This window comes from Dipteris shenzhenensis, chromosome 22 (genome assembly GCF_047967505.1).
Source record: "Dipteris shenzhenensis isolate YYH24624 ecotype China chromosome 22, Dip_SZ_1.0, whole genome shotgun sequence".
NCBI lineage: Eukaryota > Viridiplantae > Streptophyta > Polypodiopsida > Gleicheniales > Dipteridaceae > Dipteris > Dipteris shenzhenensis.
In genome coordinates this window covers 30,711,807-30,855,985 of record NC_141617.1, presented here as the reverse complement: position 1 = coordinate 30,855,985, position 144,179 = coordinate 30,711,807, and the positions used below count along the sequence as shown (strand labels likewise).

General features: G+C 42.4%; 1 protein-coding gene across 3 annotated transcripts; it reads right to left on the bottom strand.

Moving 5' to 3' along the window:
- Nucleotides 1-33,864: 33,864 nt before the first annotated feature.
- Nucleotides 33,865-137,057, bottom strand: NOF1 (U3 small nucleolar RNA-associated protein). 3 transcript variants are annotated; one of them, XM_087393496.1, is made up of 24 exons: nucleotides 136,850-137,057; nucleotides 134,713-134,860; nucleotides 111,035-111,156; nucleotides 109,568-109,712; nucleotides 109,283-109,427; nucleotides 108,954-109,077; nucleotides 108,745-108,845; nucleotides 108,482-108,607; nucleotides 64,318-64,398; nucleotides 57,185-57,348; nucleotides 45,369-45,441; nucleotides 45,054-45,113; nucleotides 41,769-41,807; nucleotides 41,558-41,646; nucleotides 41,290-41,354; nucleotides 41,109-41,155; nucleotides 40,917-40,976; nucleotides 38,188-38,259; nucleotides 37,883-37,912; nucleotides 37,578-37,672; nucleotides 35,086-35,191; nucleotides 34,841-34,903; nucleotides 34,489-34,560; nucleotides 33,865-34,092 (listed from the first exon to the last, which is right to left on the bottom strand). In XM_087393496.1, exons 1-24 carry the CDS (start codon nucleotides 137,001-137,003, stop codon nucleotides 34,018-34,020), a joined length of 2,256 nt encoding a protein of 751 aa, XP_087249622.1. In that variant the 5' UTR covers nucleotides 137,004-137,057; the 3' UTR covers nucleotides 33,865-34,017. The 3 variants fall into 3 exon arrangements, with proteins under 3 accessions (XP_087249622.1, XP_087249623.1, XP_087249624.1); XM_087393497.1 differs by having other exon boundaries at nucleotides 111,059-111,156; XM_087393498.1 differs by lacking the exons at nucleotides 134,713-134,860; nucleotides 136,850-137,057 and having other exon boundaries at nucleotides 111,000-111,088.
- Nucleotides 137,058-144,179: the final 7,122 nt, after the last annotated feature.

Below are 144,179 nucleotides of genomic sequence, written 5' to 3'. Positions count from 1 at the left end.
AGAACCAATGCGATGGTCTCTCCAAGACAACCTTCAATTTTAATGATATGCATGGGTGTGGTGCCCAATGATAGGTGGCAAAGCTGTGGCAAAAGGCTGCGCAATGCTAAGTGATCAGGTGGAGTAGGCTAGAGACTACCATGTGTTGAGCTATGCGGTGTTTAAAACAAATAGATAGCATCTCATTACTATGCCAGTGTGCCTTCATGACATTGGGAAAATTTTTGGCAAAAGCATAGGTCCACGTAAAATTCAAATATTCACACAGAAGCGCATCGCGTCATGGTCCCAAAAATAGTTTTACGATTGGCTACACCCAAGCAAACGTTGACCCATGAGAGAAAGAATATGATTAGGCATATGCATGAGCATATGCTCATGCATAAGCATACGCAAATGCATATGAGGAAAAGAGAGAATGGAGGCTTAAAAGAAAGACCATATGCTCATGCATAAGCAAATAAGCATAAGTATATGCAAATGCATATGAGGAAAAGAGAGAATGGAGTCTTAAAGGAAACACAGGAAAAGAGAGAAGGAAAAGAGAGAAAGCATATGATTAGGCATATGCATGAGCATATGCTCATGCATAAGCATATAAGCATAAGCATACACAAATGCATATGAGGAAAAGAGAGAATGGAGGCTTAAAGGAAAGAGAGGAAAGGAGAGAAGAAAAAGAGAGGAAAGAGAGAATGGAGGCTTAAAGGAAAGAGAGGAAAGGAGAGAAGAAAAAGAGAGGAAAAGAGAGAAGGAAAAGAGAGAAAGCATATGATTATGCATATTCATGGGCATATTCTCATGCATAAGCATACACAAAAGAGAAGAAAAGAGAGGGGAGGAAGAAGAGGAAATAAGAGAGGGGAGGAAAAAGAGAGAAGAAGAGAGGAAAAGAGAGAGAAAAGAGAGGGGAAAGAGAGAGGAAATAAGAAAAGAGGAGAAGAGAGCAAATAAGAGAGAAGGAAAAGAGAGGAAAAGAGAGAGAAAGAGAGGAAAAGAGAGGGGAGGAAGAGGGAGGGAAACATGGGGGAAACAGGGAGGAAAATAGAGAGGAGAAGAGAGGGCAAGAAGAGGAAATAAGAGAAGAGAGGGGAAGAGAGGGAAAGAGATAAAAAGAGAAGATGAGAGAAGGGGAAAAGGAAGAGAAGAGAAGGAGAACAAGTTGAATGATTTTTGACATTCATAAGGCTTGCCCAAAAGGTGATTGGCGGAGGAATTTCCAAGAATTTAAGGCAAAAGCAGTAGCAAATGCGTTGGAGACAATCGAGGAGCAAGGGCGTGGGGATAGGGAAGCTTCAAAGAGAGAGAGATAGAGAAAGGACTAAAATAGTAAATTGAACTAGACTAACAGTGAATAGGAAAGTCTAACTAGGACCAATAGTAGTGGGACAAAAATGGAAACCAAAAGAATTTCATAAAACATGAATTTCGCTTTGCCAAGCTCAGCCATCGTTACTTAGGCTTCCACTTGAAGTGGAAGACCAAAAAAGAGAATAGAGGAAATAGGAAAAGAGAGAATAGAGGAAATAAGAGTGGCGAGTTGATGTGAATGCAGGTCATTCTTATGTGGATGGTGAATCCAGTGGCTCAGAACAGAGCCTTGATGATGAGTTGGGTATTCCTTCTATTGTTACACCTAGAGTAAGGAAGACAAGGGATGTTTTGAGAGCACCTGGTAGTGATCCTATTTTGTGCAGGTCTACCAGAGTCAAGTATCCTGTCGATAGGCTGAAATATGATGGATTTACAGCCATTCACTATGCCTATATGGTCAAAGTGATACAAGAACCAGAACCCACTTCTTTTGAGCAAGCCATGGGAAAAGAAAAATGGGAGAAAGCCATGGATAAAGAAATGGATGCCTTGGAAGCAAATGCTACATGGGAATTGGTGCCTTTGCCTAAAGATAAGAATGCAATTGGCTGCAAGTGGATTTATAAGGTGAAGCACAATGCAGATGGTTCTATGAACAGATACAAGGCAAGATTAGTTGTCAAGGGGTATGCACAGACATATGGCATTGATTATGAAGAAACATTCAGTTCGGTTGCAAGGATGGCAACTGTAAAGCAGTCATTGCTATGGCTGCATCGAAGCAATGGTCTTTACATCAGATGGATGTAAAGAATGCCTTCTTGCATAGTGATTTGCAAGAAGAGGTCTATATGAAGCAGCCACCAGGTTATGTGCATGCGTTCATCTTGAGTTTGTTTGCAGGTTGAAGAAAGCCTTGTATGGCTTGAAGCAAGCACCCAGAGCATGGTCTGACAAGATAGGACAGTATCTTGTCACTATTGGTTTTCAGATTTCCACGGCAGATTTCTCACTTTATGTGAGAAAAACAAAGAAAGGTATTATGTTGCTTGTCATTTATGTTGATAATTTGATCATCACAGGTGATAGTGATGAAGATATCCTTCATGTGACTCATGCTATTGAAGTAGAAGTTTGAGATGAAGGATTTGGGAGACTGCGTTACTTCTTGGGCATTGAGGTGATTAGATCCAGAAGTGGGATATCGCTTTTGTAGAGGCAATATGGATTGGACATGCTGTCCGAATATGGGATGACAGGCTATAAGCCTATTTCAGTTCCTTTGGAGCAGAATGTGAAGCTGAGTTCACATGCATGTGAGCTTCTGGAAGACCCTACTATGTACAGATGCATAGTAGGAAGTTTGATTTATATGACTATTACCAGGCCAGATTTGAGCTATGCTATTGGGTTGGTAAGTCAGTTTATGCAAGCTCCAAGGAAACTGCATTTGGATGCAGCTAGACGCATGATTTCATATCACACAATCTCTATATCATTATACACCCATTGCACAATGATTCTAGCTTATCTAGAAGTGTTGTTCGTGGAGAAAAGGCTAGGACTAAAAGTATATCTAGATTCAATGGAGATGTGAGTGTTAGATATCAATGCTTAACTCTCGTGTAATTATGCGGGAACCAGCTAACTCTACTTGTAAGCCCCCCATATGAGGAGAAAGCATTTGAGTAGCTCGGTTATCCTGTAGGTCCTGGTTTGGACACCAGATGGGGGCCATGTGTGGCCTGATGGCTAGACGGCTTTAGATAGAGTTGGCACACTGCCAACTAGGCTACATGCAAGTGCGGGAAGGCATCCCATGACTGACTGCACTGAAGGTAGACAGAGCATTTCTTGGGGCAACCCACTCTCGTGTTGCGGGGCCCGTTTGGCACCCCAGATGATCCCGGATGGCTCTCGGCCGAATGGACACCGTAGGCTAGTTGCTCTATTTTGCACACCGGTTCTATCGTGTGGTCGGTGGCCTATTTTGGGACCAACCCCCAGTCGACCGTTTTGGGCAGGCTGGGTCAGTCACCTAATTGGGTCTAATCGACTATGACTGGTGGCTATATAAGAGCAAGCCCGTGAAGCCCATTTCATCACTGGCTATAGCAACCCTGATTCCTTAGCATCTAGCCTCCGTACTCTACTGTTTCTAGCTCACCATCGAAGCTTCTTTCATAGGAGTGCACGGCTAGGATGCAGCGCCATCTATTGTATCAGTTCTACAGTAATCAAATTTTTTGATTCTCCATACTATCTGTTTTTCTCTCTTGCGTATGAGATCATGTTATCTGTTGAGCACAGACGTATTGTTTTCTTACATGGTATCAAAGCCTGGACTCTAGCAAGAAGATTTGGTAGAAGGGGTCTCCATTACTTCTCACTTGAATGAATTCAATATTATTTTCAGCCAGCTTCAGGCTCAGAAAATGAATTTTGATGCGGAGACTAAGGCAATATTTCTCTTATGTTCATTGCCATCCTCATGGGATACCTTCCGTACAGCTGTCAGTAACTCTGCACCTGGTGGAGTACTGAAATTTGATGATGTTGTGGGTAGCTTGTTGGCCGAGGAGATTAGACAGAAGTCTATGGATGGCAACAAGCAGGATGCAGCCTTAAATGTGCAAAGGGGCAGATCACAGTTCAGGGGGAAGTCCCAAGAAAGAGGGAAGTCACGTAGCAAATCCAGGGCACAGAACATTGAGTGTTACCACTGTGGCAAGAAGGGCCATATGAAAAAGGATTGCTACAAGCTAAAAAGAGAGCAAAAGGATAAGAAAAAGAATGCAAATCGGGGTGGAAATCAAAAGGAAGAGAGTCCAAGGGAGGACAAAGGAAAAGTGAAGATCGAGGAGATCAATGCAGTCACACATGATAGTGACAATGACGTTCTCTTCATGTCTAGTTTATCTGCAGAGTTGCTTACCACTTCATATGATGCATATTCCCAGAATTGGATTTTGGATTCTGGTGCTTCATTCCATGTTACTCCCCATAGGGAATGGTTCTTCACTTATGATAGTGGAAAGACAGGTTGTGTGCATCTTGGAAATGACTATGCATGTGACATAATGGGAGCAGGTGACATAAAGTTTTCTTTTGCAAATGGGTCTGCATTTGTTTTGAAACATGTGAGATGTGCCTAAGCTGACCAAGAGTCTTATTTCAGTGGGTCAGCTAGATGATGCTGGTTTTCACACCACTTTTGGCTTTCAGAGTTGGAAAATTCAGAAAGGCTCTATGCTTTTGGCTAGGGGTGCCAAGTGTGGGACTTTGTATCCCTTACATGTATCAGGGGTATTTGATCATGTTGTTGCAATAACCGAGCAGCCAAGCACTTCTTTGTGGCATTGCAGGTTGGGGCACATGAGCCAGAATGGAATGAAACTCTTATGCCGTTTGGGTTATGTACCGCATTTGAGTTTCTCTGATTTTAAATTTTGTGAGCATTGTCTCTATGGGAAGCAAACTAAATCAGACCATAAAAGAAGGGGAAAGAAAGAGTTTGAAATGCTTGATTTGGTGCATTCAGACGTATGTGGTCCCATGCCTACACGGTCATTAGGCGGGGCTGAATACTATGTGACATTCATTGATGATGCAACTAGGAAAGTGTGGGCTTATGCTATAGCTCGGAAGAGTGATGTGTTCCAGGTATTTCAAAAATGGCTGGCCTTGGTTGAGAATCAGTCAGGTAGAACGCTTAAATGCCTACGGGGTGGAGAGTATCTCTCTCATGACTTTCAGCATTTCTGTGATATTTCAACTCATTAGGGCTAGAGGCATCCCTCTCTCCTGCCCACATGTCCTATCTAGATGTGACCCCAAGAGGGAGACTTTTTAACCACCAAAAAGCTAGTAGTATCTTGCAGTCTTTGACAGTCATAGCTGTTATTGTCTTAGAACCACTTGGTTGGTCAGAGTCTAATGACGAATCCTCATCCTGAGACATACCCTTGGACTTCTAGTCCATCACCAAATGCCCTTTTTTGACATACTTGTAGCACCTTCTCTTGTTCTTCTTGGTTAAACTAGATCCCAAAGCCCCTTGTGAATGAGCCAAACCTTGAGTTGAAGCCTCCAATGACAATAATTAGCTCCGTCAACTTTTCCTCCTTACTCATGCATTGAGGTGGCATAAAAACTTGATTTTCATAGACCTATTGCTCCCTTAACACCTCTTCTTTAGATCTCAACAAAAGAAACATCCCCCATTCGATAGATATGATCTTGGCCTGATCTTGATCAAGACACATGCGATAATTTCATCCATGCACAATGCAATAAGGGTGGGTTGGATATGGGACAAAACAATATCTTGTTGCTAACCCCTTTCATTGTCCATGCCATGTGTAAACCATCCAACTGCCTCTTTCACTAGAAAATAGCTCAAGTTGGGCACACATCTGTGCCCAAAGGCCAAGTAGATGTCCAAACTCTTCATCTGCAGCTCAAACAACCTCTTCATGAGGTAAACTTTATTAGAGGCAGTTTCCTTCTCATAAGTGGCACACAGTTTCTTCCACAAATCTTCCGTAGTCTGCTCATTTACTACTGTGAAATAAACTGACTCTGCAAGATGAAGTCTAATAGTAGACTTTGCTAATGCATCCAACTCATTCCAATCATCCTCAGACATATTTGCAGGCTTAGCTTCAATCCCTGCCAAGGGTTTAATCTGCTTCTTTTGAATAAGCACATCCCTTATTTGTTCTTTCCACAAAGAAAAGTTTGTCCCATCAAACTTTTTAATGCTGAAAAACTCCTTTTCAGACATGGAAGAGGATGCCATGATGCAAATGAAACAAAATCCCAAATGCTAGTCCCTGCAAGAGAGAATCACACCAAATACCAGGTGCACCCAAATGTGTATGCCACAATAGACTAAAATATCACAAAAAACTCAAAGCTCAAAGCATCAAAAGATGCATCTGACTCATGTGCATATACTATGCATCCATATGAGCAAATCTGGCCCAAAAGAAAATGCCAATAAGTGCCAAATGACTCAAGCATAAACACCGTCCACTGGCATATGCATCAATAATATCTCATCCAAGAGAGCATAGCACTATCAGTGCATCACCAGCAATGTGTCAAAGCTGTCCCTCAGCATAAAATAGCATCCATGTGCAAAGCGTCCATAAAAAATAGCATCCCACAAGGCAATTTGGGCCTATCAGCGCATCCAACAAGGACCGCAATGCATCCAAATGGGCTATAAATCATCCATTGCAACCCAATGCATACCACGAATGAGTACACACTGCTCAAACTGCAACCAGAGTGATCTGCATAAGGTATGCTCAAGAAATCATAGTCCCACAGTAATGAGCGCTACTGAAAATAGAACCTGAGATGCTTCAAAACATGGGCGCCATTGCATAGTCGGACTCAGCAAGAAAATCTGCAAATATCTCTCTTCTGTCAGAACTCCAAAATCCCAACCGATGAGTGAGAAATGGGAGTCAACACTTATCCACTGCCATGTGGCATAAATCTAAGGTTTCAAAACCTTAGTATGAAGAATGCATAACAGAGAGACGAAATCGAATACACAGAGATTTATAACTCTGAAAATCTTCCACCGAATCGTGCAAGAACTGATAGGTAGGGGTTTTTGGGCATCCGGAACGCAATGGGACAGACGGTTTTGGAAACCGTGGTTTCAATCACTGGGTCCAACACACTGACTGAAAAACGTTTTTTGAAACAGAGCTGTTTGTAAACTCCACCGGAGTGCGAATGATGAGCAACATAGAAGTTTTAGGACCTCTTGAGTCCACCGGAACTGACAGATCTGCAAATGGTTGCTCCAAACTTGAGTTCCAACACTCGGGCAAAAAACGCAGGAACTGACACAGTGACTCAGAAATCCAATGAAATGATCCCAGATTCAAGAATTAAGGTGTTTCCAGGCTCCTGAAGTAATGTGGACACCAAAAGCAAGCAATAGTTGCCTCTACAAGTCAATACGAAGTATGTATCATCGAACGGAACAGGGAAAAGCTCAAAAAACGACTTTTTCTTTCAAACCACTTAATAGGCTCTCAAAACCACTTCGCAAAGCCAAAGTGACTTCTCCAAAGGTTCCTCCAAGGTCTCTACACACTCGAATGCAAGTAAAGTCACCGACAAAGCTTCCCATAGAGCTTCTCCTTCCTCCCACAGAGCTGCTGGGCTTCCAAGCATTCACGCACGCTCAGCTAGATCACCCGGGCTCTGATACCAGTTGAGAGTGCTCTCAACGGAAGCAAGAACGGAAGAGGGAGAGAGAGAAACAGAGAGCCACACAAGTTTTGGTGGGTGCAAAACCACCCTAATCTTCTTTTTCATTCATTTATATATGTGTTTGAGTATTGTACATAACCGGGGTAAAGGCACAGTGACCTTTAACCCCCACAAAATCCGCCCCTCAACTTTGAGGATTTCAGCGCAATGCTTCTAGAAAAGGAGATGCGTCAAAAGACGAGGACTGGAGAATCGGCTTTCTATGCTGGATCAAAGAAAGGTAAGGGTAAGGACTCTGGTAACCCATCTTCTTCTGATGACATCTATAAAAGACCAAATGGTTGACTTTGGTCTTCAATGTTGTTGTATGTACAAGTTTGGAATACAAGCTCCCTCTTCTTTTCAAGAGTGTCTTGGGGTGTTATCTTGTCTCCTTTGTAGTGTCTTTGTATTTGCCACTCCAACCTGCTTCACTCTCTCCTCCCCTTCTCCCTCTCTCTCCCTTCTACCCTTCCTTCTTCCCTCTCCCCCTTCCTCTTTATCTTATGGAAACACACTGTGACAATCCAAAAGCCACTTACGTGACACAAGTGGGTAGCTCATGCTTGCATTGCTCTCACAAGGAAGTAGCTTGAAGTGGAGGCTCGAATGGCATCCCTTCAACATCCCCATGATATGTGAGTCACTGTCAAGACCACACATTGGACAAGCCACTAGTTGGGCCACTAGCATAAATATGATTAGTTTAAGTCATGATTACTCCTATGGTGGTGGCTACTTGAACCATTAGCATAAATATGATTAGCTCACTACTACTACAGTGCCTAAATTGTGCCACTAGGCCACTTTGAATTAAAGACATGCCTAAATGAGAAATGATATGGCTCAAAATATGATGGTAGCAAGGATTCCATACAAATTGCATCCATTTATATGAGAGTCTATGCACAGCTCAATGGTCCCCAAGGATTCCACATAATGTAGCATGAGGTCACCTAATCCAACTAGGCCATTGTGATGGATGACTTGGGTGATTGGGCTGCTTGGAGTTACAAGTGTTCATAAATAAAAAAGGATATAACTCAAGATATAATTATAACACTAAGGAATCTATATGGATTGCATGTAATTCATGCAACCTAATGATTTATATGACACACTAAATCATAAGCAGAGTGGTCCACAAGGATTCCATTATAGATTGCCTAATGATTTATATGAGACACCCCTATGATTTGTAGACTAAAAGCATAGGTACTTATAGGGACTTTGCATGCAATTTGAAACTCTTTACACTAGTGACAGACCCTCACCTTTCAGCTCCTCCACCCTTATTTTCCACTCATCCTCAAGCTCTCCCCATATTCTAAGCTGTAAGATTACTCTTTGAGGCTCTCATCATGTGACAATATAACTAAATGTGTAGAACCTTGCACTTATAGCCTTATGTATAGACAAATCATATGCACTTACAATATATATGCATCCATCTTCTATGAATGTCTCACCAATGTGGACAAAATGGTGAAGAGATATATGGTAGAGTCTCTTACAGTTTTCCTTGATAATACCCCTTAGGAAATGGCCTTGTGCCATATGTTTGTAGAAGGAGAAGGGTCTCTTCTCATACCCGCTCCCTTTGTTCTATTATGCTAGGCCTGCTATCTTTTGCAAATGTAAGTATATATAATTGTATATAGTCAGATTTTCCCCTTTTAATAATAGGTCAAAGCATGATCAAGTTTAGACCACATGCTCATCAAATTATTTTAGTAGTGAGATTATTACCACAATGGAGGGCCCCAATTTTCTACCTACCTTGATATTTAACTAGCCACCCTTTCTCTATAAACTTTTAAGGTACATAGTACTATAATTGTCATCCAATACATTGTGCCATATGGAGGATCTAGTTATTTTTGTACAACTACCATGCTAATTCTTGAGGAAAAACACCTGACAATGTGTAGGTGCAATAGTTGGAGGGGATCTATTGGTCAATCCATTGGCATTGCATAGGCTCAAACCAACCACATCAACCACTTGATGGCTAGAATCAACCTCATTTCCCATGTCCAACTACTATGGTGTGGCCATGTCAACCACTATAGGTGTTGAGTGGCACACATTGACTAGCTTGGTAGCCCACATTAACCCCCATCATGGGTGCCTAGTGGCTCATGTCGACTACCATGATGGTCATGTTAACCCCACCACATGTGGTGACTACTACCAAGGTGACACATGTTAACCAATTTTAAAGCCCAAGTCAACCACTATAATGGTTCTATTACAATACATGTGTTTTCATGTAGGGCGCGGTGGCACATATAAAGCATCTTGGTGGCCTAAGAATCAAGTCAATTACCTTGAGGGTCCTATTGTAAGGCCATGATAATTGTGGTGGCACACATCAACAAGTCCCAAGGACTAGGCACCACTTGGGGCAGTGATTTGCATGGGTGAGTCCACTTTAACCAGCATGATAACCCAAGTCAACCATCATAGTGGTACTATTGCAAGACACATTTTTTCATGCAGGCTAATATTGCACATGTTGATCAGCCCAATGGTGTTAGAGGATTGGAGAGAGTGAGAGAGAGAGAGAGAGAGAGAGAGAGAGAGAGAGAGAGAGAGAGAGAGAGAGAGAGAGAGAGAGAGAGAGAGAGAGAGAGGGAGGGTGGGGGGGGGGACATAAGACATGATTAACCGTACACTAAGTTGTACTCCAAAGAAACTAAAATATATACATCACCTCTTAGGGTTAGGTTAGGGTTTGTCCCATGAAGCCTATCTCAATGGTAAGATTGATACCATTTTCAACACCCCCTCTTACATTGCATTGGATAAGAAATATGGTTCTTTATAAAGAGAATTTTTTAGATTTATGACGTTGCAAGAAGATAGCAACAAAATAAAGATAAGAAAAGGTGCACCAAAAACCATGCAATGATGAAAGTATGTACAAAGCTATACAACATTTAGATTAGAGAGAGAGAGAGAGAGAGAGAGAGAGAGAACAACTAAGTTGTATTCCAAAGAAGCTAAAATTCATACCATCACTCCTTAGGGTTAGGATTAGGGTTTTCCCATAAATGGTATCTCAATGGCACAATGTACACCATTCCTAGCAACAACCTCTCTTAAATTGCATTACATAAGCAAAGGGTGATTTTAAAAAGAATTTTTATACTTTTTTAAGGTTGCATGATGGCAACAAAACAAATATCAGAAAAGATCCCCACAAGAGTGAAATGGAAAAAGTATGTACAAGGATGTACAACTTAATTGTCACTTCCCCCTGCCTATGCATCCATACTTGTTGAAGACAACCTCCATGTCTCTTTCTATCTATGCATCCATACTTGTTGAAGACAACCTCCATGTACCTTTCTATCATGTGACGAATAAAAATAATATTTTGTGTCACTGCTGGTACATAGAATGAATCTCAGATGCTTTTTGTGGCATCACAATGAGGAATGCTAGTCCAAGAGAATGCATATCCTATGCTTTTTGCAATACTTGTATCAAAATGTTTAATGTTCTTAGTTTCTTCTATCTTATGAGGTGTGTCATCATGTAACATAACCTTATCTCAAGGATCTCTTTTAGGAGTGATCTTAGAGAATCATCTACTTTCTTGAGTGGTTGCTAGAATGAAGGATTTTTTAGAATGAATTACTTTCTTTTGTATTCTATTAGAAAGGACTTTGAACCAATTACATAGGAAAGGGTTTTGAGAACCAACTACTTTCTTATGTCATATGGTTGCCAGCATCTTAGTCAAACCACCATGTGTTCTCATCTTCATAATTTTGAGTGGCTGGCTTCTCTAAAAGAGCATGTTGAGAGATGAGAACCTTGTGTTGATGGTATTCTTGCGAGTTATCCTCATCATAGGCATAATGGGCAGATTGTCTTTGCTAATTATCTTGATGTTGATGTGCCTTTCTAGATGTGTTGTTTTGATCATTAGTCTTTGTAATTTTGAGTGGTTGGCTTCTCTAAAAGAGCATATTGAGAGATGAGAACCTTGTGTTGATAGTGTTTTTGAGAGCTATACTCATCATGGGCATAATTTGTAGATTGTCTCTACTCATTATCTTGATGTTGATCTAGATTTCCATCTATGTTGTTTTGACCATTCGACAAATCTCACTAGTTTGATCATACTTTATGGATCCCAATTCTTGGGATACAATAGATGATTACAATTTCATGGTGTCTCAAGAGTATTGAATGGAATTCCTCCTCTTCCATGGTTTCCTTTACCTCTAGGATTCCATGTCCCCCTCTACGTAGAAGGACCATAGTATTGATTTTGTGGTAACTTGATACTGATGCAGATTATCTTCCATGGCTATGAAAGGTCCTTTGGCTTGATTGTTAAATTTACCAATATTTGTTACTTTGTCTTTATGAAATCCTCTTCCTCTAGCTCAAAAGACATGATCATGAATCTTTGAATCAATTTTTTACCTCTTCTCATGTGCTCTTACATACACATATCTGACATGATCTCAAATGAAGGCAATACATCTCTAGTTACCATTGTAATCACAAAGTGATCATAATATTTGCTTGGACCATTGAGAGCATCTGGATTAGCCTTATTGATTTTATTTCTTAACTAATTGAAGTCAACTTACCACCACCCTAGTTTCTAGCATTGATTTCTAGGGGAACATTTCCAGATCGGTATTTTAATGTCTCCTTTTTTAAGAAAATGAAGATAAAAAATGTAGTGGCTTTTGATGAAGATATAAATCATGCTTGATCTTGAAATGTAGTGGATTCGTTGATATTAGTTTATGTTTATATTAGATTAAAAGTGTTTGAAACCATACTAAGTGAAGAAAACCATACTAGGTGAAGAGGAAATTTTCAAATCGATATTGAGAATGCTCCTTTTTTAAAGAGGAATGGATCCTGTTTAATAAGTGAAGAAAGAAATTTCAATATATTTGGAATGAAGCTCCACAATTCTCTGGGTTAATTGGGTTATGAAGTTTCTTTTCAAGAATGGCTTGTTAGGATATTGTTAAAGGTTATAAGCTAGCCAGTAACATTGCAAATTGAACCAGTGTTGTAGAAGTCTAAACGTATCTCACATTTCTGACATCCCACAACCTCTTGTTGTGGAAGATATTGAGAACCTTGAACTTCTAGGCTCCATAGTTATTATCATCTAGCTTCCTATTATGGTCTAGAAAGTTAACATCTTTCATGTGTGTGTGTGTGTGTGTGTGTGTGCACGCTCGTGCGCGTGCGTGCATGCACACGTGTCTCTCTCTCTCTCTCTCTCTCTCTCTCTCTCTCTATATATATATATATATATATATATATATATATATAATAACAAAATTTCAATGATAGCCAAATGCTTTAGAAGTCTTTTATATAAGAAACTTGAGGAGTCAGTGCCAAAATAGTCAGGTAGCGACTCTACAATGTTGTCAAGTGAGTGCAATTGTGTGCAAGTGTCTTGAAGTTGTTGATCCAAATGTCAAACGTCTCACAACTATGAAACTTCCCACTATAAATATATTAATAGGTATCAAATGCACATAGTGCAAGGACAACAATAGTAGTTTTTGAATGGTATGGATGCAAGGAGATCTATGGAAAGAATCTATATTATGAGTAGATTAAGGCAAGGTAGAGGTGGTTCTCATCTAAGTAACATGAGATAGAGGACGAATTTTTTTTGATAGGCAACAAGGACTACAAATCTATAGGCAATAGTCTATGTGCATGGTACAGATACCAAAACATATTTTTGGTGCATGCGGCACATGTTGTTGGTAGTAGGTAGAAAGTTCTACTACTTACTTGGTGTGGGAGGCTAAAGCAAGAGAAAGTTATACTGCTTACTTGGTATGGGAGGCTAAAGAAAGACATGGGTAGCTAGAACCAAGTAGCCAAGCCAATTAGACAAACATGGGCAACTGGGACCAATTAGACAAACCATGCAAAGTGTGATAAACTATTTGTGCATTGCCACAAAGAACAAGGAGAGTCTGTTACGACATGAGGTGGCATGCAAGAAAGGTGGTGTGGCATGGTAATATAGTTTCTTGAGGTATAACTCATAGAGGTTTCAAGATCCAAATTAAAAAATTTGGCATGTCTTCATCACAAAATAGGGATCAAAGTACGTGCAAGTAGCGTTCAGAGGTAAATAGGAAGTAAATACTTAAATGAGATGATATGTCCCAAATTTTTGATGAAATTATGAAGATGAATGGAGGTTTGGGAATCTAGAGATTGGATGCTTTAAAATGAGATAGTGTAGATCAAGATTGTACCCCTTGGGCTACAAGAAGAGCATAATTAAGGCTGAAATTGATGTAATAACAATCAATCATGGACTTTAATACCATTTTGGTGGGACAATACCCTGATACAAGTCAAAGGACTTGTTTCATATCTTGATTCAATGCCTAGCTGGCCGGTAGCCTTGCAAATTACTAAAGTTGCTAGGGTGATGGTATAGCTAGCCAAATCTTTGCTCATTTACAAATATTCTTGATTTTCACTTGAGAGTTAGAATGTATGTTGAATTAGTTGAGGCATAATTGCAACCTTCTTCCCTAGACACAAACGGTATTATAGCCAACATAACAAGAGGAGCAAATCATATCTTCCACATCCTTCCCCTTATAAATGTTTTGATAAAGAAATTTTAATGTCTCTAAGCCAATATACCATAGGTATTTTTTACTTTCACCTATCCATTTTACTTGGTATAGGGATGGATAGTTATTGCATGGAATTTTTTGGTTGATTAATCTTTAGGGAAATACTTTGAGACCTCGCCTTCTCCCTATCTAGCATAAATGAATGAGATGTCAAACATTTATAAACTTAATTACACAAACATTGAAATATTTGCATGCATAATATCATTTCTTATACCATGTTAGATATTATAGAGTATTCTAAGAGCACAAAGTCACCCCATGTGTGTTCATCTTCTTTAGAACCTCCATAAGCATGGACGTAGATTGTGGTCACATTGCCAACTTGTCAGTGTACTATGAATGGTACTAAGTGATGATCTAGGTTGCAACTCAAATGGAATGGTTTGAAAATTTTGCCTTTTTTTAGATTATGTGCTTGTTGTTCTTGAAGGTATTACAAGGTATCATACATGCTGTGTTATGTGATTCAAAATGAGTCATTCCAATCAATTTTTAGATTAGGCTTATCTGGTCCATTCCTAAACTATACAAAGGCACCAACCTACCCTCCTTGATGTGTTTTCCATTTTATGATTACTTTCTCCCTCATTGAAACACTTAAATGCCCAAGCTATGAGTTACCCAAGCAGTTACACCAACTATTTGAGTTTGCATTAGTGGAGTTCCTCAATTTCCCCAAATTTGTGTTTTATGACCACACTCAAATTCAATAAAATGAACTCTAGATGCACTACTAATTTCAATCCAAAAGCTTTTAAACTGGATTAAGGCCATAAAATTAATGCTCATAATACATTTTGCAAGCTCATGTGTGGTATGAAGTTTAAAATCCCAATAAATATGATTAACATTCATCATCTTGGTTACGATTTACTTGAGATCTTGTTTTCTAACTTGACATGGGCATTGGACCAAGGATGTACCATAAACTCAAAAGCTAGTAAAAAGAAAACAAATTCCTATTATGGTGATCAAAGCTAGGGTTTCATATGTATCCTTGTAGCCTTGACACTATCTCATGCTTGTGGTGACTTCCTCCTCTCTCCTTCTCAATATTTTTTCTATTATTATTCTCAAAGCTATGGTTTTGTATGTATCCTTTTAGCCTTGACACTATCTCATGGTTGTGGTGGCTTCCTCCTCTTTCCTTCTCACTCTTTGCTCCCACACATTCACCAAAAATCTCAACTTGTATTAGAGCTCTAGACTATCTCTATCCATCAATAATTAAGGCTTTTGTAGTTTTATTTCATCATTTAGATCTCATTATCCTTAAGATTTTAGTGTTATAACTCCTGAAATAGAGTCTTCCACCTCAAGATATGCTTATTTGAAGCTGTTAGCCTAAGATAGTATGGTAAAAGAATATTTTTTCTACTAGTCTAAAGCTTTAGTTCATTGTTAATTTGAGAAAGAGTGGCATTGAGCCTTCCCCCTTCTCCATCTCTAGATCAATTTTTCCTCTTTCAAAAAAGTTGTGAAAGGAAGGACTTATCCCTTGTCCTTTGGTGTTTGAATTAGTAGTGCCATATTTTCTTATCTACTTCTCAAGAATCCAACCACCAATCAAGTTCCAATTTTTGAGGCGAGAGCCTAGTTTGACTTACTCATGCCAATGCACAGGGTCCCATCCCTAACCACTAGAAATAGTGGTATTGCATGAGGTTTCAAGCCCATGGTACCAAAGGCTCTAAAGGGGCAAGGGGCAAGGGCCAATGACCAACTTCGACCAACTTCCAAATAGATTAGCAACACATAGACAAATTACGATGGCACTTGCCAATGTAGGTCAAGGTGAAAAACGTCCTAGGCCATCAAGCCTCTAGCAATGCCCAAAGCAAGTGGCTATAGAACAATAGTGGTAGATAGAGTAACCCCAAGTATGTATTGGAATCAATAGTCAGATGGAAGAGAGTCATTAGCAATGAATGATAGCATAACAAAACTTCTTAGGTGACATGACAAAGGTGAGTGGCATGGCTAGGCAAACACAACTAGACTACACTATAGTGGAAAGTATAGCATGAATAGTGCATAAAGATACATGGCTGAGGCAATCAATGCACCTAATAGGCTTGTCTTTGTGCTTCATGATATGTTGCACCCTTCAAGGCTCCATCTCATTAGACAAGCTTCTTCTTAGAGTTTACCTTGACATGTGGCAATCCTATACCACCACAGCTTGCCATATACTATCACTTTACAAGCCTCCATATCAACACACTTGCCATGGCATCTAAAACACATGCACACAATGCCACATCACCTTTATGCCACAATGTAGCTAGCATGCCATCATTGCATCACATGACATATCAATTGCCACATTATTCCACCATGTCAATAGTTTAATTTTACATTACACTTTGATGTTTAGTGTGCCAAACCCTTAGATTAGTGTAGTGCTCCAATGCCATAAAGTCCTACTTTGATAGACCAAAATGAGTCATTGAGACCTTTTGTACAAAAAAAAAACACAAAATGTGAGTTTTAAAGTAAATAAATTATGATCTACAAATGCAAGCTGTAAATAATAATGAAATGACTTCAAACTATGAAGACATACTACCTCTAAAACCCAAAAATATCAAAGAAATCTAAGGAAAAGATCTCAAGTTATTTACAATGCAAAATTGGATGTTATGGATCATTTTTTATTTAGTGCCAAGAGGGATGAAACTAGCACAAATGATAGAGGATACTAAACTTAGCCAACAAACTTTGTGCAATGTATTTAACAAAATCATTCCTTAGATACAATGTCACAATTAAATGCAAATGCAATGACAAAAGTCTTTTAGTCTCAATCAAGCAACTTATTGCATCAAGATCATTATGAAGGACTACAAATCATGTGGAAGGTTTATTAAGCAAATCAAGACAAGATATTTTGCTTCTTCAAATTATTGCTTCTTTTCTTCTTCTCCCACCTTGTGTTTTGCTTTAGCAGCTCGTTTATTTGCTACTTTGACTACTTGTCTCTCTTCTTCTTTATCCCTTTACTTCATCTGTTCTTCAACTATTACTTGGTCCTTAACTCCTTTGACCTTATACTTCTCTAAACCCCCCCTTTATTTGGTTTTGTACTTGGCATTTTTCTCCTTTGCTATTATCTTTTGATGATGTTCTTGGGGTTATAAAGGCGGAGGCTTGCACCACCTTTGCCTTCAAGGGCTATGCTCTTCCTCAACTTGGGCTTCTTAGGTTGTATGATCTGTGAGTAGCTATATGAGTTCTTTATTTGTTGTTGTAGCTTAACCCTCTAACACCGAGTACCTTCAAGAACATTGGAGCCTCCATTGGTAATTGGGCTTAGACTTTAGTGAGATTTGCCTTTGACACGAGTACCTTGTCCTGGGCTTACTAACATTGTGCTTTACCAATGCCAAGTCTAGTTTGTTGTTCAATGTTTTCCTTGTCTACCGAGTTACTATGGGTCTTTGCATTGTTTTCTTGGACTTTCCTATGATTTTTGGGTGCTTCAACTTTTTGAGTTCTTCATGCAATGAGATTGCTTTTGGCTTTCCTTCATCATCTTCATGACTAGATACCACCCATTTCTCAATGGCCTTTGCAACCTTTGTTGAGAGTTCACGCTCAACATCATGTGATCATGTGTGCATAGCACCATCACGTGATCATATGTGCATAGCACTAACCTTATAGAGTGCTATAAAGGAAAGGGTTAGATCCCCTAACCCTAACCCTAAAAGGGTTTGTATATATTCTATTTTTTCAACTAAATCTAGTGTACAGTTAGTCATTTGTGGTGTGCTCTCTAGCTGTTCCCTCTCTCCTCATCTCCACTCTTCTCCTCTCCCCTCTTCATATTTTGTCATGGTATGTGATGTGCCTGCTGACCTGCTGCATGAGGATCAGCCCGAGGTGGAAGAGCTAGATGAAATCTTGGTTCCGGAACAAATTTTGGCACATATGGAAAGAAAAGTGAAAGGTAGAATTTCCCATCGCTATCTGGTGAATTTTAGGAATTATCCTACATTGGATGCGAGGTGGTGGATGGAGGAGGGTGACCTGGCAGACTCACCTCAGATTTTGCAGCCCTACCTCAACACGTTTCAGCTTGTGCCAACTACAGTACAGGCTCCTACAAGTTCAGCAAAGCAAAGATCTGGAGCATTGTCTAGTGCTCAAGAGGAGGGTAGCACCCCCCATTCCTGATTCAAACTGCTCGTATATATGGAGATCGCTTAGTGGCACCAATTGTCTCAGCCAAGATGATGCTTGCTGACACTTCCGTTGAGTGAGCATTCTTCCATTCCATTGATGAAAGAGATTTCCGTCCATGTTGATACAATTCCATCCATTGATTGAGAGGTGTTTATTCTTGAGAGATTCCCGTTCTCTCTTAAGTGTTTGTGATTATACTACATAGTTTTCTCTACGTGTGTGAGAGAGACAGAGAGAGATAGAGAGCTTAATGCTCTTAGTGGAGAAAATCTTGCACCTATCAATGCCACAAGCTACATGAGTAGCAAATTCGAAGCAGCATATCTACGACTCCATCGGCTCCCATAGTGGGCTCAACACTCTAGTATCCAAGCTAGCTAATCCTATGAGCTCAAAATGCAGCAAAAGACCTCTCCAAATATAATGATCGGCTCTGCTCCGAGGCACTATGCGACTATGTAGAGAACAGCATGAGGCAAAGACACCTTGCGAGCCAAGAACTCCAAGTAACAACGAGGTTGATGTGACCACCTAAAATTCCTGCTGTGCAGTAGACGAGGTCAAAGATTATGCCACCGAACACCCATGCAATTCCTTGAATTCCCACTCCACGGTAAGGATTCTTGGTGTTGGTCGCGAGTGTAAGCTTGTAACCCATCACGGTTTGGATGGTGATGTACAAGAAGAGCATCGTCGCTATGAATTCTGAAATGCCTGCAAACCAGAAAGACCAGGAGGTGAACTCTGATGGCTCTATGAGAGCAGTGGGAGTAGGCTCTGTGAAGTCTCGGGTTTGAGCAGCTATCCCCAAAGGCTGGCGTTCATTGAACTTATTGGCTCCTAGCCTGACATCCTCTTCCTTAGCTTCCATGTCTGAGAAAGAGAGAAGCTTTTGGCATGCAACGTCTGTTCATCAACTCCTACCTAGTACCTACTCGGAGTCACAGTCCATATGCTCACATATGGTTTCACATCATTACATTACCTGAAACCTTACATTCATCAGTTTAGTGAGCAGAATTTAGAGTACAGAGGCATTGCATATTGTTTCAGTGGGTAGATAGCATTTGATTTCACACACACATGCCACCATTGTAAAGCCTATTCGGCTATTTCACGGCATCGTGCACATCATTTCAGCCTTGTAAAGCCTCTTGGCTATTCCCGGCATCATTGCCACAAGCCTTGTAATACATATTAGATTTTCTATATTGCAGTTCTATCTTCACCGATGGTACAGAGATTTCACTTGGCATAGTCAGTGTATTTGTAGTTGATTCATACATAGATTTTCACGACACTTTTGAGTACATTTCTTGCACCATGTCTACGACTAGCAACCTCAATCTGGAGGCATCTACTAAGTTAGACAACTCCAATTACGATACATGGAAATACCGAATGGAGACCATTCTTGTACTGCAGGACAAATGGGAGTATGTCAATGGGTCTACACCTAGACCATTGGACAATCCAGCCACCAGTAGCTCTACTCCATCTATTGTCATAGCACCACCAATGGGATCTACAATGGGATCTACAATGGGATCTACATCTACACAAACAATTTCTGCACCAGTAGCAAATCCTGCCATTGCCCAAGCTCAAGTAGAATGGGATAAGAAAGACAAGTATGCCTATCATCTAATCAAGCAGAATGTGCAAGATGTCATGCTAGGATAGCTCAACACAGTCAAGACATCGAAAGAAGCATGGGATATGTTCGCAGCTCTCTACGAGTCTAAGAACACATCCAGGATTCTCACCTTGAGAAACCAAATCAACCAGAGTTTCTGCAATAGCAGCGAAACCGGTCATGCTTATGTACTTCGCATAAAAGACTACAACAATCAACTTGCAACAGCAGGAGAGACTATGAACCCCACAGAAATGGTTCAAGTCATTCTAAATGGACTAGGAGAGGGATACAAAAATCTAGTCCAGAGTATTGCCATCCAACGACAAATTCGGACACTGGAAGAACTTCAGTCAGTCCTACTTATGAAGAACTCAGGACTCAGGCCATTCAAGCATGTAAACGTCATTCTAATGATCAGGCATTCACAACTTCAAATAGAAGTAGAGGCAGAGTCAAAGGTAGAGGTAGATCATATCAGAAAAGTGGTCATCATCAACAATAAAATCAAAGTCAGCATCAACATCAGCATCAGCATCATCCTCAACAACATCAGAATTAGCAAAGAGAAAATCATTCCAATCAAGGAAGATTCCAAGGACGAGGGAATGCATCCACCAATATGTCAAACATTCAGTGCAACTACTATCACAAGTTTGGACACTATGAAAGAGATTGCTGTAAGAAGCAATACGACCGAGGTGATCAATCCAGCAATAATCAAGGGAATTCCCGAGGCAGAGGAAATCATCATGGTGGACATTCTAGTCACAATCATTTTGCAAATGAACATGGAAATATGTTTCTTGCAAGCGAGGAATTGCATCAAACTAATACAGTGTACCTACACAGTGTACCTACACACTAATTTTAATCCCAAAGAGGATTACAACTATCAAGTCAACCAAGTGGAACAAGATCCTTGGTACATTGACAGCGCTGCATCATCTCACATGACAAATCATTAGGAATGGTTCACAGAGATGAAACCATTAGAAGGTCAAAAAAATGTCATCTACATAGCAGACAATACACCGAATCCAGTTCAAGGGACAGGCGTTATCCCTATGAACAATTTCACTAGTACAAAAGGATTAGTGAAAGATGTGCTCTATGTTCCGAAGCTCAGCAAGAACCTTTTGTTAGTAGGTCAAATGAATAAACACAATTACAAAGTCATCTTCGACGATGATGAATGCACTATCAAAGACAAATCCAAAAGATGTCAGCTAGTAGCAAAAGGTGTCAAGGAAGGATGCTTATACAGAATGCTAGCTAGAGTACCAGATAAGCATGCCATGTCAGCTCAACGGCAACACATGCCACTATCTACAAAATGGCACAAGAGATATGGTCATGTCAACTTCAAGTACTTGTTAGATCTAAGGAATCAAAATATGGCAATTGGGATTCTGAAGCTATAGTTTCTTCGAAAAGTTTGCGAAGCATGCTACTTTAGCAAACAAAAGTGAACCACTTTGTCAGAAGTACCTCTCGTGCATGAGGTATTCTTGATTTGATACATACAGATGTATGGGGTTATGCCTAGACCTGCAACATCAATGGTTCATTTTACTACTTGACTTTCATCGATGACGACAACAGATATTGTTGGGTCTACTTTCTGAAAGAGAAATCTGAAGTGTTTTCCAAATTTCGAGAATTCAAAGCCATGGTAGAAAACCAGACAGGCAGAAAGATCAAGGTCATGAGATCAGATAGAGGAGCTGAATACATGTCTTCAGCATTCATGAACTTTTGCAAAAATCATGGCATTCGAAGACAATTTACATGTGCAGATACTCCTCAACAAAATGCAAGAGCTAAAAGGAAGAATGGGACTTTAGCAAACAGTGCTAGAGCAATGTTAGTGAAAAGCATCTTTCGAATCAGTATTGGGCAAAAGCAATAGCCACTGCAAACTATTTGCTTAATCCGCTTCCTACCGAACCGATACAGGGTATGACTCCTTATGAAGCATTCACTAGACACAAGCCACACATTGGGGATCTCCGCATATTTGGTTGCCCACATACATGATGATCATCGCAGGAAATCGGATGCAAAGTCATGCAAATGCATCATGGTTGGCTACAGTGAAGAAAGTAAAGCATACAAATTGTATGATCCCATCAACTACAAAGTCATTATCTCCAGAGATGTAATCTTTGATGAGGAATCAAAATGGAAAACCTCACCTACACAGGAGATAGAAGCATCAACTTCACAGTCATCTACAGAACAGGTTGATGAAGAAGAGCAAGAATTGCTAGCAACACCCCAAGCAGAGCCACAGCAGCTCAAACGGTCTACTAGGGAAAGTAGACCTCCAGCCAGATTGGCATATGCTTAGACAGGCAAAGCAATTCAGGTGGAAACCACCAACTATGCTCTTATGACTACCATCATGGATACAGAAGAGCCAGTGTACTTTGAAGATACAGTAGACAAGCCAAAATGGCAAACTGCTATGAATGAAGAAATGGATGCTTTGTATAAGAATAATACTTGGGAATGATGTGACCTTCCACTAGGAAAGAAGGCCATAGCAAACAAATGGGTATACAAAGTGAAGTACAATCTAGATGGCAGTATTCAAATATACAAAGCCAGACTAGTTGCAAAAGGATTTGCACAACAATATGGTCAGGACTATGATGAGACTTATGCTCCAGTAGCAAAGATGGATTCCATACGGTTCTTGATACCACTAGCGATACTCAGTAGATGGAATGTCAATCAGCTCGATGTCAAGAATGCATTTTTGAATGGTTATCTAGACGAGGAAGTCTACATGCAACAACCAGCAGGTTATGTTGAACTAGGAAAGAAGAATAAGGTCTACCATCTCAAGAAAAGTCTCTACGGCTTAAAACAAGCACCCAGAAGTTGGTACAGTAGAATCGACAAGTATTTTGCTGATCTCGGATACATGAAGTCCAATGCAGATCATACTCTCTACTACAAAGTTCAAGGGGAAGACATTACTATTGCACGTTTGTACATAGATGATCTGATTCTGACATGAAGCAAGGATAGCTTCATCAAAAAACTGAAATAAGACTTATCTGTAGAGTTTGACATGAAAGATCTTGCACTTACGCACTATTGTCTTGGAATTGAGTTCTGGAGAGATTCAGATAGCACATTCATGAGTCAACTCAAGTATGTTGACAGCCTCCTGAAGAAGTTTCGTATGGCAGATTGCAAGATTGCAGCCACTCCCATTGAACAGAGTTTGAAACTTACTAAAGATTCATAAAAGCCTACAATCAATGACAAATACTACATGCAGCTCATTGGATCTCTTATATATCTGACAATCACACGGCTAGATATTTGTTATGCAGTAAACTCACTAGCACAGTTTATGGCAGTCTCACTAGAATGTAGCCAAAAGAGTCTTGAGATACATAAGAGGTACAAGACAGTTTGGGATAGAATACAGAGGAAGTCATCCACGGTTGCATGGATACTATGACAGTGACTATGCCGGAGATCATGAGACCACGAGATTGACAGAGGGATATTCATTTTTCCTTGGTCAATGTGCTATATCATGGTTGTTAAACAAACAGCCAACTGTTTCTTTGTCTTCGACTAAAGCAGAATATAGAGCACTTACTACAGGTGCATGTGAGGCTATATGGCTCAGAAGACTATTGTCAGAAACAGATTACTTTGATGAGTCTAAGCCAACAACAATATACTGTGATAACCAATTAGCTCAAGCATTGGCCAAAAATCCAGTATATCACTCCAGGATAAAGCACATTGATGTCAAAGAGCACTTCATCAGAGAAAGAGTGGTACTTGGTGACATCACACTGCAGCATTGTGATAGCAAAGAAAATGCTATAGACATCTTTACCAAACCAGTCGGTACAGAGCTATTTGAGAAACACCGACTAGCTCTTGGTTTGACATAGAGGAAGGACATTCCCATTAAAGGGGTGTGATGGAATGTAATGCTCAGTCCTTCTTTGATTCCCAAGAAATAATCATCTTGAGGGAAGGCCTACTTCATGATGTTGATCTTGAGGGAAGGTGTTGAGAGTTCATGCTCAACATCATGTGATCATGTGTGCATAGCACCATCACGTGATCATATGTGCATAGTACTAACCTTATAGAGTGCTATAAAGGAAAGGATTAGATCCCCTAACCCTAACCCTAAAAGGGTTTGTATATATTCTATTTTTTTAACTAAATCTAGTGTACAGTTAGTCATTTGTGGTGTGCTCTCTAGCTGTGCCCTCTCTCCTCATCTCCACTCTTCTCCTCTCGCCTCTTCATATTTTGTCAACCTTAGCTTGCCATAACTTTTTGCCTTCCTTGAAGGATACACATGTTTCTTCATTCCCTTCTTTAAATCTTCGCACCATTTAGGTTCAGCTGGTTCCTTTGTTTTTATCTTGTTGCTTCATCTACTTGGGCTACTCTTTTGCTGGTGTGCCTCTTTATGTTGCTCTTCTAGCCTTTCTTTGGCTAGTTGGATGGTTGCTCACTTGTTTCTCCTCTTTGGCATTTTTTGGAGCAAATTATCCAATGCATTTGATGGTGATGGGGCCGTGAATAACTTCTCTGATTCTTTGTGCGTCTTGCTAATAGATAGTGCCCACATATCTTGAATTTTTTTGTCCCACTTTGATCTTCACCACTTAATTATTGATCTAAAATTCATCAGCTTGGCTAGTTCACTCATGCTCCTCCTACTGGCATTCAGTCTCTTTTGAAATCGCATTTGTAGTACATAAGTATCCAATGCTTTGAGCTAGATTTCCTCTAATAGAAATTAAAAGAAAGTGTCTTCTTACATATCCTTCACTTTATTGGCTAGATACCTTTGTCATTGTAGCCATGTGTCTTCATTGAAAAGCACATTGCAGTCGAATGTGATAGTGTTGGCAAAAAGTGTATGCCTCCATGTCCTTCACTTTGTTGGCTAGATACTATTGCCACCGTTAGCCATATGTCTTCATTGAAGATCACATTGTAGTCGGATGCGATAGGGTTAAAAGAATCATTATCCATACTAGGAAAGTGGAACAACCCTTGCTAGCTCCACTTCAATAATTCTGATGGTATACCACTTTGCACAAAAAGTAAAGTTTCTTGGATATCATAGGAATCCATTCCTTCAATTGGGATGCTCAATTAAATGCCTCATTCCATGGCGATTCATGAAAGCTATTGAGGACAATCAAGTACAGCCAATTGAATGACGCATTTGGCCATTGTTGAGAGGGGGGAGGAACATAGCATTTTTTGTTCCTTTAGTTTCTTTAGCCTCATCTTATTTGGGATAGTCCCTTTGTTCTTTGTGCCCTTTGGCTTTTTGGGTTAGTTCAATCCCATTTGATCTAAGGGGTGAAAGTTGGAGATTCCAAATGGGGGTTTAGAGGATATGGAGTCAAGAGAGTTTGGGCTACACAGACTATGAATGAGAAAAGTAAGCTCTCGTTCCTTGGAGGTTTTATATATGAAGCCATCTAGAGTTCATCACCCCGATGGTCTTTTACTGTTAGATCACTGCCCTCTTGTTGCCTATCCATTCCATCATGAGGTCTTCCCACCTGGACTTGTGGAAATTTAATATTGTACTTTCTACAACTTTGCAATACTCTTTGGCATTTTCCTCATCATGATCCTCATAAAGTTCCCTTGAATCTTTGGGTTTGGTGCCCACAAAGTGGCACTTGAAGATTTTTTCAATGAATTTTTTCTAAGCACACCACACCTAATGACCAAAACAATTTGTTCTTCATTCCATTGATTTGATTTGGCAGTTCATTTCCTTCTAGATGCTCTAGCATGACAGTCCCATTGTTAAAGCATTTTTTTATTTGGTATGGCCCTACCCATGCCCCAATGCAGATTTTGCTGCTTCACTCCTAGTAGGGCTATACAACAATATAAGCATCTCATCTTTAAGGTTTAATGTCTTGATGTAGTAGTTTGGCACACCTTCCTTCTTCATTGGATTAAAACTCGTGTCCAAGCTGCTTCCCTCACCCTAACTTTGCCAATTTTGAATAATTCATTCAATCTTTTTTCTATGGCTTCTACTTGGTCACTCCTACGTTGTACATCCACCCTAAGGATTGGCACAAGCAATTCCAATAGTACAATTGACTTGAGTCCTGACTTGAGTCCAAATGTAGCTAGAATGGAGTGTGCTTTGTTGTAACCTTGAATGCCATCTTGTTGGGCCTTATTGTATTTTGTAGCTTGTGATCCCAATCATTTTGGTGTTGTTTTGAGGACCTTGTTCATTGCTTTGGATTCACCCATGGATAATATGTTGTTTATTTTTTGTGTTGAATGAAGAATTCTATTATCATGACATTGATAAATGAATTGAGTTCTCAAATGGGACACTCAAATTTGTAATGGCATTATCATACAAGAATCTTGTGGTGCTTTGAGCTATGAGTGCCTCTAAGGTCTTTTCACTTTAGCCAATTTGTGCCTTGGGGTTAGGGGTAGCACTGGGCTTAGGCGTGGCTCTCTTTTAAGGTTAATTTTTAATAGCATGACTAGCCAATCCACATAGCAAACAAGAACCTAGGAGATTCTTGTAAAGGAGTTGTTGCTCTCTAAAGACACTACCATTCCTATTGACAATTACAAGAGTATTAGGCAATTCTTTTGCTATGTCCATCTTAATGCAAATCTGAGTATTACCTCTAGGATTTATGAACTTTTCTTTCTCCACATCTACAACCTCTCCAAGGCCATTACACAAGGAAGGTAGCTGATTGTAGTGGGAGAGAGGTAAATCAGGGAGTTCTATTCAGATAGGGGTCGTCATTGACTTGGGAAAATTCGGAGAAGTCATGTGACGAGCATGTGACCACCATTCAAGATCCACGGGCTGGTGACTGAGAGTCCAAATACCATACTACAGGGCACTGGCAACCATACCAAGTTTCTCAAAAAGAAAAAAAAAATCCTTTCCGCTAAAATCTTACATTGGTGTCCTTTCTTCAACTCACCCAACTCTCTATGATTGCTAATGGAGGTCTGGCACCAGGAAGGTGACCAATAAGAGCATGTGTACTCAACCACTGTATTGAATCAAAGAGCAGATTATCATCAATGAATGCAGTGACATGCATACCTAAAGGAGGGTTGTTGCTCTCTCTTGGAACACCATGTGCTCCCTCTACATTTTGTCCTCCTCTCATCGTCTTTTCAAAAGCAACAGCATGTGCATGCACATCTTCGGTCTGAGCCTCAAGAGACCTCTTTTTGCCTCCTTTTGCAGTTCCATGATCTCCTCGAGATGTCTCCATAGGTGCTCCTCCTTTGATACCATCGTCGATGGGCCTGCTTCATGCTTAGGTTCCTTTTGCATCTTGAGAAGGTTTAGTTTCAACACCTGCTCCACCTCCTTCTTGACCTCCACTAGCTCCACTTCCTTCTTTACTAACACTTCATGGGGTTCTCTGTGGAGCTCTTGGACTTCCTTCTTAACTTTCGTCTTTACTTCTCTTGAGCCTAAAGGTTGTGAACTTGCAGTGTTCCCCCTACACTCCTCGGAATTGGCAAAGTGAGAAGGAGTATTCTTTCACGTGGTAAAGGAGAAAAACCCTCCTCTAAACATTTGCATAGCCTTGGATAAGATTCACACGCACTTCCTCCTCTTCTCCCATGGATATATGACATGGTGAGGCCATTTCTAACAGCTAGTAGAGAAAATTTCTTGAATATGTGCTGGTGCAATCACTTTGTCGCGCTGGACGACAATTTCTATCCACTAAGAGCCAAAAAGGTCACTTTCGGTCCACCAAGAGCAAGAAAGCTCTAGTTATCAGTTAGGTCACTAAGGTGCCAATCAAAAGGGGCCTAAGGGATCTATATTGCTCCGTACTCAAGAGAAAGAGGAAGCAGTTGAAAGGGACATGACAGGCTATCACCATCCCCATCATCCGTCTCCATTGTTGTTATGTACAGTAGTTCATGATTCAAAGCCAAGATTTTTTGTTGCATCACCATCCCCATCATCCATCTCCATCCTTGTTATGTACGATTGTTCATGATTCAAGGCCAAGATTTTTGGTTGCATGCCATGCTTTGAAAATAGTCCTTTTTCATAGGCACTAAAGTGTCTTCATGCCATAGTAGATTGCTAATATGTAAAAATGTTGGCAACATGCCCAAAGGCTTTGATCTAGGCTATGGTGCCACATATTATGCAAGGAAGGCAGCGTAAGGTTATATACGGTGGAAAAATTAGAGGCTTTGCAATCAACCCTTCTCAACATCAAAGTTCACACTGCACGCTCTGAGAGGAAGCTTGAGGTATCATTCACAAATCACCTTACCCCATTCAGAAACTAATTATAAGGGAGGAAGACATAGCATATTTTCTTTGTACAACATCTTTTTTAGAACTACGTGAAGCATATTCATATAACTACACTCTTAATGAACTACAATTGGTCTTATTTATCTAGCTTACTTTTGAAGGTTATGTTGCTCCCATAACAAATAGCTTTATTAATATATGATGTTGTGTTTCAATTTCTCTATAGGTATTCATTCACAAAAAATCGTTATTAACAAAATAAGCATACAAGAAAACCATTATAGGTTAACTTTTGAGATCTTAACTCAATAAAGTAGAGCAGAAAGATGAACAGGAAACATAACTGAAAGCAAAATTAAAAGCTGAGCTCAAAGCAAAGTTGCAAGCAGAACTAAAACCAAATATGACTAGAGAGGTGTCACGCAAGGACTCTCCTTTTTGGTTTTACAACTTTCTTATTTTACAATCTTTTTACTTTGAGCATTTTTTTAATTTTTAACTATTTGGGGTTGTTTGAAAAGGGGAAGGACTTCCTATTCATCAATTGAATATGTACAGTTCCATTCATTCAGACTTAAACTTATGATTATACTTAAATAGCCCTCTATTTTTTAATACATGTTCTTGAGAGAGCTAGGGAATCCAAAGAAACAATCGTCGTGATGCACAATCTGTAGATGATAGGACCATCATTCATGTGATCCTAGTCATGCTCGTAATATACAAGAGAACTTACCAACTCGCCCACGCAATCCCTTATTCATGTATTTCTTGGGCTGCTCTTTCCAATTGAAAGAAAACTAATATTTGTCCATTACAAATAATAAAAGCACTATTCTTGATATTCATAGGGAAGATCATGTCCAATGGACATTATGTCATGTCTCATCTCTAAATTTTCCTACTTTTTCTAGCTCCTTTTAGAAATTGTTGAAACTATAAAATTGGGGTCATATTTTAAATTAGTGATTATGTGCTCCATAACAAAATTAAACTATAGGAAATTCTATTCAATAAATAAATCAGTGCAACAAGATTTAAGCGCTATCAACTAATGCAATCACATGAGTTTCTCGTTACATGCTTCATACAGAAACATGATATAAAAGATTGAGTTTAGAATAATCTTATTGAATATCACTGAGGAGAAAAGCTCAAGGTTTGAAAGATCGCAAACCAACTCGTAAGTTCCATCATATTGTGCAACAATGATGCATCTAAGCTAAAAGATAAACATTGGGCAAGCATGACTAGCCATGTGCTACTACTTTGAATATTACTGATAGAAAAAAAACCTAGTACCGATGGTAGTATGTATATATCGTTAGTAGTTAGTCGGTTTTCAAGTTTTAAAATCAAGAATGTTAATTTTGATTTCATTTGTCATTGATAGCAAATTCCTTAAAGAGAAGAAAGCAATAGAATGGGCTTGAAGATGTGATACACTACACATCTGTGAGAAAATGGTAGAGAAAGCATGTAAGAAGATGAGAGGTGAAACTAAGAAAAAGTGCTATCCATGAAACAAAGAGCTTTGTGTTGCAAAGCTTATATGGGGAGGAGAGATACCTTTGTGATCCAAAGCTTCATCTTACCTTTAGCTGGGCTTATGTTGGCTATCTATTTACAATTATGAACATGCCTACTACATAGAATAATCCACTAAGCAAGAGAAACCGAAAAGGTACGAGGGTCAAGTGAGAAATGTTGAAACACCCATTCTACACCTAGAGAGTCAACAAGATCACTCTCAACCATTATGAGAAGTAAATCGATCTTTTCATGATAGAGAAACCTATATCAAAGAAATCTTGTAAAAATAACAAGATAAATATAAATATAACAAGAGTGCACATTGCACATAAGCATCACAATTCCCAGTATAGTGGTAAAGTGGATACTTTTGGATGTAACTAAGAAAGCATATCATGTTTTAGCATTGGCCTATTAAAAGGAAATATTAGCCTTGAAGGTAAAAGGGATCCTCATTAAAGGTAGTTTGAGATGCACAAGTCGATAAACATTTTCAACTACGAGAAGCATAGCTATAAGCAAGGCACACCCTAGTATCTTAGTTCTTGAAATATTGTCTAGTCATGCTACCTATTAGTTCATGGATGGATACAAAGGATACAACTAATTATACTAGCATGAAATTAAAAATAAAATCGTGGGGATGTTTGCCCACTCAAAATATTTTGTTTCTCATGCTATGCGTGATGTGTATCAATCATAAGCGTTTCTATTGAGGTATTTTTTATACTTTTGGAATTCGATAGAAATCTTCGGTAAGCAGAAGTACAAGATGACGAAGCTCTTTCTAAAGAACACTTCTCTCCCAAGAATCACTCAAGAATGGTAAGGTTGTTCCCCATCATGACTCATTTGTACTATGGGCAAAGCTACCCTAAGTGTTTGGCAAGGATAGTGGTGTCCCTTTGTGCCAACCCAAGGAACTGATTCTTCTTAGCTATAAAGAGATTCTCTTGGGACAAGTTGCATCTACAACTATGAGGTGTTGATTATGACGAGACATTTTCTCTTGTTGCCAATGGACCTTGTACATATAACACTTAAGCGAAAGCATGAATAATTTCACATATTTATTGACTCCCTTCTATAAGGGGATACATCTCATTGTCATTTAAAGATTGCCTTCATTATTTAATGCATATTTATTTGATCCCCTCAAGCATATACGACTTGTCTTCTTGTTCAAGGGTGGCAGTTAGTAATCCACATGACATTTCTTTAGGCCATGTGGGATACCATAGGCGATTCATATATTTCTACAGAGGATTAAGCTAAATATATATCTAGCGTGCAATTTTTGAGCTCCTAAAAGGTGGGTTGATCAAAGCATCCATTATAATTGGGGTTTGACCTTTCAAGGTCACACAAATGGACAATCTTCAACCATAAGTGATTGGCCACCCCACCAATTATTTACTCTCCATTTGACAACTTAATGGCATGGTTAGATCTAAGTTACCACAAAGAGGCCATCATATACTCAATGACAAGGTTTTAGTGTTATCTATCGAAAAACCAATTACTATCATCGTTAATCACCAAGCGCTTATACATGTTAAGAAGACTCATTCCATTGAAAAGAATTGTGCGATGGATATTATCGTTCCAAGAGTTTAATTTGGAGTTATAGACTAACCTCATCTACATCAAATAATGGACCATATTGCACATCTAAAGTAGCTTTAGGTGCAAAGGATTCGGTTCTTAATACATGAATTTTCCCAATTCAATAGTGGGATGCTTGCATCCTTACTATTAAAGTTGTACCTTAACATATGTGTTATTGAAGCTATACCCTTCATATTGAAGAAACTATTGTCTCTTGGTGAAGTTATGAGGGATCTTAGGCCCTCCTTTGAGTATTGTCTTACAAGAACATTGATGGACAACTCACAAGCCGAGTCAAACATTCAACCACATCGTCTAGCGAGATGGGACGAGATCCAAGAAAGTGGTTTTAGCCATCTAGAGTAAGCAACTTAGATCAAGTGGTGCAATTTTCCTTTATCTTTGTCACTACCCTCATTTGTAGATGACTTTCATTAGTGGTACAAGTGTCCTTTTTCTCCTACACCACCCTCATTAGTAGATGACTTCCATTGAACTCATCAACTTGGACTCCCATTCAAGAGCAACACCAACTTGAGCAACTATTGCCACATAAGATCCTCTAGACTAGCCTCCATCCAAGAAGATTTCTTATTTCTTTTGGACAATAGCTTACCCATTACGACCAAGGTTGGAGCATATAGGGGTGAACAAGATTTGTCAATGGTGTATCAGCATCATATGGTATACGTTGTGTGGGATCTTTGCCTTTGACTTGATAAAGCCTAATTTGAGTGTAAATTCATGGTTAAGGATTGTCTAGAAGCACCCACAAACATAATTTTGAAGAAAAAATTGCAAGTACCAAATGAAATGTTATGCCATCTAGAATTGCAACTATTAAATGAAATGTTATGCCATATTGATTAATAAATATTTATATAAATCCTTTTAAACATTTTCTAAAAACCACTTAATGTTGAGTTTATCCCTCAATTCCTGAATGGTCTTCTCCAAGTTTCATGGTTACGCAACATGCGAATACCTCGACTACAAACCATTCAATGTTTAGTTTATCCCTCAATTCCTAAATGGTCTTCTTCAAGTTTCATGGTTACACAACATGTGAATACCTCGAACCTTACATGCCACTTTATACAACATTGTGGCGACAACTATATGGACTCATTATATAATAACATAACGGTCATTATCTACTTGCTTGGAAATGTGAATTCTTCCGCTTCATTTCATAGCTTTACCAATGCTATTACAACTAGTATTGATGTAACTATCTCCTCTATGGTGGGAAGCACCATGAGAGAATGCACCTGCCATTAGTAACCAATGCCTCCCAACCACTACCTATCAAAAGTATATTCTACTACCAAAGCCAAACCCAAACAAGTGTCCAAGTTATAAAACAAACATAACAATGAACTTGATTTGAAGCTAGTGATCTTGCATTCGATTTCCAAATATACTCCAATGTAAAAGTGCTCGTAAGGATTTTAGCCACAAGAAGTAATTAGATCCAAAATGCAATCAAATTGGAATAATCGATCATTATATTTATACAAGTAGCCGCATTTTGTATTTGTCATTTTTGCTTGAAGGTTTAATTCGCATTTGACTACTTAACCACGAGATCCAATTCAAATATCAAATTGTATAAAGTGCCAACATTTATAACACATTGTATAGAATTCCACATACTATTACACTATGTCTTCATTCGCATTTGACTACTTAACCACGAGATCCAATTCAAATATCAAATTGTATAAAGTGCCAACATTTATAACACATTGTATAGAATTCCTTTAGATCTTTAACATCATTCAACATGTCCCCATTATATGTACATGAGCTTCAACTAGAGTAATCACATGGAAAAGACAAGAAGACATACAAATGACAGTGATTTCAAATTATCTTAGTTTTTTTTTTTTAATGGTTGGTATTTAGCTTGTTCTAATGAATATCACAATCAATGTATTTTCTTGCACAAATATATAAAGATATTCATATATGTTCACAAATAGCAAGTACACATGTATTTAAAATCATGATAAAGGATTAAATGTTTTCTGTAATAATCTTTTTGTGGAATATTGGCATATACCCTGCTTGATTAATAACACTCACAGCATTCCAAATGCACACGAGCCTGCCAACAACAAACCTACCCCATCACACATGCACGCATGCGCTCAGAAACTCACATGTGGACATGCAATAATCATGTGGTCCTTGCACACACCCCGTGTCCCACACAAAAGTGCATGCACACGTGTGGATGCATCCATGCAAGTAGAGTTACATTCTACATAATTTTATGATGATAATGCAATAAACACAACGGGAAACTCCATCTGCACATGCCTGCTTGACCATGCTGCATGAATGTAGAGTTAGAAGAATCTTTATGATGACACTTGGTGCATATTGCAATAAACAAAACTTGAAACAAGGATTGCCATTGGTGGAGCCAAAATAAATACAATAAATAAGATACTAGACAATCAAATCTAAATTCAACAAAACATGAACGTTCTGTTATCAGAGCTAAGCATTTTGTTGGCTCGAGATGTTCCCACGACTCTTTCAAGCTGCAAGAGAACCTTCCAACATTTCAGCCAGCTAATCAGATACAAAGGCGAATCGAATGCACTATCAAATTGCAATCATGCTCCATAGGTGCAGCAGGCTTTACCAACCCAACCGCAACTATCAATCTTACCCAAAAATAATCAAAAGAACTCATTGTAAAGATTGAATTACAATCAACAAGAACAACAAAGCGCATAGATGTTGATATTACACTACATGCGAGTGATGAAATAGTGATACAGATAAACTCAGGACATGATGCACCTTTTTTTAACAGGAAGTTTAATAAAACAGGGATTAAATCACTCCAATTTATACATGGGCAAGCCTGTACACATCATATGAACATACTCTAAAGAGCAAGGGAGACAGAAGACTTAAACTGCTGCACAAACCTTCAAATTGTCGAATCGTGAAAAAATAACCGTAGATGATGCATTCTCCAAGCCCTCCAGCATATTTGTTATCTGGAGAGAAGGTATGCCATTCTCTACGTGAGAGAAGCCTATTAAGAGTAACTAACATAACAATGCACCTGGCAAGCAGATCTGATGAAAACGGGGAACATAGTTTGCAAATGATCACATAATTTTTAGGATTTGACACTCCACTATATTTTACTTTAACTGTGCCATGTTTTTTGTTACATACACTGACCTAAAACCAGATATGTAGAAAAATGCAGTATTAGCCTCTATTAGATGGATTTAACTAACATGTGTGCCTATAATATTAACCACAACTCACCTCTGCATAAAACTCTGCATGTTCAGGTAAAGAGTAGAAGATGAGTTCCTTTATGCCACGTATCTGAGAAAGAAAGACACAAGATACAATTGTGAGAAAGAAGAGAGTAAATGTATGGACTACTTTAAACCCATAATTTCAACACCACCAAAAGCCACAACGAAAAGAAATGAGACCGCAAGCGTATTAGTTTAATAACCTCTCCTAGCAAGTTCCGAAGAACATACGAGAACACCCTACATCACCTTGTAGCGATGGTAAAAATGTGCACGTTCGGTATATAGCAAGATTTGACGCTTTCCATGGAAAAACCATGCTCGAGCACGTGAAATATCACTTTGTTTTGTGTACCTACACACGTAAATGCAGAAGACAGGGATTTCCAAGGTCATTTTACCAGACAGGAATATGATGGACAAAATGTGTAGGTAGGACAAAACGTGTAAGCCTAAAAAATGGTATTGCCCCATGGAAAAAGAGGCCACTTTGGGACAGGAAAAGAAGGGGTTGTCCCCAGGGGTGGGTTGATGCTGAAAAATTAGAACGCAACCATTTACACTGTTTCTGCCTTAAGTTGAGTGTGTTTATGTCTGGTCGAGACAAAGAACAAAGAAAATTCTTTGTTGGAAGATGCAAAATATCTATATCATACAATAAAAACATTGTATCAAAGCAGGAAACTTACCTACAATGGCAAAATATATGCTCTCACACATACAATTACAGACACTTTGGCATTCATTTACACAAACATCGGTGGACTGACTTTCTGTGTCAAACTCTAAACATGAAGGAAAGACTCAAGCCATGACAAAGGATGGCATTAAAGAAGAAAGCTAATCAAAAAATTCATCCAAGCTGCATCTGCGTGTCAAGACCAGAATATTTCACATTAGCCTCTCCAATAAGCATCTAAAAAGGATGAAAATATCTTTGCACTGTCTAACTCTGGACAAGGACAGACTCAAGCCGTGACAAAGGACGGCATTAAAGGAGAGCTAATCAAAAAGGTCATCCAAGCTACATCTGCCTGTGAAGCCTACAGTATTACACATCAGCCTCAGCAATAAGAATCTAAAAAGTTTAGAAACATCTTTGTACTGTGTTTCTGTCGAACTCTGCACACGAAGGACAGACTCAAGCCGTGACGAAAGGATGGCATTCAAGAAGAGAACTAATCAAAAAGTTCATCCGAGCTACACCTGTCTGTGAAGACTCGAGTATTTAACATTGGTAAGGCATCATACTGTTAGAAATAGAAAGACTTATCCAATACCACACGGTGCAATTTGGACAAAAATTTCTTGGAAGTTGCATGTCGCAGGAAACATGTATATAGTTGAATCCAAGAACATGCCGAAACTCACCTCTAAAAACAATACAAACAGTGCAGTCTTAACCTGAAGAAATCACCACAACAACTCTCACACGTCGTTTTGTATAAAATTGTGGATTCCCTCCATTGGTGCATAGTGGATACCCGAACTCCCTTTAATGATTACTCTATCCCTCCCTAAAGCATGTAGTTGAGGCCAAATATTTAAAAATGCAAAAGAGATTATTAAATCACTGTTACACAATCATTTAATCCTTCTTTTCGTAATACAAATCCAGTTAATCAAACTTGGCCAGACTTGATCAAATGTTGCCAAACTTGATCAAACAGCCCTTTCACAACCTGAAACTATTTTGCTCCCACAGCTTGACCTGCCTAACCTGCCACATAGGTGGTTGGTCCTCAGGTTAACCTATGAGCGCTTGGCCATGAATAAGCCATTCATTGTATGCATACTAACGATTTCATAACCCATGTGTATTTTTTAGAACTATGAGCACTTTGCCATGACTAAGCCGTTCATTGAATGCATACTACCGATAGCATTGGAACTGCTACGAAACTTTCATATAAGGTAAACATAACCCAAGTTTACAAGAGGGTCAGCCCCTAAGAGTTATGATGAGAAAAATGGCACACATTCCCAGAAAGTTATATAATTGCCAGCTGGATCATAGATCTTTTTACACAAACAAGATATCTTATACCTTGGACTCTCAGCTCAGAGCAAAGCATTGGCAAATCTACCTTAACATCATTACACAAGAATCTCTCTTTTCCTCCCATGAGAATCCCTGTGAGAGAGACCTGGTACATTTCATGCCCGGGTGCCCAACAAATAAATGGGGCAATTATTAAGTGTCGATTTTCCTCCAATTTCAATGTTTATTATTATTTTCCAACCCAAATTACTTCGAGGCTATGGGAATCACAACGAGCATCACTTCATATGACGTGAACATGACTTTTCCTTGTTCTTAAAAAGCTTGTAGCTTATGCAAGTCAGCACTAGAACTGCCTTCTTGAAGTCCACCGAAATTATGTAGTGCATGTGTGACCCGGTGTTATTAGGTAGGCCGGGACAGATGCATGTAGACTGGAAATCCTATATGTAGATAGGTGTGTATGTATGTGCATACATGCAGCAGGCGCATGTATTCTGTATGTATGTACACACCTATGTATGAACATTTTTAAGGACTCATTTACTCAACACAAAGACCTGCTTCCAAGCGAATATAAATCGGTTGCCCCGTGCATACAATCATAAAGACAACATTGGAAGCAAATTTCTACTCTTCCCAGGATGCAAACTTTTAAGAAAAAATACTGATGGCATATGCAAGCACAGTCAATTTGTTTTTTCCAGAAAATGGAAACCCAGTAAGTTTAGCATCATACTCTCCAAGGAGACAAAATGACGTGTTCTGTGACTTCAAGAAATTGCGGAGCCGAACAAAATCGAAGTATGAACTGATGAAAATCAAAACTCCACTCTGCACACTTGCATCAACAAGAATTAGTGACATGTTTAAATTAACAACATTGGAAAAGCAACCCTGATACTTTCAATCCTTTAAACTAACGATGAGAAATATAGACAAAAAATAAGAACAAGAAAATGAACAATGACTAGCAATTATCTAGAGCAAAGCACCGCTTTATTTCAATCATGGAACCTATGAACGATTCAAGCAATAATTTACCTGCAACGACTCCTTGAGTGGGCGAAACACCTGGGATAAAACCACTTGTCCAGTTAAAAAAGATGCAAAACAACTCACAATACATTGGAACTAGAGACAACGGAGATCAAGAAGAGGTGTGAAAAGAAGACTACAGGGAAGAACCAGTGTTGTGAGTTACACAAACAAAATGGCAACCTTCCCTACCCATAATTACTCACAAAATGGCAACCTTCCCTCCCCGTAATGCCTCTGATAGGTAATGATGTGTCAATAGTCTTTATATGCTAGATAAATACTTGAGGCGGACAAATTCTCAAACTCACCTGTTTAGTGAATAATTCAAATCGAGCATCATCCCCTTCAGTCAGAGAATTGCAATTTACACGCTCATAGACCTGCTCCAAAAAGGATAAGAGAATTTCACAATCGACAAGAGAAGCTTGATCAAAAAATTCAACGTGTATTCCCCTAATACCAGTTTAATACCGTTTTGTTGAAAACTATACATCATGTGCAATGAAATGTAAACCGATATTAAATTGTCAATAACAAAAACAAAATTAAACAGACAGTGCGAGGAAAGGGTGGGCTTTCCATCACTGTGTCAGAGTTTAAAGGTCACCATTCCGGGTTCTCTGTCACCATGAGAGTTCCAAGCAACCCGGTCTATGTAAAAAGTTATTACAAACATACATAATTTTTTAAGTAGCAACAGATACCTCCCTAACACATGGTGTATAGTTTTTTAAGGCTCGGCCCATGGTGAGCATGTCTCTCTTTGGCAACACTCAAGGCTTTTTCTCATTGGAGGATGTACAAAATGACCTAAAGAAAATGGCAAACGGGAAGGCGGCAGACACTCTACATCTCACGGCAGAACTTATTAAGTGGACCAACGAGCACGCGCAAAGGCACATACTAACGGCATTAAACCAAGCATTGGTATATGGTTTCCCGATAGAATGGCAAGAGAACTGGATCAAACCAATTTACAAGGGGGGTGACCGCGATCAATTATCAAACTATAGAACCATTATGGTATGTTCCACTCTAGCCAAGCTATATAGTACAATAGTAGAGGCAAAGTTGAGTATTTGGGCAAAGAAGGAAAAGAAGAGGGCAGTGGGACAAGTGGGTTTCAGGCCCAAACACTCTACGGTGGATCACCTAGTCACCCTCCGAGTTTTGATGGAGGAAAGCCACCTCAAGGGGAAGCCACTCTTTTGTTGTTTTATTGACTTTAAAAAGGCATTTGATACAGTGCCCAGAGACGTGCTATGGGAGACAATGCAATGCATAGAAGTGCCCGAGGAGATAAGGTTCGCTGTCTTTAGACTTTATGAGAAAGTAAAATGCCAGCTGAAATGTAAGGATGGGATGTCACAAGAATTCTACAGTAATATGGGGGTCAAACAAGGATGCCCGCTCTCACCCACCTTGTTTGGTTTGTGCATTGATAGACTCCAGGAATTGGTGCACAAAGAAGCATGTAAAAGAGAATTGTCAAATCTTAACCTAGCAGGTTTTGGGATTTGGTTGCTTCTTTACGCAGATGATGTGGTTGTTTTCACTGATAGTGAGAGCAAGATGCAACAAATGATGGATATACTCGGCATATTCTGTTCGGAAAGTGGGTTGGCTGTTAATGTTACCAAAACTAAACTCATGATAGTCAAAACTATACAGCCAAGCAACCCCCCCTCAATCTCATACATGGGTCAACCAGTTGATACAGTGCACTCATTCAAATACCTAGGCATTGAAATTCCAGCCAATAATAAATGGAGCAGCTGTGTGCAACGGAGACTTGATGCAGGATGGGGAAACATGCAGCTGTGTCCAATTTGAAAATGACTGCAGTAATAGCAATACAAGAAGATGGCATGTACGAAACATGATTTTTGGGGCATATGTGATACAGACAGTGCTCTATGGAGTAGAGGTGTGGGGTGGGAGTATATCATCCTCGAAATGGAATGATTTGGAAAAAATGCAGAAATCTTTTATTAGGAGACACCTTGGCATCAAAGCTATTACACCCTACTCTCTGCTACTTCTAGAGACAAGATGCTTACCCATAGAGTTACATGCTTTAAAGAAGGTACTCAGATACATTACAAAGGTCAAAGGCATGGATGCTGAAAGGCTGCCAAAGAGGGCATGGGGAGAAAGTCAAAAGCCCCAAAAGACAAACAAGAGCAAGATTTTGGCATCTAGATGGGCACTAGATCTAAGAAATTGGTTCAGGAAGTGGGAGGTAGAGGAGTACTTGAACTACTCACCAGAGGAGGTAGATGAAGATGCTTTTCATCGTGACCTACTGAATGCACTACACGAGAAATGGCAAACAGCTAAAAATAGAGATAAGTTCGAGTACTACTGCATATTTATCAACCCCCAATATTGGCCCACTTATATGGCAGAGGAGTCAGCCACGCAGAAGTACATTTGCACACCTATGGCAATGCATAAGCGGAGGGCTTTCGCTTCACTTCGCACCTGATCACACCAGTTGCAAATTGAAATAGGAGGATGGAAAGACGTGCCAAGAGAGAGCAGAATATGCCAATTATGTGACCAAGGTATGCCAGAAACAGAAGAACACACGGTAATGATATGCCCTTACTATGCACACATTAGGAAAAAGTTCAGCTCTCTTCTTGAGGGACATAACAAACTGGCTGATTTGCTACATAAGGCGTCACCCTCAGCTTTAGGAACATTTGTATCTAAGCTTTTCAAGCACAGAAACTCACCTAGACATAAAGGTAGTTGCTCTTATTACCCTCCCCTTTGAGGGAGGAGCCTTTATGTATGTAAGGTTTTGTATTGTTTCAGGTCCCATAGGCCGATTTTTGGTCTTCAGAGGACGATAATATATTATTCTTCTTCTTCTTCTTCTTCTATATGGAAGCTAAAAAGATATAGGCCATAGGGCACAGATAATCTTGGCAGGTTTAAAAATGAGCAACACAAGAAAGAAGACAGCAAGACATCCCGGGATTTGCAAGGACTTTGAAAGGTACAACCATGGATCGTCAATATGGCATACCTGCCGTACTTGCAGCAGAATCTTTGAGAGAAAACCACTGTGTTCACACCGCAACTTTAACTGTCGCGTCACCCACATAAGTAAAAGGTTATGAAGATGGAAAATGAAAAACATGAAGTCAAAAAGCACCAACTGTACTATCCTGGAAAAATATCAAGCATCCATACATTGTCTCTTAACGCATGCATATACCTTGCCAGCAAAATTAAAGCATGACCGATGGAAGAAAGCATTGATCCCTGAAGTATCAAAACATTGTGACAAACCGGAAACATCAATCCTTGGAGATTTCGGTGGGATTAGAGCACAAATAATATTTCCATGCAAACTATGTGTTGCTTTGAGGTGCATAAATACTTGGGTGTGTTAAGACCTGCATCTGCAAAGGTAGAAAGAATTATCGTTTGCCTATAGTATCGCCCCTGTCCATTTAAAAACCTGATGAGAAAAAAAAGAGAAAGTGAGATGCAGCAAAGGAACCCGGACAGAAAAATTAGTGCATTTCTTGGGATGGACATTATGATGGACAAGAATATTCCCTATTATATTTTATTCCAGGCACAAGCAGATAAATACTAGTACTTTAAGACCCAGCAGATATCTCCAGTTTCATTAAGAATAAGAGTACATGCAGAACCTACCATTCCCTTATACGCATGAAATCTGTTCCATGTGCTTGAGCAGGGATCTGATTCAGTTGGTCCCCAATTTCCACCACATGAGACCAGTTCTGGCAAAGGCAACACCTCGAAAAACTCAATATTGTAGAAGAAATGCATCTATTTGAGACAAATCAAGTTTCCATACCCACTAGTAACCAACTGAAAGAACATTAGAAATAAAGTAATATACCTGCATCAGTATCACACTGGCATAGTCAATGACGAGAATCTGCACACATCATCATTGCATAGCAAGATTATTGAGACTGCCATATATACTTCCACAATACAGATAATTGAAACCTCACGTGTAACTTTGCTATTGTTGAAAGACAAGTTCCCTATGTACTTTGAAACCCCTCCCTTCTCCTGGCCCCTTCCAGTTTTAATATCCATAAGTTTGTCTGCCCAAAATAGATCTAGGTTCAAGCAATGCTTCTCTCAACGCAAAATCTAAAATGCCAACCAGATCTACGATTGAACAGTGCTAATCTGCAACACGTACTATTTCAACCATTTAATTGAACACAGATTGTCAAGCTAGAGCCGCAAGGCATAAACTACGAGAGAGAGCGCACATAATCATAGAGAACACTGGACCTTGCTAGTTAAAGGCTGCTAGTCTGAGAAGAAGAGTAAAAACCAGGAGACAATGATGCTGAAAAAGTCCATCAGGATGCTTGACGGTATTAGAAATGAAGACTTAAACCTGTTCCAAAGCATGTAGACAGTCACTAGTCACAGGTCTATATGGCATGAAACAGGGACCCCCCATTGTCTCCCACCCTTTTGAACTGTACATCAACTAGCTTGAGGCTTTAGCATGCACCATGAAGGGTGAGGACTTCATTGGCACAGATTCCAGTACCATCACTGTTCCATGCTAATGATTGGGTCCTGATCTCCTCCACCCAAGACTTAAGGATGTTACAGACAACTCACGATACTAAACCACGTGTGAACCCAGTTTATATAAAGGCCACGATACTCAAGGACTATGTAAGGCTGATTGAATTCCCATTCTTTTTTTGGTGGCCAATAGAGAGCCATGGTGGCAAGTTACACATATCGAAGGGAGAGGCTTAGTATGATCATAATGAAGACAAGGAGGACAATTAACCTTCTCTTCAATGCAATCAATCTTAAAGGTTTTACTTCAGTGTGAACAAGATCTTTAACTATAGAGACTGGTCAACAGGTAGGGGGAGAAGCCTTGCAAGCCTTCACTACCTCATCTATTACTGCCTACTTGCCAGGTCCTTCAAGGACCTGATTTTTAGCAGTCATAGCTACAAACTGCATCTTCAACGTGAAAAATCCATTCATACGTGCTAGTGATATTTCGCTTCATACCTCCTTGGTAGAATATCAGGGAATATGAAGAGGGTTGTGAAGTGGTGCGCCTACAAAAGCATTCAAGAAAGAGAGAGAGAGAGAGAGAGAGAGTTGTATTAACGTCTTTGAAAGGGGCATCCATGGCCTATGAGACAAAGTACAAGCAAGAAAGTAACTCATACAAGCCATTGTGGGCTGAAGCAAAGGGCTCGCTAAGGCTCTTGCTGAGTACTAAGCTAAGCTAATAATCTCAAAACTCAGACATGCAAAGCTAGTGCTCCAAATACATATCTAGGTGCCATGGTAGCTCTCCGATGAGATGCAGAAATGTCTCATTTCTGTGTCTATCAAGCTCTCTCTCGCTGTGGCGAGGGGCGTGGTCTCCGTGATCTCTATATCAGGTCGGCCATATCAAGGGTAATACCTTGGCTTGGACAGTCTCCTCTAAGTACAGCAATGACGGGACGAACCTCTACCACGCGTGCTTTGGTCAGTGGTATCTCTGGCACTGACTCCACCACTCTGTGACGTTTCTTCCTGCCGATCCATCCCTCCTCTACCCCAATGTGTCATGGGGCTAACTCAAAGGCATAGAAGTCGGTGGCGTGTCACTATGCTCGATCTATCTCTTGTGATACTTTCACCTCCTACTGTCTGATCTGTTGCAATAAGGTCACTGTGTTGCTGCATCTCCATCAAATAGAGGCCAACGCAAACATGGTCAAGGAAGTGGATTAGTTAAGACCTGTGTCCCTACTGAAAGAGGCAGTGATACCGTCCTTGAATCTCAAGGCATGGGCAAGTACATAGGAGAACTGCTTCTCTGTTTCCACCTTTACCAATGTGCATAGCCTGCAAATCCACTACTCTCTAGGTGTGCTTGTGGCTCTCTCTGTCTGGATCCTCAGTTGATAGAATAAGATCCGCATCTGTCAGATGGCAATTCTGAGTGTGTGTGAGACTTGTCTCTCCTCCAAATACAAGGATCTAGTAGTCACTCCATCCTCTGATACTCTTTGGAAATGGTAAACCTGGATCTTGGTGGAAAACTATAGGTTCCCGCTCCCAAATGCTGTGATGTATAGAGATGCTGATAGTGCCTAGGTTGGGACATCATAGAAAAAGGTCAACTACATGTGCCGCATGCCTAGATCTGTGATGAGGACAGGTGGCTTACCCTGGGAGAGAAGTCCCCACCCAATAACAAGGTCCCCTCCTCGAAAAGAACTCATCACCTCATCCATCCTATGTGTGAGGAAAGCCCGTCTCTTGCAACATGTCAAGGGCGGGCAGAGGGTATAGCGAGGGAGACGCGTATATGTACGCTGTGCAACCTATAGGAGGTTGAGTCGGAGTAACTTTTCATCTTCAGATGCCCTGTTTACTATGATATCGGAGGACGTTCTTATTGCCTATTCATGGATAGCTCCGAGCTGTTATCTCGATTCCTCTCTTTTCCGGATTAGAGGTGCCTGGCTGTGTCCATTCTTGAGGCCGTTAGGCATCGCGAGCGCATACTCCAATCTCTGAGACATGAGGAGCATACCCTGGTAGACTCTTCTTAGAGGATGATCACTGATTTCTTCCAACCGGACCATATAGACCCCCCCCCTCTCTACAAGTCCTAGGCATGACCAAGACCCAGAGCCAGTGACACAGCAGCTCAGACAAAGGGTTGATGCAAAGACAACACTTCGGAACATTCCCTCCATGTTTAGAGTGGGGGTGAGACCGGTAAGGGTGATTGTCTCCCTTGTTAGGCATAGAGCCGTGACCACGAGACAGCAGAGGATTGCAACCACTAGGAGTCGGCAGCATTATATATTTGACTTCATGCTATCACTCCCTCGATCTTGACGAGGGAAGAGACCATGCTGACCTTGGAGCACATTTCACTTTGTATTATGTATTAAGATGACAACTGCTCCGCTGCTAATGATGATGGTGACGATGGCTATGTTGTAGATGACTACTTTTCTTGGAGATGACTATGTAGGATACTTTTTTTTTTTGCTTTCGTATGACTCCATAAGCCAAGTCAAAACGAGCTCCTACATTGAAAAAGAGCACTCAGCTAAATATATAAAACCCCTCCCGATAATGTTCAACTTTCTTAACTGTAGTACACTAATTTCAATACCTCAATTGAAGATAAAAAATCAACATCCTTGTCTTTCTCAGTCTCTGCTTCTCCAATTTTCTGCAAAATAGTAGCGTACAGATAAGTTTTAGAAGTTAAGGAGCATGAAACAGTAAACAGCCTACTAAGCTGAATTTCCCTGTTGCAAAGAACCAATTGTAGCTCAAATCTCTAGAAAAAAGCTCCATTGTTTGTTACTTCGATTAATGTGACTGTAGAGACATGAGTTATAGCCTCTGTGCACCCACACATGTTCCAAAGAAGCGTTAGTCAAGAAATCACACACACATGCTGTAGGTTCCATCATGTGCCTACCGTGATTAAACCAAGGGGAGATGCAAGGATCATATCTGCAGAGTAAAAGTCACTGTAAAATTTAACACTTTTCCTGTACAGAACATCAAATCAAAACCAGAAAACACTGTCAGAAAGTAATTTGACATTCGCCTTTCACAGTCTCAGGTCATAGCATATATCCAGAACAAGCTTTTCATCCTAGTTTCTAAAACAACATTAAAACCAGAAAATAATCTTTCTTTGTGTTTCACATTGCATGGCTCCCTTTCGGCACTAGAAACTATAACAGCATATCCTTTCCCTCCTTGCCATAAGGTTCGGTAACCTGCAGATAGATTCAGCATGTCTATGCAATAGAGGGCTTTAAACATAGCCAATATAGAAACTCCAAGAAGACATAAACCAATGGCTCATTTGTGTACAGGCATGTAGATTCAAATAAGAAGAAATTCAAGCTCTCCCTACAGACCTTTGAAATGGCTGCCTCTATCTTCTCCATCCTTCATTTCACACCCCTCAAATATACCAAAATATTGAGCTGCCGATCTGGCTGCTAGGTAGCAATGTTTGTTCCCCCCGACTCCCCTCGAAAAAGGAGCGGCTAAGTGGGCTGTAGTACCATCCTCGACCCCTAAAATGGGCAATCGTCCTCTAAACGTGGTGGAGAAAAATAACCATAACTTCTATTCATTATTTCGATGTACTAAATGGTGCAAAAACATGATAATTATCTAAATCATCTCTTGCCATTTGATTTGATATGCTATATGACCCGATTTGGATTTGTCAATCAAAAGATATAGGTCGTTATGGTCGCCCAGCTTTTTGTTCCAAACCCAAAAGAGCCTAATTTTCTGAAATTCGCCTAAAAAGCACTGCTAGGTCACCCCCATGGACCAGACTAGCCACCATCCCACTATGCCCAACCAACGTGCTTTCTAGCACCTTACATGAAATCCCTCAAATGTCAGACCTCCACGTGCAGAATAAGCTTCTAACGCTGGAATTTCTCTCAACACTACATGCTGTCTTGAGTAAGTCCTACTGAAAGATGCTTCCACGATGCTGTCTTGAGTAATCCTACTGAAAGATGCTTCGACACCCTCACCAAACTCTACATTATCAGAGCCCTTCTTGGTGAAGGGGGGGCTCCCAAAATATCTATTTGTGATAAAGTTGGCACTACCATCTCATCCTCAAAGTTTTTTGGAGCAAGCTTAGTGTCTTAGAGCTCTAAATCTAAGATAAGGCCTCTAATTACGAGCTTGACCAGAAGGGCTTACCCTCATCTTTCAGTCAATAATCCCTAATCCTCCTTGGAATGAGGTGAGATCAATACCTACCAGGCCACTATACTCCTAGTATCTCATCGCCATTTGATCCTCCTCAAACTAAGTTGTGTACCATCCATCTAAGCTAGCCGATATACCACCATCAGAACGCAGTGTACTAGGATGTGGCAAGCAAGACTTGGTTGACCATCAAAGCTCCAACCGCAACAGAAGATTGGCAAAGCTCGAGCTCAAAACCTTATGGCAAACACTCTCCGAGGCAAAGACTAGACACTAGTCTGCGAAAACCGCAATCCCAACCTAGCACCCAAGACAGCATCCAGCATCACGTCCAAAAGTTCAAAGATCTCCCTCCCAATGACAGAGCTCTCTACAAAAGTTTCTCCTCCTCAGACATTGAAAGGCCCACCCCAACCAGCCCTACCTCTTGTGATGAGCGAAAGTACCCCAAATTCTCTATTGCAAAGAGAAACAAGGGCCAACTTGTTGCAACTAGCCTTGTTGTGTGCGAGGAACAGCCAAGGTTGGTTGTTTTGCTGGTCTGTGTCTTGCCAAGGCTCTATTTAGAGCTGCCCGAACAGACTTGGATGATTTCTCTCCTGCCAGGACTCCCTTGAAGGGTATCAGAGCTGCCAGGTTAGAGCTATCAGCCACAATCAGAAGAAAGGCTGCCATGGGATATTGCATTGGATTGGGATGCCTTTCCAAGACTGAAACTGATGCATAGCAGGACAAAAGTGCCTGTAACGAATTATTCAATTGGCTGATTTTGGGCTGATGCACGACAATGCTTTTCTTGTATTTGGATGCCTTTTGAATAAATGATAAAAAAATACCCTAAGTTTAGGGCAAATATGGTGCCTGGTGTAGGACAAGGGCAATCTAGCTCTTGAGTGTTGTTTTCAAATTTTGTTGTGGGAATGTCTAAATGGCTGAAAATTAACTATTTGCTGGTTATTATCTGTTCACCACCCTTTGGAATTTCTGAAGGCCAGTTTCAGTGGTTCCATTACCGGGAAATCACAATCTTCCTCCAAAGGGTGAGCCCATGGTTCTGTTTGGGTCGCATAAACATTATAAAGAGGGTGGTGCAGCTGTGACATTCGACACCTTTAATGGAAGTAAAGATTTGCTGAGAGCTCCACTTTTATCCAACAGTTTGATGCAGCCTACTCAGGTGGGAATTTCACTGAGTCGTCAAAATTCAGAAAAGTGGCTACTTTCTTGAAGGGTAATGCTCTACGATGGTGGACCACTCTCCTTTTGCAAGGCAGAGCACCTACCACTTGGGTGGAATTTAAGTAGGTGTTTTAAAATGCATGGTTGACTACTACCTTTGAAGACAACATTGTAACTGCTTGGCGTAAAGTGGATGCAGATAGATGCCGCAATCTGGAGGAATACAATAAGAAATTTTGGGAAGCACTGTTGCCAATTAGTTTCTATCGGCATGTTCCATTGTCTAAGCAGATAGAGAAATACTGATGTGGATTGCAAAAGGAAATTCGGGATTTTTACACGAAATTGAAGGTGTCTAAATGTCTCAGCTGATAGAAAGCTTTGCTGCAGGGTAGGGCTAGTGGTTTTAAGGACAGCAAGAACAAAAGAGTTTGAAAAGAAGGAAAAGTTCAGTAAGCCTTTGAAAGCTACCCTTGTTGCAAGACACCGGCATGATTTCAAGTGACGGCCCACGAGGTTGATAGAAGAAAAGAAACACGTCCTCAGAGAGCGGAATAAATGTTTTTACCACAGAGAAGAGAGCCATCAGGTGCATGAATGTCTGCATAAGAAGAAAAACAAGCAGCCCATGGAAAAAAAGAATGAACAGAAAGGATTACCAAAGACTGATCGAAAAGGGAAAAAAACAAAACCGTCTCTTGGACTGGTGCCTAACATGATTAGTAATAAGAAACCTGAAGATGACACGAAGCTTGTAGAGCTTGGGAAATTTTCTGTTACTAGACAGTTTTATTTTTCTTTGACCCAGGTACTAAAGCAAATTTCATTTCTCTTGAGCTAGCAGGAAAGCTCGGTATTCGTCCAGAAGCAATGGGTTCATTGGTAGAAGCAAACATGGCTGCTATATAGGGCTGAGTACGCCCATCAGTCTGATTATTGGGGAGCCCCACCTTCACATTTGGAGTTATGTCGATACAAAAGAGTTTTACATTATGCCTCTAAATGGTTGTGATGTGCTGTTGGAAATTCCATGGTGTTATCACCTTTGGGCAATTGTTGATACATACAATAAGATAGTTACCCTGACTCACAGGAGAAAGACTTATGTACTTGATGTAGAACTCAAAGGGGAGTCTACTCCAGTTGTATCTGCTTCCGCAATTGCTTCAGTAATCAAAAAGTATATTTCTGCGTATTTGATTTTTGCCGAAGAAAAAGAGTGAGAAGTTGTTCGGCCACCTCTTTCTGGTTTGTATAAAGAGCGGACATTTTCTTGTTTTGAGTTTTAGCATTGTTTTTCTGAATCAGGGGAACTTCCTTCTAAGAGACTTCAAGACCATGCCATAGATATAGTCGGGTAGTAGCTCACGAACATACCACCATACAGGGTCAGTACTGACCAATGGGAAGAAATATTAAATCAGGCCACCACTCAAGAACATTCATGAAGTACGAAGCTTTCTTAGCTTATGTTCGTACTACAAGAGGTTTATCCATTACTTTGTTGAGATTGCTTCACCTTTCCATACTATGCAGAAGAAAGGGGTATCCTTTTGATGGACTACAAAGGAAATTGCATCTTTTGAAGAGATGAAAGAAAAGCTCTGCTTCGATCTTGTATTAATAATGCCAGATTTGCGAAAACCCTTTGCTGTCCACTATGATGCATGTGGGAACAGCATTGGAGGATTACTTATGCATGATGGAAGCGTAGTTGCATATGAGAGCAAGGTGTTGCAGGCTGCTGAAATGAATTTTCAGATTTATGAAAAGGAGATGCTTGCTGTAATTTATGCCGTGTCACACTCATAGCACTACTTGTTGGCTGCTGATTTTCATGTGCAGATGGATCATTCTTCGCTGAGGCATTTTCTCCCGGAGAGAAAATTATCTGAGAAGCACATGCGCTGCGCCAATTTTCTGTCTATGTTTCATTTTCAGATTCTGCATGTGCCTAGAAACAAGAATGTGGTTGCTGATAAATTATCTAGGAGGCATGTGCCTGATGCTGTATCTAAGTAACCACAAGTTTCAGTAAGTTTCTATTGCCTATCATGATGAGTTGGATGCCATGAAAGAGCAATATGCTATGGATGATGACTTTGCAAGAATATGTGATCAGTTGTCTGAGGGACAAAGAAATGATCATTATGCTCTTCAAGATGGTTTTGTGTTGATGCATGGCCGTTTGTGTGTCATAAAGCAGTTGAGGAGCAAGGTTATGGCTGAAACTCATGTTCTGCCTTATGTGTGACATAGAGGAATAAATGCAATTGTGAAGGCTGTCAAGAACTTCTTTTACTGACCAGCTTTGCGGCGTGATGTTGAATCGTATCTCAAGACATGCATCATCTGTCAAAAAGTGAAGTATGACAAGTAGAAAACACCTGGACTTTTACAGCCACTTCCTATTCTATATAGACCTTGGCAAAGCATTGCCATGGACTTTAATTTTTATCTTCCTTGTACACCGTCAGTCATGATGGTATCTGAACCATTATTTGCAGGTTCAGCAAACAAGCTCACTTTATTCTTATGAGGAAGAATATTACAGCAGACGAGATGGCAAAGCGTTTCATGTCTCATGTTTTCAAATACCACGGAAGGCCACAGTCTATTGTTAGTGACGGACCCACGGAGGACGAGTCTATTCTGGAGAGCATCGTTTGAGAATATGGATACCACGCTGAATTTCTAGTCTTCGTTTAATCCATAGTCTGATGGGCAATCAGAAGAGGCAAATTCGATTGTCCTCGACCTCTTAAAGTATTATGTCTCGGAACATAAGGCAAAATGGGAGCAGTATTTGCCACTGGTTGAGTTTGCCTGCAACAACACAGTGCATACTTCTATAGAAAAAGCTCCGTTTGAAATTTTGAAAGGACACGTGAAAGTTCTGTCCATTTTGCACACCAAAGATAAAATCTTTGAAGCTGAGAAGTAAATGGAAAACTTGGATTGGGCTTACACGATAATCAAGATCGCTCTCCGAAGGACGTACGAAAGGAAGAAGAGAGTCGCCGTCCGTCATCTTCGTGAATTGATATTCAAAGAAGATGATTGGAGCTGAAAAATAAGAAAAGGCTGTAACCTTCAGATCCTTTGCCTTGTCCCATGGAATTAATTGCACCGAAGTGGCCTTCACAATTTTATTCAGTTTGAGGCCAAGTCATTCACATTAAATCTTAAAAATTAAAAATTCACATCTCCGTGATAGACCCCCCCTCTTGAAACACAGCAAACGTCTCATGGTTAAAAACAACAAGCACAAAAATCAGAAAAATCAAAATACTAAGTGGCAAACTCTGCTAATATTTTACGCATAGGTTCATATATGTGCTTGAAGCATCAACAATGCAAAAACAGCATTGAAAAATCAAAAAATATATACCCAAAGTTTGAAGCTAATATTTTACTTTCTTTAATGGAATCGCTTAAAAGAATACCAATGCAATCTAAACTGGATATTTTATTTTCAAATAAATATTCTTATTCAGTTTCTCATATCAACCTATATGTCAAATGGATTGGATGATTCTACTTACAGAGCAAAAGATATGGCACTTTTGGAATCCACATAACAAAGACATGATGAAAGTGTGGAGAATATTTAAGAAGTAAAGGCTTACAATATTTCCTTTGTAAGGAATGTAAGCTTAATAGTTTTAATTTCCTTGGCATGATCACATATTGTGTCTATAAGGAATCATAGCATTTGTATTTGTGGCTGCATTAGTACTGTACAGAGTCTTTTTCACATGTCCTTCATTGGAATAAGCATAGGAAAGTATATCTAAAGGATGATATGCCATCATGGATAAATGTGGAGTCTATTATTAGTAATCTATAAGGATGGATCATCCCATCACTACATGGTCACATTACAGAATGCACAAGAATGATATAAGATATGATAAAAAAGGATGGTGATGACTCAAGTACAATTAATAATCTCAGTACAAAGAGAGGTCCACAAGTATGAAAAAAATATTTTAGATGTAGCGATACTTCAAAATTTAGAAAACGACCACGAGGTGATAAGCGTTGTGAAGATCATGAGCATAATGCCATATTACCTTAGAGTTATGGGAGACAATATATATAATTCAAAAGCTCTTTGTATTTGCAAGACATGCTAAAAGTAAAAGAAATAACGCTTTCCATGATACTTAATTATGGTCTTCATATCGTATGATGTTGCAATAAACATGAGTATAAAGTTCCATGATTCTCAAACTATCAAATTATTATGATCTTGCTCATTAATTGAACAAGTTTTCATCCAATGTTCTTTATTTTAATTATAACACGCACTGTGTACATAAAATTATAAGAAAATGTAAAACCTCCAATAGACCATCTTTAACAAGCTTCACTAAGCCATATGCAATAAGTTAAGTCATATAAGCTTTTTCGTACATTCTATGGCTTTACGCATGCTACAATCATGGATATGCTATGATCTCACATACTATCATTTTAATATAAGAAGGCTTAGAAAAGACTTTAATACTTTTTATTTCTTTAGCTAAGATCAAAAGTATCGCTAAGATGAAAGCTTTAATATCAATGAACATGTTAAATATGCTATAGACATAACTTTAAAAATGGTATGGATATACTATGTGATCCTCATATATCCATAGCTATACATGTGTAAACCCATGGCTTGAATGACACTTGATAAAGATCATCAATTATTAGCTTTATATTTTCTTGAAAATTTATAGTGCACAATGTAATTTATAACTAAAATAAAAATATTTTTAAAATCCATTTGATTCATCAGAAAAATTACAATAATTTGCTAGTTTGGGAACCATGAATATTCAAATCTCATGTTTATTACAAAACCATTAGATGTAAAGAACACAATCAAGACTCAAAAGAAGTCTTATTTCTTCATATACTATTATAATATGTCTTATAAATATGAAGAACATTTAAGTTAAGTGAATAAGATACATATTGCATCTCACAAGTCCAAATCAATGTAAGTCATGCTCATGGTCTTCACAACACTTATCGCCTCATAGTTGTTTTTCAAATTTTGAAATACCTCTATACACGAAAAATCTCTCTCCGTGTACTAAGATGATTAATCATACTTTAATTACTTCAATCCTTCATCATATCTTTTATTGTTCTTGTGCATTCTCTAATGCAATTACGTAGTTGAGAGATTATCCATCCATTTAAATCACTAACAATGGACTGCACATGCTTCCATGATGGCGTATCATCCTCTTGATGTACTCTCCTATACTCATCTCGAAGAAAAGACATGTAAAAAAGACTCTTTATAATAACCATTTAATCACAAATATCACTGCAAACTCTCTTTAGATACAACATGTGATCATCTCAAAGAGAGAAAAATCATAGAGCATGTCCTCATCACAACAAAAATATCTGATTTAAGCATTTGCAAGCTTCCACTTATCAAACATTCTTTTAATTCTCTCATCAAATCTTTGTTATGTGAATTCTAAACGCATTGTATCTTTTCCTTTAGAAGTAAAAGCATCTAACCTATTTGACATATAAGGTCAATACAAAAAACTAAATAAAAATATTTACTTAAAAATAAAATACATAATCTACATTGCGTTGGTGTGTTTTCGAGAATTGCATCAAAGAAGATAAAATAATAAAATTTAAACTTTGAATATCTCTCTAGTAACTCAATGATATGATTTTTACAAGTATTATTTGATCGAAAATGCTTAAACATTCACAATTCTATCTATCAAGTAGCTTACACTATATATATATATATATATATATATTCTTAAAACCTTTTCACTGTTATTCGTCATTGTACTAGCTTGCACTTCATTTAAATGATCTATCACAAGTGGCTCAAAAACTCCCTTTAGTAAATAATTAGCTTGCAAATAAAGCTTGATATATATGATGCCAAGCACAATGGTACATAGAATTGCATTAAACCTGCGCTAAAGCCTTGTATTATAGCATTAATAAGTGTATAAATGCATAAAATAGAAACATAATGTAAGTGTACACATATGTGAAGAATCTTTACACATAGAAGTCTAATCATGCATAGTAACGATAGCATAAAACATAGAGTAACAAACATAGATAACATAAGCATAAACATAGCATGGCATAACATAACATAGAAGCACAAACGCATTGGTATTAAAGCATTTAGCATAAAAGCGTAACATTAAAACAGAGTATAAGTAAGGTAAATGCACAACGTGAAGTACAAAAAGTACACAACATAAGATGTGTGCAATATAACATAAGTGCGTAGCATAAACATAGTATGACATAAGCATAAACATGGCATGACATAAGTAGTATAAGCATAGCATAACACGAGCACAAGTATAGCATAGCATAAGCATAGTATAACATAAGCATAGCATTCTGGGATGCATTCTATCCAGCTCTACTCAAAAGAGACTGTCAAAGCCAAGGTGTCACTCTTGATCAATCTAGCTCAAAGAATACAAAGAGCATACAGATCTCTTCACCCACAACAACAAGAGATGGTCCGATAGAGAGTGTCGTGGTACCAAGGTCATAGTAGATGACAATCGATCACATCTCTTACCATCTCATGATTTCTTTATATTTAGAGTATTAGTTTTAAGTTACTTAGTATAACGCTCAGCAAGGGCCTAGCGAGCCCTTCGTCTCAATCCATAGTGGCTTGTATGAGTTACTTTTTCAATTGTACTTTGTCTCATATATCCTCCTCAACCTACGTGAACTCTCTTCGAGTTTCTTTCTCTTCTTAGATGGAACTCCCTACCTAGCTCTCTTCCTTAGCTCCCTGCGCCTGCTCTCCATTCACCACCATTGCTTAGCTTTCTTTCCGTCATCAAATTTTTTTATATTATCTAACCGTTTTTGTTTGAATCCCCCTTCAGTACACTTCTGCTCCAAGCACCACCCATTGTTGCGACTTACCGATGTTTTGGTTCCATTACGCCATATGTATTGTTCAAACACCTCCACAGACCGTCGCGATCAACCAATTCTGCTTCTACGCTTTTTACAGGTTCACTTCTATTCCGACGCCTTCCACAATGCCTCGCGACTCACCAAATCTACTTCAACAACCACCAGTTTATCCAGTAACTTCAATTTCTAGATTTTCGTTATGATTTTATCTTATTACCACCAAATGTTGATCTAAAAGAGACTGGGTCTCTATAACCAAACGAGCATCAATCATATCATACAGGCATTCAAGGCTGGTCATGGGCAAGATACATCATCTTATCATTTATAACGGTATCGATCGATGGCTCTCCTAAACTACACTACATGGGCCACTGGTGGAGATCATTAAATCCTATACATACATGGGGTTCTTTTCTCTAACTCGACTTTCAAGATGCAACCAATGTTGCAGGCCCGACTGAGCAGGGAAATTGGGACGTGGTCTCTGTAATCTTTGTATTCGGTGGGCCACATCAAGAGTGATGCCTTGGCTCGGATGTTCCCCTATGAGTAGAGTTGGGATGGGTTGGACGTTGGAAAGCCATTCTCATGGGGAGGCTGGTTGATGATTGTTGATTGGGCCATGCAAGTAATAGGAGGCTGGCCAATGTATGGCAGCTACGTGGCACTTACCTTCATTGATGGATCAATCAGCTCCCGGTTTGCCTCTACATGTTGCATAGGGTCGTGATCCTTCGCGCGGCAACCGACTCTTCTCAATATATGAGCAATTAGAGCCACTTGTTTTCCCCTCTTTGTCCAAAATCTCAAGTCTACAATGAGTGTCGATTTCAGGGTTCGTAGTCAGACCATCTCAGCTGGCTGATAGCATGAAATGGTGAGTCTAGGTCTAGGTCTTGTCAGCTGAGTCGATGTCAGTCGTGATCTTGTATCTAGCAAAAATCCTCCATAGAGGTGGGCCAACGTTTTGAGCCTGTGTCCTGAGTCTTGGAGTCCTTTATAATAAATAATTTTGGATGTTTTACAATATTGCAAACTCCTCTGAGTACTGTGAGTGTTGTGAAAAAGAGCTGCGATCATCTGATATCATTTTATGTGAGAGACAGACTGTATGTGATTGATATAAGCAATTCTATTACAAAAGCTAACAATAGGCCCATGAGGCCTTCTACTGACGTTAATATTTCTTTCTTTCTTTCTCTCGGCTTAATTCCCTACTTACATTTACTCCAAATCGCATTACCTTATCCTCATGCTTTCTCGCAGCAGTTTGTCAACAAAGGTATAATGGTCAGATGACCTCATGACTTCCAAATGAAAGTTTTCAGAGTCCATGAAAAAGAATCACAATGGTCAAACTGCATTGTATTTTCGTGAATGCATTTTGGGACCAGTGAGCTGTTCCATGATTGTACCACAGCATCATGTACCTATGCATCCCACATGTTAAACCCTATGCATTGAACATTGTGAACCCTTTCAGGCAATGCTAATTCATGCTTTCTTATATCATGCAAATACCTTACTCCAAGACAGCAGAACTAGCATTTTGTTCTGGCTCCACTGCCTGCCAATGCTAATTCATGCTTTCTTATTTCATGCAAATACCTTACAGCAAGACAGCAGAATAGCATTTTGTTCTGGCTCAACTGCCTGCTACATGCTGTGTGATCCATGGACGAGGGGTAGACTATTCATCAACAAATTTACCATTCCCTCGTGTTCGATTGCCAGACTCTTGGCATTGGATTTCCTGCTTTTTGTGAGCATTGTAATTAGTGTCGACTTAGACTTACACCGACTGTTCTTGAGTTTCTGCCTTTTGTAATTGGTCAGCACATGGAAGCAGCTACACAGGCTTGTCTACCATTCCAATAGCTCTCAGTATTTCTAGGTCATCCTACTGACACAGTTCCCAGCTCAGCATTTATAGCTTCAGTTTCTTGTCCCATGTGACCTCTTTCATGTGCATGTTTAAAAAAGCCAATTAAGTGTCCTCACCTTCACACTTAGCCAATGTGCTAAGTCCCTATCATTCCTCTTAAGGTACAGGAGGGCAGATTCAGCATACTGAATCTGCTATCACTGCACATCAGAACTAATAAAAAATAATCCTTCAAATAATGCTCCCTACAGACCAACACATTTTGATCCTTTAGCATGATCATTGATAAGAAGCCTAAGATAAATGCATGGACAAGAAAACAGAATTCTTGTTGCTTTTTGAAAACAAAAATCAAAAAGCCTGAAGCACACCGGATATCATGTTTTGTCAGAAAATTGTTTGACCAGAATAATGATGTGTAACAGAATGAAAATTATTTGAAGAAAAGAGACTGAATCTAAATGCTAGGAAAGAGACTTTTCATAAGGCATATCTTAAAGATAAACAAGACTTACATGAGTTTGTGCAATACACACCTTGTGAACTTAATTCCAATTCGGAAATGATCATCATTGTTACCCCCAAAAAGAGCACTAAAATCAGCTGGCTTTGATTTTTTTCCAGCCTTTTCAGCTTCATTCTCATCTTCAGAATCCACTCCAAATTCTTCAAAAAACCTTCCTTGGTGCTCCACACTAGTCTGAATGGCAGACAATATTTTTCTAAAATATGCATATACAAACTTGGAAAAGAATATTGCAGAGTAAATTTTATCAATTGCACTTACAAAAACATTAAAATCTACCTCGTACTATGGAAAGATATAGGGAAAAAAAATGCAGATAAATCCTTAGCAATAGCTCAACAAGCATGCCAAAATATATTGCACCACACAAAAACACAAATCCAAAAAAATTTATAAAGTTTCGTTGCTTGTTGAGCTCATACATCACCACAAGACTTCCTGCACAAAATCTCTCAAGTCAGCTGCAACCACTGTTCCGACTTTCCACATGCACATGAGATATGAGGTTCAATCTTGGTTGGCAAAGTATGAGCAACTACACATCAAAACCTAGAAATCTCGTGGTCTTTCCTCGTGTAAGAAGTCAACAAACAAATTTTAGCTAGTATGGGCCATTCGAGGGATGATATACACATGTGGTAGAAGACCTCGACAAACAAGTTCGAACTTAAACCGTTCGATGTTGTCTCCTATTCCTATGCCCAGCTCATGCATAAGCTCCGCTACTCAATACATCTGACTTGGTGACTCTACATACATGACTCATCCACAATAAGTCAGCTTTCTTCTCGGGCTTTGGCCGAATTTTTGAGTGGTAAATCCTTGATGCTCGGTTGCCTTCTCGGTCTTTTGTGACTCCTTCAACTCAACCACCACTTGGAACAAATGAATCTCACCCACTAGGTTGATATTCCACGCATTAGTCCAATTTCAATGTCTTTAGCAAACATGTTGAGATCTCTCACTCCTTTAACAAGCTTCATAAATTGGTTGGCACCATGGGCTATTTCTTATTTGCCTTGATCGTCATGATCTCTGATCCCCAAACATGTAGCACCTTAGCTCATTTCACACATCGTCTTTTTAACAATAGGAGGTAGACATTTTCTTCCATAGCAATGATAATTAAGCTTACCGTGTACTACATTCATCCTATATTGAAACACACATCCTTCAACATTCCCTCAAATTGACAAGGCATTCATTCGCCATCCACACCCAAAAGGTTGATCACTTTAGTGATTTCAATCTTGATTTCCTCCCAAGGTCATCAAATATGATGTCAACATCTGATTCACAATTAAAAAACACTCCTCTGATTGTTGTATTCTTGATTTTGACTGAAATGATTAGCACAGTATCGTCTACCAATGCAGTCTTGGCTACTAATATTGTGGATAGGCTATCCACAGTCTGTTTCGTGCCTTGTCATTGCTCTTCAAAGAAACTCGCATAGTAGAGAGCCATTTGTAGCAAATGCCCCAGACTTCAAAGTCATTTAAAGTCTTTAAATTGTTTTCATGCTTCTCTAGCTTGGGTTCACTTGCCTAGATTCTTTGACTCATCTTCAAGTATGCTAGGTAAGTCTACCCATGCTTCATGGTTTTCCAACATGAGTTCAAGGAACACAAAATCCTCAATACTCTACTCAGGGCATGACGGACTTAAAGCTTAAAGCGTACCCCGTCCACCTGCGCTCGTGCAACATTTGAATTTCAAGCTCCTACATTTCCCATCTTAGATGTCATGTGCACGGATTGGTATCCGATGTGTACCGGTTACACAAGACTAGCTCAGGAAGCCTGGGGAGGCTTAGAGCTAGGCAGGCTTGATTCTCAGGTTGAGTGGCAAGGGTACGAACCAATTAGGGGTCCTCGCTATTTTTGGCGCTTGGGGCATGAGTCTATATAAGGGGCCCAAGGGTTAAGTTCTCGGGGAGCCGATGGGAGCAAGTCTCGTTCCCAGGTGCTAGGTCTAATCCTAGATTGAGTCGCGGATGCGCGCTTGCATCATAGCGTAGCCCAAGGCCCAATAGCAGATCCCAAGCTTCACAGCGCCACCTAGTGGTATGGGACACCAGAGTGGTTAGGATCTGGTTGGGATTCAGTGCCAGTAGCTCAACTCGTGGCTTAGAGGAGACATCTCCTGATTCGGGATCGCATCCCGTAGATGTCATGGTTGGGTGGTGAGCAGCCTGCTCAGTTTCCTCACGTTTGGTGTGTTCTTTTGTTTGCTTGCAGATCAGAGGTTTCAAGAGTGCTGGGGTCGTGTCAGTTGGTATCAGAGCCAACTCCTAAGATAGGAACTTCTGTTGCGAGAATTTTGGACAATTTTTTCTCCAGGTATGCCCTAATTTCGAAATTCATGTTCATTACTTTGCAAGTGCTTGATTGGTTCAACGGTCAAGGGAACAAGTTTTAGATTAGGGAAAGAAGGTAGGAGAAGGCAAAGAGTGAGTGAATTCGACGTTGAACTGAGGCACTAGGTGAGAGGGAGAGTTAGGAGTAACTTGGAGAGGCAGAGAAAGAAACAAAGAAAGAAAGAAATTTTATTAGAGTCTTCGGAAGACCGATGGGTCTATGAGACTGAAAGAAAACCTGATACAACTCACAGTAAGGATGGAGCTACTGAAACGAGCATCATCACCCATGTTGAATCCTAAGTCTGATCATACATAATCAAATCAAATACATCTGGATGTAACAATGAAAAGAAAAGGACTGGAGCGGAGCGGAATCCTCCGTATGTCATGTCGCCTAGCTGATGCATAGCCGGTGATGGGACGCTGGTGCCCGTTAAGGGGTGTTGTACGTCTCGGTCTCCTGGACGAGGCTCGACACAAGACCAGAGTCACCGTGACTCTCGTGGGACGTATCCCGGGTCTAAACAATGACGGGAGGTCCCCCAGAGTGATCTGTGTGTCCCCTCAATGTCTCGTGTGTCGTGTTGCAGTCGTCGGGTCGGGGTCTCTATCACATCTGCGGCTAGAGACTGGACGATCAATGTCACTCGATGGGAAGAACTCTGTGATCCTACTCTGAGAGGTGTCTGATGATGTGGCCAAGCCCCGTCGCCTGAGTAAGTACTCTCTATGTTGGACCCCCTCGTGAATGAAGGCCGCGAGGCATCTCTGATCAAGGTAGGTGAGGAATCTGGAAGGGAGCCCGGAGCTGTCTTTGAAGAGGCAGTGGTAGCGACCTCAAATCTCGTAGTACACTGGGCACCTGAAAATAAAATGCTCCTTCAACTCGACCTCTTGACAGTCGCACAATATGCATAAGCGATGCTCCCTAGGAATCCCCTCTGCTCTGCCGCTCTCTATGCGGAGGCGGTGTGACGATACCCGAAACTGTCCGATGGAGATCCGTAGTGAGTGAGGCATATGAAGCTCAATGTACCCCGGTGGTGTGATGAATCCCTACTCCGAAATACGAAGACAGTAATCTCTGTAGAAACTCAGCTTCACTGGAAGCTCCCTCGGCTCCAACCAGGTCCTAAAGGTGTGTAGTTGCAGGAGATCCTCACGAATGACTTGGTTGGTGTGTGGCCCGATCGGGATGGTGGGTGGGAGTACCAATGGGTCATCTAAACTGTACTGAAAAGGAGGTATCCTATCGATGTGGATACCCTAGTCTCACAAACCATCTGTGAGTCCGTGCAGACCAGCATCGCTCGTCTCCCTCTGCTGCCAACCTCATGGAGGAATCGAGAGCCAATTATGGCAACCTCTATCTCCCTAATGTGCAGTCCCCATATGATCTAACCCGGTGTAGATATATAATGGTCTGAAAGGCTACATCTAGCTGGAGTGGAGAAGCACCAAACTCGGCCTAAATGATGTAATGTGGTACAGACGATTTCCCCCAGATCATCCATGACAGCATGAGGATCTGCAAGCGCTCCACCCGTGTCCACTCTATCTCTGACATGTCAGGCCCCCAACAAGGGCTGCCATACATACCGGCTGATCGGACCAAGGAGTCGAAGAGAAGAGCCTTGGTCCGAGGGTCCTGGAAGTGGGAGTGGAAGCATTGTCTCTCTAGCCAAGTGAGGCGTATCCCCTGCTCAATCTAGCTTGCATCGTTGGTCTCATCGTGAAGATCGGGCCGGAGAAGATGACCCCAAGTAAGTGTATGAGGATACGATCTCAACCGGTGACCCACCGAAAGTAAAAGTAAACTGCTTCCATTGCATGTTTGCTCGAGAGGTGTTAAAGATCATGACCTTGGTCTTGCCAAGGTTGACCTCCAAATCATGGGATAAACAAAAAGCCTGCAGTGCATCCAGGTGTCGCTGGAGCCCCTCGGGTGTGGACAACAAGAGTGCCACATCATCTGCATAAAGAAGAATCCTGATGATGATCTCGACGAGCAACCGGTCCCTTCGAACGCCCCCATGAAAGTCTCAAGCTCATTGATGTAGAGGCCAAACAGGGTCGGTGATAAGGAACAACCTTGTTTGACTCCTATGGTACTCAAGATCTCATGTGTCCAACCTGCGCCTGTCCGAACTCGGCCTGAGACTCTCTCATACAGTGCCATGACTGCCCAAATGATCTCCTGATCAAATCCCAGTGTCTGTAGGCGTGTGATGAGACGAGCTTGAGGTACTGTGTCAAAGGCTTTGCGAAAATCCACAAAGCAGCAATATACCCTCTCCTTCCGTGATCTGGCCTTCTCAATGACACTCCTGAGTGTGAGTATGTGATCCATAGTCCCATGGTCTCGCCTGAAACTGGCTTGACCCTCTACTCTGAGCCCTCTCATCTTTGCGAACAGGCTAACCGACGCATCCAATACAGCTGCATAGATCTTGGACATCACATGTCCAATCATGATAGTCCTGTAGTTACTCGAGTCCATGGGAGCGCTGATGCTTGAAGAGGGAAGGAATGTTATACTCTAGCCGAGATAGCATGACCTCGGAAAGATCGGTGGGCATTTTCTCTTAGATGACCGACTTCTGTAATATTTAATGTGCGTAAATAAAATGGTCAAGAGAAGTAACTGCCAAGGTCCTAGGTGAGGGTGAAATGGCATTGACTAGGTGGTTCTGAGTGCTAAGGCCTAGGTGCACCTAAATATGTAATAGTGCCAAGGGGCAAATGGTTTAATTATGCCCCAAGAGAGGGGTAAATGGTGTACCAAGTAAAAAGGGCTAAAACGATGACATGTGGCAAAGGGAACCATCTAGGGAGTTGTGGGTTTTGTGGATAGGCATGAGACAAAGAAATTACGTATCAGAAACCATGCGATCCATGAGAGCAAGGCTGGGTGGAAAAACGAGATGCCATCACCCGTGATGAGATAAAATCGAGATTATTAGATTTAGCTAAGGTTCGTTTCAAGGGGGTTGAGGGGGACTTGGAGGAGAGGGTAGGCCAATCCATAGTTGGCTGTATGATGAACCCCCCTGGCTTAACCTAACCCCCTGGGCTCGGTTGAGGGTTTACCCTAACTCGGGGTTAGAAGAAGAAGAAGAAGAAGAATATATTATCGTCCTCTGAAGACCAAAAATCGGCCTATGGGACCCGAGCAATACAAAATCCTCGTACACAAAGACTCCTCCCTTGGAGGGGAGGGTATTAAGAGAAACTACCTCTATGTCTTAGGTGAGTTCTTGTGCTTGAAAAGCTTATAGACAAACGTTCCTAAAGCTGGGGGTGACCCGCTATGTAGCATATCAGCCAGTCTGTTATGTCCCTCGAGAAGAGAGCTAAATGCTTTCCGGATGTGAGTACAGTAAGGGCATATCATTACCATGTGTTCTTCAGTTTCTGCCATTCCCTGGTCACATAATTGGCATATTCTGCTCTCTTTTGGCATATCTTTCCATCCTCCTATTTCAATCTGCAGCTGGTGTGATCGGGTGCGAAGTGAGGCCAAAGCTCTTCGCTTATGTATTGCCATAGGTGTGCAAATGTACTTCTGCGTGGCTGTTTCTCTTCTTGTATAAGTAGCCCAATATTCGGGGTTGATAAATGTACGGTAGTACTCAAACTTATCTCTGTTTTCAGCTGTTTGCCATTTCCTGTGTAGTGCATTCAGCAGGTCATGATGAAAGGCATCCTCATCTACCTCCTCTGGAGAGTAGTCCAAGTACCTCTCTACCTCCCATTTTTGGAACCATTTTTTAAAATCTAGTGCCCATCCAGATGCCAAAATCTTACCCTTATTCCTCTAGAGAGAATGTGAAGAGGAGGAAGGTAGGCTGGGCCATGCTTTGCTGGCCATATCTCCTGTTACCCCCTGGCTGAGCTAACCCCCTAGTTGGGCTGGGGGTTCAGCCCAGCTAGGAGAGGCTACGGGAGAAGGGGCGGAGAGGCTACGGGAGGGGGGGGCGGAGAGGCTACGAGAGGGGGGGGCAGAGAGGCTACGGGAGGGGGAGCGGAGAGAGAGGCTACGAAGGAGGAAGCGGAGAGGCTACGAGAGGCAATGTACCTAGATTTATCTGTAACACAGTATAAGGTAATCCCTTGAGGGAGGGTTTGATGGTATCAAGGCCTTGTGCCAAGTATATGCGTGATTTTGTGGGTTTTAGTGTGGTGTGAGCAATAGTGTGTTTTGGGTAGGGCCAAGATTGAGTGACATGGTGATAAGGTACTAAGCTTGAGCTAAGCAATGACGTGGATGGAGGTGCCCTTGTGGGTATAGGATGAACTTGGTTTAGGAAAAAAACAAGATTTCCAAGCAATGTGTGAAAATCCCTTTTCCTCTTGTACCACGTTGCTCCACCTCCATCCCCCTTGAGCTTTATCTTCCAATCCCACAAGGTTTTTCAACAAACCGCTCTTTAAGATTTCAAGGTACTGTTTAACTCTTCATGGTTAGTGAGGATAACATTTAGAACCTTTTCTATGATACTGAGCATTGAGTCCTTTCTCGAGCCACCACTGATTACCACAAAAAAATCGCGTACAAAATGTTAACCGTTTTTCCCTATTCCCCGCTCACTCTGCAATATCAGATTAACGATGCACCAGCCAAAATGATATCAATACCTTTTCTTAAATTATATGTTCATATATTATTTGAAATAAGGAGATGTAAAGTTGCCACAATAAATTGATCTTGCAGAACAATATAGAATAATAGAAGTTTCTTAAGTCTCAAAGAGACTTCTCCAAATACAATTGAAGCCAACCTTTTGTGATGGAGGGACTAGATGCAGCAATCTCTTTACCACCCTTAGAGCAGAACTCCGCAGAGGAAGCAAGATCAAAACCTGCAAACCAATGACATTAACTTTTTGCAACTTGACAACATGAGAGTAATCACGTAATCCATGCAATATTCACTACTATAAGATCTATGCTGAGTTGGACCAATTTTTTGACCAATGCTTGCAGGAACATTTCAAGTCCTTAAAAATTGTAAGACATGGCAAAGTTGACAGTTCAGTGGATGAATCAAGACAAGTGAAAGGACATTACTACTCATGGATCAAAAAGACCTTTTGAATATACAGGATATCTTAAACATGCTACTAACAGGAACTTGATTGCAAGCTGCAAGAGAAAAAGAGCATAGTATCTGTGCAGAAATCACAAAAGTAAGTAGGGGCATGAGAGCATTCAAACGTGCTACTAAAAGGAACTTGATTTCAAGCTGCAAGAGAAAAAAGCGCATAGTAACATATCTGTATGGAAATCACAATAGATAAAACTAGAAATTTTCCAAATGATGAAGAATTGGAATGTAATGCCTACAATCAAATGGCATGAGTCATCACAGACAAGCTCATTGATAGTCATCTTGCATTTAATCGGTGAAATATAGCTTTTCAGCCGCGTTAAATATGCTTCCTTGTGCAATTAGTGGTGATCAATGTTTGATACAAACCAGAAACTTTGTTTGGAAACTTTTGCTAGGGAAGAAAGTTCTAATCCTTGGTTATATATAGCCTATGCCCACGCTAGTCTGAATTCTAGTAGGAAAAAGCGGAGAAGGTATCCTAGGTTATAAAATAATGCATCACAAAATTGTCTAAGACTCTCATTTCCTGCATCAGGCACAAGCACTTAATCCTCTCTCTCTCTCTATACGAGAAAGGGTGACACCCATCTCAAGCAAAGTACACTTCCTGTCATCTTTTGCAACTGGCCAAGTGATAATTGCAAAGAATCTGAATTCCAGTTGCAAAGCAAGTTGTGACATCACACATCACAAAAATAAGGAGGAACATACATGCTTACAATTTAGAGAGCACATGCACAAATTTAAGAATTTAAGAAATGCTGGATACAACCAAAAGCTTTGTTTGAAGATGGTGGTTAGGGAAGAAAGTTCTGATCCTTAATCATATAAAGCATATGAACTCATGCCCATGCTAGTCTGAATTCTAGTAGACCAAAATGGAGAAGGTATCTTAGGTTATAAAATAACCAATAGTGCATCGAAAAGGGTGCAAGACTCTCATTTCCTACATCAGGCACAAGCAATTAACCCTCTCTCTCTAGCAGAATATTAGTATGATGCCCATTTCAAGCAAAGTTCAGCTTCCTGGTAATTATTGATCTTTTGTAACTAGGCACGTAATTTGCAAAAAACTGAATTCTAGTTGCAAAGCAAGCTGCGATGCCACACATTACAAAAATAAGGAGGAAACATATCCTTCAAGTCACATGCACGCTTACACTCAAGAGAGCACATACACAAATTTGAACATTCATGACAGGAACCACCCTCTAACATCAAGATAGAAACAGTAATTGACCTTCACAGGGTAATACTACCGCTATATCAACGGTTGCTAGCTTTGCCAACTCAGATCTTTGAGGAATAGAGTGTGACATTACACTCAACCGCTAAAACAAAATCAAAACTCATCTAGAGAAAATCAAGGCTTTATTTTCCAAATCTGCATGTATTCTCAGTTTTATCACCCTATCGCACAGTATTTCATGAATACTCCAACAATTTTTCATTGTCGATCAGCCTAAATTATCTGGGGCGATTTTGCCTCTTTATAGTGCATGTAGTGATCTCCAAGCTCACAGTTTGGGTCAGTCCTGCAAAAATGTTAAAAAAAGAAATTATTACTAATTCTATGTGGTGTATTTGCAGATTTCATGTGCAAGTATGGTGAGTGTTTGTAGATCCAGACTCAGTTTCATCCGAGTATGGCATGAGGGGGATAAAAGGAAGAAAAACCAAATGATCATTGGAACTCCACCACCTGTGTGTACTATGCAAATCAAAAACTGTTCTCGAAAGGAGGCAATAGGGGGTTGATTTCACCTCCAATGCATGGGTACATTGGTAACGGCAGCTTTGAAGGAGTGAGTGGAAAATGGCCATCGAGGTTTGAGGAAGAACAGCCCTAATAGAACTAGAGGGATTTGCACAACTTAAGCGAGAGCACATCTTACAATGGAAAAGGCGTTCAGGCAGCATGTCAATGTACAAAGCATCAAGTGTGTGTGGATATAGCAGTAGTGAAGTTTTGTAGTAAGAAGAGAATGCTTTCTAAAGCAAAGGGAACAAGCAATATGTCTACGAGGGGAAAATAATGTGAAGAGTGCCCAACCTATGATAGGTGAGCATTCATGGCACATGGGTATCCCCACTACATGCACTATTGAAATGGCCTTCAACAAAGACAATAAGCAACGATAGCTTCATTTGAACACTTGGGTATTATAGATCGCCATGAGTCACTCCAAGACCTCATCTCATAGGTTTCAGATAGAGGCAGGGCGTAAGATTGCAGCTACATGAAACTGCTAATATCTAAAACTATGTAGCCTCGGAGGATCCACGGGATAGAGACAAAGGAGCGTGCACTGATGAGGTGTCCCAAATACTACAAGATACGAAGGGAATACCATTGCTTGTTTATTCATGACTAGTCCTCAAGCACAAGACCTCAAGCATACCCCCCAAAAAAGTCAGATTAGCAGGACATTTGACACAATCCCAACAAGTCTAAGATATACACATGTCTCCCACACACACGCCTACACGTGCACGCATGCGCACACTCAATCACTCACTATAATTATTACATACACATAGACATAAGCAGGCTGGTATGTCATTATCCGAGATTTGACAGCCTCCCTTTCACCAAGTAGGGGTGCACCGCTTGTGGGACCATTATCAATTGCTTCCTAGAATGAAAATTCAAACTATTGTCACCAATACTTTCGAATGGGAAGATCCAATCAAGACACACTAGAGGCTAGAGAAAGGATTACCCATAATACAGGGTAAACAAGGCTATCTACACCTCGGACAAAAATCCATACAAACAGTGGGTACAAGGATCAAGAAGAGTGCCACATTTCTCCCATTCACTTCTCCAATCACTTGTCACTATCAGAGGCAAGGACGAGCGTGCCCGCCAATAATGAGGCCAGAGCACGGAGACAAAGGGTCTATTTCTGCTTTGTAGATTTCTGCAAAGCTTTTGGCACAATACCAAGAGCTCGCCTCATCGGAGTTTCCACAAGTTGGGGTAAGATCAGGAGACCGTCTAGGTAGTCATCGCACTTGATGAGAGAGTCTAGGGCAAGGTTCAAATAGGTGCACAATGGACAAGGAAATTATGAGTACTATTGGGGTCAGGCAAGGTTCTCCATTATCACCGACCTTGTCTGGCCTCTATAAAGATGAGCTTGAGACTTTCATCAGGACCTTGGGGGAGACTCGTTGCTTTCTCGCCAAATCCTTGATCCAAATCCTTCCATACGTAAATGATGTAATCTTACTCTCATCCTTAGCACTGTACCTCCAGCGACACTTGGATGCACTTCATACTTTCTGTGAGACACATGACTTGAAGGTCAACCTCAATAAAACCAAGGTCATGCTTTTCAATACATGAAGGTCGTTGCATCCTACACATACTTGGGTGTTCTTTTCTCTCACTCCTTTTCACGATGTGACTAGCAGGCCCGACTTAAGGAAGGGACACACCGCACTTGCCAAACTTGAGCAGCAATGCTTTCACTCTCATTTCCAAGATCCCTGGACCAAGTCTCTTCTCTTTGACTCCATGTTCCATCCAATGAGTATGTATGGTAGACCCATCAAAGACAAATTGGGATCGAGTGGAGAGGATTCAAGTTCTCTTACTTTCACGTATGACCCACACAAAGCCTTCAATCCCAGATCAGATAGTCCTGGCTGAGTTGGGAGCATTCCCACTACTGCTTGACGCATCATTTGAAACCTTTCTGTATCTCTTCACAATGAGCTTGAATCATTACTAATATGGAAAAACTCTCTCTCTCTCTCTCTCTCTCTCTCTCTCTCTCTCTCCGCCCCCCTCTCGCAGCCTTTCTACCCCCCGCTCCCGTAGCCTCTCCGCCCCCCCTCCCATAGTCTTCTCCCGTAGCCTCTCCTAGCTGGGCTGAACCCCCAGCCCAACTAGGGGGTTAGCTCAACCAGGGGGTAACAGGAGATATGGCCAGCAAAGCATGGCCCAACCTACCTTCCTCTTCTTCACATTCTCTCTAACCGCGAGTTGCGCTAAACCCCCAACCCAACTCCGGGGTTAGGTTAAGCCAGGGGGGTTCATCATACAGCCAACTATGGATTGGCCTACCCTCTCCTCCAAGTCCCACTCAACCCCCTCAACTCCTTCAACATCCATCAAGACTCAGTACTCTACAGTTGCAGCCATGACACCCTCTCCATACGCACGGAATTACCAACAAGAAGGCTCAAAACGGCCCATCCTCGGGCAACATGATCAGATTTTTTATTTGCAGCAGGCAGTGAGAGAGCTACGATTGGAGCTGGTAGAAGTAAAGGCCCGACTTCACATCTTGGAAGGGCCTAGTAAGCAGGCAGTAATTGATGAGGCTGTAAAATCTTGTAAGGATTCCCCCCTACCCCGCAGCTAGTCTCTACAGTCAAAGATCTTGTTCACACTAAAGTACAACTGCTAGGAAGGAAGTGTTTGTGGAAGTTGACAACAAAGCAAGTAAGTCTAATATCCAAGCAGAGATTAAAGAACACGAAGCTAGATGTGATAATGCGCTGAAGATTAGAATAGGGGGGCTTCCAAAAGATTGGTACAAAGAGGAGGATACATATAGTGAAATATTAACAAAGATCAAATCAAGTTTGCCCAACATCGAATGGGTGAATGATGATGAGCAAGATGATGACAACTCCAGGCCAGCTTCTATTTTGCACTATAGAGGTCATGCAATCCTTACACTGAAGTCAAAAGATTTGCGGATCAAGCTTCTTCGACAATCTTACAAGCTGAAGGGCACCAAAGTATGGATAGCAGAGGAGCTTACACAAAATCAACTCAAGATTAAGGCAACTGAATTAGCTAAAGTCAGGGCTGCCAGAAAGGATGGAAAATGGGCAGTTTACCGTGAAGGGGTAGCACTAATCAGAGAGTTTAAATCAAAACCAAAAGACTCTCGGTCTTAAACTGATGTATGGCTGTTTACTCTCCAGAATATCATGTAGGTACTCTAAATAATTGGGGTTGGTTTTTGCACTCCTTGGGAGCTGCCATGTGCCCTCCCTAAAGCAGATGTACTAGAGGGTTTCTTGCTGTCCCATAGACCTTTTGGTGTCCAATGGACGTTAATAAACTTTCTTTCTTTCTTTTCTTTCTCTCTCTCCCCTCCCCCCATCCGTAGCCTCTCCCGTAGCTCTCCGTCCGAACAGCCCCTCCGTTTACAACCGCTCAGCCTCTCTATACAGCCTCTCCCCGTACAGCCCCCTCCCCCCATTCGTACCTCCGTCTATACCGTACAGCTTGGTTGTACCTCCGTACCACAGCGCTTTGTTCGTACCTTCGTCATCCCTACTACAACTCGGAGTCGCACCTCCGTACCTCCCCCCGTCAGCACCTCTACATACTTCCCGTCCATACCTAAATGGTCAACCGAAACTTTTTTTTTTCAAAAACGGTCAACTGGAACTTTGACTTTGGAGTATTTAGAACTTGGTGACATCCCCTCGGGCTTCTATTCAATTGACCTCAACTAAAAGCTTCCTTCACAATATCCAAGAGCTGTGGATGATCAGACAACATATCTTCATACATCCATTTGGCATCCAATGCCGAATAGTTTTTAAATTTTTCAAGATACCTGTAAAATTCCTTGCCCTGAGGGCCTTTGCGTACAGAATGATACACAATTTGTTCTAAGCTGAAGGACCTCCTTATCTCATCCACTTGTCGTGGATCCTCTGTTACTGGCTCCATAGGCTCCGATCCCTGAAATCTCTTTAGAAGACTCACATGAAAGGCATTGTGAATCCTCCAATGCTATTGCAATGCCAACTTGTATGCAACCTCAATAATCTCTTATGTAACCCGAAAAGGGCCATATTATCTGGGAGATAACTTTGCATACACTATTTGCTTCTCTTTAGCTTGCGGAGCCTACCTTTCTCGAACTTCAAAAGCACCCAATCCTGTTCCTTGAGATCTAATTGTCTTTCATGACACCAAATGCCCCTGCTCAGCCATACATCAGTACTCCCATACCTCTCTCTTCTCTATCGCAAGAATATTGCCAAATTCCGCACACGGTCACATACCTTGGCAATAGAGACAAGAGCTTGGCTAAATCTGCCGCGACATGTCAGAGTTTGCAGATTCTATGATTCGCAGACAGTAGAGATAGAGGCACATAAAGCCCTACTGTAGGATCGATAAGCAAAAGAGTCGATAGATACAACCGTCACGTCAACTGAGTTGTAATAAAAAAGGAAAGGTACAAAGTACTATGTACCTAGACCCTAGGACTAAGTGTCCTAGGTGTCACATAGGACTAAGTGTCCTAAGTAGCCTAAAAGCTGCTTGGCTAAATCTGCCGCGACATGTCAAAGTTTGCAGATTCTATGATTCGCAGACAGTAGAGACAGAGGCACATAAAGCCCTACTGTAGGATCGATAAGCAAAAGAGTCGATAGATACAACCGTCACGTCAACTGAGTTGTAATAGAAAAAGGAAAGGTCAAAGTACTATGTACATAGACCCTAGGACTAAGTGTCCTAGGTGTCACATAGGACTAAGTGTCCTAAGTAGCCTAAAAGGCACTAAAACTATAAGTGCCTGTATCTATGCCTACAAGGCACATACCATGGCCTATAGGGCATCACTAGGACCACCAGAAGATGGCCTACAACCCCCCCTCCATGGGATGGGCTGAAGTATCCTGGAAACTGTAGGCCATCTCCTGGTGGTTCTAGTGATGCCCTATAGGCCATGGTATGTGCCTCGTAGGCATAAATATAGGCAATTGTAGTGTAGTGCCTTTTAGGCCACATAGGACACTTAGTCCTATGTTATGTGACACCTAGGACACTTAGTCCTAGGTCTAGGTACAAGTACTTTGTACTCTTTCTTTTCTATTATCCTAGTTTTGACGTCACGGCGTTTCTCATCGACCCTTGTACCTTGTACGTGCTCTCTTTTGTCTACGTGACCCTTCAGTGGTATCAAAGCCCAGATCTGCTTCGTGCGCCTCTTTTCTGTACTGTCCGTACAACTGTACAGACGTCCGTATAGATACGTACAGATCCCATACGTTTCCTCCAGCTGCTGTCCAAGGCTTCCAGTGTTTTTTCGTCAACACAAAGCACCTCATTGCTGTTCCTAGACTGAGGCGACTGCTTGTAGGCTTCAGCTGCAGCATTTTTGAGGTCCTCCACAGTACCCGTGACCATCTGTCGTCACCTTTGTACTGTTGTTCTAGACGCCTATCTCCCGCGACTTTAACCAGACCCAAATCTAGGCACCTAGCTCCCGTGACCTCTCCACAGTCATCTGCTAAAGACGTTCTGCTATCGCGACCTGTTCAAAGCCCTCCAAAGGAGATACTACCAGCCACGCACTAAGTTCGAGGTGTCTAAGGGCTGTTCCAGCTACGCTCCAGCTGTCTTTTGCACCTCAACCTGCTGCAGCAGCTTCATGGTTTGTTATACTCTACCTACAGAGGCCTTTTGAGTCTCAGTCCTAATCTCAAAGGACCAAAAGCTGATTCACAAGCAACATTTGCAGTATTTTACTGTTTTTTGACAGTTTTTACTGTCAAACCCTAATTTCCAACAGAAAATTTTAGGGGTTTTGACATTTGGACCTTCAACCTGTCAATACAATACTTTAGACAAGGTTAACAACTTAAATCCTTCCAAAAATTGAAGTTTTCAGTTAATTTCAGGTTCAAAACTGTCACATTGTGCCACATCATCACTAAGGTAAACAAAATTTGGGGTTTTTGTGTTGCGAGCTCAATTTCAACTGGTGTTTGGGACAGTAACTCATATTTTTGCAGTTTCAAGCCTTGAGGCTATACATTGGGTAAGATTATCATACATTGGGTCACATTTGCAAAAATTTCAGCAAAATTTGCGGCTTTTCTGCATTTGCCCTCTTTTTGGCCTATTTGCCCTCATCAAATTCCGGGCTTTTGCCAGATTTGCTGTTTTTGCAGTGAACATTGCTTGCCACAGTCACATTTGGGTCAGACCTGCATTTGCCCTTTGATTTGGGTTGGCAATTTGCAGATATCTGCTGTCATTTTCGACAGCCAGCTTTTGCAGTGATAGCCTTGAGGCTTTTGGGTTTTCAGGTCTCTTTCAAGGTATCACATTTGCTATGGTTGGAAACAATCAAGATCTATTTGGCGTTCTTCGTGAAGATGATAAGTTGGATGGCACCAACTATCCGATGTGGTCTTATCTCATGAAACATATTCTTGTTGCAAAGCATTTGTGGAATATTGTTTCTGGGGTTGATCTGAGGCCAGCCAATGCTATAGTGGTTGTCTCTATTGCTGGTCCCTCTGCAGGGGGTACTCCTCCTAATGCCTCATCTTCTAGCACTCCTGCTACTGCTCCCCCAACTCAGGAACAGTGAAGATGGGATGCAAGAGATGCAAATGCACATTCATGTATTGCTTTATCATGCAAGAGAATCATTATTCCACACATCCGGTCTTGCAAGACAGCAAAGGATGCTTGGGATAAATTGGCTTCTCTCGATCAGATTCGCAATGAAGCACGTGTTGCATATTTGAGAAGGCAATTACAGGAAGTCAGTATGAATGAAGGTGACTCTATGCATGCATACCTGACAAAGGTCAAGGACCTCATGGAACAACTTGCCACCATTGATGAGGTGGTGCCAAATTCACAGCTTGTCAGTAACACATTAAATGGACTGCCAAATACATATCAAGGGTTTCCTACAATCCTTCGATTAGTGGCCATGGGTAATCCAAACCACTATTCTTTTGATCAGCTAGTTACTTTGCTTTTGTAGGAAGAGCAAAGTAGAGCTAATAGACAAGCCATTATTCCTGATCATGCATTTGCTTCACAGCAGACAAGAAGAGGCAAGGCTTCCAAGCCTATGGGTAAGCCAAAATCTGCGCATAGCAACTGCAATTCCTCCCATGCATCTAAAAATACAGCAGATAAGTCAAAGAAGAAAAGATGCAACTATTGTCGCAAGCCTGAACATGGCATTTCAGAATGCAGGAAGCGCATTGCTTCGGAGAAAAAGAAAGCAGGATTGACAGTTAATGCCTCACATGCTATTGAATCCCATGAGCCAGCAGATGCTTCACATGCACATGCTCTTAAGGATGATTAGGCATGGGCTGTCCATTGCTCATTTGATCCCTCCAAAGCTGATGCATTCTTTACTGCTAATGATGCTCAGTCCTAGTACTTTGATAGTGGTGCTTCCAAGCATGTCACATCTTGTAGACAATTGTTTCATTCTTTAGCTGATGCACCTCGAGGGGGGACTGTCACATGTGCTAATAATGCTTCATATGCTGTAAAAGGAATTGGAGATGTGCAGCTCACATCCATTTCAAGCCATCCTGTCACTCTGACAAATGTTCTTTCTGTGCCTGGAATTGAAGTCAACTTGATTTAAATTTCAGCAATTGCCACTTCAGGTTTCAGAGTTATTTTTGATGGCTACAGATGCCTAGTTTATGATCTTCGTGATGACAATGCCATAACTCTCACTGGCACCTTGCAAAAAGGGCTTTATCACCTTGATCATCACTCAGCTGCACTTTCTATTGAAGAATTGTCTATTTCACATTCACAGCTTGCTGAAACTCATCTTTGGCATGAGAGAATGGGCCATCTCAATTATAGAGCTCTTGCAAAGCTACATTCACAGTAGATGGCAAATGATGTACCTCAAACTCACACAGTTTCCCAACATGTGTGTGAGGGTTGTCTTTTGGGTAAGATGCATCGATTTCCTTTTTAAAAGAATTGTCCAAAACTCTCACAAAGGAAATTGCAGCTAGTGCACAGTGATGTATGTGGTCCAATGAGGACAAATGCCATTGGGGGGTACAAGTATTTCATGACTCTCATTGATGATTTCACAAGATATTGCTGGATATATCCTTTAAAAGCCAAATCTGAAGTTTTCTTATGCTTTCAGAGATGGCTGAATATGGTTGAGAATGAATCAGGATGCAAGCTTGTCACCCTCAACACAGATAGGGGGGGAGAGTATATGTCAAAGGAGTTTGATGCATTTTTGTCTTCACGGGGCATTATTCACTCATGTACTACTCGTTACACTCCTCAGTAGAATCCTGTTTCTGAAAGGAAAAACAGGTCCACAATGGAGATGGCCAGATGCATGCTTAAGGCCAAGTCTTTGCCCAATAAATTTTGGCTTGATGTAGTGATGTGTGCCAACTATGTGCTGAATAGATCACCTACACGGGCATTGCAGACTGTTACACCTTATTAAGCATGGAAAGGCACGAAGCCTTCACTTTCACACATGAGAGTTTTTGGGTCTCTTGCATATGTTCATGTACCATCTCAGCTGAGACATAAGCTTGATGACAAGGCAATCAATTGCATATTTATTGGTTACAGCCATGAGAGCAAAGGGTATCGGTCATACCAACCAAATACTGCGAATATTATTGTCAGTAGAGATGTAATCTTTGCTGAACATTCAGCTTCTCCTCTTGTGGACTGCAAAGCTAAGCCAGATGTTGACATGTTTGATGCCTTTGAATCTTTGTTACGTCTGCCATCCTCAAAAGACGACTTTGACCAGCAACATGAGCCTCCTGCAGGCCCTCCACCAAGCAATAATCACCCACTATCTCATGCTGATTTGCAGGTTTCTCTTCGAGCACAAAATGATTCCACTATTCATGATGGAGTCATTGAAGAAAGAGCTGTCAATAGACAACAAAGGCAGGTTCCCAGATGGCTTCTTGATACATTGAGGGATAGCAAACAAGATCATCCTTTTGCTGCCCGGACAAGGTCAGGAAATAGACAGCATGGTCACTTTCTTGAGTTTGCACTCCTTGCTTTTGACAGCAAAGAGTGGATGGATGCAATGAGAGCTGAGTTACATTCCATTGCTAAAAATGACACATGGGAATTAGTAGATCTCCCTCCCGGCAAGCATGCCATTGGAACCCGGTGGGTCTACAAAGTAAAAAGGAAATCTGATGACAGCATAGATCGATACAAAGCCCGTCTTGTTGCAAAAGGGTATGCCCAACAACAAGGCATTGTCTTTGAGGAGACATTTGCTCCCACATCCACGATTACTACCATTAGATGTATCATTGCCATTGCAGGCCATCATCATTGGCAAGTGCACTAACTTGACATCAAGACTGCTTTCCTTCATGGGGATCTCCAGGAAGAAGTATATGTGACACAACCTCCTGGCTTTGAGGTTGTTAATTCTGAAAATAAGGTATGCCGGCTTAGAAAAGCCCTTTATGGTTTGAAGCAGGCACCCAGGGCATGGTATGCCAAAATTCATGCACACTTACTATCCCTTGGTTTTCAAAATAGTCCCACAGAACCCACTCTTTATGTCCGTGGGAGTGGATCTGATTTTTTAGTGCTGATTTTATACGTGGATGATATGCTCATCACGGGCCCAGATACTCAGCAAATTGCAGCTTTCAAGGCTGATTTGCAGCAGATTTTTGACATGTTAGACATGAGACAGCTCCATTATTATTTGGGCATTCAGTTTGCTCATGTTGAGGGGGGTATCATGATGTCTCAATCCAAGTATATTGGACAGCTCCTTGATCGTTTTCAGTTTGACGATTGCAAGCCAATCTCTACTCCAGTGGACCTTGGCTTCAAATTCTCAGCTCATGATGGGAGCCCACCATGTGATATCACTCTTTATCAGCAGGCTGTTGGATGCCTTATTTATTTATGTCACACCAGACCTAACTTATAGTATGCAGTATCTCAGCTCAGCAGATTCATGCACATGCCCAGTTCACAGCATTGGCAGGCAGTGAAGAGAGTCTTCAGATATCTCAGAGGCACTCAAGATTTAGCCCTCTTCTATGGTGATCAGGGTTCACTTACCATGCATGCTTACACGGATAGTGACTGGGTAGGATGTTCCGACACCAGAGTGTCACATACTTGCAATTGTTTTTTGCTTGGCAATTCATGTATCTCTTGGCTCAGCAAGAAGCAACCAACAGTTGCCACATCTAGCTGTGAGGCTGAGTACAGGGCAGCTTTCACCACTACAGTAGAGTGTGTTTGGCTTCGACAGTTACTTATAGATCTTGGTATTCGCCAGACATCCTCCACTATTGTCTACACTGACAGCCAGAGTGCTTTGGCCATTGCACGTAACCCGGTGTTTCATGCGCGTACCAAGCATATTGAAGTTCATTATCATTATGTTCGGGAGCGGTTGTTAGCAGGAAACATAGAGTTGTCCTATCTTCCCACAGAAGACAACATAGCAAATATGTTTACAAAGGCACTTCCTCGTCCCAAGTTCGAAGTCTTTCGATAGGCTTTACACTTGGTTCCCTTTGTTACATGATCTGACATCCCTTATACATTCATAGGTGGCTATATCCTTTTGGATGAACATGTGCCACCATGACCAGAAAATACCAGGTATTCTGAGAGGTTTCCAGAGTACTTCAGCCCATCCCATGGAGCGGGGTTTGTAGGCCATTTCCTCGTAGTTCTAGTGATGTCCTATAGGCCATGCTATGTGCCTTGTAGGCATAAATATAGGCACTTGTAATGTTAGTGCCTTTTAGGCCACATAGGACACTTAGTCCTATGTGACACCTTGGATACTTAGTCCTAGGTCTAGGTACAAGTACTTTGTACTCTTTCTTTTCTATTATCCTAGTTTTGACGTGACGGCGTTTCTCATCGACCCTTGTACCTTGTACGTGCTCTCTTTTGTCTATGTGACCCTTCAGAAACGTCTCAAAATACCTGATATTTTCTGGTCATGGTGGCACATGTTCATCCAAAAGGATATAGCCACCTATGAATGTACAAGGGATATAGCCACCTATGAATGTAACAAAGGAAACCAAGTGTAAAGCCTGTCGGAAGACTTTGAACTTGGGACGAGGAAGTGCCTTTTTAAACATATCTGCTATGTTGTCCTCTGTGGAAAGATAGGACAACTCTATGTCTCCTGCTAACAACCGCTCCCGAACATAATGATAATGAACTTCAATATGCTTGGTACGCGCATGAAACACTGGGTTATGCGCAATGGCCAAAGCACTTTGGCTGTCACTGTAGACCATAGTGGAGGATGTCTGGCGAATACCAAGATCTGTAAGTAACTGCCGAAGCCAAACACACTCTACTGTAGTGGTGAAAGCTGCCCTATACTCAGCCTCACAGCTAGATGTGGCAACTGTTGGTTGCTTCTTGCCAAGCCAAGAGATACATGAATTGCCAAGCAAAAAAAAATTACCGGTATGTGACACTCTGGTGTCAGAACATCCTGCTCAGTCACTATTCGTGTAAGCATGCATGGTAAGTGAACCCTGATCACCATAGAAGAGGGCTATACCCTGAGTGCCTCTGAGATATCTGAAGACTCTCTTCACTGCCTGCCAATGCTGTGAACTCGGCATGCGCATGAATCTACTGAGCTGAGATACTGCATACTGTAAGTCAGGTCTGGTGTGACATAAATAAATAAGGCATCCAACAGCCTGCTGATAAAGAGTGATATCACATGGTGGGCTCCCATCATGAGCTGAGAATTTGAAGCCAAGGTCCACTAGAGTAGAGATTGGCTTGCAATCGTCAAACTGAAAACGATCAAGGAGTTGTCCAACATACTTGGACTGTGACACCATGATACCCCCCTCAACATGAGCAAACTGAATGCCCAAATAATAGTGGAGCTGTCCCATGTGTGACATTCATAAAGAGTGGGTTCTGTGGGGCTATTCTAAAAATCAAGGGATAGTAAGTGTGCATGAATTTTGGCATACCATGCCCTGGAAAATCAGATCCACTCACACGGACATAAAGAGTGGGTTCTGTTGGGCTATTCTCAAAACCAAGGGATAGTAAGTATGCATGAATTTTGGCATACCATGCCCTGGTTCAAACCATAAAGGGCTTTTCTAAGTCTCCTCAAAGTCAATGTGGGAGCAAATGTCTCCTCAAAGTCAATGCCTTGTTGTTGGGCATACCCTTTTGCAACAAGACGAGCTTTGTGGCGATCTATACTACCATCAGTATTTCTTTTTAATTTGTAGACCCACCGGGTACCAATGGCATGCTTGCCGGGAGGGAGATCTACTAATTCCCATGTGTCATTTTTGGCAATGGATTGTAACTCAGCTCTCATTGCATCCATCCAATCTTTGCTGTCAAAAGCATTTTTATGGCATAGAGGCTCTTCATTGCAAAGCTGTAGCAAGGAGTGCAAACTCAAGAAAGTGACCATGCATCTGTCTATTCCCTGATCTTGTCCGGGCAGCAAAAGGCTGATCTTGTTTGCTGTCCTTAAATGTATCGAGAAGCCATCTTGGAACTTGCCTTTGCTGTCTATTGACAGCTCTTTCTTCAATCACTACATCATGAATAGTGGGATCATTTTGCACTAGAAGAGAAACCTGCAACTCGGCATGGGGTAGTGGCTGATCATAGCTTGTTGCACGGCCTGCAGGAGGCTCATGTTGCTGGTCAAAGTCCTCTTCTGAGGAAGGTAGAGGTAACCAAGAGTCAAAGGCATCAAACATGTCAACTTCTGGCTTAGCTTTGCAGTCCACAAGAGGAGAAGCCGAATGTTCAGCAAAGATTACATCTCTACTGACAATAATCTTCCCAATATCTGGTTGCTATAACCAATACCCTCTGCTCTCCTGGCTGTAACCAATAAATATGCATTTGATTGCCTTGTCATCAAGCTTATGTCTCAGCTGAGATGGTACATGAACATATGCAAGAGACCCAAAAACTCTCATGTGTGAAAGTGAAGGCTTCTTGCCTTTCCATGCTTCATAAGGTCTAACAGTCTTCAATGCCCTTATAGGTGATCTATTCAGCACATAGTTGGCACACATCACTGCATCAAGCCAAAATTTATTGGGCAAAGACTTGGCCTTAAGCATGCATTGGCCATCTCCATAGTAAACATGTTCTTCCTTTCAGGAATAGGATTATGCTGAGGAGTGTAAGGAGTAGTCCATGATGGAACAATGCCCCGTGAAGACAAAAATGCATCAAACTCCTTTGACATATACTCTCCCCCCCTATCTGTGTTGAGGGTGACAAGCTTGCATCCTGATTCATTCTCAACCATATTCAGCCACCTCTGAAAGCATAAGAAAACTTCAGATTTGACTTTTAAAGGATATCCCCAGCAATATCTTGTGAAGTCATCAATGAGAGTCATAAAATATTTTTACCCCCCAATGGCATTTGTGCTCATTGGGCCACAGACATCACTATGCAATAGCTGCAATTTCCTTTGTGAGAGTTTTGGACAATTCTTTTGAAAAGGAAACCGATGCATCTTACCCAAAAGACAACCCTCACACAAATGTTCGGAAACTGTGTGACTTTGAGGTACATCATTTGCCATCTGCTGTGAATTTAGCTTTGCAAAAGCTCTATAAATAAGATGACCCATTCTCTCCTGCCAAAGATGAGTTTCAACAAGCTGTGAATCTAAAATAGCGAATGCTTCAATAGAAAGTGCAGCTGAGTGATGATCAAGGTGATAAAGCCCCTTTTGCAAAGTGCCAATGAGAACTATGGCATTGTCATCACGAAGATCATAAACTAAGCATCTGTAGCCATCAAAAATAACTCTGAAACCTGAAGTGGCAATTGCTGAAATTTAAATCAAGTTGACTTCAATTCCAGGCACAGAAAGAACATTTGTCAGAGTGATAGGATGGCTTGAAATGGATGTGAGCTGCACATCTCCAATTCCTTTTACAGCATATGAAGCATTATTAGCACATGTGACAGTCCCCCCTTGAGGTGCATCAGCTAAAGAATGAAACAATTGTCTACAAGATGTGACATGCTTGGAAGCATCACTATCAAAGTACCAGGACTAAGCATCATTAGGAGTAAAGAATGCATCAGCTTTGGAGGGATCAAATGAGCAATGGACAGCCCATGCCTAATCATCCTTAAGAGCATGTGCATGTGAAGCATCTGCTGGCTCATGGGATTCAATAGCATGTGAGGCATTAACTGTCAATCCTGCTTTCTTTTTCTCCGAAGCAATGCGCTTCCTGCATTCTGAAATGTCATGTTCAGGCTTGCGACAATAGTTGCATCTTTTCTTCTTTGACTTATCTACTGTATTTTTAGATGCATGGGAGGAATTGCAGCTACTATGCGCAGATTTTGGCTTACCCATAGGCTTGGAAGCCTTGCCTCTTCCTGTCTGCTGTGAAGCAAATGCATGATCAAGAATAATGGCTTGTCTATTAGCACAACTTTGCTCTTGTTGCAAAAGCAAAGTAACTAGCTGATCAAAAGAATAGTGGTCTGAATTACCGATGGCCACTAATCGAAGGGTTGTAGCAAACCCTTGATATGTATCTGGCAGTCCATTCAGTGTGGTACTGACAAGGTGTGAATTTGGCACCACCTCATCAATGTTGGCAAGTTGTTCCATGAGGTCCTTGACCTTTGTCAGATATGCATCCATAGAATCACCTTCAGTCATACTGACTTCTTGTAATTGCCTTCTTAAATATGCAACACGTGCTTCATTGCGAATCTGATAGAGAGAAGCCAATTTGTCCGAAGCATCCTTTGCTGTCCTGCAAGACCGGATGTGTGGAATAATGATTCTCTTGCATGATAAAGCAATACATGAATGTGCATTTGCATCTCTTGCATCCCATCTTCACTGTTCCTGAGTTGGGGGAGCAGTAGCAGGAGTGCTAGAAGATAAGGCATTAGAAGGAGTACTCCCTACAGAGGGACCAGCAGTAGAGGCAACAACTGTAGCATTGGCTAGCCTCAGATCAACCCCAGAAACAATATTCCACAAATGCTTTGCAACAAGAATATGTTTCATGAGATAAGACCACATCGGATAGTTGGTGCCATCCAACTTATCATCTTCACGAAGAATGCCAAATAGATCTTGATTGTTCCCAGCCATAGCAAATGTGATACCCTAAAAGAGACCTGAAAACTCAAAAGCTTCAAGGCTATCACTGCAAAGAGCTGGCTGTCCTAAAATGACAGCAAATATCTGCAAATTTCCAACCCAAATCAAAGGGCAAATGCAGATCTGACCCAAATGTGACTGTGGCAAGCAATGTTCACTGCAAAAACACCAAATCTGGCAAAAGTTTAATGAGGGCAAATGGGCCAAAAAGAGGGCAATTGGAGAAAAGCCCCAAATTTTGCTGATATTTTTTTTGCAAATGTGACCATTGCAATGTATGAAAATCTAACCCAATGTATAGCCTCAAGGCTTTGAACTGCAAAAGTAGAATTTACTGTCCCAAATACCAGTTGAAATTGAGCTCCCAACACAACAGCCCCAATTTATTGTCTTAATATCTTGCAAATCTAACTATAATATACCAAAAAACCCGAAATGTCTTGCAAAATCGAAAAGCCCCGAATTTTAAGAAAGTCCAGTATATAGCTTTCACACGTGCCAAACCTGTATGGGGATCCCAGAACAAGTACGGTGCAGGTACAACGTACGGCGTAGGTACTGAGTGCAATGTACGGAAGCAAGTACGTGGCTATACGGATGCAAGTACGTTGTACGAAAAAGTACGAAATCCAATGTACGGGTGTAGGTACTAGGTATGTACAGAGCACATTGTACGGTTGTACGGAAAGGGTACCACGCAGTACGATGTACGGCGGTGCAAGTACTGAATGCAATATGGAATAGGTACTAGACGTTTCATACGCATGTACGGAGAGATGTACGGCACAGTACGGAGCGTAGTATAGAGCTCGCACAGTACGGTCGTCTTGTGTGCAGGCAGAGTACGGTTTGTACTCTGGCGCAGGTACGGAGCTGGACAGTGACTCAGGTATTGGTTGTTCTGTACGGCGGGTTTTCCTGAGTGCAGGCTTGTTTGTACGTGGGTTCATACAGTCGTACGGACTATACGGATGGAGCAGCAGGTAGGCTGAAGGGAGCTGCTGGTGCGAGTCAAGGAGCAAGGAACGAGTCAGAACGCAGCTCTGATACCACTGTAGGATCGATAAGGAAAAGAGTCGATAGATACAGCCGTCACGTCAACTGAGTTGTAATAGAAAAGGAAAGGTACAAGGTACTATGTACCTAGACCCTAGGAATAAGTGTCCTAGGTGTCACATAGGACTAAGTGTCCTAAGTGGCCTAAAAGGCACTAAAACTATAAGTGTCTATATCTATGCCTACAAGGCACATACCATGGCCTATAGGGCATCACTAGGACCACCAGCAGATGGCCTACACCTACACTGCCCCCGATATGCACACATTAGAGACGACTATCAGTAGATACTGGTAGACACCACTCAGATCTCGTCAGTGCATCACTAGGACCACCAGGAGATGGCCTACACCTACACTGCCCCCGATATGCACACATCAAAGACAACTATCAGCAGATACTGGTAGACACCACTCAGATCTCGTCAGTTCTCTCCACTGCCTCTTCGGCAGCGTTGGGATCTTTTGTCACTTGTCTTTTTTTGTACCGTCAAGAACTTGAAAATTCTTGATCCCTCCACAGCGGAGGAGATTTTTGTACTAAGGATTAGGTCCCATGGGTCATTTTTGGGCCCCTCGAGGACGATAATAAACTTCTACTTCTACCTCTCTCTCTCTCTCTCTCTCTCTCTCTCTCTCTCTCTCTCTCTCTCTCTCTCTCTCTCTTTGTGTGTGTGTGGGGTGAGAGAGAGGGGAGGAGCTATGGAGAGCTCGTCTGCTTCTCCCTCCCTGCCCGTCCCTTAGCCCTCCTCTGTACCCTATCCATCCACCCCAAGGCCTTCCTTGCCCTCATCCGTACCCTGCCAACCCCCCTCTGTGCATTTTTCGACGTCCATATAACATGTACGACCCTCTTCCCCATCCGTACAGCCTTCGTCCTCTTTCATACATGTCCCATCGCCAGTTTTGCAACCCGCAGGTCTGTCCGTATATACTTTTGCCGCCTCTGTATCTGTCCCCTCGCCAGTTCTACAATCTGTACTATTTGTACGGCCATCTATACAGTCAGTACGGGCGTCCGTACAAGAAGTACAGGCGTCCGTACATTCCCCACCTCTTGATTCAGCCTGCAATCCCTTCTCCGTTCAATTCTCCCCCGCTGATCCTGTGCGATCTGTACGGTCCTTGCACCCATCACCTTCCTCTCCATCTTTTCTTGCTGCTGCTCCTCCCGAAATCTCTTCTGTGTTTTCCGCTTCGCCTCTTCCTCCTTCCTGATTTTTCTTTCGATGGAAGCGCGGTGCTCTGCCTTCTTCATCCTCTTTCAAATCGACAAAGCTTGATCTCGCAGATGGCCCTTCTTCTTCCCTACAGCTAGATCTTCTGCGCCAGTTATGTTCAGCCTCTGTCACAGATGCTCCTTTATTGGGTTCTCCGTTTGTTTGTTCATTGGATTCCGCCCTTCTGGTTTCAGGTCTTCGATAGGCTCAGCAGTTTGGAGTCTGTCTCTACTTTATAGGCACAGTTCTTTCTGTTGCTCATCTTCATCGTTGGGTTAAAGCTGCAGTGGGTCCGGATTGTATTTCCTCCTTTGTCTTCGTGTGCAAAGGGTTTTATTATGCCCACTGTTCTTCGACTAATGTGGTGGAGTGGCTTGTCAATCATGCTGGTGTTCCTGGGGCTGGTTTCTTTGCTTATGTGATGCCCTGGGATCCACTTTTCGATCCTTCTGCTACCCTTCTGACACACTATCCAGTCTGGATTACTCTCAAAGCGCTACCTTTGCCTCTTCTTCAGCATCTTCCTACTCTTGTAGAGCTTTTGGGGAGGCCTCTTCATGTTCTGCGACAGGAGTTCTTGCAAGCTTCCTGTGATGTTCGCCTTTGCGTTTTGTAGGATATGATGCAGCCCATGCCATCTACTCTGCATCTTGATTTGGGATTTGCCCATCCGATGCGCATCAGGCTGCATTTTGCATCTTTTCTCACTGTATGTTATCGGTGCCGACAGGTTGGTCATTTTGCATGTGATTGCCCTTCTGCATCCAGGCCCTCTCCTCCTGCTCGTTCTTCAGCTGTCAAGGTTACTCTCCCTTCTCCTTCGATTTTTGCTATGGCTTCATTGGAGAAGCCTTCTTCTACTGCTCCGAAGCACTACTGGAGGAAGGTAGATAAATCAGAGGTCAATCTTTCTCTTGCTAAAGAAGCTCACGATCGCACCCATGTTTAGCACCATCAGTCTCCTTCTCCTCAGGATATGGATGTGCCCCTTGCAGAGGGGATTTTACAGGATGATCCGCATGCTCTCTCTCAAGTTGCTATCCCGACTAAAGCCGACATGATGAGTCGTGATTTATCTGATGCAGCTCTTTCGTCAGATGCTCCTCCTTCAGAGAGTACAGATATTGATCTAGTTCCTATGTCTGTGAAGACTCTGCCAGAGTCTCTTTCTGTTCACAATGCAGATGTTTCTTTTTCTCTGGAGTCTCTTTTCATCGTATGTTGCAGCAGGTTTTTGACCCTATGATTCAAAAATTCCAGCTTCTAGCTTATATTAAGAAGAATCACAAGGGCCAAAAACAGCTGGTTTTTATTGATGGTGTAGTTTCTTCACTACATCAATTTTTATAAAGTAACAATCTGAAATTGGAGGATTTTGTGTTTGATCCTCCTCCAATTTGATCTTGTAACTTTTTACTTGGGATCTCAGTCACTGACAATGGACTTGGGCATACCATGGTGCTTAAAGATCTGTGCCATGAAAAGCTTAGCCGTATGATCTGCCTTTATAGTTTTGTGTACAAAAATGAAATGACCTTGCTTGCTGAATCTATCAATGATAGGTCGAATCCCATCATTCCCTGACTTTGATCTTGGCAAATCAAAAAAAAAGTCCATTGTGATACTTTCCCATGGTACCTGAGGCACAGGAAGAGGCAAAAGTAGGCTAGGTGCCTTTCGTCTATCATATTTAACCTTCTGATAGATAAGGCATTCTGTAACAAACTAATGTATGTCTTTTCGCATCGCTAGCCAAAGAGAAGTGCCTCTCTAATGCTTGAATTGTTGCCGTAATTCCTCTAAGCCCAGCATAGGGAGGTGCATGGCATTTCTCCAAAATCTTTTTCCTCATCTCTTGGGTGATGCATAGGCAGTCATCTTTCATTAAATACCCATCTTTCAGGGAATAGTGACTGGTAGACTGCCCTTCTTGCACTTGCTGCAAAATCTCACCAAAATCTGCATCATTAGCATATTTCTCCCTCATGTTGTCCAGATCCCTATGTTAAGCAATAGTTACATTGTTCACCTTGGGTCCTCGAGACAAGGCATCTGCCACTCTGTTCTGAGCTCCTGGAGTATGGAAAATCTGAAAATGATACATTGACAGCGTGTTTGCCCATTTCATGTGCTTCTCAGAGAGCTTTGTATGAGTCAAGAAATATCTCAGACTTTGGTGATCTGTCTTAAATGTAAAGTCTGCACCCAAATGATAATGCTTCCATGTATGGAGGGCATGAATTACAGCCACGAACTCTTTCTCATAGATTCCCAGATATTTCTCTGCATCCCGAAGTCTCCCACTCTCGTAGGAAACTACATGACCATTCTAATGCAATGCAGCCCCAACACACTCCCCACAGCCATCACAATCCACATCAAATGGCTTACATAAATCCGGAACTATTAAATTTGGTTATGTGGTCAGCTTCTCCTTGAGTGTAATGAATGCTTTCTTTTGTGGAATAACCTATCTGAGAGCTGCTTTTTTTTTTAGTCAGGTCGTGAAGTGGAGCGGCTATGTCCGCGAAATGCCTGATAAATCTTCTGCATAAGAACACACGCCTAGGAAACTATGGACTTCATGCACAGTCTTCAGCTCTAGCCATTCCTAAATGGCTTGGACCTATGCCGTATCCATCCGTATCCCATCTTTGGATATTATATGCCCCAAATAATGGATCTCTTGCAGAAAGGATTCACTCTTCTTGCTGTTGGCATAGAGCTCTCGAAAACCGTAGCAAGATATTCCTTGTGCTCTTCTTCGGACTTAGAGAAAACAATGATGTCATCGAAGAAGGTTCCTGTGAACTGTCTATAAGGTCGGAAGATATGATCCATCATTCTATTGAAAGTAGCCGAGGCATTTGTCAATCCAAAAGGCATCACCAGATACTCATACATCCCAAAAGTAATGCGAAACGCTATCTTGTGCACATCCTGTGGTTGTATCCTCACTTTGTGATAACCACTCTTTAAGTCTATCCTGCTGAAAACTGAAGCCACATTTAACTGGTCCGGCACATCATCGATGCACGGAATTGGGAACCTGTTCTTGATGGTCATTTTGTTAAGTGTGCAACAGGTAACGTACATAGGAAATGAACCATCTTTCTTCTATACAAGCAATGAAGGGGAGCAAAATGGAGAGGAACTGGACTGAATCAGCCCCTCAACAAGTCGTGCACCTGGGCCATAATTTCTTCTCGTTAAGTTGCAATAACTCTGTATGGGGGCCTATTAGGTGGCTTACTACTAGGAATGAGTTCTCTACCATGATCTTCCAAGTCTATCAAAGGGTAGCTCCCTTGGCAAAGAATTAGGAAAAAAATCTTTAAAGTTTACAATAACTGAAGTTTATTCTTATTTGCTTCACTCATTTCAGCAAGCAATTCAGCATCTCTTTCTTTTATAAAAACCATATACGCTGAAATTGCAGACTTCATTGCTTTTCCAACTGAAATATTTGATACAATGGGGATAGTCTCCCCTCTATTCCTAGCAACCACACGCTGTGTTTTACCCTATGTACAAATTCAAGCACTCTCTTAAGAAGAGTTAACTTCACTGCCTTGCGATGGAACCAAGACATACCCAAAACCACATCATGATGTTTTAGTGAGGAGATGAAAAAGTCTTCTTGATCAACATAGTTATTTACATGAAGACAGAGCTTCCCTATCAGGGAAGTAGCTGGCACAGGGTTCCCTCAAAACATCTAGCCAACATCCAAAGCCCTACCCAACTCATCCGTCTTTATCCCCAGCCTCAAGGCTAAATCCTCTTATACAAAGTTATCTATAGCCCCGGGATCAAACAATATTAGCGCTTGTTGGTCTCTTATCTTGCCCCAAGATAGTAGCAACTCTCTTTCCTCTGGATTTGTCACTCCGTCCAATATGTCCGGAATTCCCCTTGCCATCGGCTTTTGCTGTCCTGGTGGCTTTCTCTACTCCCTACAACCCAATGGTTTCTCAGGGCACTGGGTAGCCACATGCCCTTCCTTTCCACACCTGAAATAATTCCCCTCTTTGTAAAAAATGGCTATCTGCTCAAGGGAAAATTGGGACTTGCCCTTGAAGGCTTTTGGTACTTGGCTTCCCCTTGGCTTCTAAGACTCAAATTCTCTCTTCTGAGCCTTGAGAAACTCCTTTTTCTATGACTCGGGTGTGGCTGGCTTTTTCTTGTTTGTTGTACCGGCAAAAAGAGAAGCAAATGCAACATCAAAGTGTCTAATGAACTGCATAGCCTTCTCTGTATGAGCATATTGACCATTAAAGGTAATAAACCTGACAGATTTACCTTCATCTTTGAACTCCTTGGTCCTGGAACACTTGCTCTTCCTAGACCTCTTGTGTTTCCTTCTTTTCCTAGATGGTTTATCTGCTAAAGAAGAAGATACAGAAGTTGAGCTTGAAGTAGATGGTGAAGGGCTTGGAGATCGGTGATGATGCCTCGATCTCTTTCTGCTATGAGACCATCCCCTATGAGATCCCTCTCTCTCGGGTTGTGCACGAGAGTGTGCCTCTGGCATTGGCACATCATAAGCTGCACTTGCACTAGGCATAGTTTATGCTTGAAACAAATGCTGAGCTCTTGGATCCCTTCTGAGTTTTTCCATCTCCTGCATACGAATGCGTACCATCTGCTCAAACTCTTGCTGAGTTTGCTACATAATTCTTTGTCTTGGATGTGCATCCCTATTTTGTAAATCCCACTGGATAGGTGATTGAGCCATCTTTCTACAACTTGTATGAGATCTGCAAGCTCTCACACACTTTTTTTTTTTTGGTAAAATCCAGTGCATTGTATTTATATTCTCATAAATTTACAAGATGGGAAGTCTCCAAAATGGAGAGTATCCCAAAGATCAGAAGCATAAAAAGGAAAGCTCTATGCAAGAAGCATGTAGATCACCCTCATGGCAGGCATCATATAAGGATTGCCGCAATGAGGCTCGGAAAGATTCATATGACTTGTGAATCTGCCGGCCCAAGTATGCCAAATTATGCTCATTCCAGATTGTCCAAAGAGCCCAATATCTCACCCATGAGAGAGTGAGTATTGAGACAAAGACCTCATAAATCTGCCAAATAACCAAAAATGTTTCCCAAATCTGTGACTTGGGAAATGGAGCCGAAGATGATCTAAAATTCTCCCAAGGAGGTTCCTAGAAGACCGGCAGTGCCAAAGCAAATGAGGGACAGTCTCTGAAGGAGCCTGACACCGTAAACATGTGGATGGTGCAATGTGACGTTTGGCAAGTGTGATTCCCACTGACAATGTGCCGGTCATGCATCTCCAAAGAAAAAGTCTTTGTTTCAAAGGCATTTTACACCTCCATAATATTCGGAGATTCTTCCACCACCATGAGAGGGGCTTCCTGATATGCCACAGAGTATTAGCATAGTGCTGAATCCATGGGCAGGCTGAAGAAGCTTGTAGGCTTTGATGGAGGTCAAAGCAGGTAGAGGAACAGGATGAGAGCATGTAGCAGAGGGTTGCAATTGCCAATCCATAAGCCTGTCTGTGTCAGCCACAGGAAGAACACTGTGTATGCAACTGATGCACTCAGCCTTTGCTTATCAAAGGGAAAAATACCTCAACAAGAGGTGTATTGAACCCACAACTTGTGCTAGTACAGACTATCAACTCAAGGCATGACCTCAACGCTGTATGCCCCTTTTCTGGCTACTGCAAATGACATTCAAAATGCATCTGTTTACCCCTTTTTTACTGCTCAAAGGCTTGCATATTCTTTTTCTCCAAATCTCTGATTTTTGTTGTGTTTCTGCTGATTTTCTGACAGTATAGACTGTCTCTGACAGACAAAGAAAACTGACAGCACTTTTCTCTCTCTCTTTTTTTTTTTGGTGACAGTAACTAGATGAGTAACCGCCTGCTTACACTAACCAAACTGACTTTCTTTGGGCTGGTTAGTTGAGCAGGCCAGTTAGTCTGTAACTGAGAGTAACTAAATACAATTGGGTAGACCAAGCTTACACCAACCAGTTTGGTTTGGTTGGCCCACTAACTGGAACTCTAACCAGAGTCCAGCTAACGAGGGTTAACTAACTGCAATTTACTTGACCAAGGTCACAATAACGACAAGTCTGCTAACTCAACTGACACATTGGCTGATTGCCAAGTCAGCATACACCCTGCCACTTGCCACATCAGCTGATACGTGTCACTACCACATCAGCCTGCACATCAAGCCAGGTGTGCCCTGCATGAGATGCCACGTGTCAAACTGCCATGAAACTACCTCAGCGCATAGTTTCCACGTCACTGTTTCCCCTTCTCTGAACGTTCGCTCGAGCGAATGGCTACGGGCTACGCGAGATGCTGGTGCGTGATGATCTCCGAAGAGCCTTCCTCCACAACAATGATCTGCTCACAGTGAGACTTGCATACAAGACCACGAGAAAGCTTCCGTCAATACGGTGGAGAGCATCACCCATCCGTGGTCACAGGGCTTCATTCTCGCCATTCTCAAACACGGACTTTCACCCGTACCAACACTTACCAGCAAGTCTTCTCCCTCTACATAAAGGCATCACACGTTCATACTTTCTTCTTCAGATCGTCACTGCCATGGAAGACAGCGAGCCAATGCTCTGATACCAATTGCAACCTTTCTCATTACTGCAAAAAACAGCTCTCTCTCTCTCTCTCTCTCTCTCTCTCTCTCTCACTGCAAACACACTAGGGCCCAGGACAACATGCCGGGCTGGACCCCCCCCGAAGGAATTTATTACTTGAGAGAAAAACTGTCACAGAATTCAGTGTAGAGCTGTTGTTACAACATTCAAATCATGAATTGTTTTACAAAGAGCTCAAGGCTCATTCATTTGGCAAGTTGCCACTTGTCTAATTTCTAGCCTAATTCTAATCCCATGTCCATGGGTAAGGTCTTCTAGGGTCTTCTTAGCACTTGGTCACAGAAATAGCTCCTAATTGCTCGCGGGGCTCCGCAATGCCCAAGTCTAGAACCTTTCTTATACCTATAACAATTAAATAAAGCGCATAACCATGGCACCCATTAATTGTTAGCGCTTTGCATGCGAAAATTAAACTGTGGACTAATCCTAGTCACTGTGGGCATCCCCACTAAATACATGTGCACACATAACAAATATAAACAGATTCTTGGGTTAACCAAGATAAACCCCTCTCGATAAATAATTAAAGGCTTGATTATTCATCAAAGCACTTTAATTAATGTTGAGTCTCTCCAACCCAAGTTGGCACATCTTGGTTAATTAAACCAAGTCTTCCTAACCGAAGTTAGGTTCTTTGACCAATAAATATTTCTCTTTGAGCACAATTAAATATATTGAGAACATTTAATCATGATCAAATAATTGGTCATTTAAATCTTTTTCTTTGGAGTATTTACATCTTGGTGACAGTTGCCCCAAAAGAAACTCTCTCCTGCTCTTCCTCTATATGAGGATTCACGAGCCTGCGAAACAATAGATCTGTTCTGGCTTCCATGAGCTATGCCAGTAAATGTCTATAACTCGCCTCAGTCTTTGACTGCACACTCTACTCTCGCATAGCTTGATCAATCCTGGCACTCTCCTCATGGGAGGGTATCGCATATTGCTGTGAAGCCACTCTCTGCAACTTGCCCTAAGATTTGCAAACTCACACAGAGTATATGCAACTAATGCACTCAGCATGTCTCTTTCAGAATGGAAAATACCTCAACAAGAGATGTAATGCACTCACAACCCAGCCTAGATTCATTCCACAAACTGGCTGTCAAAGTGAAGGCGTAACCTTAAACCGTGTGCCCTTTTTCTGATACTGCAAGTATCACTCAGAATGCATCTGACTTCTCTTTCCTCTTCTCAAAGGCATGCAAATCTCTATGTTTCTCCGAATCTCTGATTTTCTATGTTTTTGTTGATTTTCTGACAAAAATCAACTGATAAATAGGTGGAAATCGGTGGCCAAAACTGTCTCTGCAACTATCCTCTATTTTCTTTTTTAAATTATTTCCAAGTAACTGGCTGGGGTAACTGAATGGCTAGCTGGTTACAATCTAGTTCTAGTTACACTAACCAGACTGATCTGGTTGAGCCAACTAGCTGGACCTCTAACCAAACGACTAGTTGTAGTCAGCGCCAACATCATTAATCAACACACATAAATATCGTGGCAGCAGTCTGTCAATCACATGTGACATGAATGAAATATGCATCTCGATACATATAATTGAAAGGAAACTTTTGACTGTGAAGAGTCAAATCTCTCAAGATTCATCCTAATCCAAATCAGCGAGGTCACTGCCACTGCTGGATTCGAAGTCACCATCAATGATAGCACGGTTAAGTCAAACTCGATGTTTGTTGTTACACCCAACCCACTTTTAAAAAAAACAAGAGTGTCTAAAGGTGTCTTAAGGTAAGACACGTGTCTTAAGTGTCTTATCATAAGACATGAGTGTCTTAACAACCATGAAGTCTAGGGTAAGGTGGAACTCACCACAAGTCTGCCACATCACATGTCTACGTGTCACCTGCATGCTCTACCACATCATCTCTGCACAAGCCTTAGTCACTATGTCTGAGAAAACACACACACAACGTCGCGGGCGCACAAAACGTCAATTGATGGAGGGCATTCACTGTTCGCAATCATGAGACCCTCATCCATTGCCATTCAGGAGCATGGAATTACTTCTCCCTCTACGTGAAAACGTAGCAGATTCTGTCAAACTCGCGACGGAAAAATCATGCTCACATTATCTCACGACCGACGCCTATGTCCTAAGACTTCTATTCGTCGCTCTAGGCAATGACCTCAAAAACAACAATTATGTGCGCAATTTATCACGGGATCCCAATGATGAAGAGTTCACCCGAGCATCTCCGTCTGGCCGTTCAAGTTCACCACTGGATGGCTTGTAGAGGTTTAGCGATGCCTTGGTCGAATGGAATCGAATGTCCAAAGGCTTGCGTTGCTTCACCAAATAAAACCTGTGATCTCATGAAATGGACTGGCCCATAAATACCAACGCTGCAATCGAACTATCGTATTGCAAGTGGCGTCGGATCTACATCAATTTCCTTTAACTAAGACGTCCATGAGCGAGTTTCCCTTTGACTCAAAGTCTCGCAATTCCGTCAGAGCTCTCCATTAATCCACGCAATTCTTTCACAATTCTTGCCAGCCTTGATCGCTCCTGCCATAGAAGGCTGAGAGGGCTGGCTTTGATACCAATTGAAACCTTTCTGTATTCTTTCACAATGAGCTTGAATCATTACTGATGTGGTAAAACACATTCTCTTACTCGCTCTCTCTCACAGAGCACACTAGGGCCCAGGACAATCGTCGGGCTGGACCCCCCGAAGAATTTTATTCATTCAAAAAAAACTGAGGAGAGTAAATTCAGCTCACGGGCTGCTTGTAGGAAATCCGACGTGAATTCATTTTACAAAGAGCTCTCAGCTCATTTCTTTTGGCAACATGCCAAGTGTCAAAAAATCTATCTAGATTTTAGTTACATGCCTCAAAGGGCAAAAGTCTAGGGTCTTCGTAGCCCTTGGTCACACGGACTTCTCTTGGCTACCCACTGGCACGAACTTCTCTTGGCTACCCACTGGCCTCCATAGCGCTTTACCCCTCTTAGAGATTGCAACCATTAATTAAAGCGCACATAGCCATGGTGACACGTCCCACCACTCCTGAAACCCCTGATCTGCAAAATAACCACACACAACATCAGAACTGAGCAGGCTGCTCACCACCCAACCGTGACATCTACGGGATGTGATCCCAAATCAAAAGATGTCCCCTCCGAGCCACGAGCTGAGCTACTGGCACGAACTCCCAATCAGATCCAAACCAGCCTGGTGTCCCATACCACCAGGTGGCGCTGTGAAGCCCTGGATCTGCCACTGGGCCTTGGGCTACGCTAAGATGCAGGCGCGCGTCCGCGACACAATCCAGGATCAGACCTAGCACCTGGGAACGAGACTTGCTCCCAACTGCACACTGAGAACTGAACCCCCTGGGCCTCTTTTATAGACTCGGGCCCCGGCGCCAAAAATAGCGAAGACCTATAAATAGTTCGTACCCTTGCCACTCAACCCGAGAATCAAGCCTGCCTAGCTCTAAGCCTCCCCATGCTAACCTGAGCTAGTTCTGTGTACCTAGTACACGTCAGATACCAATCCGTGCACATGACATGCTCCCCCTCCTCTAAGAACTCACTCCTGAGTTCCCTAAGAAATCTGGAAATATTCTTTGGAGGTTTTGTAATGTCTCCCATGTTGCATCCTCCTCAACACGATCCTTCCACTTGATCTTGTATTCCGTGATAGTACGATTTCGAATCTGTCTTTCACGAAATTCAAGAATAGATTCAGGTTTGTGAGGAATAAAAGTCAAATCTGTAACTTCTATAATCTCATGAGGAGAAACAAGTTGATCATCTGCACCCAATACTTCTTTCAGTCTACTGACATGAAAGACTGGATGTACTTTAACATCAGGAGGCAATTCTAGTCGATATGCAACTGGTCCAATTCTTTTAATAACCTTGAATGGGCCACAGTATCTGGGGGATAATTTCGGAACCAAACCAGTACTTAGGCTCTTGGATTCCTTAGGAATTCTCAAATATACCATCGTTCCTTCAGAGAACTCTCTGGGTGAACGATGTCTATTAGCATAAAATCTGTCCCGATCTTGGGCACTTCTAATAGACTCCTTGGCAAACTGCAACATTTCCTGCATGTCTTGCAAAAAGTTCTTAGCAGCATCATTTTGAATCCCTTTTAATCCTACCATAACTGGTGACTTAGGTTGAAACCCGTACATAAGCATAAAAGGACTATAACCTGTACTAGAATGCTTTGCACTGTTCTAAGCAAATTCAATCATGGGTAGATAATCTTCCCATGAAGACTGTCTCTTAGATACATATGCCCGAAGCATGTCTTCAACCAACTGGTTGACCTTTTCTGTACTGCCATCGGATTGTGCATGATCCGAGGAACTCATACTTAGAGTAGTTTCTAATTCTCAAATACAAGTGTCCAAAAGTTACTTGTAAACTTTGAGTCCCTGTCACTAACTATGTCAGATGGCAAACCATACAGCTTGAACAAGTGGTCTACAAACTCGTGAGCCAACTGAACAGCTGAAATAGTTGTTCTTGTAGGTAAGAATCTAGCCATTTTTGTCAAACGGTCGACTATGACCCAAATAGAGTCATGACCCTTGCGCGTTCGAGGTAAACCAGTAATAAAATCCATGGAAACACTTTCCCATTTATTACCTGGAATCAGTAATGGCTGTAATAAGCCCGCGCTTCTAAGGCGTTCTGCCTTGTAACCTGACAAACTCGGCAACCTACTACATAGTTTTCTATAAATGCACGCATCTTAGGCCAATAAAAGGTATGCTTCACAAGAGACAGAGTCCTATGTATACCGGGATGTCCCACACTAGGAGCATCATGACACTCCCAGAGAATCTTGGATTTAAGGTCCAGAACATCAGGCACACAAATCTTTTCATTCCGGAACAGCAAGCCGTTCCTAATCATCCACTGACCTCCCGCCGCCTGTATCCTAGGTGGCACAATCCCTGAGTCCTGGTCAACCATGGAGCTCCCATCCTGGACTCTCTGCCAATAAGAACTGAAATGACTATCAGTTGCGTATAGCCCTCTCAAGGATTGAAATAGGTCTGAGGATATTTCCGTAAATGACAAAGCATTTACAAACTTAACTCGACTTAAGGCATCCGCCACACTATTCAACGAACCCTTACGATAACGTATTTCGAAATCAAAATCCTGCATTAACTCTGCCCATCTAGCTTTCCTTCCTCTCAATTCTGAGCCATCACACACATACTTAATTGACTGATGATCAGTCAATACAAGGAACTTTGAACCATACAAGTAGTGTCTCCAAACCTTGAGAGCATACACTACCGCATAAAGTTCCTTCTCAAGTGTGGGCCAACGATACTGAGTGTCGTCTAGCTTCTTACTCTCAAAAGCTACAGGTCTGCCCTCTTGGAATAGAGCTGTCCCAATCGCATAATCACTCGCATCGGCCTCTAAAACATAAGGCCGGGTAGGATCGGGTAATGCAAGAACGGGTGCTTCCTTGATAGAAAACTTTAAGGTTTCAAAAGCCTTGTTCATTGCATCATTCCAAGAGATCGGCTGGGTAGACCTGCGTCCACGACCTTTCAATATGTTGGTCAAGGGTGCCGTGATATGTGAATAATCACGCACTGACTTTCGAAGAAATACCGTAAATCCTAGGAAAGAACGAAGTTGTTTCACAGTCTGAGGGATAGGCCATTCTAAAACCTTCTGGATACGATCCAGATCAATGCTAATACCTTCAGAAGAAATCTTGTGTCCTAAGTAAATGATCTCCTTCATAAAGAAGTCACATTTACTCATCTTGGCATGAGGCTTATGCTGTCTTAGAACATTTAAGATAACCCGGAGGTGTCCTATATGATCCTCAAGCGTTTTACTATACACCAAGATATCATCTAAGAACACTACAACAAATTTGCCCAGATAATCTCTGAACAAATCGTTCATCATCTGCTGAAAAGTAGCAGGAGCATTGGTCAAACCAAAAGGTAATACGAGGAACTCGTAATGACCATACCTAGTCCGAAATGCGGTCCTATCTATGTGTTTAGCATAGATACGGATTTGGTGATAACCCGTACGCAAATCAATCTTAGTGAAATACTTCGCTCCGGCCAAACGGTCTATCAAATCATCAGAACGAGGTAAAGGATAGCGGTTCTTAATTGTAACTTTATTTAATCGTTTATAATCTATACACATTCTCCAGGAAGAATCTTTCTTCTTTCTTAAGAGGACAGGTGCACCCCAAGGTGATTTACTTGGGCGGATATAGCCCATATTCAAGTAATCCTGAAGCTGGATAGCTAACTCATCCTCCTCTACCTGGCTCATCCTATAAGGTGGTACACTGATAGGTTGAGCCCTTGGGACTAAGTCTATGTGATGATCTACTGCCCGTTCTGGAGGTAAACCTTCCGGCAGTTGAGCTGGGAATACGTCTTTAAAATTATCTAACAACATTCTCAATTCCCGGTGTTCAAACACACTTAATTCATTTTTGTTAATGACCGAAACAACAAATGAAGAAAGTGGAATCAAAACACACTGATAGACATCATAATGAGAATTATTTAATATATTCCGAAGCTGCATCGCAGATACAATAGGCCCCTGAGAAGGGGGAATCTTATCACACTGAATACAAAATTGGGTGTCCTTGTCTACAAAAGAAAGCGTATGCTCCGTCCATCCAATCTGGATATTGTGGGTTTTAAACCACTCTATCCCGATCAGCAAGTCTACATGCTCTAGATGCATAACATAACATGTGAGAGCTCCCGTGTAGACTTGAATCCGGATGGGAAGCGCTTCAACCTTGCGATCCCAAAACTGCTTCCCAGCTAGAAGCTGCACCTCGTAGGTGTGGTCGCTAGGTACTGTGGACAGCCCCATCTTCTGCACAAATTTGTAATTAACAAAATTGTGAGAGCTGCCCGGATCAAAGAGAATGTGAACCTGTTGGTCCCTAACTTCTCCATAAACTCGGAAAAGATCATGGGAACCAAACAACGAAGTATTAAAGGTACAATTGCAAGAAAGGGGGCAGGTAATGATATTTACTGAAATACCTGTCATCGTAACTTGGTTGGCTCCCTTGGCTGCGGTACGTGGACCGGCCTGGAGCTTCGGTCCTAGCATCAACTTTTGGTTCTTCCGCTTAGGACACTTATTCTTAGTGTGGCCCCGCTCCTCGCAATAAAAACATCGGCCTTCTTTCTTGAGCCTGAGAGTGCGAAGGAAACGGGCCTTACCATTCTTCGCAGGAGTTAAGCTTTTCCTGGAGGCGTTGTCCGTAGACTTCGTCTCCCCAATACCAGTCGCATGCTGAAAGAACTTGCGTTTGTTCTTTCCGCTTGTCTCGGTAACTGTGGTTGCCTTGGTACCGGCCATGGTATCATCATATATGCGTGCATATGTCATGGCCTCCTGCAATGTTGTGCACTTGTTGTTCTTAATCTGTAACTCATAGGAGTCTGGCAAACCATCCACGAAAAAACCTAACAAGGTTACAGGATCCATTTTAGTGGCCCTGGTTTGCAGATCCCTAAATCTTTGAAGATAAACTTCAAAAGTTAAATTCAATTTTGACATATCGAGGGCCTTGAGCTTGCCGACGATATCGTAGTCATCTTCCTTCTTCAGGAACTCCTTCCTGAAGATACCCTCAAATTCTGTCCAAGTATCAGGCTTAGGCTGGAGTTCTTTCCACCAAAGCAAGGCTTTACCTGACATAAACCCTGCTGCAAGCTGAATTTTCTTCTCGTCTGGATAGGGGTGGAATTGGAAGTGTACTTGCCACTTGTGCAACCAAGTGTCAACCACCTCCTTTGTTCTTAATTTTTGGTCACCTGGAAAGGGATCCGGAGTGATATTCGGGCCTAGCACGGAAGCCATGGCATCCACATGCGTGAGTGCCTGAACCGTGCTAGCCAGAAGAGTCAAAGTTGCTTGTATCCCTTGGAGTTGCTGTGTCAACCCCGATTGATTAGTGTTGACCTGCTCGAATTTGCCATCAAGAGCAGTCGTAAACTCACCGAAGGCTTTCTTAGTTATCAGGTCGTCATAGAGACCCTGATCCTCCTCTCCCACAGGAGTGTAATCTAAGTCCTGCTCTCCCATAGTGAACTCGGGATTTTGAGCATCAGACATGGCTGAATTCTGATTTGATTACAAACGGAGAGAAATAACTGACTGAAACGAAGCACAGAGGAAGATGGAGCAGAAGAAAACCGTCCCGAATGAAGCTGACGGAAGGAGATGCTGAAATCTGGCAATTCGAAAGACCACGAGTCCTGGTGCCTCCCCGAACCTGCTAACCGGATGTGCAGGCTGCAATAGAAGCTGTGCGGACTGCTGACGTGGCCTGTACGGCTGCTGACGCAGGCCGTACGGTGGCTGCAGGTGCTGGCGCAGCTGCTGTTCGGTACAGCAGCAGGTACAGAAGCAGGCGGAACGGTCCGTACAGGCTGTACGGCTGTCGCTGGAGCTGTACGGGCTGGTACGGAAGCTGCGGGAGCTGTGCAGGGCTGACGCAGGCAAGGACTCATGCAGGGGAGCTGATCGAAACAAGGCGCAGGCTGAAGGGCGAGGCTGGCTGGCACGAATCTCGAGGTAACTTCTCGAATCTTGGGGCTGCTTGTGGGTAGCCTAGCACCCAGCCCCCACCTATATAGGGTGCAGGGCTGCCTGATTTGGAAGCTAGGCTTCCAAAAAAGGCTAAGCCCCTCCAGCTTTGGAGGGGTGCTTTTTCGAAAAAAGCACCTGAGCCCCTCCAACTTTGGAGAGGTGCTTTTTTTGGAAAAAGCACCTTTCTCCAGCGCAGGCTGCACGCAGCCCTAGGCGCAGGCTGTTCGCAGCCTGTTGCGCAGGCTGTGGACAGCCTACTGCGCTGGCTGTGGACAGCCTATTACACAGGCTGTCCCGCCACTACAACCTCATCTACTGCGCCCCCTCCTAGGCTCCGCATCCCCTCCTCCCTTGCTGTCTATTTCCTGCACTTCTCTCCTTCTTTTCTGCTCTCCTTCTCCTCCCTCTAAACTTCTCTCCGTAGCCTTCAGAGATTTCGATTCTCTCTCACTCCTCTTCTTCTTTCTTTTCCAGATCTTTCTCCACCCCTTCTACCCCAGGTAGTCAGCAAAACGTAGCAAGAAATTTCGAATTTTAGGGCATACCTGGAAGAGAAATCCGTCAAAATTCTCGCATCAGAAGTTCCTACCTCAGGAGTTGGCTCTGATACCAACTGACACGTCCCAGCACTCCTGAAACCCCTGATCTGCAAAATAACCACACACAACATCAGAACTGAGCAGGCTGCTCACCACCCAACCGTGACATCTACGGGATGTGATCCCAAATCAGAAGATGTCCCCTCCGAGCCACGAGCTGAGCTACTGGCACGAACTCCCAATCAGATCCAAACCAGCCTGGTGTCCCATACCACCAGGTGGCACTGTGAAGCCCTGGATCTGCCACTGGGCCTTGGGCTACGCTAAGATGCAGGCGCGCGTCCGCGACACAATCCAGGATCAGACCTAGCACCTGGGAACGAGACTTGCTCCCAACTGCACACTGAGCACTGAACCCCCTGGGCCTCTTTTATAGACTCGGGCCCCGGCGCCAAAAATAGCGAAGACCTATAAATAGTTCGTACCCTTGCCACTCAACCCGAGAATCAAGCCTGCCTAGCTCTAAGCCTCCCCAGGCTAACCTGAGCTAGTTCTGTGTACCTAGTACACGTCAGATACCAATCCGTGCACATGACACATGGCACCCATTAATCGTTAGCGCCTTTACATGCAAATAAAGTCTCTGTGGGCGTCTCCACCAAGCAAACATGTGCACATAACATAAAACAATTACTGTGACCAACCGAGGTCAATCCTCTTGATCATAAATAAGGGGCTTGACCATCAGTCGAGGTGCCGTAATTATGGCCAAGTCTCCCCAACTGAGGTTGGCATATCTCGGTTAACTAAAGTTAACCCTCTTGGCGTAAGCCAAGTCTCGTTGACCAAAGTCAACACTCTCTAACCGAAGTCAGTGCTTTGGTTCTTTGGTTAACCGTAGTTAACCATCTTGGCATCTTGGCCTAAGCCAAGTCTTTCTAACCTTCCTTAACCAGAGTTAAGTATCTTTGACCGAAGTCAATACTTTGACAAATTAATATAAATGTTTGGACATAATTAAATAAATGAAGAACTCATTAATTATGATCAATAAATGGTCAACTGGAACTTTGACCTTGGAGTATGTACCTCTATCACGTCAAGGATTATGTCTCTTGTGACACGTCCCAGCACTCCTGAAACCCCTGATCTGCAAAACAACCACACACAACATCAGATCTGAGCAGGCTGCTCACCACCCAACCGTGACATCTACGGGATGTGATCCCGAATCAGAAGATGTCCCCTCCGAGCCACGAGCTGAGCTACTGGCACGAACTCCCAATCAGATCCAAACCAGCCTGGTGTCCCATACCAAGTGGCGCTGTGAAGCCCTGGATCTGCCACTGGGCCTTGGGCTACGCTAAGATGCAGGCGCGCGTCCGCGACTCAATCCAGGATCAGACCTAGCACCTGGGAACGAGACTTGCTCCCAACTGCACACTGAGAACTGAACCCCCTGGGCCTCTTTTATAGACTCGGGCCCCGGCGCCAAAAATAGCGAAGACCTATAAATAGTTCGTACCCTTGCCACTCAACCCGAGAATCAAGCCTGCCTAGCTCTAAGCCTCCCCAGGCTAACCTGAGCTAGTTCTGTGTACCTAGTACACGCGTCAGATACCAATCCGTGCACATGACATACTCCCCCTCCTCTAAGAACTCACTCCTGAGTTCCCTAAGAAATCTGGAAATGTTCTTTGGAGGTTTTGTAATGTCTCCCATGTTGCATCCTCCTCAACACGATCCTTCCACTTGATCTTGTATTCCGTGATAGTACGATTACGAATCTGTCTTTCACGAAATGCAAGAATACACTCAGGTTCGTGAGGAATAAAAGTCAAATCTGTAACTTCTATAATCTCATGAGGAGAAACAAGTTGATCATCTGCACCCAATACTTCTTTCAGTCTACTGACATGAAAGACTGGATGTACTTTAACATCAGGAGGCAATTCTAGTCGATATGCAACTGGTCCAATTCTTTTAATGACCTTGAATGGGCCACAGTATCTGGGGGATAATTTCGGAACCAAACCAGTACTTAGGCTCTTGGATTCCTTAGGAATTCTCAAATATACCATCGTTCCTTCAGAGAACTCTCTGGGTGAACGATGTCTATTAGCATAAAATCTGTCCCGATCTTGGGCACTCCTAATAGACTCCTTGACAAACTGCAACATGTCCTGCATATCTAGCAAGAAGTTCTTAGCAGCATCATTTTGAATCCCTTTTAATCCAACCATAACTGGTGACTTAGGTTGAAACCCGTACATAAGCATAAAAGGACTGTAACCTGTACTAGAATGCTTTGCACTGTTGTAAGCAAATTCAATCATAGGTAGATAATCTTCCCATGAAGACTGTCTCTTAGATACATATGCCCGAAGCATGTCTTCAACCAACTGGTTGACCTTCTCTGTACTGCCATCGGATTGTGCATGATCCGAGGAACTCATACTTAGAGTAGTTTCCAACTTCTCAAATACAAGTGTCCAAAAGTTACTTGTAAACTTTGAGTCCCTGTCACTGACTATGTCAGATGGCAAACCATACAGCTTGAACAAGTGGTCCACAAACTCGTGAGCCAACTGAACAGCTGAAATAGTTGTTCTTGTAGGTAAGAATCTAGCCATTTTTGTCAAACGGTTGACTATGACCCAAATAGAGACATGACCCTTGCGCATTCGAGGTAAACCAGTAATAAAATCCATGGAAATACTTTCCCATTTATTACCTGGAATCTGTAATGGCTGTAATAAGCCCGCGCTTCTAAGGCGTTCTGCCTTAGTAACCTGACAAACCCGACAACCTACTACATAGTTCTCAATAAATGCACGCATTTTAGGCCAATAAAAGGTATGCTTCACAAGAGACAGAGTCCTATGTATACCTGGATGTCCCGCACTAGGAGCATCATGACACTCCCAGAGAATCTTGGATTTAAGGTCCAGAACATCAGGCACACAAATCTTTTCATTCCGGAACAGCAAGCCGTTCCTAATCATCCACTGACCTCCCGCCGCCTGTATCCTAGGTGGCACAATCCCTGAGTCCTGGTCAACCATGGAGCTCCCATCCTGGACTCTCTGCCAATAAGAACTGAAATGACTATCAGTTGCGTATAGCCCTCTCAAGGATTGAAATAGGTCTGAGGATATTTCCGTAAATGACAAAGCATTTACAAACTTAACTCGACTTAAGGCATCCGCCACACTATTCAACGAACCCTTACGATAACGTATTTCGAAATCAAAATCCTGCATTAACTCTGCCCATCTAGCTTTCCTTCCTCTCAATTCTGAGCCATCACACACATACTTAATTGACTGGCTGATGATCAGTCAATACAAGGAACTTTGAACCATACAAGTAGTGTCTCCAAACCTTGAGAGCATACACTACCGCATAAAGTTCCTTCTCAAGTGTGGGCCAACGATACTGAGTGTCGTCTAGCTTCTTACTCTCAAAAGCTACAGGTCTGCCCTCTTGGAATAGAGCTGTCCCAATCGCATAATCACTCGCATCGGCCTCTAAAACATAAGGCCGGGTAGGATCGGGTAATGCAAGAACGGGTGCTTCCTTGATAGAAAACTTCAAGGTTTCAAAAGCCTTGTTCATTGCATCATTCCAAGAGATCGGCTGGGTAGACCTGCGTCCACGACCTTTCAATATGTTGGTCAAGGGTGCCGTGATATGTGAATAATCACGCACTGACTTTCGAAGAAATACCGTAAATCCTAGGAAAGAACGAAGTTGTTTCACAGTCTGAGGGATAGGCCATTCTAAAACCTTCTGGATACGATCCAGATCAATGCTAATACCTTCAGAAGAAATCTTGTGTCCTAAGTAAATGATCTCCTTCATAAAGAAGTCACATTTACTCATCTTGGCATAAAGCTTATGCTGTCTTAGAACAACTAAAACAACCCGGAGGTGTCCTATATGATCCTCAAGCGTTTTACTATATACCAAGATATCATCTAAGAACACTACAACAAATTTGCCCAGAAAATCCCTGAACAAATCGTTCATCATTTGCTGAAAAGTAGCAGGAGCATTGGTCAAACCAAAAGGTAATACGAGGAACTCGTAATGACCATACCTAGTCCGGAATGCGGTCCTATCTATGTGTTTAGCATAGATACGGATTTGGTGATAACCCGTACGCAAATCAATCTTAGTGAAATACTTCGCTCCGGCCAAACGGTCTATCAAATCATCGGAACGAGGTAAAGGATAGCGGTTCTTAATTGTGACTTTATTTAATCGTTTATAATCTATACACATTCTCCAGGAAGAATCTTTCTTCTTTCTTAAGAGGACAGGTGCACCCCAAGGTGATTTACTTGAGCGGATATAGCCCATAGCTAACTCATCCTCCTCTACCTGGCTCATCCTATAAGGTGGTACACTCATAGGTTGAGCCCCTGGGACTAAGTCTATGCGATGATCTACTGCCCGTGCTGGAGGTAAACCTTCCGACAATTGAGCTGGGAATACGTCCTTAAAATTATCTAACAAGATTCTCAATTCACGGTATTCAAACACACTTAATTCATTCTTGTTAATTACTGAAACAACAAATGAAGAAAGTGGAATCAAAACACACTGATAGACATCATAATGAGAATTGATTAATATATTCCGAAGCTGCATCGCAGATACAATAGGCCCCTGAGAAGGGGGAATTTTATCACACTGAATACAAAATTGGGTGTCCTTATCTACAAAAGAAAGCGTATGCTCCGTCCCTCCGATCTGAATATTGTGGGTTTTAAACCACTCTATCCCGATCAACAAGTCTACATGCTCTAGATGCATAACATAACATGTGAGAGCTCCCGTGTAGGCCTAAATCCGGATAGGAAGCGCTTCAACCTTGCGATCCCAAAACTGCTTCCCAGCTGGAAGCTGCACCTCATAGGTGTGGTCGCTAGGTACTGTGAACAGCCCCATCTTCTGCACAAATTTGTAATTAACAAAATTGTGAGAGCTGACCGGATCAAAGAGAATGTGAACCTGTTGGTCCCTAACTTCTTCATAAACTCGGAAAAGATCATGGGAACCAAACAACGAAGTATTGAAAGTACAATTACAAGAAAGTGGGCAGGTAATGACATTTACTGAAATACCTGTCATCGTGACTTGGTTTGCTCCCTTGGCTGCGGTACGTGAACCCGCCTGGAGCTTCGGTCCTAGCACCAACTTTTGGTTCTTCCGCTTAGGACACTCATTCTTTGTGTGGCCCCGCTCCTCGCAATAGAAACATCGGCCTTCTTTCTTGAGCCTGAGAGTGCGAAGGAAACGAGCCTTACCATTCTTTGCAGGAGTTAAGCTTTTCCTGGAGGCGTTGTCCGTAGACTTCGTCTCCGCAATACCAGTCGTATGCTGAAAGAACTTGCGTTTGTTCTTTCCACTCGTATCGGTAACTGTGGTTGCCTTGATACCGGCCATGGTATCATCATATATGCGTGCATATGTCATGGCCTCCTGCAACGTTGTGCACTTGTTGTTCTTTATCTGCAACTTATAGGAGTCTGGCAAACCATCCACGAAGAAACCTAACAAGGTCACTGGATCCATTTTAGTGGCCCTGGTTTGCAGATCCCTAAATCTTTGAAGATAAACTTCAAAGGTCAAGTTTAATTTTGACATATCGAGGGCCTTGAGCTTGCCAACGATATCGTAGTCATCCTCCTTCTTCAGGAACTCCTTCTGAAGATGCCCTCAAAATCTGTCCAAGTATCAGGCTTAGGCTGGAGTTCTTTCCACCATAGCAAGGCTTTACCTGACATAAACCCTGCTGCAAGCTGGATCTTTTTCTCATCTGGATAGGGGTGGAATTGGAAGTGTACCTGCCACTTGTGCAACTAAGTGTCAACTACCTCCTTTGTTCTTGACTTTTGGTCACCCGGAAAAGGATTTGGAGTTATATTCGGGCCTAGCACCGAAGCCATGGCATCCACATGCGTGAGTGCCTGTACAGTGCTAGCCAGAAGAGTGAGAGTTGCTTGTATCCCCTGGAGTTGCTGTGTCAACCCCGATTGATTAGCATTGACCTGCTCGAATTTGCCATCCAGAGCAGTCGTAAATTCACTGAAGGCTTTTTTAGTTATCAGGTCGTCATAGAGACCCTGATCCTCCTCTCCCACAGGAGTGTAATCCAAGTCCTGCTCTCCCATGGTGAACTCGGGATTTTGAGCATCAGACATGGCTGAAATCTTATTTGAATACAAACTGAGAGAAATAACTGACTGAAACGAAGCACAGAGGAGGATGGAGCAGAAGAAAACTGTCCCGAATGATGCTGATGGAAGGAGATGCTGGAACCTGGCGAATCGGAAGCCCACGAATCCCGGGACTTCTCCGAACCCGCAACCGGATGCGCGTGCTGCTGGAGTAGCTGTACGGTCTGCTGATGCAGGCCGTACGGTCGCTGACGTGGCTGTACGGCTGCTGTCGCAGGCCGTACAGATGCTGACGGAGGCCGTACAGTGCTGACGTAACTGTACAGCGTCCGTACAGTGCTGTAAGTACAGGTGCGCAGTCGGGGTTTGAAGCAGCAGGTGCAGGGGCTGGCGCAGATAGTCCGTACAGTCTGTACGGGGCTGATGCAGGGCCTTCGATGGCTGCACAGACTGACGCAGGCAGGGTGCGGATGCAGAAGACTGCACGATGCAGGGCAGTGCTGGCGCAGACAGGGTACGGATGAGGCAGGCTGGCACAGAAATCGAGGTGATGGCTCGAAGCTCTAGGCTGCTTGTGAGTAGGCTAGTACCTTGCCCCCACCTATATAGGGTGCAGGGCAGCCTTATTTGGAAGCTGAGCTTCCAAAAAAGGCCAAGCCCCTCTAGCTTTGGAGGGGTGCTTTTTCGAAAAAAGCACCCCCCTGCGCAGGCTGCACGCAGCCCTATGCGCAGGCTGTTCGCAGCCTGTTGCGCAGGCTGTACCCAGCCTATTGCACAGGCTGACAAGCCTCTCTTTGCCCCTGCCTACTCCGTACCTTCACAAGCGCCACTTCCACGCCTCCCTTGCTGCTCTTTTCTGCCCATCTCTCCTGCTTTTCTGCTCTCTCTCTCCTTCCTCTAGACTTCTCTCACAGGCCTTCAGGGATCTCGATTTTTTCTCTCTCCTATTCTTCTTTCTTTTCCAGGTATCTCTCCACCCCTTCTATCCCAGGTAGCCAGCAAAAACGCAGCAACAGATTTCGAAATTTAGGGCATACCTGGAAGAGAAATCCGTCAAAAATTCTCGCATCAGAAGTTCCTACCTCAGGAGCTGGCTCTGATACCAACTGACACGTCCCAGCACTCCTAAAACCCCTGATCTGCAAAACAACCACACACAACATCAGATCTGAGCAGGCTGCTCACCACCCAACCGTGACATCTACGGGATGTGATCCCGAATCAGAAGATGTCCCCTCCGAGCCACGAGCTGAGCTACTGGCACGAACTCCCAATCAGATCCAAACCAGCCTGGTGTCCCATACCACCAGGTGGCGCTGTGAAGCCCTGGATCTGCCACTGGGCCTTGGGCTACGCTAAGATGCAGGCGCGCGTCCGCGACTCAATCCAGGATCAGACCTAGCACCTGGGAACGAGACTTGCTCCCAACTGCACACTGAGAACTGAACCCCCTGGGCCTCTTTTATAGACTCGGGCCCCGGCGCCAAAAATAGCGAAGACCTATAAATAGTTCGTACCCTTGCCACTCAACCCGAGAATCAAGCCTACCTAGCTCTAAGCCTCCCCAGGCTAACCTGAGCTAGTTCTGTGTACCTAGTACACGTCAGATACCAATCCGTGCACATGACATCTTGCATCACAAGGCAATGCAAGCTACCATGGTTGGCCCTATCTTCATCCATTGTTTTGGCAGCTAAGAGTGACCAGAGGTGTTGGTATGCACATACATGCAAATGGTTTGAGAGTCTAGGGTCCACATACACAGATTATCTCCCTTTCAATATAGCATTGAGGCCCTCTCCATCTCGCTCACATATCACGAGGCAAACCAAGATATACACAAATCCATCTCCCCCACTCCTTGAGGATATCGATGGGGCACTTTTACGTCTCAACACACCGACTTCGCATTGAGAGTGGATGGGCTAAGGGCATACCCAAAGAGGATCGCATCTATACTTTATGTGATCGGCAAGATATCGAGTTGGAGGAGCATTGGCTTTCAAAAGCCCTACATACTATGAAAGCCGAGATCGTTATCAATATCTCTTCAAAGATGGCTTTGGACCCCTATCTAGTTTCTTGTCCTACCCAAATCAGAGATGCGACACAACTTTCATTCATAAGGCTGTCTCACACAAGGAGCATCTACTCAAGACATGTATATGAGATTAGGGTGTACAGCCCGACTCCACTCAGAGAATGATCACTGAGTTTTTCTAGCCAAACAGTGCAGACCAACAGGCCTCAAGAATACGGTGGAGCTGAGGGCCAGAGTGAGAGACACAGCAAACTTGTCAACAGGTTGAGACACGGATCAAACTAGGGGACTCCAGCGCTCAGAGGAATGAGCCAAAATGGATAAGGATAGGACTAGAACCATAGCTGGCTGTCCAAAACTGCCAGCCCACGCTGCAAACGCTCACATCCTTGACAAAGTCATCAACATTAATACATCTACTGTTATATTCTCGTTTGTTCCCTATTTTTTCCTTCAAAATGATTCATTCTAGATTCGCTTTGACTATGCTTACATTATGGAGCACTGCCTATAGCTTGCCTGAAATCTCATCACATTGCACAATTGAGTTTACAATAGAAAGTCTGCTTGATGAAAGCTTCAGATAAACCTTAGGCCTGGTAAAACCCTGATCACGTGGAGCTTCCCCATCCCCTGATGTAGCATTTATTGATTGATGAGTCATTCTGTCATTGTTCTTTATCACAAGGTCCCGCGTCTTTAATATATGATTTAGCTGTCAAACACAACATTACGCCTCAGATTCAAATTTCAAATATTTATTGCCCTCTATACATATAATCGTTGCCCCTTGCCTTTCTGAATATGCAGAGTAATGAAACATCAAAAACACTCTCAATAAACTGTTATTACCAGGTGTAGAAGATAAGCATCCATAACTTCTGCATCCTCTCCATCACCATCAACATGGAAAGACGGTCTCTTGGAGTGTAAGATGTCACGGTAGCTATTGCCTAATTTATTAGAATCAAAGAGTTAAAATAAAACTCATGATCTGCTTCATCAGAGAATATTACTTTTCTCTCACCAAACAAACATGAGTAAGAGTGAAGAAACAGTACAAAAAGTAAAAAACTGGCATTGTCGATGAGTTGGGAAGTCCCCCCAAAGAGAATTTTTATGGAGGGACACCCAATTCCTTCTCAGGCGCGATTTTACACCGCAGTTAATAAGTTTCCTTTGTTCCTGCACACGACACAGGAACAGTGACCAAAAAAATAAGCAATATCACGTAGGCATTGTAAGCATCGAACATGATGCATCCTCTAAATGTTGAAATCAGAATGAAAATGGAGCACAGTTATCAAGCTTTAAATAACCAATTACATCTTTGGATTGCCTCAATAGTTCACATAGATGCAATCTGAGTTCAAAAAGGCAAGAGCCTCACCACTGGAAAGTCAGATCCAGTTGTGACCCACTTAGCTCTTTGCAAGCCAGCAGCATAAGTTTCACACTTGAACTTTGAATTGCCCTCAGATAGTATCGTAGCCTCTCCTTCTGTTAAAGTATGCTCCAAGTGCTTCTTGAAGGAGCTAATACACATGAGAACCTAAATGAAAACCCATGCCTGACATTACCTAAAAACTTACATTAGTGTTACAAATAAAGGCCGAGCACTGTGGACATCACAGTTATTACCAGAAAACAATCATGACACACATTTGTGCCATACCTGACAGGACTGCTTGGAGAAGCTCCAACGCCTGATGATTCCTCTTCATCCTCACTTTCTTGCTGAGGATCACCACTTTTGGAATCTCCTCCTTTGTTGTCATGCTCACTTGGGGCCGCAATATTTTCATTTCGATCGTTGCTCACTATTTGCAATTGTATAGCAAAATCAAATAGCTGATAAAAATAAAAACTTATGACCTCAATAAAATCTGATCCAGATGCCAAAATATACAACAACAAAAGAAACTAAATACAGTGAGCAAAACAAGATCAAACCAGTGGACTAAACAAGATCACGGCAGGCCACAAGAGTGCTCGTGCTCCATGCATAGCCCTAGCCTTCGGTGTCTTAGGGTGTGTTTCAGACAGCAGTAGCACATGAACCTTAGACATGTTTGGTAGCTGCTTGAAACAAGCATGATTTAATGCACCAGTTAGTGAAGTCTTTATGTGGGCAATTTGAGGGTCTGTATCTTAGTTGATAGGATTTTGCACAACATGTAGACACTTGTCTGCATTTTTTGGTGTTGTCAGAAGGTCGAATCGGACTTTGGCTTAAAGCACTATCGTGCAAGTGTTTCCTAGCTGTTTCATTGTGTTGCTTTCTCAGATGTCAATGCCCTGATTGCTGCAGCAAGCCTCATGGATGGCACGCTTTGTTAACAGTCAAAGAAAAGTGGTCAAGACCTTGTACAAGCACATGTGCCGCGCCTGTGTATAGTTGTTTGTCCTTGCGGAGATCAAGCAGTGGAGCGAAGTCAATTGGCTCACCAATCTTTGTTGTTGATGTACTCCCTCCTCAGTTCGAGAGCTGGCGTTCAAGAATCAAACCTTGGTAGGTTGCAACTCTATTGAGGAACAAGTGTGGCTTCCAGATGTTGTAAGAGAAGTCATTGCTGGTGATTCAGCCCCATCCAGCCCATAGGCAATATGGTGTCCTGGTTTTGAGAGGCCACATGGAGGAAGCAGAGATGATATCTCACGTCTTCATAAGTACAGGTGGTCTTCTTTTTATGTGATAGTCAACTTGCTAGCATATTAGACCATTATGTAATCTGTTCTTTCCATTTGCAGTTTGTCTGAGTGTATGGATGTTAGCTGTAGTTCTCTGTGCAGATTCTCACTAGTTGATTGAGCACCATCTTAGCTTGCAGCTTGGATCTTTGCACTCCCCTGCATAGTTTTCTGATTTTTCAAGCAATAAGCAGGATTGTACAGTTTTGAGTAGTGTTTTACTACCATCATTTCCATGTGTACTAGAACATTGAATTTCAAGAGAAAAATGTAGACTTGGACCAAGAAATATCCTGTCATTTCAAAGTCTGCGTATCAACCAAAATTTAAAGTTTTTGTACTATTGGCATCACACATACATACTGCTACAAATTTTTTATGAGCAAACATGCATAAACAATCAGTATGTAATTTACCAGATACCATCCACAGTATTATTGAAGTGGCTTACACTCTCTTTCATGACTATCCACACCAATGAAACCTCCTCTTGCATCATTTATATCAAGTCCTTCATGTTCGCTGGCCTCCCCATCATCTTCACTGCTACTCAATCCCTGCTCCTCCTTTTGCCTAGAAATCACCCATTTATCCCCTTAGAATAACTAAATTCAGCAATATGTCAATATTGAAGACCTTAACTGAGCTTGCAACAATACAATTCATTAGTTAAGCTGTCTCAACGATCAAACCATGCATGTGCATGTATAAACTCTCTTGAACTATGAAACTGCGAATGACTCATTAAATCAGTTATAGTTTCTTTGATGGTACCATGCTACTAGGATAACCATAGTAGTTCTAGAGCTAATACATGCACTAACACCTGACTTTCTCAAGGGACACATTTATTTGATAAAAGACCGATACAGGCTTGTTCGGGAACATGGTGAAGGGGTGTTACGCTCTAGCCGAGGTAGCATGACCTCGGAAGAATCAGTCGACATTTCCCTTATAGGATCTATCTTTGTAATATATGTGTTTGCGCTTTATGTAAATGATCGGGAGGGAATAATGTCAAGGTCCTAGGTGAGGGCTGATAGCACCAGACTAGATAGATCTGAGACCAGGGGCCTAGTGCAAAGAATGTGCCTAGGGGCAAGGAATTAAATGCATCCCAAGAGAGGGGTGAAATGTTGCATTAGAAAGGCCCTATATGGATGACATGTGGCATCTAGATCTATCTAGGGAATTGGGGTCTGTCAAGGCTAGTGAGAGAAGGGAAGAATTTGATTTTACGTGGTTTTTGATACAGCTCTCTCTCTCTCTCCCAAACGGGGTAGCCTTGTCAGAATTGGCTGGGTGGATATACTCGGTGCTTCTCCCGTGATCTCTAGGAGAGTAGATAGAGAAATGGTTTTACATTTGGTATCAGAGCGGAAGGTTGGAAGGAGTGAAAGAATCGACGAACGAGCTGTTGGAGCGATTCGACGAAATTAGTTCGTAGGTGGCGCAGAACAACGTAGCGTAAGAACGCGGGGACCTACGAATTAGCGGGGTACTGGATTACTTCAAGGGAAGGGTTATAGGTGCCTTGACAGTGGGTACAGGGCGACTGCAGCGAAACCACAACGGACACCTGGGGGTCTAACGAGGAAATCAGTTGACAGTGGGTAGCCCGTCGCGTGAGCAGGGATCCGTTTGAGAATCGCGTGAGCTAGTGAAAGATTTGCTATGCACGTCGTTCGGGGGACTTGACGAGAACGGCCGATGCACAAGTTGGTGGCGTGGAGGCGTGTTTCGTCGCTGACGTATTTCATCGCCGCTCGTCGCTTGTGTCTTGGTTGAAGAGGAAAGGAATCCAAGTGAATTTCCTACTGGTTCGTCACAAGGCCTTGCTGGGCCACGGGTGGTGTTTCGAGAGTGCCATACATAAGGTTGGGCTCCACTCGTCGGTGGAGGACTAACTACTAGAGCTGGCGTGAGGTGAACAGCGTTCGAACGGTGGTCGCTGGTAGATGTCAGAGTACGGATGAGAGCAGGCCGTACATGCAGACTGCAAGCTGTGGGATCCGAAGTCCAGGGAGCACTCTATCTATTTTCCTTTTGATTTTCGTTATTCCTGTTTTGTCGGGAGCAGTTAGATTTTCTTGGTCTCAGAGGTCGCAGTTGATGATGCTACAGCAAGAATAAATTATGCTTGAACAGGTTATGCTTTAGTCGGAGTAGTTTGCAGGGATTTCCCTAGTATAGGGAAAAGCGCTATTTAGTTAGTGCGAATTTGGGATTGCAGGAATTCCCTAGTATAGGGAATTGTGTTCAGAGCGTCAGTTTGTAATTATTGTGTTCTAAGGGTGTTATTAAAAAAAAAAAAAAAAAAAACCCCTAAACAAAACACCTACTGAACAAATGGAAGCAGAAGAAGGAGCTTCCAGGAGGGACCCTGGTGAATCAGGAGTCCGGCCGACCCAGCAGGGATCGCGCCCAGTAGCTCACACTTTATCTGGCAGAATTGCATTGCTGGAAGATGCCTTGCAACAGTTGTTAGCGCAGCAATTACAAGCCAATGCAGGGCAGTCCGAGCTTAGGAGAGCGATACATAGTATGTCTGCCAGACCTTCTCGAGAGGAGAAGGGAAAGGCTCCAATGGAACCGGAGTCTAGTGTCCATACGGTCGAGCCTAGGAAGGCTAAAGTGCCAATTATTGCCAATTACAGACCGGAAAAGTATTCTGGTCGGATGAACGACCGTAGCTCCGATGTCATTGAGACATGGTTACACAAATGGGACGAGGCGTTCGCCATTTGTGAGATCAGAAATGACATCAAAAAGATCCGCGAGGCCACCCATATGTTTAGTGAGGCAGCGGATCGGTGGTGGATTAAGCAACAAAAGGATGGCATAGCATCCACTACCTGGGAGGGGTTTAAAAGAGAGTTCAGGAAACACTTCTTACCTCCTGACGAGGCATCCCGAGCTTGGGATCAATATAGGAACCTGCGTCAGAGAAATTTATCAGTGGCAGAATACACTGATAAGTTTCGAGAGAGTGTAATGAAGGTTGACGAACCCCTGCCTCAATCAATCCAAGTGAAAGATTTCATATTTGGATTGAATGACCGAATAAAAATGGAAGTTCGGGCTAAGTACGCGAACACGCTAGATGATGCAATAGCTATAGCCTTGAACTACGAGGATGCCAAGGGCAGCAAGCCAAGTGGGTTTGCACAGGGCGGAACCCAGTATGGGTATCCGAAGAAATCTGGGTTTAAGAAGAAGTGGACTAGTAAAGGGAGTGGTTCGCAGCCTAGTGGTCAAGCCAAGCAGGCGAGACCGGCTGAAACTCCTAAACCAAGTACCACCATTGGAGTGAAGAGAAAAGTAACTCCAATGGCAGCCCGGGCTTGGTCTAAGTCTCCTTTGAACCCGGAACAAAGGGAAAAAGCGAGGAGAGAAGGCTTATGCTTTGGTTGCCTTCAACCTCATCAGTGGAGAGATTGTCCACGTAATAAAGATCGTCGAATGGCTGAGATGGTAATCTCAGAGTGCGACGTGGAGATGCAGGGAAGTCCCAGAGCGGAAGAGATGCAGATTCAGCTAGCGGGATCTTCTCAGAGGTTAGTACCTTGTTTGTTCTGTGTGTCTGTTACTAAGTTAGTGACGAGTGCACCTGATAACATCCTATCTAAGCCCGCAGCAACGGGGTATACAGCCTTCAATGATACAGAGTTAATCAAGATGAAAGGGCAAGTGGCCAGTCATGATGTCATTGTGTTGTTTGACTCAGCGTCAACTCACAATGTGATTAACTCCAAGCTCGTGAAGAGGCTGAAATTAAAGACAAGTCCATCTGACTATGCGTATACAGTCAGGATGGCAGATGGAAGTTCAACTGAAGTATGGGACCAAAGGGTTACCCAGTTGGAGCTTCGGATTCAGGACTATGCTGAGAAGCTTGATTTTGAAATGACCAAGCTTGCTCATGCGGATATAGCCCTGGGAATGGCGTGGCATTCTAGGAAGAATCCAGCCATTGATTGGAAAAAGCACGTATATCAATTCAAGATGAATGATGTGCTTTATGTCCTGCGAGGTGAAAAAGATATACCTCAGGGACCGTTGGTTTCCGTGATGGAAATCAGAAAGGCTCAAGTAGAGTCTTTGTACCTTTGCACCGCATCGGTAGAGTCGGTGGATGAGTCGTCGGCTAGCACTGATGTTACGCAAAGTGGTGAGATGGCCAAGCTGGCTAATCTTATAACAGAGGAGTTCTCTGAATGCTTTAGGGATGAACTACCTTATGGGTTACCTCCAGAACGGAAAGTTCAGCATAAGATTGAACTGATCCCGGGGGCAGAACCTGTAAATAGACCTCCCTATAGAATGAGTTTTACTGAAGAAGCGGAGGTGCGTAGGCAACTGGAAGAATACCTCAAGCTGGGGCAGATTCAACCAAGTTTCTCACCTTTTGCTTCACCAGTGATATTAAAGAGGAAAAAAGGATGATACGTTTCGCCTCTGTATAGATTACCGAGCATTGAATAATATCACTGTTAAGCACAGGTATCCGATGGCTCGGATTGATGATTTGCTAGATGCATTACATGGAGCCGTGATTTTTAGCAAGATAGATCTTAAGTGCGGCTATCATCAGATCCGGATTAGAGCCGAGGATGTGCATAAAACCGCTTTTAGAAGCAGGTTTGGTCATTATGAGTTTTTGGTAATGCCCTTTGGACTTACCAATGCTCCAGCGACCTTCGTCATGCTTATGAACGATTTACTACGTCCGTATATCGGAAAGTTCGTAGTACATTTTATTGACGATATCTTGATATTCAGTAAAAGTCTTACTGAACATCGTGAACACTTAAAAGTAGTGTTCAGTACTTTGAGGAAAGCCAGTCTTTACGTGAATAAAAAGAAAACTATACTGTGTATGGTTAGGCTTGAATACTTAGGGTTCATAATTACTCCACAGGGGGTAGAAATGGATCCAAAGAAAGTGGCTGCGATACTGACTTGGCCAATCCCTCAGAGTCTGACCGCGTTGCGATCATTCTTGGGATTTGTCCAGTTTTATAGAAGGCATATCAAAGGATATTCCGAAATAGTATCGCCATTGACTGATCTGACCTCAGATAAAGTACCTTTTATTTGGGGACAGAATCAACAAGAAAGTTTTAACACCATAAAACAAGCTGTGGTCTCAGGACCGGTGTTAAAAATAGTTGATCCCCAGAAACCGTTGTTCCTAGAAACCGATGCAAGTGGCATTGCGGTAGGAGCAGTCCTCCTTCAAGAGGGAAGGCCAGTAGCCTTTGAAAGCAAGAAGCTTTCTCCCTCTCAAAGGAATTGGCCAACTCATGAATTGGAGTTGTATGCTGTTATCCATGCTTTGAAAACGTGGAGGCATTATCTGTATGGTTCAGAGTTTTATGTGGATGTGGATCATGATACTCTGAAACATTTCTGTAAACAGCCTGACTTGAGGGGCCGCCAAGCTAGGTGGGCAGAGCTCATGCAGGAGTTTAATCTAACGATTCGGTACCGAAGAGGAAAAGACAATAAGGTAGCTGATGCGTTGTCTCGCATTATGCACAACCTGAGTTTCACGGTATTAGAGAGTGCTCTAATGACCGAGATTAGAGAAACTCAGAAGGTGGACGAGTTTGTCCAGAGCTTGTGGCCTAAAGCTCATGTGTTAAAACCCGGGGAAAGTGAAAAGGATGACCTGGCATCCAGAAAAGGCCAAACTTATGCAAGATATACCATAAGGGATGGTATGCTAGTTAGAAATGGCAAGGTTGTAGTACCTGGTCAGAATGATCTCAGGCAGAGAGTCATTCGACAATGCCATGATAGCCCGTGTGCGGGACATCCAGGGGTCGAGAAGACATATGATCTCGTGAAGCGAGATTTCTTTTGGCCAAAGATGAAAAAGCATATTCATGAATATGTGACACGGTGTTTCTCGTGTCAGGTAAGTAAGGCCGAGCGGGTGAAGCCACCCGGACTTTTACAACCCTTGGAAATACCACTAAGTAAGTGGGAGAGCATTTCCATGGATTTTATTGTAGGGTTACCTGCAACACAAGGAGGGTATAATTCTATCCTTGTGGTGGTTGATCGTCTAACCAAGATGGCTCACTTCATTCCGACTAGAGAGTCTGTTAGTGCCCCGCAAGTAGCGGATTTGTTTATTAGACATATATTTCGTCTGCATGGATTGCCTAGATCCATAGTGTCAGACAGAGATGTCAGGTTTACCGGTCACTTTTGGACAGCGGTATTTGTGACACTAAGGACTGAGTTGGGAATGAGTAGTGGGGATCATCCTGAGACGGATGGTCAGACGGAGAGAGTCAACCAGACTTTAGAGGATATGCTGAGAGCATATGTGTCATTGAGGCAACATACATGGGACAAGTGGTTGCCATTGTTGGAGTTTGCCTACAATGATAGGAAACATTCATCTACTGGGTTCAGTCCGTTTGAGCTGAACTACGGTTATAGACCAGCCAATCCAACTATAGTTGGAGTACCTCAGAAAGTGCCTAGTGCCGCGAACTTTGTAGTTCAGATGCGGGAGATGCTAGCACTTGCGAGAGCTAATATCCGCCAGGCTATGGATAGAGCCAAGGTGTATGCGGATGAAAATCGGTCTATAAGAGTGTTTGAAGAAGGAGAAAAAGTTTTTCTCAGAATTCCTTCGCACTCGAAGTCGTTGACTTCAGGAGAGTGTGCTAAGTTATCACCTCGATACTGTGGGCCGTGGTTAATTCTGAAAAGAATAGGCAGTGTAGCCTATAAATTAGAATTGCCACAGGGGTGTAAGGTGCACCCGGTTTTTCATGTTTCACGTTTAAAGAAATTTTTACATACTGGTGACTCACTAATCGAAGGTGTGGTTTTATTTTAGGAGATAGAGGATATTGCAAGGCGCAAACCAACAAGAATCCTGGACCGAGGAACAATGCAAATACGAAATCGGAAGATACCCACGGTGTTGGTTGCATGGCATGGTCAGCCTCTATCCGAAGCTACCTGGGAATCCGTATATCAGTTGCGGAGAGTGTTCCCAGACTTTATCATCGAGGACGCTGATGTCTGAAGAGGGAAGGAATGTTACGCTCTAGCCGAGGTAGCATGACCTCGGAAGAATCAGTCGACATTTCCCTTATAGGATCTATCTTTGTAATATATGTGTTTGCGCTTTATGTAAATGATCGGGAGGGAATAATGTCAAGGTCCTAGGTGAGGGCTGATAGCACCAGACTAGATAGATCTGAGACCAGGGGCCTAGTGCAAAGAATGTGCCTAGGGGCAAGGAATTAAATGCATCCCAAGAGAGGGGTGAAATGTTGCATTAGAAAGGCCCTATATGGATGACATGTGGCATCTAGATCTATCTAGGGAATTGGGGTCTGTCAAGGCTAGTGAGAGAAGGGAAGAATTTGATTTTACGTGGTTTTTGATACAGCTCTCTCTCTCTCTCCCAAACGGGGTAGCCTTGTCAGAATTGGCTGGGTGGATATACTCGGTGCTTCTCCCGTGATCTCTAGGAGAGTAGATAGAGAAATGGTTTTACAAGGGGCCTACCAGGGTGGTGACGGACTATAGTTTCAATTACAAGATGAGGGAAAAAAAAGATATACCATTCTCTTATACTTTTAAATAAGGGCCACATCTGAATGTATATTTTTCTCAGGCAGGAGGAAAAAAGGGAACCTGAATGCTGCTCATTTTACTATCATTTAAAGTAATTGAAATGGAATGGCTAGACAGCAAACCTAATAAAGTCTTTGCACATGGTTGTCCATGGCAAGCTCATATTGCACGAGGCTCAAACAAAAGTTGGTTAGTAGCCAAGGTTGATAGGATTATATAGACCTTTTACTAGTAAGTTCAATAGGCTATATTTTCAGCCACTTTACAAGCTACCCATGGGCAGGTGAATTTGAATGTGAACATACTTAGCAGTTCTTACATTATGATCAAGGCTATAGGCCTAGCACTGCCTAATTGACTGTCCTTTGCGACATCACCTCTCTGGTGACTTTTAAGAGGTAAATTTTACCTTTAAAATATAGCATTAGATTTCTAATTGTAGACTAAGGTCCCCAATCACACTTATGTTTAGCATTAGCAAAAGCTAATGTGAATTTCAAATGCTGAACAAAATAAATTTATTCATCTAAATTTGAACTACACAAAAAATTCATACGAGAAAGCAAAACACAGAACGGAAAAGAAAATCTCTTAAATTCCTCCCCCTTTTTCCAAAATGCAAGATATGTCAACGATGATAACATGGTGATTTACTTTAAGACTTTGGAACATGTGTGAAAGAGCCCCCAAGATGGGGTTCTAGGATCTCCATGCATACCTGCAAGCATAGTCTAACATCAGTATACAAACACAGGGACACACCGTAGATTCCTCAGGATCACCCTCGAGCTAGAGGTCAAGCAACCTCCCATCCTAGGTAACGTTACGCTTCCCATACCACACCCCCCCATTTGCGCACAAATGTCATTAGGGAGACACAGGCCTAGATAGGCCCTCAACCTAGCTAGGTATTCTCACAGAGTCCCAACACCCATGAATGACCCAAGTGAGCAATGTCTCTCAACTTAATATAGATGTAGGGTGTCTTAGTGTCTCAATCCTAAGACTACCCCTTAGTTTACCAAAGGTACCACATGCCCTAGCTGTCCCATGGTTAGGACACATGACACATAGGTTAACCTAACCTTGTTATATCCATGCATGGACATAACGATCTCCCCCCTTATTCAAAGGGGGTCTGAGACATAAATTTTGGGGATTGGCGTAGAGGAGAATCAACACTTTCCCAAGTGCCATTCTCATCCGAATAATCTTTCCACATAGCTTTCAGCTCCGGAACAAACCTGTTCCTAAGCGATCGTTCCCTATATTCCAAAAGCCATTCTGATTCATGGGATACATAGGTGGACAAATCTTCCAATCTCGCAAGTTCATCCTTAGAGACCAAATCATCTCCAGCACTCAAAGCCTCTTTCAATCTACTGACATGAAAGACTGGATGTACCGAAACTCCTTCAGGTAATTGCAGCTTATAAGCCACCTCATTGATCTTTTAAAGGATCAAAAACAAACCACAATAGCAATGAGATACCTTGTACACAAGGCCAGTTCGCATTATCTGAGAATCCTTTGGGATTCTCAAGTAAACTCGCTGACCTGCTCAGAAAACTTGAGGTGTCCGCTTCTGATTACCTTAAAACAATGCTCTATCTTGAGCACTTTTTATGTTTTCCCTACCTAACTGCAACATAGCTCACCTTTACATGATGTAATCCAACTACCCAAGCGGCTATAGGCTGGTATCCATACATCAGCATGAATGGACTATTCAATGCTAAGCACTATTGTAAGCTAATCTTCCCAATTAGATTGCCTTATTACCCCGGCTAGATGATCAGACAAACTCATGCTGAGCTGAATATCCAATTTCTGGAACACAACCTATCGAAAATGCCTAGTAAACTTAGCAGCTCTGTCATTAACTACTTCAGTTGGTAAGCCATACAAGCTAAACAACTTCTCAACAAACAAATGAGCAAGTTGAATGGTTGTAATAGTCTCTCTTGTAGGTATAAATCTAGCCAGTCTGGTGTATCATGAGCATGGGAGGTTCATGGTAAGCCTACCACAAAGTCCATGGAAATACTTTGCCATCTGATCTCAAGTATTTCCAAAGGATGCAACAATCCACCTTGTCTCAAGCGCTCAGCTTTATTGACTTGGTATTATTGATATTTTTTAGCATACAAGTCAACATCAACCTTAAGCTTAGGCCAAAAGAAAGTTCATTTAACTAGATCCGAAGTTCTTTGTATCCCAAGATGTCAGGTACTAGGACTATCATGACATTCAAACAAAGATATGGCGACCTCGTATCTCTCATTCCGAGTACACAAACTTTACCCTCTCGAAAAAGCAGAGCATTCCAAATCAAGTACTCTCACTAGTTTATTAACAAGAGGGACATTCCCATCATGTACTTTATCCTAGACACTTTGATAGAATTCATCTTAGGGATAAGCGCCTGTGAGAGAGTCATACAAGGTCTAAATGGATTCCTATGAAGTAAAGTTGATTCACAGTACCAATCCTAACTCAAGGCATCGGCTCCCTTATTCGTAGAACCCTTTTGATAATGGATCTCGAAGTCCAATTCCTCCATCAACTCTAACTAGCGAGCTTTCATGTCCCTAAGATCGGTGAAGTCGCAGAAATACTTCAAAGAAGAGTTATCCGCGTAGACCACAAAAGTAGAGCCATACAAATAATGTCTCCACTTTTTCGACACGTAAATAACAACATATGGCTCTTTTTCATGCGTTGGCCACTTATATAATGGCTTGGTTAGCTTTTCACTCTCAAAGGCTACCAATCTACCAACCTGGAACTAAATTGCTCACACAGTAGACTCACTAGCATCTATTTCAACTACAAATGGTTTAGGACCAACTATTCGTAATACAGAAGCATATTTTAATTTCTTAAAACACGCATCAAGCTCCTCTTTACAACAAGTCTATACTTATTGTATATACCTTCTCCACCCCTTTAGAAAAGTCTAGCAACGGTAATGCTATCTTAGCATAATTCCATATGTGCGTCTAGAAGAAGTTCATAAATCCCAAAAACATCGAATGACAAGTCTTTTGAGTAATCCTGAATCTCCATCGGAAAATACCTGAATCTCCATCAGAAAATATGAAACCATCTCTTCCCAAGATTCTGTGACCCCATGTGCGAGACTAACGATGTGATCTAATGATAGCCCGATCGTAGATCAGTTGAGCACCCTTTACTTCATCCAACAGATCATCAATCTTGGGAATTGAAAATCTATTTATTATAGTAGCCTTGTTGTACTCACACCTTACACTCCTGATCTAGCTCAAACAGCACTCAAAGAGACGGAGAGAGAGAGAAAAAAAACTGAGATATATTCCTCCACAATAGTGGGCTGACAAAAGCTCAAGAGATGAGCCTACACAACAGCCAACAAATGCTGTCCAAGATCCTGATTCTACTCCTCTCCTTGCACGCTTACCTGTGCAAGGCTTGTCTGTGCAAGTGATGAGAAATAAGGGGGGGAGTGGTGGCCTTTTATAGGCCCATTGCTGGGCTGTGAAAACCGACCAGCAGGGGGTCGGCCCCTTGCTGCAACACCGACTTTCTAGGCTCCACCACCGACCAGGCTCTGGTACGGGCTGGTAGAGGAGTGTCTTGTTTGCTGTCTTTTAATGTGTCAAGGAGCCAACAGGGTACCTTTTTAGGCTCCTGAATTTCTGCTCTTTCCTGGTCAAGAGCCCGGTGCAAATGATCTTGATCAATGCTAGGCATATCAAGCTGAATTTCTGCATGCACATGGGGCTGTAAATGACCAACAGATGGAGGAGGGACAACCTCAGATGGAACATCATCCCGAGCATCGGATGGAAACAAAGACATCAAGCTGTCAAATATGTCTGGGGCATCAACAACAGGCTGTTTTTGACAGTCCAGCAAAGGCATAGTGGAAGATTCATCAAACACAACATCCCGACTGACAAAACACTTGCCCGTGCAGGGCTGATATAGCTTATAGCCCCTGCTCTTTGAACTATACCCAAGAAAAATGCATTTAACAGCTTTATCATCCAACTTAGTGCGTCTCTATGAAGGCACATGAGCATAAGCTAAGCATCCAAAAGTCCTCAGGTGGGAAATGCAAGGCTTACGACCCGTCCAAGCCTCATAAGGTGTGATAGTCTGCAATGCCTTTGTAGGACATCTATTCAAGATGTAATTTGCACACATCACCGCATCCAACCACAACTTATTAGGCAAATGTTTGCCTTTCAACATGCATCTCGCCATTTCCATCGTTGATCTATTCTTCCGCTCAACCACGGGATTCTGTTGAGTATAAGCACCGTGCATCGATGATTAATGCCGCCAGAAGCCAAAAAAACAGCAAACTCCTTCAACATGTATTCACTCCTCCTGTCTGTATTAATGTGAGCAATGTACAGCCCACTCTCATTCTGAGCCAAGGCAATAAAGTGCTTGAAGCATGAAGAAACATCAAACTTGGATTTCAATGCGAAAATCCAAGTGTACCTGGTGAAATCGTCAATAAAAGTAACAAAATTGTAGAACCCCCCAAGAGCTACAACCCTCATGGGTCCACAAACATCACTATGAACCAAATAAAGCTTATGTGAAGCACCAACTCTCCCATCCTTGGGAAACGCAGCACGGTGCATCTTACCAAGTAAGCATGGTTCACAAACATGTTTGGTAGGCATATGTATTTTGAGAAGATCCACAACCATATCTTCCTTATATAACTTCACCAGGGCTCCAAAATTGAGGTGTCCAAACCTCTCATGCCACAAATGAGTATCTGCCATGGTAGAATCAATAGCAAAGGCATGTGCATCGGCAAGTGCAGCATCATCATCTGAACATCTGTCATAAGCATCAAGTCTGTAAAGACCGCTAGACAATGTGCCAATCAAAACTAGGGTAGAGGTATGTGTAACATCATACACTACACACCTAACACCATGAAAAATAACCTAAAGCCACATGTAGCAATGGCTGAAATAGAAATGAGGTTCTTACGAATGCCTGGAACATAAAGCACACGCTCTACAGTGACAATACCACTAGAGACAAAAGTAAGAGCAACTTGCCTAATACCTTTCAATGTATATGATGCATTATTGGCACATGTGACACTGCCGCCCTTAGATGTAAGCTCCAATGAGCTGAATAACTTCCTACAGGAAGTGATGTGCTTGCTAGCACCACTATCAAAGAACCAGGCATCGCGAACATCTGAAACTGCCATACAAGCATCATGAACATCAGCACTATACTGACATGTAACAAATCCCAAATGCTAGTGCCTCAAGAGAGAATCACACCAAATACCAAGTGCACCCAAATGTGTATGCCACAATAGACTGAAATATCACAAAAAACTCAAAGCTCAAAGCATCAAAAGATGCATCTGAATCATGTGCATATACTATGCATCCATATGAGCAAATCTGGCCCAAAAGAAAATGCCAATAAGTGCCAAATGACTCAAGCATAAACACTGTCCACTGGCATATGCATCAATTATATCTCATCCAAGAGAGCATAGCACTATCAGTGCATCACCAAGAATGTGTCAAAGCTGTCCCTCAGCATAAAATAGCATCCATGTGCAAAGCGTCCATAAAAAATAGCATCCCACAAGGCAATTTGGGCCTGAAAGCCCAATGGTGGTCTTGTGTGAAATTAGCGGACTCTTGTCGATTTTGCACTAGAAGAACCAGATACTGTAAGACCAGACCCTTTCTTTTTCTTTTCAAATGCTATGTGCTTCCTACATTTAGAAATATCATGCCCAAGTTTCTTGCAATAGTTACATCTCTTCTTCTTTTTGTTATCCCCTGAAGAAGAGGCACCATGTGAATGATCAGCATGGGAATGAGAGGGCTTTCCAACTGAAACCTTGCCTTTACCTTTGTGTTTATGATGGGCAGCAAATGCTTGATCACTAGCCATAGTAGCATTGCGATTCACACAACTTTGCTCCTCCTGAAGAAGAAGAGCAACAAGCTGGTCAAATGAGAAACGATTGGCATCAACCTTTACAACCAACCTCAATGTAGTAGCAAAGCCTTGATATTAATCAGGCAACCCATCAAGGGTATCAGAAACCAGCTGAGAATCAGGCATAATCTCATCAATGTTGGCCAATTGCTCTTTCAAATTCTTCACATTAGTGAGATAGGCATCCATATTACCACCCTCATCAAGCTTTAAATCTTTCAGCTGCCTGCGGAGATAAGCAACCCTCGCCTCATTCCGCACCTGATACAAAGATGCAAGCTGATCCCATGCTTGCTTAGCTGTCTTGCAAGATCGGATATGAGGGATAATAACCTGTTTCACTAAAAGAGGAATCAAGTCATGTGCTTTGGCATCACGACCATCCCACTGAATATGCTTCTATGTAGGAGGCAAAGTACATGTAGCAAGAGGTGCGCGTGTTCTGGAAGTAACATTAGAACCATCACCTGAAGACCCATCACCTGAGGAAGAACCAAAGGCAGTAGGTGTAGCACCAGAAGTGGCAATAGGTGTAGACTTGGCGTTAGAACCTGAAACAATATGCCATAGATTCTTGGCAACCAAAACATGTCCCATCATGTATGACCACATGGGATAATTGGTGCCATCAAGGTTGTCATCAGCCCCAAGCATCCCAAACAAATCATCTTTGCCGCTAGACATGGTGCTGAAATCCAAGACAAATGCACTTGCTCGCAAAGCAAATGAGAGAAAGGCAACCTCTCATAATCAAGTGACAAAATTATGCCCAAGCTTCAAAGCTTATGCCTTTAAGAGACTCTCCTTGTTGAAATGGTCACATCCCCATCTGTAAGCCCCCATATGAGGAGAGCATGGGGGAGGTAGACCTAGAGATATTGGGGCTGTCACATGGGCAGCACATGAGCTGTCAAAGCAAAAGACAAGTGTACGGCCTTCAACACCGCCTTGTGAAGGGCACGCTGACGTCAGCTGATGTACGGACCTGTACGGCGCTGCACACATGGCTGGAGAGAGCTTGGCAGAGGGCAGTAGCACATGGCGCAGCATGGCAAGGCAAGGGCGCCTACAAGAAGGGCCTGCTGATGGCGGAACAGTTGCAGCCATCCAGCCCTAGAAGGACCCAAGAGTAGGGCCCTATATGGGCTGCCCTTAGGGCCTAGCAGCAGCCCAAGAGAGCCGCCCCAGGTCGGCCAATCAAGGGCTGCCTAGAGGTCGGTTTACAGACTACAAACTCGGGTAGGGGGGGCAGTCTGGTCGGCCCATATTCCCCTATCAGTTGGTTCTTGCCAGCCCCCTTGGGGCCTATACAAAGAGGCCATTGGGCCTCATTCATTCATCACTTGGAGCAGCCCTCAGGACAGCAAACACGAGCAGCAAAGGGGGAGCCTTAGGCCTACATTCAAGAGGACAAGGTGACCTAGGAGAAGCTGCAGACTGAGCTAGAGTCGCAGCCCACCTAGGCTGGCTTCCGGACAGCAAGGTGGAAGGGATCTAGACAGAGAGTCTACATATGCTCGAGGTGGAGCACGCGGGCTCAAAGATCTAGAAGTGTCATGCTTGTATTAGAAGGACTTTTGGTATTGTATCCTGTCCTACTTTGTGGACGGACGGAAATATAAAGAGTTGCTTCTATATTTGTTTCTGAGAATTGTCTATTTACTGGCTTGCACATCTCTGCACATTAAGTTTAGAAGTCTGTGATTCCACACGCCACATCATACTGTGTGAGCTCCTAGGCATTACTATCAGTCTTCCGCTGTACGTACTCTCTGTTGGGTAATTTCTAACATAGGGACCTTACTGAAGGACGACCCTAATTCAGAAGCTCTTGGGAATCGACTTCCACGACTGGAGGATTGTGCCCTTGCGAGAAGGAGGGTGGCTCAGGTTCAGTCAGGTGCGTTCAGAGTTCTGGTCTACTGAAATTTGGGTTTGATTGACTTTGTTGTGTGATATAACAGCAGAGATGTCAAACTCTACAGCCCCTTCAGCCCTTGCTCTCCCTTCCTCCTCCCCCAGTTTTCTCTCATTCACTATCCCTAACTTCGGAGAGTCTAATCTAGAAGGTGAAAATCCGGAGCCATTTGGTGGCTCGAAAGTTATGGAAGCTGACAATGGGAGTGGAGGCGAAGCCAAAGGACATGGTGCAAGGGAAGATAGTCATGGCAGTAGACAGAGAGGAGCTCGAAGCTTGGGAAGACAGAGATGCCCATTCCTTGGCATTAATCATAGGGACTACGGCAGACTCTATTCTTCCACATATCCACATGGTTGAGACGTCTGTAGAGGCGTGGGTCACTCTGAAGGATCTATACGAGACGGACAACACCTCCCGAATTTTGCTTCTTCAACATCAACTCTACAATCTTGATATGGAAGAAAAAGATACAGTACATAGCCACTTGACAAAGGTCAAGGTGGTGAGGGATCAGCTGGCAAAAGTTGGTCCGAAGACAGACTCATGCCATTTGGCCTTGATGGTACTGAGGAGACTACCTCAGAGTTTCAAGAGCTTTGTTACGACCGTGACAGCAGGACAGAGGACCAAACCTCTGACGTTTGAGGAGTTGAGTCCATTACTGCTACACGATGAAGCTCGAGAGAAGCTCTACAACGATGACAAAGACGACAAGGCGATGCTAGCAAAGGATTACGCTAGCAAAGGAAAGGGCAAGCCTAACGGTGGCTAGTCCAAAAAAGACGACTCTAACGACGAGAAGGCTTCGAAGAGGATGCACAAGAAGAAGTGCTTCTACTATGATACGCCAGGACATTTTGCAAAGGACAACAGAAAGAAAAAGGCGGATCGGAAAAACAAAAAGGAGTCCGACTCAGATTCAAAAGGAGAGGCCAAAGCAAATGTGGTAATCAAAGAGTTGTTCCTAGTGACATCACCGAGTGTTACCAAGGTCAAAAATGTTGACCAAGAAATCACAGTGAGGATGTCTGACATAGAGATGTGGGTCGACGAGGAGTCAGATGCCTTTGTAAAGGTGAAGGACAGCATGGAGCACTTGGTACCTTTCAGGTGCGTGGCTGTTGACACTAACACAAGGGTGGATTCCATGGAGGGCCCTGGGGTCTCATGGTCAAATGGATGCTGTACTTCAGAAGGGGACAATACAAGATTACACATGCTCTTGGTGGGTGCCTCGATGAGGTACACGGTTTGCTTTCAGAACAAACACACAGGCAGTACAATAGTCTGGTATGTACTTGATATTTTGCATTTGTGCCTTTATAGCATGCTGTGGAGAGACTCTACTTTTCATTTGTCTCTGGTGATACGAGATTGGAAAGAATTGGCCTTCTTTGAAGGCAGAAGGGAAAGTATTGGTGCTTCTTCAAATCTCGAACGCAAATTGCTAGAAGGTGATGGACAAAAAGTAATGAAGCCAGAAGAGTACCTGCTTGAGAACTCAGCGAGAGTTCATGGTCCAAGTTATCTGGGAATATTCATTGGTTGCATACCTTGCCAAAGGAAGGACACGTTGAAACAAACCCTCAGAGCATGGTGCCTAGAAGACTCCAGGTTGTTCACTCATTATGAGGGGGACAACTGGAAGATCGTGACGGTAGGATTGCTCGAGTTCAAGGGCGGGAACATGACTGAAGGAGGTGGTGCCAAGAGGTGCTACCAAAGATGGACTTGTGTACCAGGATGGTGTGCGGAAGCGGAACCAGACCTGGTGGAGCAAGAGCCATTGGATGAAAAGCCAAGAAAAGATTTCAACATCAAAATGTTCGAGAGGACTAAGACCAGGGAGTTACTGGAACATCCTCAACGACGCGTTGGCATTGGGCCTGGATGTGTCGATGAGAGGGGGTGTTCGAATGGTCACCTCCCCATCTGTAAGCCCCCATATGAGGAGAGCATGGGGGAGGTAGACCTCGAGATATTGGGGCTGTCACATGGGCAGCGCATCAGCTGCCATGTGGGCAGCTGTCAAAGCAAAAGACAAGCGTATGGCCTTCAACACGGCCTTGTGAAAGGGTGCGCTGATGTCAGCTGATGTACAGACCTGTACGGCGCTGCACACATGGCTCGAGAGAGCCTGGTAGAGGGCAGTAGCACATGGCGCAGCATGGCAGGGAAAGGGCGCCTACAAGAAGGGCCTGTTGATGGCGGAACAGTTGCAGCCATCCAGCCCTAGAAGGACCCAAGAGTAGGGCCCTATATGGGCTGCCCTTAGGGCCTAGCAGCAGCCCAAGAGAGCCACCCCAGGTCGGCCAATCAAGGGCTGCCTAGAGGTCGGTTTACAGACTACAAACTCGGGTAGGGGGGGGCAGTCTGGTCGGCCCATATTCCCCTATCAGGTCGGTTCTTGCCAGCCCCCTTGGGGCCTATACAAAGAGGCCATTGGGCCTCATTCATTCATCACTTGGAGCAGCCCTCAGGACAGCAGACACGAGCAGCAAAGGGGGAGCCTTAGGCCTACATTCAAGAGGACAAGGTGACCTAGCAGAAGCTGCAGACTGAGCTCGAGTCGCAGCCCACCTAGGCTGGCTTCCGGACAGCAAGGTGGAAGGGATCTAGACAGAGAGTCTAAATATGCTCGAGGCTGTGCATACCCTCTGTTGGCTAATTTCTAAACACTCCTGTCCAAAGGTGTATCTGTTGCAAGAAAAATGCCCAAAAGGCAACACGAGGCTTTCCAAGGCAACACGGAGCCTTTCCAAATGCAAATGAAGCAAAAATTGGAAAGAACCAATGCAACAATGGCTTACCCAATGATGTAGCCCGAAAGGACAGCCGTGTAGGACTCTGAATGCGAGAAAATGAGGGCTGGAAATGAGAATAACAGCAAGAGAAAGTGCTCCCACGAGGAGGAGAGCACTTAGAAATGAAAAGAAAGAGATCCAATGGAGGGGAACTCGCAGCCCGAGGCAAAGGGATGCCAAAAGAGGAAGAATGGGTTCAAGGAGTGGACTCCATATCACTTCAACAAGCTCCAAAGAGCTTCAACAGCCGGCACACAGCTCGAGGCAGCTCCAAAACACTTGCACATTTCACGAAAATGGAAAACTTTGAAATGGTTGTCACGAACCCCAAGGAAGACCCGTACAGTAATAAATGCTGTCACGACAATTCTGGCCAACAATTATGAGCCTGTATGGCAGCCATACTGCATTAAATGCAGACCTGACACATCCGTCCAGCTTCAGCGCTGCCTCGAATGAACTCGAAATGTGCCGTACAGCATTAAATGTGAAGATGACAATGGCTGTACAGTCTGTATGGACAATACGGCTCACACATGTGGAGCCGCCTGCAGTAAAACGTCCGTACAGATCTGCAAAAGAGTTCTGGTGCACCGAAATCAGGGTACCTATGTAGCAGCAGCTTCTGGAAGTGGTTTCTGGCAACTAAAATGGTTGGTGAAGCCATGAATGCTCACACATGTGGTAGGAACTTGAGAAGATGAACTGACCAGTAGGATAGCGGGCTGCCAAACAGCTCCCAATGGCTCAGGAGGACTCCCGGTGGCTGGAAATGGCTAGCGGATGGATCCTTGACCCACTCTGATACCACTGTTGGGTGTAGGAAGCAATGGAAGCTCTGAAATTAGTGCAAGAAGGCAAAAAACGAGCTGCTGTAATGAAAATGTTGCAAGTACAAGTGTGGAGGCTCAAGGGGGAGCCAACATAGCAAAACCCTAGGGCTAACTGCTCTAACTAGACTAAGTGTCCTAACTAACCTAGGTAGTACATGTACTAACTGTACCAATAATCCTAACTGACTATAACTAGGCCTACATGCACATACCAAGGAATAAGTGGCACCTATGGATAGCCCATCGAATGGCCTACAGGTGGCTGTGCCACATATACCTCCTCCTCCAAGGTTCCATTCAAAAATGTAGACTTGACGTCCATTTGAAAAATAGGCCAACTGTGATGAGGAGCCAAGGCAATGACTGTCTGAATGGTCACCATCCTCGCTGTAGGGACAAGGGTCTCGTCAAAGTCAAGTCCTTCTGACTATGCACAACCTTTCACCACCAATCTCGTTTTGTACTTGTCCAAGCTCCCATTTGACTTGAACTTAAGCTTGTACACCCATTTAGTCCCAATGACCTTCCACTTGGTTAGTTTGGGCACTAAATCCCAAGTTTCATTTTTCAAAATGGCATCCATCTCTGCCTGCATGGCTTCCTGCCATTCTGGAATATCCTTCGCTTCCTGGAAGGAACGGGGCTCCTCAAGTTGAGCCACCATAGTGTAATTCATGGAGAGAGTCTTCATGTTGAGTTGAGACCACCGCACTCCAAAACTACTCTCGGAAATGTCCGTGACCCGTGAATCTGCTAAAGTCTTCAAATACAATCGAGATAGCTTCTTCTCTGATGGAGGTGCTTTTGCTAGGGTTGCCTTGGGAGATGGTTTTGGAATGGCATGCTTCTCCTCCTCCTCCTCCTCCTCGAGATCTTCAGCCGGCTCCACCTCTTGGATGGTAACCTTAGGTGGGAGTAATGATGGAAGTTCAGGAACCTCTTCTGCAAGCTGTGGCTTTGACTCATCAAAGATCACATCCATACTATTAAGGATCTTCTTTTTCGGGTCAAAAAGGTGATAGACCTTGGATTCTTCACTATATCCCACAAAGATACATCTTCAGCTATGGGAATCAAGTTTCTTCCGCTCATCTTTATGCACATGAACAAATGCATTAGAACTGAAAACCTGTAAATGAGATATCGTGGGCTTCTTACCATAGTAAGCTTCATATGGAGTCTTGTCATCAACAGCCTTGGTCTTGGTTCTATTGAGGATGTGAACGACAGTATTCACGGCTTCACCCTAGTACGCTTTCGAGAGATTTCTCCCTCGCAACATGGTCAAACTTGTCTCTGTGACGGTCCTGTGCTTCCTCTCAACAACTCTGTTTTGCTGAGATGTGCGAGCTGTAGTGAGCTATCTCTTGATCCCGTGCTTCTTGCAAAATCCATTGAACTCGGTAGAAGTAAACTCTCCCCCTCTGTCGGTGCGAAAGGCTTTGATTACCTCCCCGCTCTCCTTCTCTACCTAGGCTCTCCTTCTCTACCTGGGCCTTCCAATCTTTGAATTTCTCATAAGCCTAAGACTTCTTGGCCAAGCAGAATACCCACGTCATGCGACTGAAATCATCCACAAATAAAAGAGAATACCGCGAACCTACGAATGAATTTGTCGACATTTGGTCGCAAATGTCGGCATGAGCCAACTCGAGCGGCTTCTTGGCCCATGATGAGGCCTCCTGTGGGAACTTGTCCCTGTGTGGCTTGCCCTCCAAGCAAGCCCTACAAACACGATCATTGCCTACAATCGGTGGAAGTCCATCCACCATCTTTGTCTTCTACATCTCAACGAGAGTGCCATAGTTGACGTGACCGAACCGCTCATGCCACAATTTGGATCTGCCATGGTCCCCGTGCACCAACAAAGCGTTGAGCCGATATAGCCCATGCTCCTCGACTCCTTGAGCCACCACCTTTCCGTTTGCCTTAAATGTGACAGTGACTTTGCCGTTGTCGAATAAGACCAACATATTGTGCTTGTCCATCTGATTGACTAACAAAAGGTTCTTGCACAAGGACAGTCGATACAATGAAAATCAGCTCCTCGTTTCCTATAGTCGTGATGAATAGAATATTACCAACACCCTTCACAGGGCATGTCTGGTTATCCCCCACAGTGACCTTGGAATCAGGATGCGTACCTTCCATGGTTTTGAGCCACTCCTTGTTAAACATGTGCTTTGAAGCCCCACTGTCCACGTACCAACCTTCCTTTCCTTCACTGACTGCATAAGTGGAGCAGTACTCAGTGATGATGAAGAGAGTGCCAGTCGTGACGTTTGCCGATTCAGTCTTTGGCTCCTCCTTAGACTTGGACACCTTTCGCTTGAGATCTACCTTCTTCTTGTGGCACTCTTTAGCAGAATGACCAAGCTTCTCACAGTAGAAGCACTTCATCTGCCTCTTTTTCTATGCATCCTCGGTCTTGCTGTTGTTCTTGGAGTCTTTGAACTTACCCTTGCCGGGCTTGTCCCTTGCCACGAGAGCTTTCTCGTCCGATTGAGTAATAGCTTTTCCCGAGCCTCTTCTTGCAATAGTAAAGGGCCATCTCCTCGAAGGTGAGAGGCTTGGTCCTCTGTCTTGCAAAGATCGTAGTCACGAAACTCTTAAAACTTCGAGGTAGCTTGTGTAATGTCAACAATGCAAGATGGCTTGAGTCTACCTTCTAACCAACTGCCGCGAGCTGGTCCCTTACCGCCTTGACTTTTGTTAGATGGTCATGAACATTGTCCGCCTCATTCATGTTCAGATTGTACAGTTGATGTTGAAGAAGCAAAATACAAGATGTGTTTTCTGTTTCATACATATCCTTCAGAATAGCCCACGCCTCTACAGACGTCTAGACAATCTAGATGTGCGGAAGAACAGAGTCCACCATAATCCCAATTTTTAATGCTAAGGAGTGGGCATCTCTGTCTTCCCAATTCTCAAGCTCCTTTCCATCTACTGGAAAGAGAATCTTCCCCTTGCTATCTAGCATATCTTCCGGCTTTGCCCGCGCAGCAAGAGAGAATGGCGCGGCATCCTAAGTCTCCTGGAACATCAATAGACGAGGTCTGCAGACTGCGTCAGCAACCCATGTGCTGGGCACATGGGCCTATATATAGGCCTGGCCCAAGCTGGCCAGTTCAACCTCCAAAAGGCCTACCAGCCTGGTTGGTGGTGGAACCCAGAAAGTCAGTGCTGCAGCAGAGGGCCGACCCCTTGCTGGTCGGTTTTCACAGCCCAGCAATGGGCCTATAATAAAAGGCCACCATCCCCCCCTCATTTCTCATCACCTGCACAGACAAACCTTGCACAGGCAAGTGCGCAGGGAGAGGAGTAGAATCAGGATCTTGGACAGCATCTGTTGGCTGTTGTGTACGCTCATCTCTTGAGCTTTTGAACCCACTATTGTGGAGGAATATATCTGAGTTTTTGCTATCTCTCTCTCTGTCTCTTTGAGTGTTGTTTGAGCTAGATCAGTAGTGTGAGGTGTGAGTGATTCTATGCTCTATTTCCAACATGGTATCAAAGCAAGGTTTTCAGCTCTAGAACGGAGTACCTCAGCAAGAAGGCGACTCCAATCAACACTCAGGTTTGCTGCGTGGTCAAGTTCTCTACTGCAAATTCATTTTTCAGTTTGCTGCTCGCTATTACAGCAAGGATGGAGGATAAGGATTCTATTGTTGCCTCTTCAGCCCCTTCTCTTCCTTCCTCCTCCTCCAGATTTCTCTCATTCACCATCCCGAACTTCGGAGAGTCAAGGAAACTAGATGGGTTGAACTACCCAATCTAGAAGGTGAAATTCCGGAGCCATTTAGTGGCTTGGAAGTTGTGGAAGTTGACAACGGCATTCCCACGTTCCAGGAAGGCGGAACGGCATTCCCTGGTAACTATGCCCATTTGGCCAAATTTTGAGGGCCTTGTGCCCTATATAAAGGCCAACCTTGAGGCGGGCAGAGATACAACCTACCAAAGGTGCTTCCTCGGCACTTGGAGAAGGTGAACTTTGGTAGCAGCATAGTGCAGAAAAGGCACCACCAGATAGAGTTCGACCCAACAGCTCTTAAGCAATAGCATGTACAGGTGCAGCAGCACATACCAGCAAGTGCAGGACAGGTACAGCAGGGCTCAGATTAACAGTAGCCGGCACTAACATCAGCAAACAGTATGGACTGGCAGGTCTGTAGTAGCACATGGCAGTCAACTGAATCAGCAGTCTGGTGCTTGTGAAATGTGGCAGTCGACTGACATCAGCAATCATGTCAGTCTCTGGGTCTGCAGACCAGACGGCTGATCTCCAGTCCCTCTCAACCAGCAAGAAGGAAGGCAGCCCTAAAAGCTATATAAAAGGCCCTGTCCCTCCTCATTCAGCATCAGTTCTTGCAGCCTGAGCAGCCCACAATCTCCAGCGGCTCTGGGGAGGACCACCAGCCCTTGAGCAGTACATAGAGAGAGGGAGAAGATGAGCAGTCTGCCTCTCTCCATCTCCACCTACAGGAATGGATCTCCCTTCATTTGCAATTATTTTTCGGGCAACGGCTGTATTCAGCGTATTGGTAAACAGTCCCTTTACGTAGTGGATTTATTCTCACCCCTGCAAATGCAAGCACATGTGTTTGTGTGCCCTTCAGTTCAGTACATGCGTTCACACGTACACTAAGATAAGGGCTTAGAGAGAGTGTGTGGTTGAATTAGATCCCTTCTCTATTACACCCGCAGATCCCATTTCAATAGGAGCCAATTAGTTCTTATTGAATATAAGATTGACCTTCAGCATAAAATTAAAAGTCCATATCTTGTTATTAAATATCAAGGTCCTTTGTGCACACGCAAAAAGGAAAATTTATATACGTACACACAAAATTCAATGAAAAACAATCGATCTTACAGAACAACACTTAGTGATTCTTTTTTTCCTGCTTATATTCGTGCTTCGTCCTACAGCAAGTTGCAATATAGATGTTATGATATGGACACTCTAGAGCACCTTTGTGCGTATGCTCGAGCAAAGATCCCTCCTTTAGCTTGCAAGGACCCAAGAAGATTTTGGTACGCAGATTCAATGAAATTACCACTATCAGAAATGTTCCCATCACTTGCACTTTCTATACTCTGCTCAGATTCCGACTTTTGACCTGCAATGTACATTAAGAAGTCATTGAAAATCAATGGTGTGAACTGTGATATACCAATATATCTCCAACAAAGTATAAGTACATTAAATTAGTGACAAACAACTTTTTAAAAATGAAAGCAACGGAAGATTTAAGTTAGAGAAAAGACTATTCCTCACGAGCAATTTTGATCTTTACCATCCAATCACAAACACAATTGAATGCATGACATGCAAGACACAAGCAAAGGCATAAAGTCCACAAAACTCTTGATCAAAACCCATCTTTTGCAACACTATTATAATAAAGTCCCATCTAACTCTATCATATGCTTTCTCAACGTCCATATTTATCATAACATAATTCTACTCTTGCAGTGGTGCCCATTTTGGCAAAATAAATAAAACTAGGCTAACCAAAAGGCTTTAGACGCAACAAGAAGAAGAGGAAGGTACAAAGAAGGATCAAAATTGTTAGACCATTGAGAAACGGACATACAGTACAGATCTAGAGGCATAGATAAGAGTTAATCAATATTCTAGAATGATCAAAGCACTAGATAAGTTAGTCCCCTAGATCTTACTGACGCATAGGAGAGAGAGAGAGAGAGAGAGAGAGAGAGAGATTTATTAACGTCTAAAGAAGGCCTATGAAACTAAAACCTAAAATACATTGTGCTGATAGTCGTCTAGTATACCTCAACAATATGTAGTGAAGTCAAGCAACAAAGATGAGAAACAAGATACACCTAAGAGTTAGAAAGATCAAGCTGCGGGGCCAAAGTCCCATGCTACCATACACATGTTGATGCCATGCTACTATCACACATAGAAAAATTATGCCATATTACAAATAGACATTGCCTATTTACAATGTCGCGTGCATGCTGTTGAGCTAACCTAAATTCTAATCTCTATGGGATTCATAACAGCACTTTTTTTCTCTCAAAAAAAGCTTCTATTGAACAAAGCATCTCAAGGCACAAATAGATCATGCATGGCATGAGAGAGACAAATGGTGAAGTACCACTGAAAGAGTCCTAAGAATAAGCAAATCCTCAATACTCGCTCGGTAAAAACATAAAAGATACATGTAGGCCAAGCCTTGCAAAACGCTCCAAAAGAAAGTTGCCCTAGATCTTAAAATCTTGCGCTCCTAGATGGCGCGCAAGAATATAAATGATATCCTACCAAATAGCAACAAGGGTGGCTATCAAAGGAACCTGATGGCCTCCCATCCCAAATTTGTAGTGGGCAACCCAAACGTTCGAGGCAGTGATGTTGGACACCTTCTCCCAAACACTATCCTTTGGCGAAGGCAAAGGCCCAATAATAGACTTAGAGAAGAAAGGACTCCTTAGCTGACTTGAAGTTCCCTACATGCTAGACCAAATGGCCATAGAGGTGTGTAATATCTGTCCACATGCTAGCCAAATTGAGGGCTGGGTGGACTTCGATTTCATCTACAATCTGCCAAATGTGCCAAGCAAAGATGCTAGCAACAATCTCCCAACTCATGTCCATTGATACAAGAGGAGGCCTGTATTGAGAGGCCGACGAGTAAACAGAGCTCTACAAGATGCTGCCGAATGATAACAGCACTTTTAAGTGTGCAGTTAGGCCATACAAGCTCCACGAAGTACTAATGATGTCCAATGCTGCGCACATGGCACTTGGATAAAGTATAAGAGAGAAAGTTCACACAGCACCAACGTTGGGGCAGATCACAAAGAAAGCACTGGCCAAAGAAAGCACTTACCAAAAAGTATTTGCATGAATAAGACAAGTACTTTGGACTGAAATTTCAGTATTACGAAGAGGAATTGAGTCGATAAGATGGCGTCATACGATGCAAATAATGATACACCGCGAGAGGGTTGCTTTGTCCATGACTAACACTCAACGTACAAATTCAGAGGCTTTTTTGGAAGGGATGCAATATTGTGCAAGCCTTTGTGTGCATTAACCGTACCATTAAGAGACGGGAAATGATGCTGAAATAAGTACGTACCTTCCTCGTCGGAAAGAGAAGGCCGCTGTTGTTGAGAGAGAGCTCGTTGTGGGGGAGGATGACGCTTCTTTCGAGAACGGAAGACCTTTGAATTCTCGCCGATACGGCGCTTGTGCTGCTGTTTTGGGAGCCTAGGCAATGAGATGGGAGCCATTGAGCAGCGGCTGCAACGGAGCTGAAATTCAAATGGAGGGGAAGCACAGGCTCGTTTAAATTTACCTAAGACTTTGAGAAGCGGCAACTTTGGGTCATTGGGTGTCACGTGTCATGGTTCACACTAGCCGCCGCCACTCATCGGGCTGCTAATTGGTGTACCAGTTGGAGGACACAGAATGGGCCAATCATGCCCCGTTCGCCATGGAGTCGGCAGCCTTCATGAGACACTTTTGTGTCGCTGTCCAAGCCCGCCGTCCCTCCTATAGGACCAACTAGGACACTAGCCCTTCATGCCACCTTTTGGAGGATGGCCAATGAGCCTTGGGGCCTTTCCTACGCAACCCCATGCGCTGCAAATTCACATGTGGAGTGGTGAAACGAACTCTCGTGGTTGTATCAATCTGTGCTTGCATTGGCCTATCTGTTTCGCCACCGAGCTACATGGGAAAGGACCCTTGGGTAAATGGGCCGCATTCACCGATCTCAACTAGCTACCCTTTTCGATTCCCCTAGGAAGTCCCTTGTTGCCTGTCAGCGTAGGTCAAGAGCAAATGCCCCTCTTAGTTGGCCATGCATGTGGATGGGGGGGGGGGGGGGGGTATATGTCCTTATGAGAAGTTATCACTCTGTGAATTTTCATCTTATAATTATTATTTCTTAAATAAGGTTGCTTAGGTGAAAGGTTATGCCAAGCTAAATTAAACTGGAAATAAGGGCCCTTTGCCACCTACTATTGGGTTATGTTTGCCAGCTACTATTTCCATCAAATTATAAATGATCTTAACAAGGGAATTGCATTCCCATTGGTACCCACTATGTTATGCACTAAGTGGTCTTGACTAAGGTTTCATGGTTTTTTTCATACAAATGGTTTATTTCATCAATCCAAAGTCCATTCTTTACGTTAAGGTCACAATGGATTCTTTCAAGTGAGTATCCATGCTGTATAGTTCTAAGTTGATCTTGACCATGAAAATTTACTTGACACGAATCTTGCTTAAAGTGGCATTCCTATTGCTCACCCTTCAGCATTAAATTTCTACATCTTTCTCATCACAAAAGTCCTTAGAGTACCTCTTGGGGGTAAATTTACGAGCATTTTTAGCAAGCCATTAAGAGATTTAAGTTAACTAGACTCTCTAATGCCAATGGGAATGCATACTTATGAACAACCTTATTTAGTGCTCCCTGGATGGTAGTGGGAATAGGTCCTAAGATTAGGAAGAGCTCTATATGCTTAAGGTGGGTACGCTTCTCAATATACTATGAGCTAGTGTCCACACACACTTCTGTACTTTATTTGACCTTGGATTTTAATAGTAAAGGTAGTGAGATAATGCTTTTGGATATTCATCTAGTTGAGTTCTCAAGCCATTGAAATTCTCAAATCATTTTTTCTTTTCGTGGCTTCCTTACAAAACTAGGAAAGTCATTGTAGTTTCCACAAACATGAGAATAGGTTTGTGTCCGAAGCCAAACTACTTCACATGCATATTGTGCAACATAAAAGTACCTAGCCTCTACTATAGAGAATGCCGTAGTGGCTTGCTTCTTACAAGACCAAGATACATAGAGGATACATACCTAGAATTCAAAATGAATGTGTGTATCTTGAAATAGACTTGCAGTTGAGGCCCCAACTCCCCAATCTGCATCACAAATCCCCTCAAGTTGTGGTTCTGCATATGGGCTCTCTTTTAAACATCTTAGGTAGCTAGAAATTTGTTGACTCCATCCTGATCATGAACACATGGATTTGCCATAAACCAGCTCTACGTCCTATTACATAAGAAATATCAGACTATGTCAATGTCATCAAATCAATTAGCTTACCAATTGCTTGTCGATATACGATGGGATATTAAAATTAAGTTCTTCAAATTAGCAATAGGCTTCTATTTGGAGGGACCTCATAGCATTGACTAATAATCGCCTTGCTTTTGCCCACATAATCTCTAACTTCATCCATTTCCAATTGCTTGATCAGATTAAGAAGTTTCAACTGATCGTCCTTTAATCCACTCGCTCGAAATCTTAACTACAAAACATTTTCTAACATGCTAATTAGCTCTCTTGTCTACTTTTAAGTCCTTGAACCATTCATTGGGCTTTGTCAATTAAGGACATTAAGAAGGCGTTAACCTTTGCATCATCATCAGGTAACTTCACATATATGGAAAAGCATTGTAAGTGTGTAATGGAAGTATCTTGTTGGGTCTTCTTTTTAACTATATTTCTATATGGAAAAGCATTGTAAGTGTGCAATGGAAATATCTTGTTGGGTCTTCTTTCTAACCATATTTTAGTTTGGACTCAAATGGCTAATTGTCATTTTTCATTGCCTGTGCATATTATTTTAGAAACTCAAAACTAAAATAGTCTTTTGAGTATTGGCTCAACTCCCTTAAGCTAGCAATAGTTCTCTTAGTGCTACTTTTGAATCATGAGGAAATTCAAATAGATCTTTCTTTTCTTAAGGATGCTCATACGATGTCCTTTTTACCATTAAACAACAATATGTAAATAGCCAAAAGGCGATTATAGTAGAGATATGAGAGTAATCACCAACCCACAAACTCCATGAAGAAACCAGAAAATGGGCATAGGCAGGAAGAAACAATCAATCCCTGACCTATAAAGGACGACAAAATCCCCTACGACCTGTTGTAGAAGAAGTTGGAGCATGTCCTGAACACCTACAAATAAAGAGCCTAGCTATCTCTTTCCAATGTGTTGATGGGAGTGATGGAAGCCTAAAAAAGGGGGAAGAAGACACTTCCCACCCTTCCCAAAGAGTGTTGAAGGGCAAGGGAAGTAAGGGGAAACAAAGAACAATGCGCAAAGTAGTGAGATCTGTTGCCCCATAATTTGAAACAAAACACCTCAACAAACCATCTCAACCATGTCCAAATATGGAGATGAAGTAAGTCATCCTGCTCAAAGAGTGACAATGACCAAGAGGACCAAGAGCAATGTCCGAGTACGAAGATGAAGTAGGTTGACCTGCACAAAAGAGCAGCAACCAAGAGGACCAAGGGTATCCAAATGGGAAAGACAAATAGGTCGACCATGCACCACAACGAGCGACAACAATACGAACCAAGGCTAAGAGGGTTGAGGAGGGGGCAAGGACAAGGAGGGGCAATGCTGAACCTAAGCTTAAAGCCACCCCCACTTAGGAGCAATGAAAGCGGTACAACAAGAGAAAAGGAATTATACAAAATGTGGGAGAGTAAGAACTCTATCCTTGACCTCTACACTATGATAGAAAAGGCAAGGGGGTGGTCTAGAGTGTCACAACATCCCTCGGGGGTCAATTTTCTCCTTTTCAAAAGGGGAGGTATCACCTCACCACGTGTCATTGGGAAGTAAAGGGATTGGAATTATGGAGATTTCCAAATCATCTGCACCAAACAAAATCTATTGCTACCTTTGCTGATTCATGTGGTGGCAAATATTGTGCTTTTTGGCCATCAAGTCATATCTTGTGCAATTGATTGGGGGCTAGGCCCCCCTCCCCCCATCTTAGTGATGAAATGATGTGTATCAAGACACAATAACAATGCTAGAGGTTAATCCTAGTCGATATGTTAGGGATTATGCTAGCATTCGGTGATGCTATGTTTCATGACAAGTTTGCATAACCAATCGGGATGTGTAATCAATAGATATTCAATAAATTCCCTAAGATGTAGAGAAAATACTAGCCAAATAATACTAAAAGGGATGCATGTTCATGAGACACTAAATAAGCCAAGAGAATGCATGTTCAAGAGAGAGTGAACATTTCTAGAAACAATGCATATTAGAAGATGTTGAACAATTCTAGAAAGGATGCCACGAAAATGTAGGACGTGTGTGGGACAGTGTATTTTTGCTATGGACTCCTATATATGCACGAGAACATTCTATATTCAAGGGAAATTCAGAGAATGAAAGACAAGGGAGAGTGAATGTGAAACATGAAAGGGTGCCATGTTTTCAAGAGTATCCCTTGGGATCCAAGGCCCACGTTACCCAATTCACTACCCTCAGCCTATTACTCATAAATGCCCCCTTTCATCCTTCTCCCTAAGACCTAGCATGTGTGAGTGTTCATCTTTTATATGAACATCAAATAGTGATATTACATAATCCATGGCTTTAGGCCATTATACCCACCTAAACCTACCTTCTATTTTAAGATAGCTCATTAATTAGCTTCATACAATGCAGGCTATAAATATTATTGAGACATGCTTACTTGCTTGGGTAATTTCCCTCAATTTATAGGTCTTCATATTTCCAAATTTATCATGGCTCATTAAGCTTCATTAGCTTAACTCTTCCTCCATATTATGCTTTCCAAATAAGTTATCAGTATGAATCCAAGTAGTCGACTTGCTATCCTCAAAGAGGAAAGCTTTGCCCTTTAGACATTGGAATCAAACATCCCCATTCTTCCTCCAAAACAATAATTTTCTCTATTTGAGAGAATCTAGTTTTCTATAGTCCATGCATTATGGGCAAGAAACAAAAATTCCATACAAAGAACTAAGAACCCATGCAACCAAATTGCTCTACAACCAACAGTATTGCACAGGCTTGCTATCATTCATTGGATGTTTTTGCTTGCATCTACATGGGAAGAGCAACATCAATTTATATCTCCTTTCGGACATGTTGTCACATACAAGCCCATGAAGTTTAGTTTCAAACCTACAATTTTAACTTCTAGATCCATGTCCCTTGGCTTTTCAAATCAACTATTCATAATCATAGGCCCAAATGGAAAAACTTACCATTTTCTAAGGAAGGAACTTGCAATTTAATTGATTTGTAATGATAAAACAAAACCTAAAAAACATATGAAAAATAGAAAATGTGTTGTATAGATTCAGTTACCATATAACTAAACTATATAAAGTTCGTTTCAATATAACTGACTATATTAACATAGGTTGCAAGATGCACTTTCCCTCAATTGAAGGGTCTAGCCATGACTTGATGATCTAAGTGTGCAACTTTCCCTTGTTAGTCCATTCATGTATTATGTGATCTCTCTCTCTCTCTCTCTCTCTCTCTCTCTCTCTCTCTCTCTATCTATCTATCTATCTATCTCTTTTTACACGACAAACATTCCATGCTTCCCACTCAGTAGCTAGGATGGGCACAATTAATAAGAGAACATTCAAGGCATGTTGCCCATTGCATTGAAATTAGAGCCTCAATAGAACTTCTCTAAATTATGAGGAGCCACAAGGGGGTTGGGGAGAGGAAGAAAGACATCCAAGGTGTCTAATTAGAATGTCCCTCAACCTTGAGTCTTAATGGGAGATCCCACACGATTCAAGTAGCACTACCAATACATGGAATGATGCTACGAGCGGCAAAGTGACAATGAGTCTAAGAACAATCCCATTGTAACATTCAATTATAATGCAATTACATCCATACATCACGCAAAGAGACATTCAAATACTCTACATATTTTTATCCTTGCAATATTTAAACTTGACATTTAGTTATGCATTACTCAATTTCATTAACACAATGAAACATAAGCATTTGCACAATATTAAATATTTAAAATGATAGAATTCAATGAATTATAGCGCTTGACTAAACACAAACCTTTATAAAATAACACTGGTTACCTAGTGTATTACATGCAAATAATTTGCACAAGATGAAGTTGCAAGGTAGATGGACATGTACATGCACACAAGTGTGTGCATGCACATACACACACATGCTCTAATCCACTCTCTCAAGTTATTTCTAGCACCTTAAGCATACAATAGTGTGCAACAATAAACTAATCCAATTTAAAAGTAAAAGATATAGTGGGAGGTTCTTTCATTGACCATCTTGGTTATCTAGCCGATTCAGTCTTTGCTATCTAGCTAAGGGCTCTTCAATTGACCACCTTGTCAGGGAGGCATTACTATCGATAGTGTCCATATTACCATAAGTATAATAGGCCTATTATATCTTATAAATCATATGATAATATTTGTAATAGGCCTACTACTAGCTATATTAGGTCTATTACCATTGGTAATATGCCTACTACTATTAGGTCTACCACTAGTAATATGCTTGCATCCATTGTCTTGAGAGTGCTCTCAATGAAAGTGGAATGAAGAGGGTGTGACAGAGAGAGACCCAAAAGAGAGCCACACAAGTTTTGGTGGATGCGAACACCCTAATATTTTATGTCATCCATATGTGTGTGTGTGTGTGTGTGTTTGAGTATTGCACATAACCGAGGTTAAGGCACGGGGGCCTTTAACCCCCACAACCTCCCACTGAAAGGCCAATGTGCCTTTAAGGGAGAACAACTAGTGAGCATACTATCAAATACCCATCAATACACAACAATACTCAAATTGTTGACTAGGTAGACTCTTCGTCAACATATCTGCAGGGTTATCATCTATATGAATCTTGATAAGCTCTATGCACTTGTCCTCAAGTATCTCCCCAATGAAATGGTACCTAACCTCGATGTGTTTGGTCTTTTCATGAAAGACCGGACTCCATATTAGTTAAATAGCACTCATGGAATCATTATGCAATGTTGGTACACTTGTATGAATCCCCAAATCTCCAAATAGCCAATCAAGCCATATAGCCTCCTTGCAACTCTGTGTGACTGCAACATACTCGGCCTCTATGGTAGACAAAGCAACACACTTCAATGTGTGAGACATCCACGACATTGTACCATGTGCAAAGGTGAACACATAACCAGAAGTGGATCTCCTACTATCCACATGCCTTGCACAGTCTGAATCTATGTACCCAAGTACACGCATCTCTCCTCTTCCAAAGTAGATGCACATCTCCTTGGTACCCTTTATGTACCTCATGATGCACTTAACTGCCTCCCAATGCCTCTTTCCTGGATTAGCCATATACTGGCTAACAACTCGCTTTGCAAATGCAATGTCTGGTCTAGTAGCTATCATAGCATGCATAAGACTCCAAACCGCTGATGCATAAGGAACCTTGGCCATCATGGCTCTATCCTCATCTAATGATTTAGGACTATTTTCTTGACTCAGTTTCACCTATGGAGGCAATGGAGTATGAAAGCCAAAGCAGTTTCCTACTCCGATCATGCATGATGCGCATACCAAGAATATAACTTGCAAGTCCCAAATCCTTCATGTCAAAGGCCTCATGCAAC

Coding starts and splice junctions, on each gene's coding strand:
- NOF1 (XM_087393496.1), bottom strand. CDS start 137,003: ATGGCTCCCATCTCATTGCCTAGGCTCCCAAAACAGCAGCACAAGCGC. Junction 57,349..64,317: donor TAGTCCCTCCATCACAAAAG/GTTGGCTTCAAT, acceptor TCTGCCATTCAG/ACTAGTGTGGAGCACCAAGG. Junction 38,260..40,916: donor TTCTGCTGCAAGTACGGCAG/GTATGCCATATT, acceptor TTTTTGGAGCAG/GTCTATGAGCGTGTAAATTG.